The sequence below is a fragment of the Ceratotherium simum genome, chromosome 15 (assembly GCF_057802395.1).
Source record: "Ceratotherium simum simum isolate JZ-2026a chromosome 15, ASM5780239v1, whole genome shotgun sequence".
Lineage (NCBI taxonomy): Eukaryota > Metazoa > Chordata > Mammalia > Perissodactyla > Rhinocerotidae > Ceratotherium > Ceratotherium simum.
In genome coordinates, this window is record NC_141914.1 from 33,319,311 (window position 1) to 33,463,489 (window position 144,179).

The window sequence follows — 144,179 nt, forward strand, 5'->3', positions numbered from 1 at the left end:
TGTGTATTTTGAAAGGAAAGAGTTTTGCTAGTGTTATATCTGTATATCTTGTATTTTGTTTTCTAATTCTAGTTTACCTAACCAAAATAGTTAAAGCAACTTTCCCGTATTATTGTAGACCAAATAGCTTCTGGTTTGTTTTGATTTACTGCATGAAATCTCCTTAGTTCTTCCAAACCAAATAAAAGTTCGCCCTCCAAAGCACTTTGCGGTATGCAGACAGAGGACGTTAGTTGCTTGTTTGTTACTGACTGTGATGCCACGGAGTGTCCAGACATTTGGTCAAACGTTATTCTGGGTTTGTGTGTCTGTGAGGATGTTTCTGGATGAAATTAACATTTGTAATCCAAAGACTGAGTAAAGCCGATTGCCTTCCCTAATGAGGATGGGCCTCATCCAATCAACTGAAGACCTGAATAGAATAAAAATGTTGAGTGAGAGGGAATTACTCTACTTGACTGCTCCAGCTGGAACATCAGTTCTTTGGTTCTTTTCTTGCCTTCAGATATGAAACGACACATCAACTCTTTCTGGTCTCGAGCCTGCCAGCTTTAGGACTGGAAATGCATTATCAGCTCTCCTGGGTCTCCAGCTTGCCAACTGCAGATCTCAGACCTCGTCAGCCTCCATAATCATGTGAGTCAGTTCCTTACAGTGTGTATGTGTGTGTGTGTGTGTATGTGTGTTCTGTGTGTGAAACAGAACCTTACTGGCTCCATTTCCCTGGAGAACCTTGACTAATGCACTGACTAAATTACAAATAGTGCAAAATAGCCATCCCGTGTCTCCATAATTTGGTGAAAATACGCTGACCCTTGAATATTAGGTGAAGTAAGGCAATGGGTTATAAAAGAAAGAATGAACAGGCAGAAATCAGGAGACCTGAGTTCTAGGTCAATCCCTGCCAGGACCTCTCTGAGATACTGTCAATCACTTCATTTATCTAAAACTCAGTTTCCAATATCTGTAAAATTAAGGATTTGAGTAGATGAGCTCTAAGATCTTTTCCTGCTTTACAATTCCATGACTTCTAACAATTACTTCATCCATTGTTTTTATTAGATTTGTTATCAAAGTGCTAGAATAGAATCATTTATTCATTTATCCATCACAATTTGTGTCATCCACTTCTCTATTTTTTACCTGTTGAAGCTCTTCAAATTCTAACTCACTGCCCTTCTTTAAAGCTTTCTCCTCTAAGCAGAGTTAGCCTTAGCTTATTTTGGCTTTCCGCTGCATACTTTTCCCTCGTATTATTTTTGTTTAAGTACACAGTATAGTGTATTATAGATTATCTATTTATACATCTCTTTCACTAACAGGCTAGGAATTCTTAGATGATAAAGACTACGTACTTATACTCTTTCACACCAATTTTGAAGCAAGCACCCAAGACATAGTGGACACAGGATTGCCGTTGAATGAAAATTCAGTCTAATGAAAGTTGACTTACCATGTAGCAGGAGCAACACTACATACTATATGGAATCCAAGTCGAGTAAGATCCAGTCCATGATACTTATATTGTCAGTGAAAGTAGAGAAGACTAAAAATGAAATTAATATACCACAAACTAAAACAGAGTTTTTCATTCTCAACCTCAGCACTGTTGACATTTTGGGCCAAATAATTCACTGTTGTGGGGGACTGCCCTGTGTAGGATGTTTAGCGTCGTTTCTGACCTCTACCCTCCTAAAGACCCCTCGCCCAATTGTGACAACCAAAAATGTCTCCAGACTTTGCCACATGTCCCCTAGTGGGCAAAATAGCCCTTAGTTGAGAACCACTGAGTAAAAGTAAGATAGGTGGCATAAAGTAATATCAACAAAGTGCTTTGAGGATTCAAAATAGGAAGGGACATACCTAGTTGCGAAAATCAGGAAAGTTTTCATGGAAAAGTCACTTAAGATAAGCCATTATTAGCACTATGTTCAAGGTATGTTTGAAATTGTGGCTAAAATATTTATCCCTTGAGCTCTGAACAAGTTTCATTTGCTGGTTTTGAGCATGAGTATTAGCAAAGGGCATTTATAAAGCTAGAGGAAAATTATGCTGTGGATATTTGCTAATACAAAAATGTCAAAGAGAAAATACTATTTTTAGCTGATTCTTTGTATATTTTCCAAGTGTCTCTAGATTTGCAAATTTTTGCTTTTATCTTAAAAATGCAATTTAATAGTGTTGTCTACTTTCTTGATTAAATATTCTTGTTTTCATCATATAATGACCCTCTTAATTCATAATAATAATTTTTGGCCTTAATGTCTATTTTGCCTGCTATTAATATAGATAAGCTAAGCTTTCCTTTGTTTAGATACCGTTGGGTATCTTTTCCCATTCTTATACTTCTATTATAAATTATTTTATTATTTATTATGTCAGGCTCTTCTCATAAATAGAATATTTTGTTGTTGTTCTTTTAATCCATTCTGAGACTCTTTTAATAGACAATTTTATACCACTTACATTTAACTGATAAGTTTAGATTTTCACTGCCTAATTTTACTATATGTACTCAATCACTTTATTTATATATAGAATTCTATGCTTTCCATATCACACTTCTTTGCTCTTTCTCTCTTTTCTATTCTTCAGTTGGATTAATCTTAGTGGTAATATAATTTATTTCCTTTTTTGCCACTACTAGTTTTGAGATTTTATATTTTCATTTGTATGTTTTTTGTGGTTACTTTTAACTTCTAGATTTCACTTAAAGTTTAATCAATAGCTTTACCTTCCACATGAACAACAAAAGATTATACGAATACTTTAATGTTTATATTTATTCACATATTTTCCAATATTTTGCTCTCTATTGCTTCTTGTATTCCACTTCTTCCAGGATTTAAACATCCCTTTTCTTGAAGGAGGAGCCTGTCAGGGGCAAACTCTCTCAATCTATGTTTATCTGAGATTTTCTTCATACGACTCTCATTCTTGATAGATTAGCTGGGAAGAGAATTATAGGTTGACACTGTCTTTCCACTCTGTGAAGATATTATTCCATAATCTTGATTTCTGTTGTTTTTGTTGAGCTATGTACAGTCAGTCCAATTACAGTTCTTTTGTATGTAGACTGTCTTTTCTATTTAGTTGTATTTTCATATTCTCTTTGATTTGCTATTCTGAAATTTCACTGAAAAGAGTCTAAGTGTGGAATTATTTATTCTTTCTAGAACTCATGTTTCTTAAAAATGAAGAATTTTAATTCTGAAAATTATCAACCATGTTGTCTTCAAGTATAGACTCCCTTATTTTCTGTATTATCTTCTTCTGGAACTCCTATCAAACATATGTTGGCCATTCTTATTCTATTCTCCCTGTCTCTGACCCTACCTTCCATGTTTTTATGGCTTTTTATCTGGGCTGCATTACAGATGATTTTCATCAATTTACCTTTCAATTTTTCTAATTCACTCTTCAATTCTTGCTAACCTCCTGAAAACTTTTTATTGTGATATCATTTTTACAAGTCTTCTCCTATGATATTTTCTTGTGACCTGGATTGTGGAATGTCTCTTCAGAGTGGTTTTATCTTTGCCTTTGTAGGCACACACTGGTTTGGGACTGATATTTATCTTAATTATTGAGATGGAAGTTTCTACATCTTATAGTCATTGATAATTTAGACTCAATATTAAAAGACTTGAGTCCAGGTTTACAAGTTTTCCCTTTTTTTTTTTTCTTTTCATCTAGAATCTAGGCAGAGAGAAGCTTCATTGCTGTCTATCTGTTTCCTATGTCAATATATAGATTTTATTCTAGTTTACCCTTTCACTGAGGTTTCAGTTCTCTTAGAGCCCTAGCTATATGCATCAAACTCCTTTCCAACTTCTTACTAAAGTGAGGTTATTAAAATCCAAGTGCTAGCCATACTGAGTTTGATACTCAATACTTCTATACACTGTGCCTTATGATTTCCAGAGATTCAGCCTATGAACTTACTATTTTTCATTTTGCCACCTGGAAATTCCTTCAATCTTGCTAGTTTAGCTACATATTTTATGTACTGCATTAAATCTAGCATCTCTTGTTGTTCATAGTGGGAGGAATTTTATATTATTTTAGTCCACCATTTTACCAGAATCAGATGAGCTAGCACTATCAAGATCAATACTTAATATATTGAAATCTCACCATGCACAAGACATTGTAGGATAATAAGATAATATTTTTCAAAGACCTTTTAATTAAAACTTCTGTTATGGTAATGACAACAGGATTTCTTCATTTACAAGTGGTAGAAAACCAGAGGGTTACTTGGTTTATCAAAAACTATTCAGCAAAACTTAGAACAGACACCCAGAAAATTCTTCTGGCTTCATTTCTAGGATCTTCCTATATACCACACACTTTCAAAGAGTAGAAATGAATATCCAGGTCATAATAATACAGCAAATCATGCATTGCGGTTCCAGAGATGTTACTAATAAAAGAATTATGAGTAAAAAATAAAGATGGAGGAATATATTAACGTGAGAATTATGGACAAGTTCTTTGAAAATCTGAGATAAAAAAGAAAATAAATTATTCACAGCATTGAAATTCAGAGGTTTTCAACAATCATTTTTGGTATTTATCGTGCTGCATTCATATATGCCACCCAAATGTGAAATTTCAAATACAGTATGCATGAATTAGCTGATAAAATACCTTAAAGCAGAATATATTTCAGTATTCTTTGCTAAATGGTTTTGCCAAGGAAATTGACTTGATAATACTTCATGAAAAGTGCCAGCTATTATCATGTAATTTCAAAATCCAGTCTAGAACTGTATTAATATTTCAAAAATGGGATTAAAAAATACAACTTTTATATTTTTAAAAGTCATTTACTTCCTTTCTATCCTTTCCTTCCCAGGATTAAGTGAAACTTAAGGCTTGAAATTCCAAATGGTTTATTTTTGTCATAGCTTTTTATGTATATGCCAGTTATAAGTCATATCTGGATACAAATTCTTATGAACAAATGGGTATGTTGTGAGGAGACAGAAATAAAAGTAACTGCATGAAAGACTAAATATAATTGAAAAATTACTCCTCGTTCATTTACTGAAGAGTAAAAAGCTTATTAAAATAAAAAATTATACTCACAGTGGGTTAAGTCTTTAAATCCATAAATTTCAGAGGTATTTTATTGCATAGCTATTCTTCTAGGTGATGAGGACCATAAAGAGCTTTCAGACAGCCTCTCTTACTGTGGGCTCATCATATACTTAATTGCTTTTTCTAAAAAACGAAACTGATCTATAAGTTAGCAAGCAGATAGGATAATTTCTAATTTAGATCCCTAATTCCAAGCCCGCCTGAAAACTATGCAAAGAAAAATACGCTTAGAGGACATGATGGATCAGCAGATGATGATTGTTTCAGCCTCAACTAACGGGGGTGGGGACAATGTAGATTAAGTCACAGATAAAGTCCAACCTCTGCACGCTTCTTAGATTTCTCTTTTACTTTGGCAAAATGAATGCATTAATGCTAAAAAGCTTCTTAATAACCAAACATAGTAAGCAAAATTATCTAGTAAGATAGCTGCGTTAGGATTCTGAATATAATAACCCCTTATTTTCTGTATAAATATGGAGTTTTTAAAGAATTTCTACAAAGAGGTCTGGTAATATATTTCTTTTTTGTGTGTGTGTGAGGAAGATCAGCCCTGTGCCAACATCTGCCAATCCTCCTCTTTTTTTGCTGAGGAAGACTGACCCTGGGCTCACATCCGTGCCCATCTTCCTCCACTTTATATGGGACGCTGCCACAGCATGGCTGGCCAAGCGGTGTGTTGGTGCGCACCTGGGATCCGAACTGGTGACCCCCGGGCTGCTGCAGGGGAGCACACCCACTTAACCACTTGCGCCACCGGGCCGGCCCCTAGTAATATATTTCTGAGTAAATGATGCTCGGGGAAGCAAAATGACTTTCCTAAGCTCAAAAAACTAATTAATTTCAAATAGAAATAAAACTCAGACTTTCTTTCCTCCAAAGCATGAGTCTCATACACTGGAGATGTAGGATAAATAATTAAATAATTGAATACCGCTTCTTTTATCACAACCCTTTTTCCTTCCCTATAATCTAAAGTATAATTCTCTCTGGAATATATGACAAAAAAATGGAATAGAACACTTTGCAAAGAAAGTAGAGTGAGTTTCAGTGCTGTTATGGTTATGGGAGCCCCCAATAGCCCAACCCTCCTGCTGGTAACAACTATAAATTCTAGGCAAAATACAAAAAAGACAGCTACCTTTTGTTTACTAGAAAGAGTAAGCAAAAGTAGACTATGGAGAGGAGTCAAAGTAGGGAGAAGGCAAGAGCATGGGGGTGATTTTTCAGGGTTTTTATCCTTTGATAGTATTTGAAGGTGAACCACAGGGGCAAAGTGACACACTGTGAGCAGCTAAAGTTCCAACAACTCAACCATTTTCTGGCTACAGGAAACAAGGAAAGGAACATAGGTGGGTAGATGGAAGAGAGCTAGGAAAAGAACTCTTAATTCTGAGAATGAATTCATGCAAGTGTCAGCCTAAATGCACGTACTGACTCAATGGAGTGACATTTCAAGAAACTGAACTGAGAATTGAGTCACTATCCTCAAAAGGTGAGATAGAACTTATAATCTAAATAGAATTGGATTAATTGACTACTAAAAGAAAAATAAGAATGTTTTCCAGAGAATTACAGCAAAAGCCACAGTATAAACGATAAAACATTCACAATTTCCCTGACATGCTCCAAAATGAACTGACATACAAAGAATTAGGAAAGCTGAACCATTCTAAGAGAAAAAACAATCAACAGATGCCAACCCAAAATGATGTAGATATTGAAATGATCAGCTAGCACTTTAAAGCAACTATTATACTACGCTCTATGGGGTGGAAGAAAATATATTAAAAAAGATAGGAAATCTCAGCAAAGAAATAGAAAACAACAAAGGAATTTTAGAATTAAAAAATACAATATCTGAAATTAAAATATGCAATGATGAACTCAGTAGACGAATGGAGATGATGGGGGAAAATGTCAGTGAACTTGGACATAGATCAATAGAAATTATCAATTTGAAGAACAGAGCAAAAATAAGACTGAAAAAAATGAATAGAGCCTCAGAGACCTTTGGGACAATATAAAAAGGCTTACCATACGTGTAATTGGTGTCCCAGAAGGAAAAGAAAGAGGTAGAAACAGAAAAAAAGATTAAAGAAATAATGACCAAAAAACCTTAAAAATTTAGATAAAGATGTACATTTACGGATTCAAGAAGGTAAGTGACTCCCAAGCAGGATAAATCCAAAGAAACTCATGTCTATACAAATCGTAATCAAACCACTAAAAATCAAAGATAAAGAGACTATCTTGGAAACAGAAAAAAATGACAGTACATACAAGAGAACAATTTAAATGTCTGCAGATTTCTTGGCATCATATACACAAATTAACTCAAAATGGATCAAAGACCCAAATGTAAGACCTAAAACTATAAAACTCTTAGAAAAAAATATAGGTGTAAATATGCATATGTTTGGATTACACAGCAGTTTTTTAGGGATAACAACTAAAATACAAACAACCAAAGGAAAAAAAAAATAAATTGGACTTCATCAAAATTAAAAATTTTGTGCTTTAAGGGACACTGTCAAGAAAGTGAAAGCGCAGCTATCACAATGGAGAAATATACTAGCAAATCCAATATCTCATGGGGGACTAGTATATAACTCAACAGTAACCAAATTTTAAAAATAGGCAAAGGATTTGAGTAGACATTTCTCCAAAGAAACTATGCAAATGGCCAATAAGCACAAGAAAAGATGCTAAAAGTTATTAGTCATTAGGAATATGCTAATCACAAACATAATTCAATACCACTTCACATTCACAGGTGGTACAAGTGAGCCCTCATAGACAGCACAGAGATTTTTATATGCATTCTAATAAATCTTTGTCTACCTCAATTTCCAAAAAACATGTTCCTATCTTTTATTCTAGAAGTTTTACACTTTTAGTTTTTTTATTTAGGTTCATGATTCACTTTGAATAATTTCTGTGTGTAAGGTGAGGTAAGGATTGATGTTTATTTTTTTTTTTACCTAAAGATATTTGATTTTTCAGCACTAATTTTTTGAAAAAATTTCCCTTTCCCCATTCAGTTGTGTTGGTACTTTAATATTAAATTTCCTAAAAGCTTTTTCTGCATCTATTTTTTGAAAATATGCATAATATGTTTAGTCCTTTAGGAGAATTTAAGTTAAAAGCACTATGATATGTCACTACATACCCGTTAGAGCAGTTGAAATTAAAATGACTATACCAAATGTTGACAAATGATCGTGTGGTTTCTCTCCTATATATTGTTTATATAGTGAATTTTTTGTTTTTTTAAACCACTTTATTACAGTATGATTGACACATAAAAAGCTGTACATATTTAACAGATGCAACTCAATAAGTTTGAGGATAAGTAGACACCCATGAAGCCATCACCACCATCAAAGCCATAGATGTATCCATCACCTCCCTAAGTTTCCCTCCAAGCACTTCTTATTGCTATTATTATTATTATTATTTCTGTGTGGTAAGAACATTTAACATAAGATCTACCCTCTTAGCAAATTTTACGTATAAGATATGGTATTGTTAGCTATAGGCATTATGTTGTATAGTAGATCTCCCAAGATTTATCTATCTTGCATAACATGAAGTATAAAATAAAAAATATATATACATTGAACTTTATCAAAATAAAAATTTTGCTCATGAGAAAATAAATATGCAAGTGACTGATTGAGAGAAAATATTTGTAACACATATATCAGGCAAAGGACTTGTATCTAGAATATATTAAAACCTCTTACAACTCGATCACAAGACAAACAACTCAATTAAAAACATTGGTGGTATTTGAACATATTTCCTAAAAGATATACCAATGGTCAATAACGTATGAAAATATGCTTAACATCTTTAGTCATCAGAGGAATTCAAATAAAAAACACCATGATATATCACTGCATACCCTTTAGAGAAGTTGAAATTAAAACGACTATACTAAATATTGACAAAAAAATATGGAGCAACTGTAACTATTATACACTACTGGTGGGAACGTAAAATGTTACCACTGCATTGAAAAAAGTGTGAAATTCTCCTAAATAGTTAAACACACCTCCCAGGTCACCCAGCCTTTCCATTCCTAGGCATTTACCCAAGAAAAATGAAAACGTGTGTCACCACAAAAACTTGTACATGAATATTCATGGAAGCTTTATTTGTAATTGATGAAACCTGCAGACAATGAAATGTCCATCAATAAGGTAATCAATAAATAAATTGTGGCTAATGGAATATTATTCAGCAATATAAAGAAATGAACTATTAGAACATTTGACAAACAGATGAATTTGAATGAAAGAAGCCAGACATAAAAAAGCTCGTACTGTATGATTCCATTTATATAAAATTCTAAAGACTGCTTGTAATCTATAATATCAGAAATCAGACAGTGATTGCTTGGGGACTGGTTGGAGGAAGGGATGGATTGCAAAGAAGCTTGAGGAAAATCTGAGGTTGGTAGAATTGTTCAGCATCTTGATTATGGTAATAGGTTCACGGATGTATATATACGTCAAATTCATTGAACTATAGATTTTAGATAATTTGTAGTTTACTTCACATTTATTACACTACAATAAATTTGTAAAATAAAACAAAACATAGGAGTGAAATGAAGTAAATTGCTCATTAAAGAACAAGTTCTTTTCAATATCTCATTTAATTTTTCAGACAACTTTTTATAACTGTTAGATCTGGCGATAACTGTAGTCAGTGAATTTGACACATTTCTCATAATCTTTTAATAGGATAGGAAAATGTGAGCCATATAGTTAGATAGATTCATTCGGTAGTTAGAGGGTAGATAATATGTCACTTGCCAAATTTTATAAGAAAATGATGGATTGGAAAATGAAACAAACAGTTAACAGGAGGAAAAGCTCACTCCTTCCATCTAGCAGATACTTTCACCCTTTACCCTTACCCCTACCCCAGGCAAGACAGAAATCTATTCAAATTTAGTCAGATTCAAGGCAGTACTGGTCCATATGGAAAGGAGATCACTGTACAGGTTAAGAGTAAGAAGAGCCATTTACCTCTGTCTCTATAATTTCTTCTAAGTATTTAGATAGGTGAGTTGTCTCAGGCTGCCACTTCCATATAGACCCACTGTATTGAGCTCTCTCTTCTATCTTCTATTTTGAGGTAGCTCAGAAAGTAACTTCACTTGGTTATCTTCCTAACTTTCCTCTCTCCCCTCCTTTTCCTCCTCCTCCTTTCTCCTTTTCTCTTTCCCTCACTCCATCTTCCTCTCTTTCTAATACATTCTCTCCTCAACCACATTGAAGAAGAATTAAATTGATCCATTAGGATGTTGAAATACTTCATCTCCCTCCTCCTACTTCTCTCCTTTTTTGTACTAAATTAGGGCACTTGAACTTTATCCTGAAAGCTGTTAGAAGCCAATGAATGTTTTTTAAGAATCACTTGATCAATTTTACAGCTTTGAAAGATCAGTCTACCTGGGAGGTTATAGTGGGAGAGGATAACAGAGATAAGAGGGAGATAAAAGGAGTAAAATCAAAATAATACAAGAAAATATACTACAGAGATCTAGTCCTGAACCAGTGCAAACAGAAAGGGATGATTTTGAGAGGCATTAAGGAGAGAGAATTTGCAATCATTAGTGATTAATTACTTTGTGTGTGAGGGGAGTGGGGGTAGGATGGGTGAGCAGGGAATAAGAATAATGATATCAAAGGACATCTTTGTTTCTGCCTTCAGTGATGTGGTGAATGGAGAAATAGCATGCAGAGAATACAGAATAAATGATAGCTAGATATAAAATGGTATATTGTGGGTACGTGAGCTGTGGGTATGTTTAGCTGGAAGTATAGATGGAAATTCCAAGTAGAGATATCTATGGGGCCTTTGAATATATAGGTCTGCAGTTCAAAGAGTTTTCAACTAGAGCTGGAAACATATAGCATGTGGATGATAGTTGAAGCCAAGGGACAGGATGAGATCATCTAGGATCCCTTTAGTGAACAAGGTAAAGAGCTAAGGATGGGCTACTGGGAATACTGATACTGAAGGGTTAGTATAAGAAATAGAATCCAAAGAAAATGAAGGAGAATCTGAGAGGCAGAAAGAAAGCCATAGGAGAGGGATGTTACAGAAGCTCAGAGAGGAAAAATATTGAGAAGACGCAGTGGCCAACATTTTCAAATGCCAATTTGGAATTACCACATTTCAAGTGAAGCAACTAAAGTGTGTAATCCAGAGATGGCAAAACCACAAGATAAGAGCAGAAGTAAATGCAGAGCTGGTATTCTAATATCTAGAGACAAATTGTGTATAAATGAGTAGATTGTTTTTTTGTGGCTTCAAAAGCCAGAACTAGAACCAATGTGTAGAAGGTCCAGAAAGAAGGATTTAAGCTCAACTTAAGGAAGAAAAATTCTGCATTTTGTCAGAATTATTCAAAGATGAAATGGGCTGCCCAGTGGAAGTTGTTAGACTAGACTGATGGGTCACATGTCAGAGGATCAGGGGTCCGTGTATAGAGATACCAAATATCTATTACCTTCAGCTAGAGGTACTTAATAAATAGTGGGTGGAGTAATAGGTAACTGGCAATATTTAGTCATTTTTAATCAATAAAAAATGACAATTTTGTATGGTTCAATCTAATATTTACTGAATAAAAAAATGAATGAATAAATAAGGAATGAATGAATACTGGGCTAGGAAATCCTTTTGATTTTCAATGAATAAAAATATAGTTGTTTTTTAAAAATTAGTTCTAAAAGCACTAAGGAAAATAACAACACAAATCGTTTCCTTCTACCTTCAAGCAGAAATTTTTGAAGGGGTCCAAAAGCAATATCTCAGTTATTATGTATATATTTATTTACTTCAGTAAATTAACTCAGAGATATTGCATTGAAAATCCATTGTAAGTTTTATAAACTGAAAAGCAAAGTTATTATTTTATTATTATTATTATTACTATTACTGGTAATACCAAAAAAGGAAAAAACGTCACTTAATAAATATAGCTTTGAGTCAGGAAATACAATAGCAGAATACCATTTTTGTAATTTAAAAGGAAAAGATCTTATTTACCAATTCTGCTTATATGATTCAATCTGTATTGGCTTTCATCATCCATTTATAAGGATCTTAAGCCACTCAGAAGGAAAGAAATTGCTAATTGTTGATTTTTTAAAGTGTTCCAAGTTACTATGAGTATAATTTCCTCATGTTGTTGCCTGGGAGTCATAAAAGTCACCACAAGTGCAATTTTTTGTTCTTATTTTGATTTCTATTGACTAAGACTTTCCCTTTTCAGCCACTTAGCGTCACCCTATCACAACCCAAATTATAGTCTAAATTATAAAGACAAAGTGCTTCTTTCCTCAGTCACAGTAGAACGCAAGCTCCATGGAGCATAAATTGTTCCCTAGGGCATGCAGTAGTCAATCTTTCTTTTCTTCCATATTCCTCATTCAAGAGAATTTCTGGCAAAATTATGTGATAGGAAAATGAATATTTTGCTTCTTTGACATTTTGCTACATATATAGTCTAAATTATTTTCATCATTCTGTTAGGAATCTGATTAGTTATTAGCATATCTAACATCTGAATAGAAACTAAGTAAAGACAGGATTAATTATTAATAATATGCTGAAGTACACACAGCCATTTTCTGGATCCAGATGTTATTAACTGCAAACACTTCACTTGACGTTTGCTCCAGCCAGAGTCATCTCTAGATGAGATGTTAATCATGGTGTCATCTTGCTTAAAAATCTTCTAAGCAGTTTTATTTCCTCAAGAGAAAGAATTGTCCAGTCTCTTTATTCTGATATTTAAGGCTTCCATGATCTGGCTCTACATCCCTGGTTCTAGCCACATTGGAGTCACTCATTGCCATTCTCCAACTGGATCTTACACAATATTGACTCTATACCTTTGCTCACTCTGTTATTTCCACCTGAGATATCCTTGCACTTCAATTTACCTTTATGCATCCTTCACATTGCATCTTGGATCCACCTCCAATATCATCTCCTCCATGAAACCTGCTATGAAGAAGATATAACATTTTAAACACAAAACATTGAAAGTCAGAAAGATGTTACCATTCTCTGGTTAATATCTCATAAGTGTGGAGAAATGTTTCCTATAATCCATGTCCCCCACAGTGTATTTTCTCTCATGTTTCGTTGTTTATAACTGGGTCACAAAGCATCCGTAAACTATTAACAAGATGAATGAATGGACACCACAAATGGTGGAGCCATTCATGGGAATGAGAGAAGAATAAATATTGCAATATAACCAGTGTTATAAGAAGGGAGGAGTAGATTTTGGGTAGACAGTCATCATTGTTTTCAGCTCTTTCCAATGCAAAATTAATTTCAATCTCTGTAAATTCCAATTGCATTTTCTTTATACAGTTATCAGAGAAAACCTAGTCCAGTCAGCCTGTGTTAGAGATGAGGAACAGAGTTGAGATTTCATCTCTTTACCCCAATATCTGGCATACATTGGGTACTAACAAAGGTCTGAGGAAGCAAATCTTATTTGAGTAACCATTACTTGTATTCTTCAATAAAAGAATGATGACTCTGTACCCTGCATCAAGAAGGCAATACGTGGAAATTAAAGAGAGAAGAAGAGCATTTGGTGTATGCATACTGCTGGAGGTCACAGTCATCTGTTTCTAATTCTACCTCTGTTACTTCCTAGCTGTGTGAACCTTGGCAAGTTATATAAGTTCCATAGCTTTACAATTTCCACCTGTAAAGTGGAATGACTTTATGTGAAAATATAGTAAGGCTTAAGTGAATCAATGTTTGTAAATTACTTCAATGACAGAGACTTAGTAATTAGTAGCTACAGTCAGTATAATCTCCTTGGATCGGAAAGTCATGGCTATTTTGGTCAGTGCAGGGTATGGAAATAAAATAAGCTTCTTGGAGCATGTGTTCTTTCTACAAACCAAATTGAATCCATTTGCACATGGATAGATGGGACTAGCAAGACACATTTGTCTTTTAATAACTTTCATAACAACAAAGCTAGCAAAATTGATAAATTCTGAATTCTCCCATTATCTCTTCTGGATTTAAAACAATGAACCATTCAAAAGGATTTTTTGATTATTCTTTTTAAAGAAACACTGACTCTAATCTTTATGAGAAAAGGGAGAAAACCAGGCACCCCAAAATGAGGTAGGGAGGGAAGTAATGTGAGATATGAAAGGAAAACTAAGAATAGTTATGTCTTATGTATTCACAATGGTTTGAGTAATGCTTTGTAAAATCAAATTTGGAAGTGAGACTTCCAAACTTTCTAAACTTTTAATATTTGACAAGGAAAAAAATTACACTGAAATTTGTGAAAGGAACTAAGAAGTAGAATTTAATGTCTGTCACGTTACATTTAACAGAGCAGTAAACTCAGCTATTTAGCAACTGCATGTTTATCCAATGGTTTTTAAAACCAGAATTTGTAATTTTCAGGAATTCAATAATGTTGCCAGTTAACAAAACAACTCTTACTGTTATTCACATCTAACCTAATCATGGTTTGTAAATTATTACCTTAAACAGTGGCACTTAAAGCAAATGTTTAACTCCAAGTTATGTCAAAGCACTTTTCAGAGTGGTATAATTTGTGTTAAACCTGCAAAGGACTACATTTAATGGTCCATTTCAGACATGGCCTCTTAGTTGCTGGTACAATCTAGTAATGAATGTAGAACAAACCAATGTCAAGTTTTTCCATTCAAAAAGCTGTAGGGACACTATCTTTCCAAGCTGATCTTAGATTCATCCAACTACTGTGCCTTTCTAGCAATCCTGATTCCCTTCTTCCCTCTGAATTATTTTCCTGGTTGACCTCTTCTTATATTCGTGTGACACTAGCTTGGTTCATAAAATTCCAGCAAAAGTAGCCTAAAATTTGTGCTTGTTTTTTCCTCTTCTCATACAATCTGGAAGATGCCTTCACATTCCAGAAGAATGTCTGGTCTCCTGCTTGCACAAGCCTGGTCCCCTACTCCCACAAGCAGCTTGTTCTCTAGTCAACCAGCTGTTTGTAATATTCTTTAACCAGTCTCTAAGCCATCTAATTCACTCATTAATCAGTCATTTAGTTTATCTCTTCAACAAATATTTATTGAGCACTTAGTATGTGAAAGGCACTGTTGTACCTCCAGGAACTACCCAGTGAACAAAATAGGTAAAACTTTCTTTCCTCATGACCTTTTCATTCCAGAAGAGGGAGAAAAACAATAAATAAATGTCGTAAATGTAGTATGACAAATAGGCATTTCCCAAAATTCTTTGGAAAACACCAATAAAGAGGGTAGAGTGTTGGCCGGGGAGGAGGTTGTTGTAAAATCAGGTAGAGTGAACAAGAAAAGCCTCACTGAGAACGTGGCATTTGAGCAGAGCTTGGAGGAGGTGAGGGAGTAAGCCCTGTGGATAAATGAGGGAGGTGCCTTGCAGCCTGAGGGAAGAGCAATTGCCAAGGCCCTGAGGCAGGAGAATACCTGGGAAGTTCGAGAAAAAGCAAGGGGTCCCTGTGCTGGGAACAGTGAGTCAAGAGGAGACCAGTAGAATATGAGGCCAGAAAGGGAAGAGAGAACAAACTTTGTTAGGCTTCGTAAGCCATTACAAAGACGTCTTTTTTTCACTTTGAGGGAAATCAAAGCCACTTGAGAGTTTTGTGCAGAGGAGTGACAGGATCTAACTTACAGTTAAGAGCATCGCTGTGGTTGCTATATTGAGAGTCGATTGTGAGCAGGCAAGTGTAAAAACAGAAGGACCTGCCAGGAAGCTATTGAAATAATTCAGGTGACAGATGATGGTGATTGGTGAGTAATTCAGGTGAAAAGTTGTGGTGGAAGTAATGAAAAGGGGGATGGGGTGATCTGTATATATCTTGAAAGTAGAGACTATAGGATTTGCTGATTGATTGGAGATAGTATATTAAAGAGAGAACCCAAAAATGTTTATAAGTCTTTTCAAGCCTGAACAACCAAAAGGAAAGAGTTGTAATCTACTGGTATAGGGAAGGTTTGTGGGAATAAAAGGGTAGAGGGGAGATGAGGAAAATCAGAAGCTAAATTTGGGGCAAGTTTATTTATAGAAGCCTAGTAGACATCCAAATGGTGATATGGAGTTGGCAGTTGGTTATACAATTTCAGGGAAGTGATCTGGATCAGAGATATGAATTGTGGACTTGTCAGTTTATAGATGATAATCTATGAGACTAAATGAGATTCCTGAAAGAGTGAATGTATATAGAAAAGAAAGAAATTTGAGGCAGCCTTAGGACACCTTTAACATATCAAGTTTGAGGAGGTAAGGGAAAATCAGCAAAGGAGATTGAGAGCATCAGTCAATAAAGTGGGAGACAAATCAGGAAATGTATTGTTCTGGAAGCCAGGTGAAGAAAGTGTTTAAAGGAAGAAGAACTGATTACCTATGTCAAATGCTGCCAATTAGGTCAAGTAAGATGAAGACTGAAAATTGACCATTGGTTTAGCAATGTGATCAATAGTTCTTCTCATTGGGGAGAAGAAGCAAATGATAAAACTGGACAACTAGACACTCTGCCTCATTTAAAATCCTCCTTACATAACCCTGGCTCCCAGTTTCCAGGAATTGAACTGATGTTGGAATTCTTTATTTTGTTTTATTATACGCCAGTAATCAATTCCTTATATCTGTGCCTTGTCTGATATCATGATGGTATTTTCAAGTCGATCTTTTAAAAAAATTGTGTGAGGAGATAAGTCAATATTATTATCATTGTTTCATAAGAAATACAGTTTCTAGAGAATATAAATGTTTCATTGTCACACTTCTGGTTAGTGACAAAGTGGTGACTTCAGCTCAGGCCTATTGACACCTAGAACCTTACCCTCCTCCTTTAATTTCTACAAAAAGAGTGCCTGAAAAATCTTGTTTATTGGATCTTCCTTTATGCATTGCCCATTTTTATTTGTACCTTCTATTTATTCTTTCTTAATCCCTTGATTTTTGGTCCTTAGACTTTTTTGAACAGCTGTATGCCATGACCTTTAAGGACAAATATCAATATGACTTTAGAGCTTCAGGGAATTTGGACTTCTGCCAGGCTCTGAATCCAGAGAAAAGTTTCATATCCCCTCATGTGCATCCTTTCCTGCAGGATTTACTTCCTGCTAGCACAGAAGAAAGAGTGGGTAAATGACCAGCACTGTACCATTGAACATATATCTGCCCATTCTCTTGTTACAAAGATGAATATTATAGGGTCAAATATCCAAGGTACTCAGTAAGTCTTGTTAGTGTAATCTTATATATCATCGCAGTACACATCCTCTTTCTTCTTCCTCCTGATTCTTTCCAAGAGTCTTGCTTCCTTCCACCCTTATATTCAAACATAAGAAGTTCATAGAATCTTAGCAACATAAGAGATCATATTGTTATGAACAGCAGTCATCCATCTTCAGCTTGACTTCCCAGGGATGGTAACTCACTACCATAAATTCATGCGCATAAGCATGCAGTTGGACAAAGATATTGGATTAATCACGAATGATAAAGCATAAATTACAAAAATCACGGAGGTGGTTGATTGTATCAGTGTCAATTTCCTGGTTGTGATATTGTACATGAGTTAGGCAAGATGTTACCACTGGGGAAAACTGGGTAAAGAGTATATGAGACCTCTGTTTTACTTCTTAAAACTGCATGTGAATCTACAATTATCTCAAAATAAAAAGCTTAAAAAGTTATACAGATAAAAGGACATTCATGGGCAGACTTCTTTTTCCAAGACCACCAAACCATCACGATGCTGGAAGGGAATGCATTAGGGAAACCATTGTCTCAGGCAGAATCTACCATGCTGGCCTTGGAAGTGGTATGAGAAAGTCACAGAAGTAAACAGATAAATAGCAATCTGGGAAGAGAAAGGCAGTGATGAATATGAATTTTTATTTTAGCACCAACTGTAATACTGCGTTTGCAGTATTATTGTGACTATAAACTCCACCTCCCCTCAGCTACCATACTCCGAGTCAGCCATCTGCTACAGGATCATGCATTTTTTCCAGAACAATTGTTTAATCTATGTATCTGGTTGGTCATAGTTTCAGTTTTCAAAGCTAAACCAAACATCCTGCCCTTGTTTTCATTTCATCCCTTTTCTAGTCATCTGGCCTTCCCGTCCCTTCCCAGGAATTCTTAAGATCCTTGACTTCACTGACGGAAGTCAGGCTTCTGACCGCCTAATAAATAAGTTCACCAGTGCAAAGCCTATTTTTCATTCTGTTTAATTACAGGCTTCAGAGACACTCAAAATGGAGGGTGTCTTAGGGACAAATAATACCGTAGGCTTGGTTCACTTATCTCCTATTGGCCTTGGCACCAAGCCCTTCCTCTGCTTTGAAATTCACGGCTGTGTGTCTGTGGCTGCATACTAAACAGACCGAGGCCACCACACAGACTGCTTCGCTCGTCCAGATGCAGCTCAACTAATCCATACACCTTAATGGCCAATTCACAACAGTAGTTTAGATAATTAACACGGCTGGTTTGTTTCTAATGCAATCTATGTATGTGATCATAAATGAATTCATGTATTATCATTTGAATTGGATTTGGTGAACTATACTGGGGCTTGAACTACAACATGCTTGTTCTGAATTCTAGATGATTGGCTTCGAAACTGGCCTTTAGAAATGTATGTATAGGGCCGGCCCTGTGGCTTAGCGGTTAACTGCGCGCGTTCCGCTACTGACAGCCCAAGTTCAGATCCCGGGCGCGCCCCGAAGCACCGCTTCTCCGGCTGTGCTGAGGCCGCTTCCCACACACAGCAACTAGAAGAATGTGCAACTATGACGTGCAACTATCTACTGGGGCTTTGGGGGAAAAAAAAAGGAGGAGGATTGGCAATAGATGTTAGCTCAGAGCTGGTCTTCCTCAGCAAAAAGAAGAGGATTAGCATGGATGTTAGCTCAGGGATGATCTTCCTCACAAAAAAAAAAAAAAAAAAGAAACGTATATATAAAATGATTAGATGACATATAGAGAATTTTTTAAAAATCAAAAATACAAGAAACTAACAGTAAAAAGTAAATTTCCCTCCTACTCTTGTTTCCTCAAACTCTCATTTCCCTTTTATAGAGACAATTACTGCCAATAGTTAATAGTTAACAGAAAGAAGGGACATTCTATGCATATATGAGTGTATATGTGTAGGGTTTATAGAGAGAGAAACATTATAGCTATATTTTCCTATTTATTGCATAAAAGGTAGCATGATGGACACAGTGTTCCACAATTTGTTCATTTTACTTAATGATCACTCTTAGAGGCCTTTCCGTACCAGCATCTGTGATCTGCCTCCACTTTTTAAAAAGCTGCCTAGTATTCTGTTGAGTGGATATAATCATTTTGTATTTAACCAGTCACATTTTGATGGATATTTGCTGTTTCCAATATTTTGTTATTACCAACAATGCATCGGTGAACATCATTGCATGTAATTATTTGTGCCATGTGTCATAGTATCTGTAGGATACATTCCTAGAAAAAGAATTCTTGGCCAAAGGGTATACTCAGTTTTCAGGTTGATGCATTTTGTGTAATTGTCTTCCAAAGAGGCTGTCGTTTTCCCAACCGTATATGTGAGGATTTGTCTCCCCATATCTGTCTCTCCTTACTATACTATTGATTTTTTTAACTTACCAATCTGATTATAATTGTAAGTTATATTTATCTAATTATGAATGTGGTTAAGCACCTTAAAAATCATTTGTTACATTCTTTCCACCTAACCACTCAGTTTTTCATCATTCTCTGAATAATATCTATTCCCCATTGGTTTAAAATGGCAGCTAAAATAAATCTCTATGTTTATTTTAATCTATTTCTGAACTTTCTATTCTGTTACATTTATCTTATTGTTTATGTGCATCAGTACCAATTTTTGTAAATTTTTATACTTTTATAATAAGTCTAAATATATAGTAGTTTGCTGCTTTTTTATTGTACTTTTTCAGAATTTCAGTAGATAATTTTACAAACTTATTTGTTGGCAGCTGTGTTGGAGTTATTTCATTAAAATAAACATTGAAATATACCCTGTTTAAAAATAGGGTGCAATCCCTATGAGACAGGGAAAGCTTTATGCCCAAGGTTGGGTTAGACCTGGGACTGAAAATGATGTGCAGGAAAAGAGCAAAGACGACCAACAAAGGAAAGAAAACTAAATAAAGGTTCCAAATATGAGATTCTATAAAAAACCCAGAAATACCCTGGAATAAAACATGCACTTGAATGTCATTAAGTTATTAAGCAGCCAGCTAGTTTTGCAGGTCAGCCTGTATAACACTTGCTTTCAAGGGCTTGACAAACAGTACCAAGGTTGTGACCTTAAACTGAAATTCCTTGGACTCTCAGTACCTGTGAGTCTGTACCCAACATTCCTACCCCTAGCTGCACTCTACCAGTCACCAGGAGCCAGCATTAATGAGTGCTCTGGTAGGAAGCACAATTTATAGAGAAGCTAACAGATTCTGAGAAAGAGCGAGGTAAACACAGACGGCAAACCACTCTCCTCGAGCAGCTTGTTTTTTAAATATGTCGAGACATTTTAGTTTCACTTCAGTGATCTCAAAAACAGGAACCTTGTGTTTGCCCCTATTCCAGGTAAGCATCTCTCTTTCTGGAAAATGATTTTCATAGGTACTCTAAGACCTGATTTGTTATAGATTTATTCTTTGGGTAACTTAATTACTCCTAGATTTAAAAAATTTCCTTTAAGAAAGTGTTACTAGCATCTTATGAGTTATATTTATTGGTTAAAGATACAGAAAAAAATGGTCCATAACATTAGTCTTATTTCTTCTTTATTTAGTTCTACTGCTATTGAAGTAATGCATGCAATTTAATCTTTGCTTAACTTGGCTATGCTGTCAAGTTTTTTTTGAATCAAAAATGCCATTGACATAGCAAAATGGTATGGCAGGATTAATTTAAGACATGTTTAGTGTTGTCTGCGAACATACTTGAGGCTTGATGGTTTTTCAATGCTGAACAATGTAGAAAGCACCATCTTAGAATTCATTTTGGTTCCTCTGTTCTAGCATCTCATTCTGACTAATACTTGCATCTCTGTATCTGTGTCACTCGAATGCAATGTATCTGAAAGATTTAGGTCTGAAATATATTAAGACGTCGCTCTCCATTTCATGATAACCCTGCAATCTGACAACTAACGCATTGACAGTGAGGTGGCAATAATGTAGTACTGTGTACTCCTCACTAGGATACAACGCAGGAGAAAACTAGGAAGTGACTTGAAGGTGAAATGACGGCTTTATTTGTTTACCTGTTAGGCTGGACCCCAAATGATTTCGTCTACTCATAAATAAACTTGTTTATGGACAAAATTTGAATGTTCATTTTTCTCTCAGTTAGTATGCAAATCCATTTGCAGCATTCTAGCAAAAGAGAGTGCAACTCATTTTCTGTGCTTATAAATTGTTCATTACCACACTCGCTGATGGCCAATTCATGACTCCATCTGCAACGCCACAAATCTCTTTGCCCAGATAAACTTGGTGGAGTAAATATAAGGTGCTGAAGAAGATGAGTTTGGGATTAAGGAAAAAAAGACGTATCTCACACAAAATTTACAAGTCTATCGTTTTAAATTTTGTGATTTCTTACTTGTGTTCAGATTTGTATGTCATGGTCCAGGAAAATAAATACTTCACTGACCTCATCAACCCAATTTTTAGGGCTACATGTAAACCACATTTAACGATTTTCTCATTGTACATGGAAGGAGTCTCAGTTCAAGGAAAAAACAAACATACAAACAAACAAATCAACTAGATAAGAGTATTTTCTTTTCTCCATGATATGAGTTATTGTAACCTATAAGGTTCAACACAGCGAACTAAGATAATTGTGTTAGAATGCTTATAGTTTCAGTCTTTCAAAACAAAGCAATCAAGGTTATTACTTTTTCTCTCTTTCTTGATAAAGAGAGAAATGTAAATCTCAACAGGGATGTCATGTGATCTTAAATCAACCTTAGCCTTAGAGCTGGTTAAAGTCACTCCTTCATGCATATATTTAACATCCATTAATGCTAATAGAATGGACTTCTGTTTTCATGTCAGGAACTTGATTCCTTTGCGTGAAAATAATACAAATAGTGAACGGTCTTCCTCTAGCTAAAATGTGAAAACAAAGAAAAAAGGCAAGGTGCGCAAAAGCTCTTTAGAGCAAGCAAAATCTGCCTATAGAAAAAACAAAAAGCGTTTCATATCCATCTATGGTGGTGTGTAGGATAGGAATCTGGCTCATAACATATATCTCCTCTAATTACTGAGATGCAGAATCTACCCAGAGATTTTTATTCAATTAAAATTCTGTGAACCAACAATAGACTCTGCTATGGAGCTTTTAATTAAAAAAACAAACGAAATGATATAAACCCACATTGTCTCTAGGCACTGTTTGTATTAAAGGATTAGACGGATGAGACGTTTGGATTTTATTGTTCTTAACATGTGTTTCAGTTGGTGCTCTCGGACATTCCATGTGAAGAAAATGAAATGTAAGTAAATTGCAAGAGGCTCCAAGTTTTTATTTAGCATTTTCAAAATTCAAAGGATAAAAAAGGCTCAAGTCATTTGAGAGGTCCCAAATGAGTTTCAAATGATCATTATAATCATGCAAGAAAAACAAAAGTAAATTGTTTTTAAATACAAATGGCTGAATTTTTCTAAAAGCAGAAAAGATGCACTTTCATTATGATCAGCTTTGTTAAATAAATAAGGGGCCTAGTTGATTTCTAGGTATTTTTGCTCACTGCATTCTTTTAGTGCATGAAAGAATCGTGATGTCATCTATGCTCGCATCCACACCCATGAGTCACAGTGATGATGGGAAGCAGTTTTCTGGATAATTCAGTTTCAAATATCAGCAAACTAACAAAAATTTTGACCTGTTTATGTGTATATTTCAGAGTGATTTTGATATAAATTAGGTGAATAATTGACTCAATTTTTTCACTTTTTGTGCTGTAGACTTAATGGTTCCCAGATTTCTACTGGGGAGATGGGGAGAAGGTGCCATTAATAAGGCTGCTGATGATTAATGATAATTGTAATGCAGTGTGACTTAATGCAAGTGTCAGAAAAACACTTCTGCCAAGCACTGTCTTCTCCTGGGTGCAGCCCTCACTGCCAGCTAGCTGTTTTTAATTATCATTGCCTATTACCTTCAAGGCCAGGGTCTCTGGGCACTGCCTTCAGATTAAGAGGCCATGCTAGGTGGCATGCTTTTCTTGGCCCTGGAATCATTCACCTGTTTCTGGTGGATCATCTCATTATTGATAATCTGCTTATTAACTCTGTGCTACTCTTTCAGCTTTGCAATGGCCCTCCATTGCTGTTCCTTTGAATTAATTTTGGACTTGTTTTTTTCTCTGTCTTCTGGTGTTTGTGACATAATGAAGTTTTTGATTATTGGTGGGCTTACCTAACTTTGGATCTGATGGCTCCCTCATCTTGCCCCTTCATCTTCTACCATTGACCCAGAATAATAGAATAAAGAGATTCATAATTGGGAAGGATCACAAAGGTTGAGTCTAACTCTCCAATCAACATGACAGAAAAATATGGTATTGAGGAACTTTATAAGCTGGCTTTAGAGTCACTGAGGCAACTGGTCTCCTTTTCAAGTGAAGCAATTGAGACTCAAAGAGAGATAGTAACAAATTAATTACAGGACTTCAACCAGTATTTAAGTAAGAATTTTTGTGGCTACATCATTTTGCATGTAAGTATCTGTTATGTTTATCTTTATTTAATACCATTGTTTTTGAATGAAAACAAGAAACTACCTCAAATAAAGTACAAATTAGCAGAAAATAAAGATAGAGAAGGGAAGAAAGTGGCTGATTTTGTAGGGAGGTGGTGTGAGGTAAGTAAATGTATTGGAGAGAGACACAATATCTCGTCTTCTGCCACCACAGCAAGGTGTTTGTGGGATCTATTATTAGTTCTATTTAAATTTGTTTTCAAATGCCAGACTATTTTTTTCTGATCTAACCTACTCAATTTATTTTGATAACAGCATTTTTAGTATGAACAATTCATTGCTATGCTGTCTTTGTATAAAATTTAAATACTATAAGTAATTTAGTATATGAAATAAAACATGACAGAGCCTCCTCATAATTACATCTTGAATCCTTTCTCTCTCCAGAAATAATCAAGTACACTGACATGCATGTATGTACATAAATAGGGTAATTTATAAAACATAAATATGATCATACATATATAGGATTTTGTAAATTAATCACATTAATATATTTCTAATGATATGATGTCATCTTACCGGGTTTGGGGAAGTTAAGTGTTTTGCTCAAGAGTAAGCAAGTAAAAGGCAGAGCTTGGATTTGGACCTAAGACTGACTCCTGAGCTCAGAATTTTAACTACAAAGCCATATTGTATATCCAATGTTTAAGTGAAATCACGTGGTGAAATACCTGATGGCTATATAGTCCATCCATTCTTCCAGGTATTATACAATTTACTCCAGAGTAATTACATCAGGCCACCAGTCTCTGGGTGATATGATTTGGGCCCATCTCTCCCTCAAATTATTGTAGCTGAATTGCACTTTGGCCTGTTAAGGAATGATAAAAAAAAGAAAAAGATCCATGAAATTTGTTACGGCCTTTATTCTTAGACTACAATGAAAAAAAGTTCCCATTGCTGACAGTGTCCTCTTTATAAAGCCCCACAGTTTGAATTTTTTCTGGTTTCTATACCAGGAGTAGTTGTGCAACTGGTGAGTGAGTAACACTGCGTATTTTTGTTAATTTTAGAGAACACTATACAACCAACTCTCTCTCTCATCCTACTGACTGCTAGAGAGCTTAAGCCAGATCTGGAATTCAGTTCCAATTTTATGTATGGGATTTACTACATTCAGTTTACAAACTGATCTCACTCTTGGCTTATTCTCTGTCTGATACTCTCCATGCTCTCATTTCTAAATTTTTTTTTTGTATTTTTAATAGTTCCTTAAAGCATTTTGGAACACAGGATATTGAATGCATTCAGGCAGTACTCCACACAGCAAACGGGGCTGGAGCTGGCCTCTACTATTCCCAGTTGCAGTGTTGCTTGGTGGTAAGAGCCACGGCCTCCACAGCCAGACCATTTGAGTTTAAAGCCTGCCCCTGCCACTTCCAGCTACGTTATCTTGGGCAAGTTACTTAACCTCTTTATGCCTGAATTTTCTCAGTTGAAAATGAGTATTATAATAGTGACCCTACCTTATAGCATTATAAGTGTGAAAGTGAGTTAATTCACGTGAAGTTATACAATTGGTTTAGAAGAATGCCTGGCACAGGAAATTTTGACTGATTCTAGAAGAGGAGCCAATGGAGCAACTCTGCAATTTTCTTCTTCTTCTTTTTTTTTTCCCTCAAAGCCCCAGTAGATAGTTGTATGTCATAGTTGCACATCCTTCTAGTTGCTGCATGTGGGACGAGGCCTCAGCATGGCCGGAGAAGCGGTGCGTCAGTGCACGCCCGGGATCCAAACCCGGGCCGCCAGTAGCGGAGCGCCCACACTTAACTGCTAAGCCACGAGGCCGGCCCTGCAATTTTCTTCTTGAATTTATCAAATTAATGAATTTGCAGTAAATCTTACGTCCACAGATTCTCAGCCCTGAGAAGAATAAAGATCAGCTAATCTAACCATCCCTGTAGAGCAGATCTCATCTCACATCCAAGTAAAGTAGGGCAATAGTTGTTCTGGTAGGTACAGAAATGATCTCCTTCAACCACAGCTTCTAGAGAACTCTGATTATTGGAAATGTTTTCCTTAGACATCATAGTTCTCACTTTTCCCTGATGTTTTTTCATTTCAGCATCATCATCCTAATTCGACCAACTATATATATCCATATCTCTGAGTAATAACTTGATTTTCAAAAATATAACTTTTCCTATGCTGAAGAGCTTGCATCTAAAATTTGAATAACTACAATATTGCTATAGTTCAGATACTGTTTTTTAAAGAATTAAAAAATTTCTGTTTCAAAATGGAACTTGAGAAAGACATAGAAATAATGGTAGAGGGAGGAAGAACATGGAGTCAGAAGGCCTGTGTTCTAGTTTAATTTCTTCAGCCAGCTAGTGACCTCCCCACTTCCCTTCTCACTCTGGGTCTCAGTTGTACAGTGTCTAAAATCCTAAGGATGAGGTAAATGATCCCAAAGTTGCCTGCAATTCTGAATTTGCAAGATCACTTTGCCTTTCTCCAGCTAACTGCTTGCTGGCCATTTTATTGTGTAGCAGAACCTCCACCAGTGGGTGCACAGTGTCAAAAAGAAAAAGCGAAATAAGTCAGTATGGATAATTGTTACAACTGCAAAAAATATTGAGGGGCTCAAAAAATAGCATTTAGAATTGACATTATAATAAGTATAAGTCTATTTTTAAATGTAAAGAATAGAAGCAGAGATTTATACATGGAGGGAGATGAAACACTCCTGGTCATGAGCTTAGATTTCAAGATTCAAAAACAGGAACCTTCTGCTCTTTCTCTGGACCAGGACACTTAGAGAATTTCCCTGCACCCATCTCTAAAGTGGGATGCTACATTTTTAAGATTTTTATATTTTCATATAATATTTAAAATTTTTAGGACTACAAAAGTGGTGTGTACATTATAAAAATTAAAACAATATAGAAATATTAAAAAGATAACGTTCCTCATACTGTCTTCAAGAGAAGTAAGCATTGTTAGTAGTTTGGTATATATGTATATATAACTATATAATGGCTATTTTGGTGAAATCATTGTATTTGTGTAAAAGAAAATACACAAGTAGAACTGAGCCTTCTATATCTTTTTACTTAATAAGTTTTTAATTATAAATAGACATCTACATCCTTTTTGATGACTGGATAATATTCCTTTGTAAGGAAGTACCATTAATTTTTTAAAAAATTATTTTATTGAGGTCATATTGGCTTATAAAATTGTGTAAATTTTAAGTGTACATTATTATATATCATTTTCAGTATAGATTACATCATGTTCACCACCAATAATCTAGTTTTTATCCGTCAACATACATATGTGCCACTTCATCCCTTTCACCCTCCCCCAACCCACTTCCCCTCTGGTAACCACTAATTTGTTCTCCTTACCTGTGTGTTTGTTTGTCTTCCACATATGAGTGAAATCATACAGTGTTTGTCTTTCTCTGTCTGGCTTATGTCACTTAGCATAATACCCTCAAAGTAGTTTTAAAATCCTTTATTGATGATCATTTGTCTTAGGATGCCTTTTTTTTTTTTGGCTTGAGGAAGATTAGCCCTGTGCTAACATCTATGCCAATCTTCCTCTATTTTGTATGTGGGTTGCTGCCATAGCGTGGTTGACAAGTACTATAGGTAAGTGCCCGGGATCCAAACCTGAGAACCCTGGCCACTGAAGTGGAGCACACAGAACTTGAACCACTAGGCCCCAGGCCTGGCCTCAGGGTGCTTTTTATTTTTTCATTTTATTTTATTTATTTATTTATTTATTTATTTATTTAGTGAGGAGATTAGCCCTGTGCTAACATCTGCCAATCTTCCTCTTTTTTTGCTGAGGAAGACTGGCCCTGGGCTAACACCCATGCCCATCTTCCTCCACTCTATATGGGACGCCGCCACAGCACGGCCTGACAAGCGGTGCGTTGGTGCGCGCCTGGGATCTGAACTAGCGAACCTCAGGCAGCTGCAGCGGAGCACGCGCACTTAACCACTTGCACCACCGGGCCAGCCCCTCAGGGTGCTTTTTAAAATCCTACTTCAACTGCCAGTTTTTCTTTTTTTTTTTTTTTTTTTTTGGTGAGGAAGATTGACCCTGGACTAACATCTGTCCCCATCTTCCTCTCCTTTATGTGGGACACCGCCACAGCGTGGCTTGATCAGCTGTGCATAGGTCTGTGCCTGAGATCCAAACCCGCAAACCCCAGGCCACTGAAGCAGAGAGTGCGAACTTAACCATGCCACCGGGACAGCCCCCAGCTGCCATTTTTTCCTAGCCACTTATACCTCTATACTTTGCTAAACCCTCTACATGCACCAAAAAAAAAAAAAAAGAAACACACACACACAAAAAAACCCCCAAAACTAGTTGTCTCAGTGATTGATTTTTGTCTTAAATTTTGGGGGTAAAATTTTAAAGTTGACACTTACATATGTTAAAAAGTCATTTCTGACTAGTACAATGATAAACATGACACACTGCCTCCTTAGAGATGCTGGGAGCAATAAATTAGCTGACATTTATGAATGCTTTCAAGCTGAAAAGTATTGAGTGTTATTTTAGCAACGGCTGAAGAAGACATGATTAAATATAGCTCCATCTCAGAAGCTTATCGGGCTGTGATGAACAGCTTTCCACTCTTTAATCCCAGAATACTTTAAAAGTGGCCCATATACCGAGGTCTAGAAAAAGTTCCTCAGCAAACATACATTCAGTGCACCATGTCTGGCATAATGAAGGACTCTGGAATGAATAGCACATAAGTGTCTACATCTGGGGAGCTAAACGTCCTGAAAATCACACTGTGAACTCTGTTTTTGTGTGATCTCTTAAAACTTATCTCACGAATGACTGAGTTGTGCCTGGACACACAAATGGTTTGACCATTCTGACTGAAGAGATCAACTTGTAACTCCTTGGCAAATGGTAGGTGTGGCCACACCCATTCATTTTCCTTTTATCCTACCTTCTTTGTCTAACCAGGGTGGCAAGCCTGCTATTCCCTACCAAGATATTAAACGTTAATAGAGATTATAAACCTTCCCTGGAGAATTTACATTTTAAAGAATTCAAGACCTCTGAATAAAGAGAAGGGGGGAATGGTTCTCTGCCTTGTACCTAATACCTATGAGACGTTAGCCCCGAAAAGTTCATCACTACTTTCTCAATGTACACCAGTATTTGTAACTCTAGAACTAAATCTATTACGGTGCAATTATCTGTTTATGTATCTGACAGTTTCACGTTTACCTATATTCTCAGTGCCTTGAATGAAGTGGACATACGGTGAATATTTGCTTTATTGTGTTGGGGGGGAGCAGTGCGCAGGTGAGTGTTGGGGAAACAGGTGTGGTCAGAACAAATATTATCATCCAAAAGAATGGGCTTTGGCCATCTAGGGGTCTAGCACTAACAAGTCTTCCTTTATCACCAGGTATGTAAACTATCAAGATCAATACCCAAATGGCTGGTATATCTGGTAAGGACATCCTCAATTTGTTTCAAAAAATATTTTGTGGTATGTACACACTCCTTTTCCTAAATAAATGGGAGCACATGAAATCATATAGCTTAAAAACATTTTAGGAGTAATGTGAATCAATATATGTAGAAACATCACTTTCAGGTTGTTGGCCAGTGTTTACTTAAACACTTCCTATTACAAGGAACTTACTATTTATAAGAATAATAGTTTATTCCCGAGTTGGAGATCTTTAAAGGTAAAATAATTGTGCTTTCTCTTGAAATCGCCTGAAATGACTCCTCTGCTGATTTTAGTTCTGGCCTTAAAGCCATTCAAATTACGACTGCTACCTCTTTTATGAGCTAGTCCTTCAGAATTTTAACAGACTTGTTATAACCTCCTAAATCCTAACTTCTGTGTTTTCCAAAGTAACATTTTCCAAACACTACCATTTTTTTCAGTTAGATGATTAGCTTCTCAAAGATACAGACCACATCTTGTCAACCTTTGAACGACTAACCGCAACATCTCAAATCTGTGTAGTTGCTTAAATACTAGTTGAATGAATGGATGGATGGCTGAACGAAGGGAATAATGGCTGAAGAATTAAGGAACAATGACTGCTTTTTAAATCAACTTTCCACTTTCCAAAGAGAAACGATTATGATCACCTGGCAAAATCGATGCACTCTGAGCTCAGTGAACATTCTAGGTTCAGTGAAAATGTACGAGTGGTGGTGGAGAGATGGCTTAAGGAACTCAGCCTCCCAGATTGCTTGCATCCCATCCCTCTGAGTTCTTGCCCCTCCTCCAGGAAGCAAGAGAAGCTCTTAACTTCCCTGCATGCTCCACCTCACCGTTCCTCTGCTTCTTCTGAAATCAGGCTCTCGCTGCTGATTTTCCTGGTGGCTCTTCTCTGTGGAGCAGTGTTTTTCTGCCTCCAGTGCTGGCTGAGGAGACCCCAGATGGGTTCCCCAAGACGCACCATGACTGTTTTTGCTGTTGGAGACTTGGACCCTGTCTATGGTAAGCTATCTGCACACTTTTGGACTTCCTCTTTGAAACCTCATGGTTTTGCGGTGAACTGAACAGCTAACCTCTGAAAAGCAGATCTGTGAACATACAACAAGACATGGTTTATTGGAGACTCAAAGGCATTCATTGGGGAGAGAATCTAAGCGAGAAATCTTCAGAAGAAGGAGACCTCGAAAGAAAAAAATGTGTCTGAGGGAAATGACTCATAGTTGAATATGGGAACAGAGCCTAAACATGTTGCTCAGTCAACAAGTAGAAGGGAAGAGACTTACAGGGCTGGTCACTCCAAGTGAGTGGTAGGGTTTAAGGTACAGAAGAGCATCTCTGTGTTTTTGATATCAGTCTATCCTACCCTGTATTCACAGTCTCATTTACTAAGCTCTCTGTGCCTCACTTGTCTGCAGTAACGTTGAACCACACTTTCCAGGTTGTTTGATGCCAATGCAGGGCCTGAAATACTTGGAATTGGGCAGGCAAGTGTCAACACTCAAGTCCCTTCTTCTCAGACACACTGGCAGCATCCTGATCCTTCCTGCTCCCAACTTCCACCCCCAAAACCATACTCTTCCTATTATTTTCCAGTCTACGTTACCAGGTAAGAAACGGAGGAAATAGAGGTCTTAGAGATACTTGTAATTGCCAGCCTTAGCTGTGAGCAGAAAAATGACCACTTACTGATTTCTGGGAGGTGACAATTGATAGTTTATTTCCTCATTGTTAAGCGTTGTCTGTTATGAGACTTTCCCCCTAAGGTACTGCATTGCACACCACAGTTGCCTCAAGAGTGCTTGGCAGAGATGAAGAGCTGCCCTGCAGAAACTTGGGCCGCCATAAGATTTTTGATAGATGGAGCAGGGCATGTCCTAGAAAAACTAACAGCTAAGTAAAAAGTGAGGTAAAAATAAACTAAAATCTTTTATTATCAAAACTCAGTACTCTAAGGTTCAGTGATTATATTCACTATTGGCTTTTTTTAAAGTCATTATTTAACAAGGAAAACGCATTGTCAGTTTGAGAAATGGTTATTTGGGCAAGGACAGTTAAAGCCTCCAATGAAAGCAGTACTTTCTCCTAAAATCAAAAACACTTTCCACTGAGTATGGACCTTATAACAAAGTATATTAGTCAAAGAGGTCAACATGGTCACATGTGTCTATTTTTCTTTCTTTAACTAGAAGTATTTAATAAATAAATGCAATTATGTTTCTTCCAACTTGACTTGAGTTTCTAAAGAGGAGGATCCACACTGATCTTCTTAGTCTTTCTCTCACTCTGAGGAAATCTCTTTTACCAGTCTACCTTGAATTTTAAAGATGTTCTGTTTTTAAGTAGGTAAGCTACCCAGTTATACTGTTATAATTTTTAAGGCAGTTTATGTGCCATGGTTATATTCCCATTTATCTGATATTTTTATATTTCCTGGATGGTGGTTTACAAACATGCTTTTGAATTTGCCTGAGCTTGCCTGAACAGGTATGTGTGAGAGAAGAGGTCAAGGCTGATACAGTACTTCAATAATCTGCATGTAATAGCACTGAGAGCAGGGCATTAGAATCACATTCTCTGTATTACCTTGTAGTTGTTATGGACAGGAAAAGACAATACTTGGGAAGAAATTGTTTTTCAAAAAAATAATATAGTCACAATTTATTTCACATCCACCAAGTTCTAGGCACTAGGTCAGGGGCTTCTCGAATATTGTCTCTAATTCCTAAATACCAACTCAGAAAAGGAGCTATTACTTCTCTTAGAGGATGTAATCTACATTCTCACTTTACTGGATAAATATATCACAGAGGTCTTTGTTGCAGGTCAGCTAATAGACTTCAAATTGTCCAGAATTGAGGATAGGGAGCCAATGAAAATTTGAACAGGACACCATAGCTCAGCCACCTTATCTCTGGACACTAAGCACAGTTTTATATCCCGAATCTCCAGATATTTCCATTGGGTGATTCCTCAATGGTAGGAATTTCTCTCCAAATCCTCATTCCCTTCCTCGTTCTATCCTTTCCTCTCTTATCCCATTGGTATTGCTCTGGATCTTATTTTGCTCAAGAAACATTCAAACTCTCCTCCAGCTATAAGTTGTATTATGAAGTTCACTTTGATTTGCATCTTAGAGGGCACAGCCTCAGTTACCCCTTCCCTTTTATATTTTCCCTTGTCTACACTGGTTAGGTATTAGATTATCCCATCCATCACCCATCTCCCATGCTGTCCCAGGCATGCTCAGGGTGGCTGGACAGGCAGTGAACAGGCATTCCCAAAGTCTTTGATGTGGATGTGGGCCCGAGCTGTGCTTCTTGACATTCCTCTTTCTCCTTTCTAAAACAAAATACAAAAGATTAATTTAGGAACTAGCAATTTTTGAAAGTAAATTCCAGGAGTCAATATTTTAAGGCAGTCAGAAACCCAGACCCACACTGGGTTTCCTTTCCCCACTGGATCCTCATTACACTTTCACTTCTCCAGACGCGTGATTCTTCCTACCTAAAATTTCCTTAAAAGGAGCTGCTCTCCCAAAGAGAAGTGAGGGAAACACTACAGGATAGGATGTTTTTATGGCTGTAGAGGGAGATATTGGCCCAAACCACAGCTCCTACCTCCACAGCCCCCACAAAGTTTGTACTTACAGCTTGGAGTTGAGTCCAGATACTGCCAGATTCATTTGCCCACACTGCAGATTATCAGGTTGCACTTCTGAGTCTTCCTCACATCCGCTGTTCAGAAAGGCAAGAGGAAAATGAGAGCTCACTTGAAAGACACCAGTGACATATTAGAATATGAAATAGAATTTCTGGACTCCCTACCACCCTTTGAGCACAAAGGGGAAGATAGGACTTTGCTTCCTGAATACAGAATGTAGGAAACGGTTCATTTAAAATATTTTAATGGAGACACTAGATTTGATATATTAACCTTGGGTTCCTCCTAGACCTTCATTTTATTTATTCAGAACTTATTTCACGTTATTACCACTATTTGTTGAATATATTAGTTGAAATAGCTCTGCTCTTCTGACCTATGGGTCAAAGATTTGACTCTCAGGATCTCCTGGAAGCTGCCCTCAACTGAGAAGAGCTGAGAGGAGAGTTTTGACTGATTATCGGAGCTAGAGTGACCTGAACTTTACTGATGTTAAAATATATAAAATAGGAAATTTCTCTCACTAGCAATTCCTAACAATGTTACATGGCTCAGGTTGCCAGTTATCTTGACTAGAAATATTAAAGAGAGAAAGAAAAATACCTGGCTTAGGATCCTTATAAAAGATATTTAAGGAAGGCCTTGCCAGCCCAGCCCATCCCCATGTGTGATGAGACTTCGGTCTAGGAAAGTTCCTTGGGCATCTCAGCCACACACCCAGGCCCCAAGAGCATCTCCTGGGCCAATAACCATGCCTTTTCACAGTTATCTGCTGATACGGCACTCAGATTTCTCAGTTTTCATTCCCTTTACATAGCATCTGCATTTCCAGATCTATAACATGTTATGATGAAGCTCTTTATGCACCAAAAAGGGAGAATTAATCCCCTTGATACCCCTGTGGAGGGTAAGGAAGAAGGGGAGATATTGTTACAGAATGAGGAAGAGGAGGAAGACCAGAAGAAAATCAGGAAGGTGGAGGAGAAGGGGAAGGATGAAGAGCGAGAGGAGAAGGAACTCACTATTTGAAGTTGGAGATAATTCAAGGACTGAAATTAAAATGTATTTATTTTATACAAGTCTTAAAATCATGTTATTTTGTTTTGCTTCAGACGCACCTCCTCTTCCTGTATCCAGCCCCAGGGTCTCCTAGATAGTCCCTTCTTCCATTATTATTCTGCCCCCATCCCCAACTCGTTTTCTGGACTCAGATTTCTTTACCATCCCTGCTATAACAGAAAGGACCCCGTTCAAAGCCCATGCGTCTTCTTGAATGAGATCATGCACAAAACAGTCTCTCAGACCTTCTCACTTTCTTCTTTCAACCATCAGAGCCTAACAATTCTAGCCTAATTCGGGTGGGTTTTTTTCAGCACCTGTGTTAGGGGTAAAAATGATTTCTTGTTTCAATGTTTTCTTATCTCACTATCTTATCTCTTTTAGTGATGCTTTTGGAAACCCTGCTATCTGATAATTCAATGGAAAACACTGGAGATTTGCAACCAGTATTTTCCCCTTAAATGTGTAAATAGAGAGTGAGAACACACACTGGGCCACAGAAAGTGATTTTTTTTTTTTAAAGGAATGTATGCAATTTTTTAGTAAAAGTGGGGAAAGATGAAGAGAAAATCATTAAAATTCTTTGTAATCATCTGTATCCCAAATCGGAATCAGTGCTCTCACTTTATAAGACCAAGAACTATAAGACAGCACGAATAGGTAGAAAATACAAGTGATTTAAAAAGGAGGAAAAAGATGCACAGCAGTTCAGTGCACGCGCTCCGCTTAGGCAGCCCGGCGTTCGCCGGTTCGGATCCAGGGCGAGCAACGACGCACCACTTGTCAAGCCGTGCTGTGGCAGCGTTGCATATAAAGTAGAGGAAGATGGGCACGATGTTAGCCCAGGACCAATCCTCTTCAGCAAAAAAGAGGAGGATTGGCATTGGATGTTATCTCAGGGCTGGTCTTCCTCACAAAATAAAAAAAAAAAAAGAAGATGAAAAAGAAAAAGTTTTGAGTTTCTTAGGTTACTTGTTTTGTTTAGTTTTTAAATTTGTATTTGAAAAGATACGTAATGACAAAGGAGTTTTAAAATTTATTTTAAATAAAAGTTTTTTTAATTCACTGAAAATAAGTTTTCATTGAAAATAAGGTTGTGAAGCTGAGTAAAAGCCCTTGTTGATGAGGAAGTAAGACATTTAAAGATAAAAAAGAGAAAGACGTTGGGGGTCTGGGAGGTGAGACGAGGACAAAGGACTTGAGGCTGAAAAACAATCTAGTGTTCATTAGGAAAGAGAGAATTTGAAAGGATAAGAAGGGGATCCCCACCATTGTCTGTCCATATTTTTTAACAAAAAATAATAAATTTCATAAAATCTACATCTAATCCTTTCCTATCTCATGTGGATCTGAGCTGGGCCCCGTCAGCCCTGACCAGACAGCAAGAAGGTCCTTTCCCTTTCCTGAGGAGACAGCGAGGTAAGAGCCCGTGGAGACACCCCTCCTGGGGACACTCATCTTGTCTTAGCTTCTCCTCGGGCCAATCTTCCCGATAATGCTGCCTTTCAACTATCCAATCTTCCTAACCCCATTTCGTCTGCAGTTTCAGAGATAATCTTCCCTTTTGCTTATTTCAGGGCAAATAGAAATACTGGTCTTCTAGCAATGATTAAATGTGAGGGCTCTGAGTTGGGGAGGGAAGGAGGACTGCAGAGAGACAGACAAGAAGAAGGCCCTTACATTCTCTGCTCTTTTCTCCCTTCATGTCTCCCAGGATCCGATCTTATTTCAGGATGTTTTTTGAAGTGTCGTTTCCCTATACTTTATGTTCTACATGTAAATATTCTGTGACTCATTTTAGGTAAGGAAAGAGAGAGTATTCCATTCACACACTTTCCTGGAAGGGCATGATAATAGTAACGGCTCACGTGTATTGAGCATTTACCATGTGCCACGCTCTGTGCTAACGCTTAACATATCATATCTCATTGATTCTTCCCTACAACTCTACGTGGGGTTCACTGTCCTTTTGAACACTCTAAAGATGAGGGGAGACAGGCACTTAGAGATTAAGCAACACAGTAGATGGTAGAAGTGTGACTCAAATTCAGGCATTCTCAGCCACTCCCATATAAGAGAAAGGGATGAGATAGAGAAGGGAAACGAGCAGAGAGAGGTAGAAAGGGCGTGTTAAACTAAGCCAAGTCCATTGGAGTGATTCTTAATGATGTGGGAAATCTGAACTCTGGCCATAAAAACTCAGCAGTTGATTTTATCGGTTTTACAAAATGAAACAACAAACTCTAATACCGTCACCAACGGTTCTGTCAAAACCATTGGATTTTTGCAGACATTTTTAACTGAGGTCTCTCAGGTTCTTAATTTGTTAAAAAGTAAAAATAATGCTTGCTTCCCTCCCAATCACACGATATTGTGGGTAAACAGGCTTTGAAAAAAATTGAAAACTGATATATGTTTGATTTTACAAAAGCTCTCGAGCACATGGGCTTAGTTAGGTTTGTCAAATGAATTACTTGTGGTTTTCAGAACAAATTTAAGAGCAAAGGCCAAGTTTGTAGTCAGAAAATAACAATAAAACTTTCTTACCACAGACAACAATTGTCAACATTCTGTTGCCTGAAGCACAGTATTGATAATGGCAGTGGTGAAAATATATTTGAGCTAATAATTGTGTGGAGTCAGTCTGGTTGACCACTCCAGGCAGAACGATAGCTAAGTTACCATTGACTTTGTATTGAATACACTAGAGGCAGTTCACCTGGGAAATGGACTCTCAGCTCAAGTATCCACAATGAAGGGATGTACTGGGGCAAGTACACTTTACCAATGTTAAGTCTGTTTTATCAAGTCCCTCAGACTTAGCTTTTGTCATCCTAAACTTCCTAACTGCAAAAGACTCTAACTCCATGAAATTTTTCATTTAATAATTTCTGTTACAACATTAAAAGTGATAATGACTAAATCATCATTTAACCATTAAAATAGGATGGATTGGGAAATAATAATATCACAAATAAAAGAAAAGACATGCATATTTCTAGTATAATACAGTTCTAGATACATAGTAATAATACTGACACTAATGATAATTAAACTGTAATGGATAATTACTGTGTGCCACGCTTTGTTTTAAGCACTTGACATTCATTTAGCCTTATTTTTATAGATGTAGATGGTATCATTATCTTTTTACTGCATAAGAGAAAACTGAGGTGCAGAAATATTACATAATAGCCTAGGAATAGATTATTCAATTAAATAAATAACTTCTTAAGAAAAGTGCTGAACCGGGAGATGAGACACGTATTCTAAATATAGCTCTACCCTTCACATATTATATTAATATTTGAGTTATTATACTTTGCTCTGCAAATCAATGAGAAACAAAATAAGACAGATATATGAAAATGCATGATTCTAAATAAACAGTACCCACTCCAAAGTAATGATTTTGAGTAACCTACATATGGATTCTAGTGATGCAGCTATGACCTAATATGTAACTACTCTTTGAATTGTTTTGATAACTGTGGCATGTTCTTTGGAAGCTCCTTGATGGTATCAAATCTTAATCCTTTAGGGAAGCGGTCAGCAAACTTTTTCTATTAAGGGCCAGATAGCAAATATGTTTGGCTTTGCAGGCCATATGGTCTTTGTGGGGACTATTCACCTCTGCCGTGGTGGTACCAAAAGCAGCCAGAGACAACATGTAAATGAGTGGTTACAATTAAATTTAATATACAAAACAGTCCAAGTGCCAGATTTAGCGTGAGTTTCTTCTAGTTTCCTCTTTACAGGAGAATTTATGTTGTTACTATTTTTTGGAAAGAAGCAATCAAATCATTCCCAGACAGCTAAAGACCCAGGTGAAAAAAAGGAAAAAATACAAAGAGAGAAACTGTTATAAAATATTACTATTGATTTCCTGTGTGACTGAACAGTCTTTCAAGGAAATACGATAGAAGATTTCCAAAAGAGATATTGGAATAAGTGCATAGTCTCTCAACATGACCAATTTGAAGAAGAAAATGCTTATTTTTAATATTTAATGGCTTGTACCGTGCATAATCTAAAAGTCAAGAACTTTGATTTCAGAATTTAAAATTTGAGATGCCTTTTCTTTATTGTGTGTGTATACTTTAATTGCAAACTTTTCACAGCTTAACATTTTTACTATTCATCATAGAGAAATGTTTAAAGTACTTAATTGCATTAGTTGCAATTTGCAGAGCATAAATATAAAATAATGAAGTTCAGAAGCGATATTTTAATGTTTCTAGTGAGACTTGCATTTCCCATGATGGGAGAATTAGCTAAAATGCCATTAGTGTTTATGGGAATCTTGTCTTCTGATCTACCAAAAAGGGTATTCCTTCTAGTTTCAGCTGCTAAATTGTAAATACTTCATGATGGGTTAGTCAATGATGATATAATCAGTTCATGAGAGCAAATTTTCTTGCTATGGAGACTACCATCACTGCGGAGAGCAAAATGGTTGTAAATTTTTTCTCAAGGGTATAAATAGTTTTCTGTTGCTCCAGTGATCCAAGAAATGCTCGATTTTATTAGATAGTTCACATACTTCTGTTTTATCCTGACTAGAAAGATTACAGCCAGTCCTGGTGGTCTGGTGGTTAAGATTCAGCGCTCTCACCACCATGGCCCAGGGTTCTTTTCCTGGGCAGGGAACACCACCACCCATCTGTTGGTTGTCACACTGTGGTGGCTGCATGTTGCTATGATGCTGAAAGCTATGTTACTGGTATTTCAAATACCAGCAGGGTCACCTGTCCATCACCTGAAAACCCTATGAATAGCAACTGAGCATTGTCCAATATAGTGCCAGAAGATGAGAGGATGGTGCAAAAAGTCCAGGCAGGATTCTGCTCTGCTGTACACAGGGTCGCTAGGAGTCAGAATCCACTCAAGGGCACTAACAAACAATGAAAGATTACAAGTCCCCATCTTTCTCTTTCCAGGGACAGAAGCAGCTGTGAATCCACCTATTGGAATTCACCTTCAAACTCAGAACCCTGAACTGTATCCTGTTTCATGTTTTGGCACTTTAGGCCCCCCACCTCCATATGAAGAAATTCTGAAATCAAGCCGATTTTAGATCTGGATCATCAATTGAAAATGAAACAGCACATAAAACATTGACCAGCTTAAATTAGTTTTGCTTCTTGAAAACAGGTTATTTTAATCAAACTTTGCTCAAGGACAGAGATAGCACTGTGCATGTGCCAGGTGGGAACCCATAGCCCCTGGATGACCCTGGAACCAAGAACCTTCAGAAATATTACCACTGGAGTCCTTTACAAAGTGAGAAGTCCTTCACTAAGGAAAATCCGGCTTCAAGCAGCCCAAGTAGCTTGATTACCAGCCAATCAGCTTGCATGGGCCCAGCTTCAGTTTAGTATCTCCTAACTCCTTAAATTTCACCCCAACCTTGGATCAGGGAGACAGATTTGAGAGCCTTGCCTCCTGTCTCCTTGTCAGGTGACCTCGCAATAAAGCTCTTTCTTTTCTCAAAAGCCAGTGCCATAGTATCAGCTTTTATGTGCATCGGGTAGCAAGCCCTTGCTCAGTAACAAAAATATAAGAAATATTTTTAATTCCAAAACATCAAATTTAGGAACAATTGTTTCATTTAGTGGAATTCCCAGAGATCAATTAATATTGTCTGAAAAAGGACAAATAGATGAAAGAAGAAGGAACGTTAGGAAAGAATTTTGGTCAGGGAGATGTTTCAGTGGTAAGTTAGTCGACACTTAATGTATCACTGCTGTACAATTTGTGCTATGTAACCAAGTTAGTGTTCCTCCATAGTACTCAAAGAGGCAGCAGTTAGTGCCAGGAGTAGTCTCCATTAAGTTTAGGATTCTATTCCAGCACGCATCACAGCTTTCTCTGACTCAATATCTCCCTTTTAATCTGACTTCTCCCCTAGTATGGAGTCAACAAAAAATTATCATAATTTAACAGTGTCCCAAGCAGAGATTCAGACATGTCCAGACTCAGAGCTAGAAAGAGAATATTTGAGTTAGGGTGAGGGAAGAGAGTAGGAAGAAGCAACACTTGAAGGATGAGGGATGAATGAAGAGGAAGATTACAAATGTCAGTCCAAGGAGGTGTATATCTCAATCTGAGAAGGGCGAAAGTATAGATAAAAGATGAAGGAGACTGGGCCAGCCCAGTGGCTTAGCGGTTAAGTGCACGCGCTCTGCTACTGGCAGCCCGGGTTCAGATCCCGGGCGCGCACCGACACGCTGCTTCTCCGGCCATGCTGAGGCCACGTCCCACATACAGCAACTAGAAGGATGTGCAACTATGACGTACAACTCTCTACTGGGGGGCTTTGGGGAATAAAAGGAGAAGGATTGGCAATTGATGTTAGCTCAGAGCTGGTCTTCCTCAGCAAAAAAAAAGAGGAGGATTAGCACGGATGTTAGCTCAGGGCTGATCTCCCTCACAAAAAAAAAAAAGAAAGAAAAAGAAAAAGATGAAGGAAACTACTTAAGCAACAGAGCATGTGTAACATCACAAGAAAAGGAGAAGGCTTCCATTTTATGTGGGTGAATGCAGCCTCCAGAGCCCACAGCTTTTCTCTGATGCCTCAATACTTAGCATTTCTTGGAGAACCATGATAAGAACCCTTGGCACAGATATCAACTTCTCTTTGAGAACTCTGACTATAGAAGTAGCAGTGAGACACCATCTCAGCGGCCATGAGAAAGGGGGGCAGGAAAAGAAATCCATGGCAGATGCCATATAGTCTTCAGCTGACAAATTTGTTTAACAAAACAATTGACATCTCCACTTGTTTGTCTGATATACCTCTCAGATTTAACATGACCAAACTTATCTCCTAATCTTCTTTTCCCAAACTTGTTTATCCAAATCTTCCCCACCTCAATTGATGCCAACAGCAACCTTCTAGTTGCTCAGAAGGAAGAGTGTGGAGTCATCCTTGAGTCCTCCCTTTGTGTTACTTCTTACATCCATTTTGTCAGGAAGTGGCTTGCCTTTGCTCTACCTTCAAAATAGGTCTAGATTTTAAACAGTTCTTAGTACACCTCTGGTGTGAACCACTCATTGCCAGTTCTTGTCTGGATTACTGCAAGAACATCTAAACTGGTCCATTTGCTCCCAGCTTTGACCTCCTATATTCTATTTCCAACACAATAGGTAGAGTAATCTTCTTAAAACACAAGGAGAATCATATCCCTTAATGAAACTCCATCTCACTCAGAGAAAACACCCAAGTCCTTGACACACGGCCCTGTAGGATCAGTACCCTTCTCAGGTCTCCTTTCTTATGACTCTCACCCCTATTTATTTGCTTCAGGAACAGTGTCCTCAAAGTGACCAGGTGTTATCCTACCCCCATCTGCCCTTTTGGGCCTTAGCACTTGCTGTTCCTTTTACCTGCAACACTGATCCCCCAGATATCAACATTATTTCACCCCTCCACCTCTTTGAACTCTTTGTTCGGAAGTCACCTTCTCAATGAAGCCCACCCTGATTACCCTGCTTTAAATTGCAACCTCTCGGGGGCTGGCCCAGTGGCGTAACAGTTAAGTTCACATGCTCTGCTTCTGCGGCCTCGGGTTCACAGGTTCGGATCCTGGGCGCACGGGTGCACTGCTTGTCAAGCCATGCTGTGGCTGAGTCCCGTATAAAGTGGAGGAACATAGGCATGGATGTTAGCCCAGGGCCAGTCTTCCTCAGCAAAAAGAGGAGGACTGGCACCTGATATTAGCTCAGGGCTGATCTTCCTCACACACACACAAAAAAAACATTGCAACCTCTCCTAACCCTGGCACTTCCCCCTCCTTGTCTCAGATACGCTTTTCCTTTTTCCATAGCGCTTACCACCTTCTACTATACTACATAGCTGAATTCTATTTATAATCTAATACTTGTCTTCCCTTGTTAGAATGTAAATCCATGAGGGGAGGGATCTTTGTGTTATCCACTGATTTATATCCTGAACATCTAAAGCAGTCTGGTACTTAGCATGTATTCAAACAAATTTTGTAAATAATGTTCCTAGTTCTGGAAAGTCCCAAAAATAACTAGATGGGAATTTGATGGGGTGAGGCCTTATGAATGTGAGTGTGTGTAGGAGCCAGGGACAGCTGAGTTAGTACTGTTAAAATAATCTCGGGGCTGGGGGCGGCCTGGTGGCGAAAGTGGTTAAGTGCGCGCGCTCCACTGCAGCCACCCAGGGTTCACAGGTTTGGTTCCCCGGGCGCGCACCGACACACTGCTTGTCAAGCCATGTTGTAGCGGCGTCCCATATCAAGTCGAGGAAGATGGACACAGACGTTAGCCCAGGGCCAATCTTCCTTGGCAAAAAGAGGAAGATTGGCATCGGATGTTAGCTCAGGGCTGATCTTCCTCAAAAAAAAAAAAAAAAAACTCATTAGTATCCACTGATAAAAGAGGTCTGAAGAAGCTTGTGTTAATGTACTCAAATAATCCCTGATATATGTTTGTGGGGAGCTTTAGGGTGTACAAACTGCTTCCAGATTTTATTCTCATGAGAATTTGGTAAACTGGTTATTCCTAACTTCAAGTTCTATGTGGTAGCCTGAACATCTCCACTCCCTTCTGAAATCTGCTAAGATTACAATAAATGAGTAAAAGTGTTTTTAATTCACAAGCGCAAAGAGAGTAGCAAGAAGATGACAAAGAAAATTAGCAACAAGATATTTATCCATCTCGTACATGGAAAGATGTACGAGATGGATAAATCATAATTAACCAGGGTTTCAGGTTTCTCCACTTTGCTAAGTGTCTTCAGGGAAGAAATTGAGAATAATCAAGCAAATTCACGCTGTAGCAATGCAGAAATGCCCAAGAATTAGAGGCAGCGGAGGTGAAGAGCATTCTGGAAATGATGATGAACTTGACCTACAGAAAGGTAGCATTGGAGCAACCCAGAGCAGAGCCAGTTCCAATCAGAACAAATAGCTGTAGGAGGGTAAAAGGGATGATTAAGGAAAAATACGTAATGAACATGTGGTGATAGATTAATGACTGGTAAATGAAAAATGAAGAAACTGAAAAAACAAGGCAATTATAAATCTATGAAACACAAAAGTTGATTTAACCCCCCCAAAATAGTTAAGCTATGAATAATGTAAATAACGGATATTGAATTTTAAAGTGGGAGTTTTTGATATGGACAAGTTAGGCAGAGGGGGACAGGGGTCTGAGGGAAGGTGGCAGGTTATAATAGGAAAGCTCAATCTTAGTCTCAGATTGTGGGAATTCAGTGAACAATATCTAAAATTAAAAGAAAAATGAAGAAGTAATGGTAAAGTACATTATTTGAAAATTAGGTCATAAATATCTGAGGCAAAACGCTAGAGGAGTTGAAAATTTTTGCCTCAAGAAATAGGACTTGGAGATAATGCTATGTAGGATTAGGTAGAGCAGAGAAGTGCTGGCTTTTATCATGAACCTATAGTACTATTTGACTTTTAAAACTAAATGCCTGTGTTACTTTAATAAAAAGAAATATAAAGTTAACAGAATAAATGTTTGCCAAAGTTAGAGCTTGCAATTGCAAGAAACAAAGGAAATCATACTACTATAAGGAAAAATAAAATGTTAAACATAAATGTCTTTAGGTGATAGGACTACAGGTAATTTTATTTTTTATTCATGTTTCTGGATTTTCTAATTGTACAATAATCTGCATGCCTTACTTTTATAATTGAAAATCTCGACAAACTTCTGTTTAAAAGAATAAACACAAAAGAAAAAATATATATACACATATCACTGCCTTCATTTAACAGATGAGAAAATGTGGGGTTTCTGGAAGGGTAATTGACTCACCCAAGATGCATAGCTAATTAGTCTGAGAGACAAAACTAGAGACTAGACATTTTGACCTTTCAATTCTTATTCTAGGTATTTTTCCACTATGATATCCTATCTTCAAAAGAGGCTCTAAAAATAAACATCAGATAATGTGGATATAATTATGTTTATCTCAAATAAGTAACTCTAAGGAAAAAGTTTTTGTTCACATCCTGAGCTATGTATGTTAAAATCCATTCCAATTACTAAACAAGCACTGGTTATAATTAACACCTAGAAAAGTATAAACGCATCTGGAAATGAGGCTAATGATTCAGCAGCTGGAGTTTGCTGAAGACATCAGCAAAAGTCGGGATAGAAGCTATCGGAATTTATTTTTGAGTGACTTGCGTTTGTGTGTCAGTGCAAGTCTAACCAAACCACATGCTTAGCGTGTGGTTGGTTGGTTTATTTTGGGGGTTGAGGGAGGAAGTGTGGGGATAGGGTATAGGCAGGTGGGTAGGGCTGGTAGAAAGTTTGTTTTCATAGAAACTTTTCTCAAATATCACAGATTACGTTTTCATCTTATGTCTAGGAAATACTTAACTGAATGACTATTATATGTCAGTTATTGTACAAAGTTCTGGACATATTTCTTCAACAAACGTAGTAGTATTTTAATGATACTAGAGTTTCCACCGCTTTGCCCTGACCTCTAGAGACTTAGAAGTTCTTTAGTAAGTGCTCTTTACGGTCCGCTGAAAACTACTGCAAATAATAAAATAATAAAACTCATTTGGATGATATGATTATCGTGATATTTAAAAAAGAAATTTCAAAAGATAGACCTGTGTTCCTTTTCTGTCGTCTCATCTCTGAAAATCTCTGCCTGCATCTTAGTTCATCAATAAATCATTAAAATTCTATTTAACCTGGCATCTCAGATTTTAATTCTGATAGGACTAGATTTTTTTTCTTCCCATGTTAAGGAACATTCGTTTTTTAAATGTGGTTTTTCTTACTGCTCAAGGGTGTAGCTTTTTCTTTGAACATCCAGCAGAGGGCGTTAAAGCCTATCTATGATTTTAATCCATTAGCTAGGTTTGATTTAATGGCTAAATGAAACCGTAAAGCTGGGTTACTATTGATAATAGATTTTTGACAGACCCTAGCAGAATGGAATGATGATGAGGTTCAAATATGCAAAGAGGAATCTAGAACTTTAGCTCATATTGCTCCCAATGAAGCTGAGCATCGGGTGAGATAGAGAGTCTAGAAAATTTGAAATACATTTCTACATCCAAGGATGAGACCTGTCAGTATGAGTTGCCTGCAAAGGCGGATAATTTGTGTATACAATGCTCACGTGGTATGTAACGTCTACAGCACTGACCCTATAGGTCTAGCCGATTTCTTTTTTCCTGGTCACAAATTCCCCTTTAATTTTCAGTTTTGTTGTTCCAGATTTGTTTCATTTGTTTTAGGAGCACAATTTTTATAAAAGACAACTTTAAAATTCAGTATTTTTCACGGAAATGAAATAGAGCTAGGTTAGGACTGAATAGCATTCATGTGGACAATGAAATGAAACTCAACCAGAATATTATATTTAAGGCAAAATGTCAAATACTTCAGGATTGTATAAGAGAAAATGAGACAATGAAAATGTGTTGGCTATGAGACCCCACTTTCAAGAGAGAATGATTTTTTTAAATCAGAACAAAGAAAGGAAATAGAATATACACTCCAAAGGAATCTTTTACTTTTAAATTCATTTTGCTTTGTGGTTTTGTACAAAATATAAACTTTATACGGACTTGTTTTTCCTACTTAATACTAGATCTTGGAAAATAGTATAACGTTTGTTCTTTTCCTAAATGTAGTTCTGGGAAAATTAGCTAATAGTAATATCACTTTACAAAATGGAATAGATTTGGTGATAAACAAAATGTAACTTATGCATATTTGGAAAATAGTTATTATTTCCTTCTAAAATTATGCCAGTTTACTCCTACTATCTGACTCATGAAGCAAATGGTATATATCAACCAAGTTGTCAGATTTTTATATTAATGATGAAAAATGGTATTGCTCAGAAGCACCGAAATTATCAGTGAATGCAGGTTTCTTAGTGTTATTATCATGTTTATTGGAGGAGGATTTCCTCTTTGGAAAATCTGTTTATGGGATGCAATAAGCAAAACTAAGAGAATTTCCCTTGCTCTGGTAATTAATATAATTATATATTTCTATATATTTAATAAATAGTCATTTTTTATTTTTTATATCAGATGTGAAAACTGAAGTCATGTATCAATTCAGACTATTCTCTCTTCTATGTGTCTAAATCTGGGTAAATTTTTAGAGAGTCTTGGGTATCACTGACTAATTTCTTTCTAGATTTAGAAGAACTGGAGCTATTATTCTTTTCTTGAAGAATATTGAGAGACACAAAGTAGGAAAGCCTAAAGATTTATTTTAAATAATCAGTGGATGATCGCATGCATTCTTGATATCATGTGGAATGCTTGTCACCTGTGACATGGCCAACAAAATAGATCAATGCTGTATGAGGAGAGTTGGATGGGATGGGGTCCAACTTGGAAGGATGGGATCCAGTTGGAAGGGATGGGATGCCAAAACATTACTGGGGTGCTAAGGAGATGTCAGAAATTTTTTAAAGGAGAATATGCAGTTGAAAGAAATGCTTTGATAAGCTGCTAACTTTAAGGGGCAGTCACCCAAGGGACACACTCAAGTAACAGTAGATGGTCACTAAAAACAGCGAGTGTGTGTAACTGCAGGTTTTGGTTTTTATTTGGGGTATACATATTTGGGACCAGAACTAAACTGCGTAAGGCTTTAGAAAAGTGTTGGTTTACTTTATAAATATATTTTTTAACTAAAATTTTATTAGTATAAGGAGAGGATTCCATTGAGAAGGCAACAAGAATTGACATATGCTCAGAACAGGCATTACTGGAACATTAACTCCGTGAGATTAAGCCTCCACTGTGTTTTTAGTTCCCCAAGTTTTATTTTCCAATAATGCATTTTTTCCTTAATTTCTCTCTTCTTTATTTTCTCTGTTTTTGACAAGGTTTACTAACTGCTTCATTTTCTACTGTATTAACCAAATTAGGTTATTTTGTTTTTATTTACTAAACTTAAAGCTTTTCTCTTCTTCAATAAAATAGAATCCTCCTCTGATTTCCTCCTCTGATCAATACTTTCCAATTCAATAGCTTTAGAAAACAAAGGCATTGTATAAAGTTTGCTTTAATTTAGTAAAAAGAAACTACAATTTGCAACTAGATCATCTCTCTACTGCTTCCTCCAATTCTCTGGGCTACATAGGCTTAGCGTTGCAAAATTAGCTTTAATACAAAAACTTAATTTAGAAAATAACAGAAAAGTTTGATAATTCCTCTCCAGTTTTCTACTTGTATCCAACCCAGCAAACTTGGGAAGACAGTTAAAGGCCTAAGTCTGTTTCATCTCCTTTTATCTGTTGGAAGGCAGTATCACAAAAGCATTCCCTTTCCTTCTTTTAAACTACCATTTTCCTTTTCAACTCCAGTTTTTCTTTTTTCCCCCCTAAATATTATCAACAAACATCTAACCTGTCAGTTTTGTGGAAGCAGTTGAGTTTTTGCAAAGGAAACCTTACAGTACTTTGCATTTTTCAAAAGTCTCCTCAACTCTGATTCAAATAGAGATTATAGAAATTTAAATTACAGTATTTTACTTAAGAGTCATATCAACTGCAAAGTGTGTACAACTTTGAATCTTAAATTTTGGATCTAATTGAAAATGATGTCTTTCAGAAAAGTGAAACAAAATAGACACTGTTAAAATCGGTATTAAGAAATTGTTAATTATTAATGTTGTTGACTGTGATAATGGTATTGTGGTTATATTGTTAAAAAGTCCTTATCTGTTAGACACATATAATGAAGTATTTATGAGTGAAATGATACTATTTTTGAGATCTGTTTTAAATAAGCAAATAAATAAATAAATATTCTTATTTTTTGCCTCTGGAGAAAGCCTATATGTTGAATTTGAGTGTGTGTCCCTTGTTTGCCTACTGACTCTAATCCTAGCTTGTGGCTCTACTTTGCATGAGCAATGAAATTTAATAAACTATTATACCTTTTGCTTAGAGTGCATTTTATTTTAAGAATACCACATTGATTAATGCATTGTATACCAAAATTCAGTCAATCAAATACAGACTTTCTCATTTTTTATATACCTGAAAAACATTTTTATTTATTTTTATTTAATATATTTTTAAATCAACTCAGTTTCAAACTCCAATGTATGTTAAATTGAAACTTTAAAGTATCATTAAGGGGAAAACTGGTGCTTTCTCAAATCCACGTGAAAATAAATAGATGGCTATAAAATAAAAATTCAATGTACTACTAAATATATTTCAAATACTATTGGTAGCAGGTATAACACACTTTGAGAAGCTCATTAATATATGTTTTGAAGTTGGTGCTACACCATAGCATGGGACTAAAAGCAGAAAACAATTTCCATCTGCAGAAATAAATATTAAAACAATTAGTGATTATAAAAAAAGTTGATCAACTGTTGATCAGCTATGTCTAATGAATAATACTATGTCTAGTGGTGTGTGACATCAATTATTTTTTTTAAATCCTCTATACTGTTCCTATCATGTTATTATCAGAATGATTTGAAACAGTAAGCGCATTTGTAGAATGAAGAACTTAAACGAGATTACCTCAAAAATTCATTCTAGGCCTAAATCATTATTACTCTATGCTTCTAAATCATTATTGTAGTGATTCCTTTCTAACTTTAAAATTTTTCTTTTAGGTTTTAAAAAAATTGGAAGAATATATTACTGATTACCACTTTGTGTGTGTGTGTTTTGTGTGTGTGTGTATTTCTAGTTCTTTTTCTATGGAAAGAATCAGTTAAGATACTCTGTGGTGTATTTAGACTCCCATTTCTATGATTACTTCTCTCTAAAGTAAGGGCTAAATAAAGGTAAGATGATGTGAATAATTAAACCAATAAATGTCACTGTGGAAGGCTAATTAGTAAATAGAGTAATAATCTAGATATTTTCTTTCTATAGATTTTTTTTACAATATTTTGCATTATTAAAGAATTCTCTAGAATACTCTCACCCTCTTCATTTCTTTCTATATTTTATATGTTTACATATTTTCTAATTTTTTTATGAAGAGAAACTGAAAAGAAGTCAATTATTTTAAAATTTACTGGTTTGAGTATTTGTCAAATTAAAAATAAATCTTACAACTACTTTTTCAGGACCTCACTTCAGTTTTCTGGGGACAAATGCTAATCAAAGTATCACTATTTTTACAAGAAATTTGTTAAAGCTAATTGAACTACTCACGGGGATTTGTATAACATGTTTTTCCATGACCATTTAATCTGCAAATAAAATGCTGTTTATGGAAATTATTCGTCTTGTTTTTTAAAATAAATTTATTCAAAAGCCTGTGAATTCATATTTAAATTGAGCAGCAAACTTGATTCCCAAAGTGAGAAAGTGATAGAGTACCTACTGTACTTAAAAAGGAATAGTTGTCAATGCTTTCAAACAAAATGAAAAATTAAGTCTTGCTGACATCCCAAGCACCCATGAAGTAAAATCTATGTTCAGAGGAGTTAAACTCTGGCGACCAAAGAAATACTCTTCAACATTATACTCTAATTGCCCCAACTGATTTTAATCCCAATAAGTATCATAGATACGTGTGTGTGTATGTGTAGTCAACCAATTGCTTTTAATAATACATTTGTTTATGAACTATAAATTAGTCATTAATACCAGTATATCTGAAAACTTTAAAGTTTACAATATGTAAATAAGAAAATTATGGTGAAGGGCGTAATTGCAAAGCTGTACAATTGTACTCTCCAGTCCCCTTGTATGAAAATCATCCTGACCCTGGTATTTTTCTAAAACTTATTTTTAAACTTGGGTCAGTTAAGTGGGGCTGTGAAAGCTGAGAGGAATCATCTAGGAAGTGTGTTAAAAATAACTCTGGAGTTCTGATAGAGTACTGTTTTTTGATCTGGATGCTCATTACATAGTGCATTCAGTTTGTAAAAAATTATCACATTATACATTTATGATTTGTACAGTTTTCTGTATGTAAGTTATACTTAAAGTTTGCACAAAAGAAAATACAAGGGATCATTAATTTAGAAGAAAAAGGAGAATATCATCATGATTTGGGGTAGACAAAAATTTCTTAATCAAAACACAAACAATGATAACCATAGAGGAAAAAAAGAGACAAACTGGACTACATTAAAAATAACTTCTCTTCATCAGAAAATATCATTTTATATATATCAGAAAATAGCATTAATAGAAAATGCAACCCACAAGCTAAGAGAGATATTTTTAATATATATATGTGACAAAGGAATCATATCAAGAATATATAAAGAATGCCTACAAATCAATAAGAAAAAGACAGATAACACAATAGAAACATTGGCAAAGAAACTGAACATGAAGTTCACTAAATGGAATCTCCAAATGGCTTATAAAAATGTGCTTGACTTCATAAGTTATTAGGAAGGTGAAATTTAAAACTATAGATTTTTGGTTTTTGATACCACTACACATCTACCAGAATGGCTAAAACAAAAAAGATTGACAATACTAGGTGTTGACAAGGATGTGGAGCATCATTTACAGCTGTGGGAGTGCAAATTGGTGCAAGCACTTTGGAAAACTGTTTGACAATATCCCCTATATCTGAATACATGCACACCTGTGATGGAGCAGTTCCATGCCTAGGTATTAGACAAAGGAGTGCATGTGTCTTCCCAAATCACGTACAAGCATGTTCATAGCAGCACTATTTATAATAGCTAAAAATTAGAAACAAACCAAATATCCATCACCGGTAAAATGTATTAAACATTTGTGGTATATTTATATGTAATAGAATACTGTACAGCAGTGAAAATAAACACACTAAACCACATGCAATGATATAGATGAATCTTGACTCTCACAACATAATGTTGAGTCAAAGAAGGTAGGCACAAAGAATCAGATATACAGTAGTTCAAAACAAACAAAACTAATCCACAGTTTTGGAAATCAGGATAGTAGTTACCCACAGGATGGTGAGGATAATGACTAGAAGACAGGGTGGGAAGAGCTTCTAGGAAAGGATAATCTATTTTTTAACATGGATACTGATTATACAGATATATTCACTTTGTGAAAATTCATCTAGCCATAAACTTGTGCTTTTCTGTATTACTTCAACGTGAAGATTACTGAAAAAAACAATTTTGAAGGACTGTGCCAGGAAAATACAAGAGCCGGCTTAAAGAAGAACAGTATAAGTATCAAAATCATAATAATTACAGTGGATTAAAACTCATTGAATCGATGAAAATCTACAAGTCCAAGTTTCATTTTTCAAAAATGAAAGACTGAAAAATCATACATGTCACTCTTTGAGCTAAAAGATTGACAATATCCCCCTTGCTTTCCCAGGAAAATCCTGACAATTATTAATGGCACCCACTTTTACTCTCAAATTGTCCCTGTTTGGATACTAAATTATACATTATCCCACTAATTAACCAGCTCCTTATTTTGTGTTAGTGAATTGGTAAATACAGGGAAAGAATTGAGCCTTTATTCTACCTTTTCGGGGTAACTAAACAGACTCAGATGGAGAGACTTAGAGGCTTATTTCACCGAAGAATTTCTACTACAGAAATAGATGAAATAGAATTAGAAAATCATCTTTCTACAAACCCTAACTAATGCATTGACTCAGATAAGGACTATCAATTGTTACAAGTATTATTTTAAAGCTGTTATAGTTGTTGATGGGAAATGGGATATTCCTATAGTTCCAAAATAAAACCACAATAATCACTTGTTTTTGTTACTAAAGGAAAAATACATATATAGATAGATGAAGAATGGAGGGATCAGATTGTCATCACCTTAATCTAGTGAACAATTTTAGCATAATTAAGGCTAAATCAACCAGATATTACATCTCTGGATATGCTGTTACATCACCTATGGTGTATTCTAGAAACTATTTAACTTGATTCCACCAAACCTTTAAATTTAAATTCCAATTTACTAGAAATACAAGGCATTAAGAAACAAGCTACAGACAAATCCAGAAGGTGGAACAAACTTTAGGAAAAGTGGTTCTGTTTTTTTTAACAAGTCAGGGTCAGTGAAAACAAATGTAGCATGATTAAAAGAGACTTAAAGTACATAACAACCAGGGGATTGCAGATCCTGGTCTGGACAAATCAGGTGTATAGTGCATTTTGAGAAACTTGGGGAAATTTAAATATGGATTGGGTATTAGATAAGATGAAAATTTATTGCTATGAAAAGGCAGAGATAGTTAACGGGAAAAAAAGTAGGTTACAAAGCAGCATGTACGGAACGATCTCTTAAAAAAGAAATAAATATGTGTGTACTTTACTTCGGGGTAAATGAGAATATCTGGAAGGATGTACAGATGTTCAATAAGGTTTAGGAGTAGTGATGGTCTAGATGGTGAGAAAATGGTGCCCTGGTATTTAAATAAGATACATTTTTAGTTTTTTTGTGTTTTCCAACTTTCTGCAATGCACATATACAACTTTTGTAGTAACAAAAGGCCAATTTTGATTATAACATGATATTAAAAAGTAAACAGTTAACAAAAAGATAGGTAAATAAAATTATCTAATTTTATAAATTTTATTTTTTCTTATTGCAATTAACAGGACATGACTAAATTATAGTACCCACAATTTAGTGGACTATTTTAATATTTCAACATAATAATCTTATATGTGTATGCTTTGAGTTTATATTACTTTTTCTTTCTTGGCATGTTGAGCCACCACCATGTCAATTACTTTTTCACAATTTAATATTTGTATGGTTATTCACTAGTTAGTATACAAAATATATACTTTGTTATGCTTTATTTTGTGATGCTTCATTAAATTATATTGGAATAGGAATAAACATTCTCAAGGAAATTAAAAGAAACAAATACTAATATTCCTTCCAGGATATACAAAACATTTTTATTAAGAAAAAATTCAAGACAGTCATAGATGTCAAATATTGCCATAATCCTCTGAAATATTTCCTCACACAAATAGAATCTTTAAGGAGGGAAAAATTTGTATCTCTAGAAGTTAATAAACTATTTAATTAATTTTTACCCTGCCTTTACCCAGAAGGATTTCAAGAGACTTATTAGGATATATAAAACATGACAGATATATCATAAAATAAAAGTGGAAATAAAAATTTTATAAACCAAGGTTGAGAAAAAAGTACAACACAAAATAAGTTTTAAAATGCAGAGAATAATACCCATATAACTAGTAAACATGATCTAGAAATAATTTTTTAAATTTCAATTACACAATTAATATCTAAGAATTAAAAATGAATCAATTGCTCTTAATTCTAAGATTAGATTGGAATTTCTCCTGAGAATATTGGTAAAGAGATAACTGGGTGAAGTCATGAACATCATTGTCAACAACATTAATATATGTACTAGGCTTTCATCATCTCATTTTCACATTATTTTTAGCCTTTTAAATTTGGAACACTTTTGGGGTCCTCAGAAATTCACAATTCAATTTCCATTTTTCCAAAGAAATCATTTCTAGTTCAATTGATAGTCTGTTACAGTCCTGCAAGGGTATTAATGCTATTCATGTGAATTACAAGGAATCAGAAGACCTGAGATGAAATGTTATAACCTTTTTAAAAACTCTACCATTTAAAAAGTTCAAGGTGATTACATTATGAATATGAATAAAATCTCATCAGCAATCATTCACTGATTTAAGTATATATATAATTCTATTTTTTCAAAAAAACACATATTTTATGAGGAAAATTGGTTTTTTCAGTAGAGAGTTGTGAAATTTTATTTCTTTCAATCAACAAATGTATGTTAAATTTTATCATGTCAGATATTTTGCTGGGTTCTGAGGATCCGGTACTGAGCAGACGCCTGAATCTGTAAATTCTAATATGGTACCTTCATGAAACATATTTGGATGCCCAATCAATAAATCAATGAAATCCCTGGCTTAGCTATTACTGCTGTAGTCTAATAATTGGCAATGTATCGGCAAACTTGGAATAGTGATAAAAGAGTACACAGATCTCTTACGTTGTTAATGAGGAAGAAAGTTACCATTGACTCTGGTATTAATTTAACACTTTTTGTTTTTGACATTTAGAGTGTGGAGGGGAAACTTATCTTTAACTCCCACCAGTGAGTTATGGTACATGAAGCCATTATTTTCTTTTTCTACTTAGAATCAGAGCAACGGTAGGCTTTGATATACTAGTTTGAATTTGGAAGAATCATCTTCTTCAAAGTTACCAAATAACTCTCTCAGTTGAGAATACAAAAAGTGAACCCAAAGCCAAGCGAAGAGCTAAGAGCTTGTCAATCTCTTCAAAGATTAGAATCTCTCGCTTCTTCTGAAGGTTGCTTTCTATTCTTAAGGTGTCATTTTATTTTAATATCACCATGTCACAATCTCTAATAGCAATATAGAAATCACAAACAAACATAGCAATCTTATCTTAAAATATAAGTGTGTATGTGCGTGTGTGTGTATGCGCGAGAGAGAGAGGAGTATAGAAAGAATGAGGAGGAATAGGAGAATAATAGAAAAGGAGAGAGGTTAGGAGAAGCAAACTTTTTGATTAAGCTGAGCAGTTAATTTAGTTGAACATGAAGTCTAAGTAACTGTTCCTGAACTGACCTGCTATTTTATTAACCTGAGCATATGGATTGATTAGTTAAATAACACAAACACACAGACAGACATGTGGCACGTTACACCCTTGTGTCTATAGCATACATTTTGGCAGTCTCTGTCCGAGGGGCCACGTATGACTTGGCCATTGAAACAGCTGCAGTTGAATAGGCCTTCCTCATGGAATAAGGATAGTCCCTCTCGGGTCCAACATCTGTTTGAAAGAGATAAATGTAGAGATACAAAAATAACTATGGTTCAGTAAACTTCGGAAAATAAAAAATAAATGTCATTTTATATATTCTTCCTCAAAAGAGACAAGAATATAAATATTCTAAGAAGGAATCATCTAAGAAGAACTTTGGAAGAGAACCCAAGACTTTCATCTTGAAAGTTAATTTTAAATTTAAAGTTCAGCCAAGCAATTTCCTTTTTTTTTCTAATGAAGAAAGGAATTCCCTTTGTTTTTTAAGTAATCTTTTTAGAAACCCAATAGTAACAAGTTACATTCTTTAACAAAAAATTTTTGTTTTGACTCTCAATCTTCTCCTCTGTTTACGTAGAAATTCCATAGATTGAGTGAAGTAAGATATATAACATTATGATGCATCAAAATAATCATTCTAGGGCCGGCCCCGTGGCTTAGTGTTTAAGTGCGCGCGATCCGCTGCTGGCGGCCCGGGTTCAGATCATGGGCGCGCACCGACGCACCGCTTCTCTGGCCATGCTGAGGCCACGTCCCACATGCAGCAACTAGAAGGATGTGCAGCTGTGACATACAACTATCTACTGGGGTTTTGGGGGAAAAAATAAATAAATAAAAATTAAAAAAAAATCATTCTATATTTGGATATCTCACACAGTTGTAGCTATGGGGTTTTTGTTTTCAACAAATATACCACTAACTTGGTAATAAGGTTTGAGTATTGCAAATCAGTTGTCCTTGAACAACTGAAAGTTTTAATGGTAGTAGGTAGGGATCAAGTAAGCAACATTATTTTGGGCTGGTGAAATGTGTTTCCATTGGGTTGGGAAGAATGATACTGGAGGAAAGAAGTGTGGTATTTTATTTTGTTCTTACCTCTGAAGAGGTGTAAGCAGCATGTGAGGACAGCACCAGCCAAAAAACAACCCAGAGACCCAGCCATTCCAAGCCAACAGGACCAACCAAATTTATATTGAATGCCAAGAAATATATTGTGGAAAACCAGAGAAGAGCGTTCCACGTAAACATCAACAGCATACCACACAGAACCAATGATTCCAGGGACACCTGAAAGAAAGGAAAGATGCCAAAAATAATGCAGGCCTTTTTCAAATTTAAATCCAAGGATATCTGTCCTTTACCCAAAATGGATGGCGTCATTTAGAGGGATAATAATGATACTATCGATTCACGGACAACTCGAATTTTGGTCACCTCTCCTGTGTCTTTCTTTGGCCTTCTATCTTGTATTTCTTCCAAATTATATCTCAGTTTATACATAAAGAGAAGTACAAAAATTAAATAGTGCATTGCTCATCTGTTTGTGCACACCGAAAATAGTCACCAAGGTTTTCTTTAATTTTCCTATCTTTTCAATGCTATTTTAGAGTTGTATAAAGGAAAATATTAAAAACAAAAGAAAAAAGATAGAAAAAACACAAAATTGAAGCTAAATAATACAGAGCAGGGCCGGCCCCGTGGCTTAGCGGTTAAGTACATGTGCTCTGCTACTGGCAGCCCGGGGTTCGATCCTGGGCATGCACCGATGCACCGCTTTTCCAGCCATGCTGAGGCCGCGTCCCACATGCAGCAACTATAAGGATGTGCAACTATGACACAACTATCTACTGGGGCTTTGGGGAAAAAAAAAAAGGAGGAGGACTAGCTTGGATGTTAGCTCAGGGCTGCTCTTCCTCAGAAAAAAAAAATAATAATACAGAGCATATGTTCATTCTATACTGATTTCTTTTAATTGAAAGAATATTTCTTTAACAGTATTCTATTGCTTGCCTGCCCCAAGCACCCAGACTCACCATTGCAGTTATGTCAGCTACATAATCAACACCCATATAGAAACTACGTTTTTTAAGTCATTCATTTTAGTGTGTGCGAGTAAAAACAAATACCGTAAAAATTGTCTTTATTTTAAAATAAATCCTATCTTACACCCCCACACCATATAAGAATGGACTAAGAAATTTTACTCTTTTTAAATAAAATTCAATCCCCACAGATTAGTGTAACTGACAACTGATTGGCTTGAAATGATGCCACTAGGGTCCTCTTGGTTTAACAGTATAAATTGTATGTCAGGGACTAGATACAATAAAAAAAGCTAGGAAGTTGTGGGACGAAAGCTTACGTAAAAATGGTGTTTCTGAAATTTGTAGCCTCCAAAAAACTTTCACATTTCTTTTCTAGGGATTCTGTGGTATCTACTTAAGTCACTGTTTCATTGCATTCTTCTCCCAATTGTTTGATGCAAGACGTTTAAGAAGGGCCAGATCATGAACGTATAATCTCCTTTTGATAACAGGGTATAAATTACCACGCCTTTTCTATAATACTGTAACCTACAGGTTTAGGATAGAAAGTCCTTTTTTGAAACTTAGAAATAGATTATGAAATATATATATATGTGTATATATATATATATCACACTAATTTGAAATGATGGTTCCAAGGTTTTGGCCATCTCGGGCAATTTAATTTTGTCATTTTGTCCGTCATTCCTGCAGGGATTTTCTTCATCGACTTGATTTTCTTTAAATTTAGTTTGTTTTGTTGTTTTATAAAAAATGGAGTATCCAGAGATATCTCAAAAAATATTCTGGAACAAAATTGGATAGCATTAAATGATGTTTAAATTTGTTGAATAAAACAGATTGTTACATACAAAGCTTTATGTTATCACTAGGGTCCATATGGGAAAGAATGTCTTAAAAAGAAAAAATTACTAAATTCTTGTGACTTTTTAATACATTTTAAGAATCATCAGGGCCTGGACTCAATATTCATGGGTAAAAAACTCAGGGAGGCCCCAGTTTTGACTGAGTGGTGGGTTAGGCTCTCTGCTGTGGGCTTACTCTGTCCACACTGGATCTTCACAACAGGAATTCAGAGTAGATATTATTGCTGGGGCTTCACCCTATTTTGCAGATCAGGAAAAGTTGATAGGTTAAGTAACTGCCCTAAAAAGTCACACATCACACATATATTTCTCCAAGTATTTTTAGTTCCCAAATCCCTGTCCATTCACCCTACACTGCCTGGTCAGGTTCCCACTTACATTTGCTTTGCTAACTTTTTGCTGCTACCATAAAAGAACAAGGTTTTCTCTCTGGAAGCTGTGCCCGTTGGTTTTCAATCTTCCTCCATGTTACTGTCTTCAACAGTGTACTTCCTCCCAACTTGCAGTAAGATCCATAGAAGACATCATGTTGTGAATGAGGAAGACTAAATTTTGAATTTGGTGACAGATGTGAGTGAAATATCAATTTCGCTGTTTCACTAATAAACACCATGTAAAGTGATTCTTGACTTATTGTTCATTAGTCTTGCTTGATCTATCAGTCTTCAGAACTCCATTTATTCCTCTGCTTTTTTAGTGCAGACAATAATATGATCTGTTTATTGTTGCATTTATCATCAAATGGGTTGGCATATGAGAAAAGTCTAACATAGGACTTGGCACAATTTAGTTCATTGCTCAAAAGAATTGGTGGGGGTGGGTGCAAGTAGGTAAGGACCAAGTGACTTGGGGCTCACCCTAGGATTTAACTTTAGGAATAACCACAAAAGAAATTATTTCTAAAATTTAAAGCATTATATAACTTTTTAACGGTTAAAAAAATAATGTGAGGACTTTGATAAACCGTGATCTGAGATATTAATGAAAGATTAATTATCTGACTCCAAAGCTAAGGAAAGTAGGGCTGCTGGATGTGCTCTTTATTCCTTCAACCTAGAAAAGAAAATCACATGTGATCCTAAAATGAACTGCTTCAGAACAGCACACTTCTTCATCTCAAGACCTTAGATGAGTATGTCTACCCCCATCACTAGTTCAGACCAGTACCTGCTATTAGTAATATGGTTCCAGCAACAAAGCAGATGCGGACTTTGATATATGACTCCTCAGGGAGGAATTTCACACAGTCAAGACCAAGGAGCAGGATGATAAATCCAAATCCAGCTAGAATATCTGCAATAATCATCAGCGCCCGAGTTGCCACCAGCTTCACTGGAAGATCAGGGCATGTGGTTACAGCATAGTCAGAGGAAGGAAACATGTTAATGCACAGAGGTACACCAAAAAACAGACAACCACATACATTAACACATGCCCACTGAAAGAATCAGACTTTAAATTCACATGAACTTGGAAATGAATACTCTTTATTTTTTCATGAAATACAAAAATATTATGAGATCATTGACATTATTATTTGTTTCAGCACTGATTATTACGTAGTCTTGTCGGCCTCGTAGCAAAATGCCTGGCACGTAGTGGGGGACTAAATAAATGTTTCCCTTTTTATCTCCTGTTCTGCAGTGAGTCTTGTTCACAAGAATTATAGCTGAACGCTGAATTGAAAGTAGTGTCAGTTCTGCAGAAGTTACTCAATACATATTCAACAAATAAGTGATTACTACATTTGAAGTTTTACTGAAAACAATTAAAAATAATTGGTCAAAATTTGGCGTAGGGAAGCAGGATAAAATACTGCAAGTCGTCTCTTGTCGATTCAGGCTGGTGGGAGCCATCAACAGATCTTTAGAAGGAGAAGGAGCTTCTGTTATTAAGTAGAAGTCTATTTCTGGAAGCTAGATTATATTCTCTTTCATCTTTTCATGTTGTGACCCTTCTTGGCCAATACTCCATATGAACCCTCAACCTGGCATTGTCAACAGAGCATATTTGAAAGCTGAAGCCAATGAGAATCTATGGTAGAAAGTCCAGGGAAGAGAAGATCAGGTAAATAGAAGTGGACTAGTACCAGTCGTCTTCTGCAATGGAAGCATCTTCAACTGTGAAAGCCTCCTGAACTGTGAGTCCCAGTTATGCTAAATCGAAAATAGGGAAATTTTGTCACAAATGGAAGGTTAATTACCTGAAGTCAGAACTATTACTATTTTAGCTGGCTAATGGAGTGGAGCATTAAAATCTATTCCTTTGATGGCACAGTAATTATGTTTTATTTTCATAGTGATTTGCGATTTCCGTGTATTTTAAAAGGGGAAAGACTTATGGGATCTGAAGAGAAACAAGAGTATTTCCTTGTATTTTAAATAATTTTTTCCCAGTGGTGAGATAACTTTAGGGCCTATTTAGTAGTAAGTTGTTTGTAAAAATGTGGCCAATTTTCCTTATTTAAAATAAAAAATATTTTTATGATCCATCTAAGAGAGGACATCAATGAATAAAATCAGCTTCTATCTTATTAATAGGTGAATATTTAAGATCTCAGAATGTGGTATTATTTCAAACGAGTTAGGCTCAAATTTCAAATTTAGGCCAAATCTAAGGCTCATTTTTCTCAAAATTTACTAAAGAGAAAAACATGTAACTCATTAGGTAATATTAGTTTTTATATTTCAACAGATCTTCTTGATCCTCAAATGGTGTATATAAGTGGGCCTCCTATTCAGCACTATAAGCCAAGTAGTCCCACACTTTGGAGCATCTCCTTTGAAATTTTCTAAGCCCACTTTTGGAACCTGGGACCAATGGGGCCAGGATTGCCATCTAGATGGGCTGCCTTGAAATCATTGTGGGCCCTGATCTTCCCCTTTCTGACCCTTGATCTCACACATGGCATGATTCAGACCCTCTGTGGAACTCCAGAACTCATGCCTATGATGTCATCCAGGGACCTCATGGCTAGCCCAATTCCAAGAAGGCAGCTTTGCAAGCAGGTTGCTAATGCTGGCCAGCCAGGAGTTTTTGGAGAAGGGGGTGATTATCTGAGATTTGGCTGCCAGAAAAATGTTAAATACTCTGCTTTGGTGGAGACTCAAATTAATTATCAACAGGAGCCCTGAAAAAAAATTTATCTGGGTCCTCATACACTAGTTATATAGGGCAATGAAAAAGGTTATCTAATTATGACTGCATAAAAGATATTAAAGACTAAAGATAAAATCCTACTCTGTTATAGGTAATATCCTAACTTAGAAGGTATAAACATATTATTTTCTTAGAATATAATTCATCTGTTCTCTTTCAGCATGTGATAGAATTTTTTAATGAAAAGTAATTGATATTTAGGATATTATTTAAAATTAAGGGGTAAGAATATATCCAAAGGAAAATATGAGATAGTACAGGCAAAGATAAAAAAGGAACATTAAAATATAAACAGTAGTTTTTTCTGTGCAGTGGGCTTATGAGTAATTTTATTTTCTCCTTGCATAAATGTACATAACAAAAGTTTGAAATATTTCATCTTTCTTTTTTCTACTCAGCTCTAACCATAGCACTGCATTTCTGGAAAAGTCTAGAGTCCACATGAACTTCCATTCCTATTGACAAATATCATGCTTCTTTGTAGATGGAACTAGGTTAGTGCAAGGAAGGGAAAAGAGAAAGAATTAAGAAGATTTTTTTAAGAATTAAATAAAGGCCTTATGAATTATGTTAAAAAATGTTCCAGGCACTCAAATCCTACATGGTGGAGGGAGATATTTTAGTGCACTGCTCTTTTTAAGTGCTTTTCCCTGGACTGAAATAGCTACCCAGGGGAAAAGTCACATTCCAAGGGTTTACTTTTCATTTATCTTGAGAAAAGAAGCTGCCATCTTATACCATCACCCATCACTTGCCTTGAAAGAGACTGAAAGCAATTTGCTTTAATAACAGCACCAGTATTTCTTGGCATGATTCAATGTTCTAAATAAATAAATAAATGGGATGGAGAAGAATTGAAAGCATCAACAATAAGATTTTTTAATCTATGAAATCTCTTTATTCATAGAAACATGGGCCTTGCTAACACCAATTATAACATAAAGCCAGAGGTAAGGACGTTGAAGTATCTGGCTTTACTATTTCTGCTAATAATGTCACATATATTTTTATTTTTCATTCCTGATCCCATAGTCTGTGTGTCTCTCTTTACCTATCTTTACCTACCTCCCTGTTTTTCTGTCTCTGTCTCTACCTTTCTATTTCCACCTTTCTCTCTTTCTTAGCAAATCTTCCACTGAAATACTATAGACTTTCTCTTTGAACTAAGACATGGCTAAAAGACATTTCTGAAATGCTTTTCATCCAACCTGTCAATTCCAATCATAAAATTACAGCACTCTGAAGAATTCATTTCAATTTAAAAAGTGTTTACTATAAGCATACTGTGTATAAGACACTATGCCAGGCCCCTTTGAGGGATAGTGGAGATGAATAAGATAATATTTTTACCCTAAAGGAATTTATAAATACATGGGAAAAGATAAAATATGCTAAAAATGTTTCAGTTCACATTTCAGAAATAAACTAAATGTCCAATCGAAACATTTAAGACTTGACAAAACCCTAATATAGTACTGTTGAAAACAATACACAATGGAAACCTGAGTTCAGTGTACTTTGGTATTCCCTCTCTGGCAATGGAGACATCCACCCAAGGGAGGGTGTCTAAGGCATACGTACAGGAGTGTTCGGCAAGTATGGAATCGTAGTCTTCGCAGGTGCGAATCCCATCAAAAGCATTTGTGACACACTCCCACCAGAGGCCTCGGCATTTTGTGCTCACCTAAGTGTTGGAGAAGACACTGTGTGAAACAACTCACGCAGACACTCTTCAGTTCCCCTTGATCAAGAAAGAACTTGGCTGTTGTGTGTTTGACAGCAAAGTACAGTGGTTACAAGTGTGATCCGAATTTCATTTACGACAAACTCAATGCATTTTAGAGAATTTTCCCTTAAGCACTAACAATTAAAGGCTTTCCTAACCAGGAAATAAATTCACTTCCTGATTTAGGAGTAGGAGGAGGGTGGATAAGTCATGCCTAAGATGGGTAAAATCAGAATTAAATATATGCAAATTCCTACGGCTGCTTCCATTGAGTCATAGTTTAACATAGAGACAATTCATTTCACTTTCCCGTGCTGACATTTACTCATCAAAAAAAAATTAAAAAATCAATATAACAATAGATGGTAATAGTGACATCTTGAGACTATTAGGAATATACATCAATCTGTCCTCATATTGAACACTGGGTTCCATGAAGCAAGGTGTTATTACATATGAGGTTAATAAATTTAAAATAATTGTCAAAGAAAGGTGTATATAAAGACATCAATAAATGAAATATAAAGACCCCACAACTTTTTCCTCTCTGCTCCATGGACAGACTACAAATACTTAAGTTATGACATGGATGTAAACAAACTGAGCATTAATTTCATACAATCTGACAGCTGTAAAACACTTTCCTTAGAAATGCTGTGCAGATGATTCTAAGGGTCCACTTAAAGCTAAAAGGTACCAGTGCCCTGAGCCTTACCGTACTTTATTTATTGCCTGTGAGCCACAATAGATTTCTTAGAATTGTAAACATGCCAAGAGAAAATAGTTTCAAATATTCTTGACAGACCTCATGCATATGGAACAGAGCTAATATGATTGTTTCTTCTGACTCAATTACAGACTCGCATTACCTTGGAAATCTGGGAATAGTTTAGTGAGATTTAACTGAGAATTATCTTGGAAAATGAAGACTTAAATTTTTCCTTAAAAAATGAATAAATAATAGAGCAGAGCAGGGAGAGAAATGCAAAGGCAGGGAACTTACAGTTGGCGTGGAAAAGAAAGGAAGGAACATAAAACAGCTTGATCCGTAAAAGAAAATCACATCAGGGAATATGTGCGCGATGAAACGCTCCACCCCATGTTCTGTTTTGAAGCTGTGTTGTGTGCCAAATAAAAGTCTACTGCTTGCTACTGTATCACAATTTTGAATGTGGTACTTCTATTATCACTTCATATGTAAAATATTTATAATTGGCAATAATTAATAATTCTATATTGAGTCTATACTATGAAGCAGTTACCGTTTAAGCATATTATTACCGCAGTTATTCCTTAAAGGACCCTCTGAGATATCATTATTATTGTCTATTTTACAAATAAGGAAAATGAGGCACAGGAAAGTTAAGTGACTAACTCCAGGAAAGCATCATTGATAAACGGAGGAGATGGATCTGAAGCTCAGCAATCTGTGCATATGCTAAGCTTTCCACTACACTCAACACCCATTTTCAAAAATTCCCAATCCGTGTCAGGCTAAGCACTCTAGAAATGGATATTGAAAGAAAGCTTTGGGTGTAGCTTTTTTGGGTGTAGTTAAATAAACCGTAACTTTTTTCTCATCCTATGGCCATTATTCTACAAAATCTCACTTTGGCTTTCTCTTCCTAAGGTTAAATCTGGAAGCGATGTTCTGAAATTTATGGAGTATTATCCAAGGAACCTGAGGAACACAGAGATCAAAAATTTAGTGAAGAAAATCCACCTTGTGAAATTTAACACATCAATTTCTAAAGAAGGATGTGAATGTATAAATTTCTATATGCATGAAATTTAAGCTATAGTTGAAAAAATATAGATTTTAAATGTAAATTGACACTCTTATTAGCTGTGTTGCATCCTTGGGCAAGATCTTACCTTTTATGAGCCTCATTTTCCTATCTGCATAAAGGAGATAATGCTAGGTCGTTATAAGAATTAAAAATTACAAACACACACACGATATAAATTATTTGCTCGATAAACAATAACATTAGTAAAGTACTAAAGCATCATAATAACCTGAGTAGTGACTGTGTTCAATTTTACTAACTAACCATAATGGAAGTGGAGAAAGGTAGATGTAATGGGCTGAACGATGGCACCCAAAAAGATATATCCATGTCCTAATCCCCAGAACCTGTGAATGTGACCTTACCGGAAAAAAAGGACTTTGCATATGTAATTAAGTTAAGGATCTTGAGATAAGGAGATCATCTCGGAATACCAGAGTCTGCCCTAAATCTAATGACAAAGTGTCCCTATAAGAAACACACAGAGAGAGACAGACAAAAGAAAAGGAGGCAATGTGACCAGGGAGGCAGAGATTGGAACGATGTGGACCCGAGTCAAGAAATGCCCACAGTCACCAGAAGCTGGAAGAGGTGAGGAATGGATTCTCCCCTAGAGCCTTCAGAGGCAGTGCAGCCCTAAAAACACCTTGATTTCGAACTGCTGGCCTCCAGATCTATGAGAGAATAAATTTCTCTTGTGTTAAGCCACCAAATTTGTGGTAATTTGTTATGGCTGTTCTAGAAAATGAATACAGTAGAGACGATTTGTAGTGAACTATTACACCATAACAGAACCATAACTATTTACCATAACAGAAAACAGGCCTTCTCATAGCCTGTTGCCCTTCGGTCTCTCAATTAACAGGAACGTACTGGCATCCAGTTTATTCCAACTTGAGCTAGGTTAGGTGGATTTGAAGTCACTGCTCTATAGTTAGACAGTGACTATCCACAATTTCCTGCTGTCTAACTCAGCCACTAAAACAAATGAACGAACCCACTCTGGTCCTTCTTGTTATACACCAGGTTACTTAGAAAGTGGCCTGAGATATATATGTGAGAATACTTATTTTACATTGAAAAGTATTTCTTTCCTGCCAAAATAATTCAGTAGTCTCATTTCATTTTCAAGGCTATTGATCATTTACCTGCAATGACTGCATTTAGAAAAGCAATGAACTCATTTGAGGAAACAAAGAATCCAATTTCATTAGGTATTAATGCTCAGGGGCAGACTATTAGATGGCTTGGTATTCACACTCAGTTAAGGTATGTGAGAATAGTGGCTGTAATTAACTAAACTTCTGTGTTAATATAGCACTTACTGGAGACACCCTTAAAGGTGCCTTTGTGCACAAAAGACAAGGTTAAAAGATTTTATGCTATTTGTCATATTTAGGAAAGCCTCCTTGTCTATAATATACGGTCTTCACTTACTTATCCCTCTGTTGTACAATGGCTTATTAAGAACTCTCTAAAAGGCAAGCAAATCTAAGTTCTTAAAAGTCTTAAGACGAGGTTCTTAAAAAGCAAACTGATGCTTAAAATATTATGGTTAACCTTTCTTAAAGGGCAAAAATGCAAAAGGTTAACTAATAATTTTTCTCTCACAGGATCATTCAAAATAGAGGACTCCCACTTTAAGCTGTCTCCTTTCAACGTGCAATTTCTATATTAGTAAATAATAAAGAAAATGATACTAGACCAATTTGTATATTATTTCAATGAATATTTGTTGATCCTGAAGTGAGGATGGGATGATCTCTTAAATGGGGAGAAGTCAGCTTATCCAAGGTGTGACAATAAAAGTACAAGTCACAAACATGAAGCCAGCATCTCTTAATATTAATTAGTTGCCAATAGTACAGAACAGTCCAGAGTTCTGGCTTCTCTTGGAAACTTGGTCAGTCTGACCACCTGGACTCTCTGTCCCACGTAGCAACAATTAGCATGAGCTGAGTGGCTGCTCCCATTTAGGTAGGGCTTGTGCTCATAGGTTCCTTACTGTTTCTACCCAGCCTGCCTCTCTCGTGGATGTCAGCTACCTGGTTCCTATAGGCATCTGAGATTCCCTCCCTTCCCCCGCCCCCGGCATATGATAATGAGAATAACTCCCCTTGCTCTCAATTTGTCAAATTTCTACCTATCATTCAAATCCCACTTCAAAGATATCCCTTCTTCCACAAGGTTCTCCCAGGCTCCTCCAGGTAGAGTTAATATCTTCCTAGATCCCACGGTAATTTGTCCATATTTTATACCATTTACAATATTGCATTATCTTTTTTTATGTGCATTTGTGTGTATCTGTCTCCCAAGTCTGTCTGTTTGTTACCTTTCAAACTATATTCATTGAATGTCTGTCATGTGTCAGTCAACAGGCTAACTAAATGCTCGGATACAGCAATGACCAAGACAAGCTTGGCATCTTGCTTCAAGGAGCCCATAGACTCTCCTTCTCTGCACACAACAATTCAATAGATGTTTATTGAGGAAAAATGTCTGTAAATTTTTCTAATCCATATACATTAACTCTCATGGAACTTTGATGTAGACACTGATTACTGAAACACTGTACACACAATTGATGCTGAGTATGTGCTTTTGCCTTCACTGAATATACTAGAACAGCTAAATCCAGGAATCAAAGAACTATTGTTTAGACTAGAGAGTTTATGCTGATTTGGGTCAGCCTGGACCTCTCAACTCAACTGGCTCTGGAAAGCGTTTCTCACAGTACTAAGGATGAGAAGGATACCATTCAGAAAAAGCTTTAGGAAACCATATTGATGATGACTCTTCCCAGTTGAGTTTATAGTGGCATACATTAATTCCTTAATCCTGGGATTTCTTATTCTGAAACCTTTAGCAGTTTCCCATTAAGGCTTCTCTATCCCAGTCTGTGCCAATTTCTCTTTTCTTATTACTCCGGAAATACTTACAAGCAACAACACACAACTTTGCCTGCCTTGTCTTGTTTACTGTAGTTTTGGGTGTGTCTGACTTGCCTCCACATATTTTATATATCTTTTTGAGAACTAGAGAAACTTAAAAATATTTTAATTAATTGGCATTTATTTCTTCTCCAGTTACAAAGGAGAAAAAAATTTATGTATGGTAATTATATGCAGTAGGCTTAGTAAATATTTATTGTTGGTTGACCACTATCAAACAAGATTTTTCTTTGTCAATACACGGTAGGTTATAAATACATATGCATTGGGATTTCTGTGTAAATTTAACATATATGGGAAAAATAATGCATAAACTAAACAAAAAATGAAATAAGTTGTGAAGATGTATTATTTTAAAAACCACCTTGTGATCACATATTATAGGAATTTATGGTTCACATCTCTTGACCATCCTTGTGCTGGTATACTTAAACACTGAAGATGCAACTTACCTGTTTCCAGTATTTACTTAAATATATTTATTAAGATACAAAAGTTTTAATAATATTATAGTAGATACTATGTTTTACCACTAAAATTTGAAACATTTTCAATTTTAACAGAAAATGCATTTAAAGTTTTTTGTACTAGGACTCTGAACTTTTTATCTTTATATTTTGTCTTATTTTTCTTTACTATCCCAGAGTCTAAAAGAACTTAAGACAGGCATTTATAAGGATGAGGAAACAAGATTGAAATAAACATAATAGGGGCCGGCCTGGCAGTGTAGTGATTAAGTTTAGCGTACTCCACTTCAGCAGCCTGAATTCGCAAGTTTGTGTCCTGGGCGCAAACCAACACCACTCATCAAGCCATGCTGTGGTGGCGACCCACATATAAAATAGAGGAAGATGGGCACAGATGTTAGCTCAGGGCCAATCTTCCTCAAGCAAAAAGAGGTAGATGGGCAACAGATGTTAGCTCAGAGCCAATCTGCCTCACCAAAAATAAACAAATAAATGAACATAATAGACTGCACACTGTGTTTATGTACTATGAGTTTATTTGCTAAAATATATTTGGTTTACCTCTGCCTGCTTATTTGTGGAGCACTGGCTAAAGGTATAAATGGCAAGAATGGGATAATACAAACTTAGTAGGTACAATATAATTTTTGTGGCCTTCATGGTTATATTACCTAATTTACATATCTGAACTATCTAAATATTTCAATTTTAACGTTTATTGTTTCAATTATTTGTCACACATTTATTCATTTTAGAATGTTTTCCTTATGAAAGTATGGTATCACAACGTTGCAATGGTTACTGCCCAGTGACAGAGATCACAATATATGTTGAGGGAATGATTCTAAAATATTAATTTCCTTTTTTCTCTCTCCTTTTCTTCATTTCTTTTTCTCTTTGAAGCACCAAGCAGAATAGCTGTATTGTCTAGACCAGAATATACTCTTCACCAACTTTATCATACATCTGAGGGATTGGATATTTATCCCTGTCTTATTAAAGAGAGGACCAAATCTATATCTTGAAAAAATTTAAATTGTGGCAAGATAAAAGATCTTGCCTAAAAAAGTCGTGGTCTCTCTAAGAGATATTTCTCATTTAGAGTTTGATGTGAGATTTCTAAGGATCACCTCACATTATATTTCATTCATTTATTTGTTCTTTTAATAAATATGCCAAGTATCTTAATAGATGCCTGATCAATTCATGTTAACAAATGGATTATGAGTTTCCATTATGTGGAAGTCAGTACTAGGTGCTGTAGGAGACCATGAGATGAATGAGAGAATATTTGTAGCTTCTAACATCTGCTGACGGAGTTTGAAATCAGTTGGAAAGTAAAACTAGTATATAGATAATTAGAGTACATGCTAAATGTAATAATTTTAATATTTGCTTTATATTTGAAAGAATTGTAGCATCATTAATGCAAATAGAAATCCCAGGGGAGAACCTGGTTATAGGGATAAAAGAAAAATTCAAAAGTGGGAACCTTTCATTAGAGGTAATAAAATTTTGATCATAACAGTACTTCGTGTATGGCAGGTTCTCAGTAAATAATTAACAGAAGATTCACTGAAAATGGGATAATCTTGTAAAAACATCTTTTCCTTCTGACAATTGAGAGACCAGTAACTTTGTGAAGAAACTACTTTCCCATTTCAGTGTGGATAATTAAGAATGGCTTATCTTATGATATAATTAACATATTAATAATGTTATTAATTCATAACTTATTTTCTTTAAAAAATATAATTAATAGATAACTTATGCTATTTTGCCTCTATTGTCTGTCTCATTCCCCTGGTTAGACAAAAAAGAAACAGTCATAAGTATAAAAATGAGTGAGCCACAGCTCAGAGAAATAAACAAAATTCCTCTAAGAGAATCAATAGCAAAAATACGAATAGAACTTAAATCTCACATCTCTCCCTTCAGTGAATATTATATAAAATGTCATCTTCTCCTCTAGAACAAAAACAAAGCAATAAACTGCAAATAGACAATAATACATCTAACTTTTATTGACTGATTTGTATTTTCCTGGTACTGTGGTAAATGCACTAGATACACAGCTCGTTTAATCCTCACAAGACACTTATGATGTGCATATTATTATTCTCCCTTTACAGAAGAGGAAATGTGGTTTACAGCAATTTAAATGTCTGTCTGAATTCACACAGCCACTGCCTGGCAGGGTGGGATTTAATCTCAGGGTCCTCTAACATCAAATCCAACCTGTGAACTTCTCCACTATAAAGCGTTGTGTTCTTGACTCCCCAAGGTGCCGTGTAATAATCTAAGAGAGAAAAAAATAGTGGGGTGGTCCGGGGACATTACTGCTTGATGGCTTCTTTTTTTTATTTTTGTGAAGAAGATTAGCCCTTAGCTAACATCCGTTGCCAATCCTCCTCTTTTTGCTGAGGAAGATTGGCCCTGGGCTAACATCTGTGCCCAGCTTCCTCTACTTCATATGGCATGCCACCACAGCATGGCTTGATGAGCAGTGGGTCCGTCCACGCCGGGATCTGAACCTGTGAACCCAGGGCTACAGAAGCAGAATGCGCGAACTTAACCACTACGCCACCAGGCCGGCCCCTGATGACTTCTGTATAGAAACTAATTTTCTTCCATTTAAGCTCTAGGCGAGTGACTCCACCATTTCTCCAGTTGCCCAAGAACAGTAAAGTGGATTTCAACCTTGACTTCTCCCTCCTCCTCAGCCTTCTTTCCCCACATGCAATCAATTATCAATCCTATCAGTTCGTGTTCTTTAGAGTTTCCCATAGCTTCACATGTCTCTTCACGCTTGCTGCCACACTAGTTCAGACCATCATTGTTTTCCTTCTGTTCTATGTTCTCCTAACTTGTCTCCCTATACTTCATTTTACCCTTTCTAACCACTCCCCACAAGTAGCCAGAATGATTGATCTTTCTGTGTTTGTTTACAGTGAAGCACCCTTGTCTATGGCATAAGATCTATATTTTATATAAAGACAAAGCCATTGATGACCCAGCCCCTATATTCTCTTCCCTGCATTGGAAACTCGTCTCATGCTGAAACACGTCCAAATTCACTAACACACAGTGCTCTCATTCCCGGATCTCTGTCCATTCTATATCCTGTGCTTGGAATACTCTACTTCTCCTGCCTCACTCACCTGTCCTTCAAGTCTTAGTTTAGATATTTCTTCTTCTGAGTAGCCTTCACTGATTACCCAAGACTGGGTGATCTGGCCACTTGGAGTTATTTGTTATCATGGCACTTGTCACATCATACTGTAACAATCAGTTCACCTGTCTGTCTCCCCCAATACACTGGGAGCAAGCTAAGGAAGATCCAGGTCTCATCCTCCTTTATAACCCTGTACCCACCACAGTTCCAGGTAGACAGCAGGTGTCAAAGAGAATTTGTGGAATGAAGGAAGATAGAAAGAAAAGAAAAAAGAGAGAGACAAAGGGAGGGATAAAGAGATGAAGGAAAAATGGGGGAAAGAAAAAGAAGGAAGGAGAAGAATAAAAAAAGAAAGAGGATGGAGGGAGAGAAAGAGGAAGAAAAAAGTAAGGCGAGAAGGAGGATGGGAGAGAGGAAGAAAGAGCAGATGAAGTTACAGAAAAATGGAGAATCTTCGCACTAGATTCCTAGTGGAAATTTCTGGGGATGCTCTGGACACCATCGGTCCTTCAGAGACTGGCCGTCTCCCTGGGATTGCAGACATAGTCAAAGTCAAGGAGTCCTGGTGTTAAAGAATGTAAAGACTGAAAAGGACCTTAAAACAACTGAGTTCAACTTCATCTTATCATTGAGGAAACTGAGCTGAAGACACGAGCTCTGACTTGCTCGACAGAAGACAGTTAAGATGCGAACACAGGCTGGAATAATCTCAAAACCCAAGGTCTCACCACATCAGTCTTCCCAGAGACACAAGTGAATCAATAATGACAGGAGCAGGACGGTGGCAGGTCCCTGATTTGGGGCTGTGCACACTGCAATTCTGGGGGCTATTTCTTTTTTCCTAACGTTTTTACTTAACACAAAGAACTTCCCCCTTCAGAGCAGGTATAAGTAAGGCAAAATAATATCTTGTAGTATTTTGAATATTCTGTGTAAGACAAAAGAATATTTGAGCTCTTTCTGTCTCATGTTGCCTGTTACTTACCTTAATCCTCTAAAATCCTGAGCTTTTCCTCATTCTGCTCTGCTGCATGTCCCTTCGTCTGGAAGCTTGCTGCTGCCATTTCCACTTTCTGAAATCCTTTGCATGTTTTCCTGGTTTTGCTCAAACACCTTTTCCTCCCTGAGGCCTGCTTCAATGGCCCTGATGGGAAATAATCGTTCTATCTTCTTCGTTTCTTTCTCGAATATGAATTGGCCTCTGCCTTTCATTACAGCTTCACGTGTATCTTTTTTCCTCACTAAATGCACACTCCTGGAAGGCAGGACCCACTCTAGCTTTATCTTTGCCTCCTCTAGCAGGATTAGCACGATACCTTTTATATGACATACATTTCATGTTTGTTGTGTCAAATTGAACTACAGAATCCATTTTCCAACTCTGATGCCTATATCACCTTAAAAGATTAACAAAGCTAAAAATTCGTAATACTCCTTTTTAAAAATTTTCCATGAGTATGCTTTTTTTAAAAGCACCTTTGTTGTGTCAATTTTTGTCCCATAATTGCTTAAAGTGTGCTGTTAATATGGACCAAAGATGATATACACATGAGGAAGGAAGCAAGGAGGGAGAGCAGTATAATTGAGCCAGTGAACATCAGAACCTTGAAATTTATGGATAATAGTATGACTTTGTATGCTGGCCAATTGAAGGTGCGATTATTATTAGCGGTCCCTGTACCTTTAAAAATATTGACACGTAAAGAGATTGTTGGAGAGGAGGGGGCCTCATTTGTTACAGGATTCTTCTCTTAATGTGGAGGCTTCTTGGGGAATATTTATAGCAATACGTCTCAAGTATGGGAAATAAGCAAGTACTAACTCTTGTCCAAGGTTAGCAAGGATTTATTCGAGGTGAATAACCTGGACTGCTCATTCCATTCATTTTAACTAGAAGCGTTCTTGCACAGAGCAGATGGCAATTTGGTTGGATGTACGGAAATGAAAGCAATTTAAATGCCAGGACTCCCAATCTCTCTCAGCAAGGTTTGACCCTTTCTAAACCTCCCTTTCTCGTCAAGCGAAGTTAGCAATTCCAATAGCTTAAGCAGAAAGACTTTCAAATTGTTTTAGAAAATATTTTGACAATGCTTTTAGATGAGATTTTGCATGTTTTTAAAAACATAATTTTAAGTGTGACCAAGTCCAACATATTTTTGTGTTAATCACCTGCTACTGGCAGTTCAAATTCCAGCAAATTAATGGCAGCAGACATTTTTATCTGCACTTTTCTCTGAGCCCTGTTCAAAGACCATTTTTTTTTTTTCATTCACCGCTTATATGCATGGCCAGATAAAACACATGACCGGACTCAGGTACAGCAGACAGTATTTCAATTCTATCACAATTTTCAGAAATATAATTTTCTAGCACTAAAGAAGTATTTATAACTCCGTTGGTTTTGAACTGCCATGTAGAAGTGAGAGGAAAATTAAAAGCAAGAAAAAATAAACGGCAAAAACAATACACAGCAAAATAGAAAGATTATTACTCTCCATTTCTAACTCAAACTTGAGAGTCTACTAAATAAAATTAGGACAAAAAATATATAAACTCGCTCTCGGATACATTTCCTAAACTTTATAGAGGTGAAGTTATAGCATTTGTTAGAGCAAATTGTTCCCTTCAGGATATACATAAGAGAGCATATTGGGTTGCTATATACTCTTCATTTGAGTTCCTGATATATTGTTTTTTTTTTTACCTACACTTTCCAAAACCTTTCTAATGAATAGTAGTTGATTTCAAAGATTTGATTTTTACTCAGTTATACCTCTCTCAGATTCTTATAGCCACAGGAAATGCTTTTAAACTTCAAAATTACTTCTTTCCGAGCTTCTCTAGTGAGAAAAATAAAATCCTCAAATGTAAACCACTCAGTCTTCTCTTGCATAACAGTTGGTTCCCAAGAGCAACTCATTTCTGAGAGAGGGTTTCTTAAATCCATATTTTCCCCCTGTACTTTGGGACACACTGGAATGATTTATTTTCCCTTGGAATGTTTTCTCCTACTTAGGAACTCCTTAAAATAACATTTTTCTATTGCGTACTAATTGAGTAGGTTTTACATGCCTTGAGTTTGATTACTCAATTTCTTAGATTAATATTATTCCTTAAGAAACACTATCACATTACTCTTAATGCTGTCATCAAGATTAGCAAATTTATATTTGATGTGTATAAAGATGTTACTGGAACTTTATTCAGTTTGGTCTGTAGCAGTGGAAGAGGTCTGGAAGGCTCAGGGGCAGAGATTGCATAATTACCCTTGTGTGAATTTACCCTTCTGAAAAAAGAGGGATTATGCAGTTACCTCATCTGTAAAATGGGATAACAACAATACCTACCTCATAGACTAGCTGTGAGGATTAAATGAGCTAATAATGTAAAGATTCAGTAAGTAGTAAGTAAGGAGCAAATCTGTCCAGGTTGGCTATCACTTCCATCATTCGTCCTAGTAAACGTACTGAGGCAATGGGGCTGACTTCTTACCTCCAGGGAGTCGTCAGCATTCACCATCCAACAGTCTGTCCAGGTGGCCACAACCAAGAACCCAGTAGAGAAAAAGGCAAAGAAGCAGGCGACGTACTGAAGAAGATCCCTAATTTTAGCTAGCATCCTGTCTGGCAGGGACCCCTGGGAGCTGCCAGCCCTTGGCCCACTGTCCGTCTTCTGAGCTTCTGGTACCTGGGGATGTGAAAATCTTGGTCTTTTCCTTTTCCTCACAGCTCACTGCAGGCGTCTTAAGTTGTGGTAAAAGTATACCAACAAGCTGTAACCCACAGAGGGGTCCTGGAGGTCATTATTCGAAGCAACCAGCTTCCAATCAGAAGCCAGGTCAGTGAAACGACTGAGCATGTTTTGGGTGGGGGAGAAAAGGGGCCCTGTTAGCATTTTCTGCCCAAACTGTGGGCTAATGTGAGATGATGGTCATCAGAGGCACGTGTTATTGCCAAGACCGAGAGAAGGAAGAAGGGTCACACCCCATGCTGACGCCTGTAAGCTGATCTTTCTCAGGCCCTCCAGGGAAAGTGAGCCATTCGCCTCCCCCTCAGTAAGGAGGCTGCATGGTTGAGTGCTATTTTATGATTAGGACTATTTTAATATTTGCTGACTACCTTAGACAGACAGGCCACTGTTGAAACCATGCTAAACAAGTGCTTGCTCAAGGGAGGCTGCATTCCAAAGGGTTGGGCAGAACAGCCCCATGAAGGGTTTCCAGCACCTGGGCCCCAGGGAGAGCCACGGCTCTTAACCTTTCAGCTTCATAGAGCGGGAAAGAGCGGGCATTTTAATCCAGACAACTCTGGGTGTAAATCCTTGCCCTGAAGCTTATGGGCTGAGGGCACCTCGGCTGCAGTTTCTGTAAAGTGGGGGTATTGATACCTTCTTCATAGGATGTTTGTGAGAATTAAACGATATTGTGTGTGTAAGTCACTTAGAATAGTGGCTGACAAAAATAGCCAGATGGTAAATATTAACATGACCGAGAATTCCCTATATGATTAATTTTCCCCCATGGACCAATATTTGAAAATATGCCTGGGAAAAAAAAAAGCTGCTTATGTTAGGAAAAATTATGTTTTTTAAAAAAGTTTTTGATATAGCAGAGGCAACTGGAATTTTAGCTATCCTTCAATGGGTAGCCTTATTGGGTATAAATATTCCGTAACTAGTAGTATTTAAAAAATACTTAGAGCATACATACCTCTGTTTTATCATCATCAGATAAACTTCTCTATACTAAAATATAAATTTTAAGTGGTAATAATAAAAAATATTTTACGTGGTGCTTAATGTGAGAGAGAAAAATGAGAAAGGCAGATAGAGAGAGAGAAAGGAGCAGGGAAAATGATTAGAAATAGGTCATCACTCTGGGAAGATTCAGCTACTAAAATAGTTATTTTAGTAACAGCTCACTAAGGGATTACTTTTTTCCATTTGATAATGATTTTGACATAGTATTTAGGGTAAAAGGCTAAAATCAGTATCGATACAACATTCTTCAAGCATATATTAAAATAACCTTTTTGACTAAAATTTGTTGTTTTCTAATTTTAATGCATTTTTATTCGAATACATAAAATGCAAATTTAAATGTAAAAGCTGGATGTAAAACCGTTTGAGGAATATAAGCCCAATTATTGCCGTAAACAGGATATATGTATGTTGACAGTGGTTATCATTAGTGTGTGAGGTGCATTACAGATGCATTTAATTTAACTTATTTTATTTGACTTATTTTAGTTAACAACTGGGAAAATAATCCTTATTTTTTAAAGAGCTCATTCAAAGAATGGAATTACTCATGGTGTAAGGCAATTACAATGCATGCAATGCATGCTGCCTTGGTGAGTCACAATGACTCCTTCCCTGTGCCCTAAAATCTAAAATCCTCATGCTCTGTTGATCGGGGAGAGGAAACCAATTCTGAAAGCACATGCCCATTACAGGAAAAGTCCTGGACTTAGCTGCTGGCTTTCCACCCAGGGACCTTTCACAACGTACTTTTCCTGCTAACAGCGCACCCGAGGGCAATGATTCTTAAGCTTGAATGCACACTGGAATCTCCAAAGCCACTTGTTATAAATGCAGACCCGGGAGCTCTATCCTCAGAGATTTGTATTCAAGAAATTGGGAGTGGAGGCCAGGAGCTCACATTTTATAAATGTCTTGTGTAAAATTCTGATTCTGAGACAGATGACCATGCTTTGAGAGACTAAGAAGAGAAGAAAAATCAGCATTAAAACCCGCATACTACTTTTCAGAGTTATATACTATAGATCACAGACAAAGCTGTGGGATGGGGATACCAAAATTACATCTTTGGTACCAAGTCTTCCCTAACTAGTACCAACAGCAGTTACTAATCCTAATATCAGAACTTAATGGAGATATACACCATGATCAAGTGGGATTTATTCCAGGTATGCAGGGATGGTTTAACATTCGCAAATCAATCAACGTAATACACCACATTAATAAAATGAAGAATAAAAATCACATGATCATCTCAATAGATGCAGAGAAAGCATTTGACAAGATACAGGATCCATTTATGATAAAAACTCTGAATAAAATGGGTATAGAAGGAAAGTACCTCAACATAATAAAGACCATATATGAGAAACCCACAGCTAATATCATCCTCAATGGTGAAAAACTGAAAGCCATCCCTCTAAGAACAGGAACCAGACAAGGATGCCCACTGTCACCACTCCTATTTAACATAGTATTGGAAGTCCTAGCCAGAGCAATCAGGCAAGAGAAAGAAATAAAAGGGATCCAAATTGGAAAGGAAGAAGTGAAACTGTCACTATTTGCAGATGACATGATTTTATATATAGAAAACCCTAAAGAATCCACCAGAAAACTTTTAGAAGTAATAAACGACTATGGTAAAGTTGCAGGATACAAAATCAACATACACAAATCAGTTGCATTTCTGTACACTAACAACGAAGTAGCAGAAAGAGAAATTAAGAATACCATCCCATTTACAATTGCAACAAAAAGAATAAAATACCTAGGAATAAACTTAACCAAAGAGGTGAAAGATCTGTACACGAAAACTATAAAACATTGCTGAAAGAAATTGAAGAGGACACAAAGAAATGGAAAGATATTCCGTGCTCTTGGATTGGAAGAATTAACATAGTTAAGATGTCCATACTTCCTAAAGCCATCTATAGATTCAATGCAATCCCTATCAAAGTTCCAACAACATTTTTCACAGAAATAGAACAAAGAATCCTAAAATTTATATGGAACAACAAAAGACCCCGAATAGCTAAAGGAATCCTGAGAAAAAAGAACAAAGCTGGAGGTATCACACTCCCTGATTTCAAAATATACTACAAAGCTATAGTAACCAAAACAGCATGGTACTGGCACAAAAACAGACACACGGATCAATGGAATAGAATCGAAAGCCCAGAAATAAACCCACACATCTATGGACAGCTAATCTTCGACAAAGGAGCCAAGAACATACAATGGGGAAAAGAAAGTCTCTTCAACAAATGGTGTTGGGAAAACTGGATAGCCACATGCAAAAATGAAAGTAGACCCTTACCTTACACCATACACAAAAATTAACTCCAAATGGATTAAAGACTTGAATGTAAGACCTGAAACTGTGAAACTTCTAGAAGAAAACATAGGCAGTACGCTCTTCCACATCAGTCTTAGCAACATCTTTTCAAACACCACATCTGACCAGGCAAGAGAGACAATAGAAAAAATAAACAAATGGGACTACATCAAACTAAAAAGCTTCTGCACAGCAAAGGAAACCATCAACAAAACGAAAAGACAACCTAACAATTGGGAGAAGATATTTGCAAACCATACATCTGATAAGGGCTTAATCTCCAAAATATATAAAGAACTCATGCATCTCAACAACAAAAAAACTACCAACCCAATTCAAAAATGGGCAAAAGACCTGAACAGACACTTCTCCAAAGAAGATATACAGATGGCCAACAGACACATGAAAAGATGTTCAAAATCACTAACTATCAGGGAAATGCAAATCAAAACTACAATGAGATATCACCTCACGCCCGTCAGAATGGCTATAATTAACAAGACAGGAAACAACATGTGTTGGAGAGGTTGTGGAGAGAAGGGAACTCTCATACACTGCTGGTGGGAGTGCAAACTGGTGCGGCCACTATGGAAAACAGTATGGAGATTCCTCAAAAATCAACGATAGAACTACCATATGATCCAGCTATTCCACTGTTGGGTATTTATCCAAAGAACTTGAAAACACCAATTTGCAAAGGTACATGCACCCCTGTGTTCATTGCAGCCTTATTCACGATAGCCAAGACTTGGAAGCAACCTAAGTGCCCATCAAGGGACGAATGGATAAAGAAGCTGTGGTATATATACACAATGGAATACTACTCAGCCATAAGAAACGACGAAATCCAGGCATTTGTGACAACATGGATGGACATTGAGGGTATAATGCAAAGTGAAATAAGTCAGAGGGAGAAGGTCAAATACCGTATGATTTCCTTCATTAAGTAGTAGATAATAACAACAATAAACAAACACATAGGGACAGAGATTGGATTGGTGGTTACCAGAGGGGAAGGGGGGAGGGAGGAGGGTGAAAGGGATAATTCGGTACATGTGTGTGGTGATGGGTTGTAATTAGTATTTTGGTGGTGAACATGATGTAGTCCATGCAGAAATAGAAGTACAATGATGTACACCTGAAATTTTTACAATGTTATAAACCAATGTTACTGCAATAAACAAAAAATTAAAAAAAAAAAAAAAGAACTTAATGGAGAGAATTAAGGAAGGGGAAAAACATTAAGCATATACATGCATTCCACATGCAAACCCACACACATACACATATATCTCTGGAAATCAGAGATTCTTCGACAGGAAAGATATAGACTGTAACTTAATTTATTTCATTCCTCAAATTGTACTGGACATTGTATATGGTTGAGGGTGAGGGTACTCTTCATGCTACTATAGAACTGTTCCTAAATCAAAGTTTACTACTTTTGGGGAATAACATTAGACAATCTTGCTTAAATGTTTATTTCTGTGCGTGAGGCCATCATATGATAGGAGCTCCAAGAAAGGAGAACCATGCAGACCTACAGAGTAGGAAGGACTTCAGGGGTGAAGGACTTCATGGGTGGGACATGAGTGTACTTCTAAGGAAGAGATAAATGTGCAGGGAGCTGTGAGGATGGAGGGTGCAGATGCAGAATAAATTGTTCAGAAGTCGACAAATCACTTTCACTTTGTGTCCATGCTCCAGACTCCAATATTTAGCTTTATCAATTCAATCGTGGATTAGTTCCATTCCATTCAGCACATATTTATGAAAGCCTATTCTGACTCCAGTACTATGCTAGGTCCTGGGGACATAGAGAAAACAGAAGATGCAAGATCTGGTCTCTGTCCTTGAGAAGCTGAAGTGAGTGGACCAGAGCCAGGCTCATGATGTGAAGTGAAGAGCTCCATTCAGGTAACTCTGAATACAGCCTTAAGTTATAGCACCACTCCCAATATTAGTACACAGGCACATTAGTTATAAATATGCAGGGTTTCCCAATGTAGTATAAACACAAAGGACAGTTATGACTATGCATGCAGCTTAGTAGTGTCTACAAAATATTTTCAAATGCATTATCTCATCTAAGCTCCATGAAGACAGATTTGTTTTGTTCACCAATGCATCTCGAGTGCCTAAAATTCTGCCTAGCATATAGTATGTTGAATTTAATTTAATCCTCACATCCCTCACATTTTACAGAAGAGGAGATAATGTTGGACTCGCTCTTTCTGAACCATTCAGGGTCCCGCAAGATAAATATTAGGCTGGCAGAAGTGGCTCGATCATCTTTCCAGCTCCAGAGCTCTTTGTTCTGCAGGATCCCTGAGACATTTTGGTCCCTCCATATGTACTGTGTTCCCACTCGCCAGGTGTTTGCACTACTCCTGGTTGAAGCTTTAGAGCCACCTGGTGATGAGGTGAGTTGCGCCTTCAGCCCAGCAACTTGGCTGTTGGTCTATGAAAGGAGGTAATTGGACAACTGGAAATACTGCAATTTCCCCTTTGGCCTGCAGGTGGAAGCCACTCTGCATTTTCAGTTGAGAAAAACAGCAAGTTGTTTTTGTGTTAACTTTGCCGTTTCTGCTGGTATCACAAACTCTTCCTTCTATATTCATTATAATAATACGAGTCCTTAGAAGGAATAAGCTGATATATACCACATCTTATGAATAATCTTCTCACTTCTTTTTAATTGCCCAGTGCTCACTGGAAAAACCTACACAATAAAATCAGTTGCTGTTGTCAAAAGCCACGCTGGCTATGACGAACGGCAAAATGAATAGGTGGTTAAGAACTTGGACCTCAGAGTCAGGCAGACCCAAGTTCAGGCTAAGCCGTTTAACATATGTGAGACCTTGGGCAAGCTACTTAACAATTCGCTCAATAAAATGAGAGTTATGAATTCTATCTAAGACGGTTGTGAAAAATTAATAGCATTTGTAAAGGTCTTAATACGGTACCTGAAAAATAATAAACAATCAATAAATTATAGCTATTATGATTTTTATGTTGCAACCTTGCTCTTCTACATATGTGCCATATGTATGTATATGTTTTTGTGTATGCATATATACACATATACACAGACATATATATGTGTGTGTGAGTGTATATATATATATATATATATGTAAAACAACTTAGTAAATTGAACACAGAGGAAACAAAAGGTGTAATCATGAAGCAATTTTATTTTTGTCACCTATGGTCCTTTCAAATCCATTCGGTTTGGGCCAATTCTTCCCTTGCCTCTTGGATAAAGTCTAAGGTAAGTCTCATGACAGTTCTGTCATTCTTAGGTAATAAAAATTCTTCTGGTCATTCCAAGGCGCAAAGAAACAGCCTCATTCCAGGGATGTAACTATCTGTACTCCTGTATATAGGCCAAGCCCATTGCAGCCAATCCTCCATCATGCAAACCTCAGAGCAATGTACCTGCCACCATCTCTGCCCTTTGAATTTCTTAGGCTTGAGACATACAGCAGTCCGTTATGTCACTCCAGATCCAGGGAACAAATACCAGGCTTTAGGAGTAGAAGAGTCAAAACTCCTTTCATTAGGCTTAAAGTGAGGTATAAGAACTCTCACCCTCCTCCATGGTGACAGGGACGTGGGACTCAATATATACCAACAGCTCTCTCCAAAAATATCTCCTAATATTTATTTCCTTTTTGGAGTTAACTTTGGGGTTTTTTGCAGGGGGAGGGCAGGGCAGAGATAGCTGGTCCAGTAAGAGTTACAAAACTGGTTCTAAGATATCTCTTTTGCAACTCCTGCCTGGGGTCGCTCATCTCGTTTTGGAATGTGGTGTTTATTTTCTGGTGACATCAGTTGAAACTGAGACTAAAATGGTTCTAATCAAACAACCTATTACGTAGGCTTATGTGTTAGCCTGGGACTCGAGCGTTCATCCTGGCCAGATCACTCCTGGATTTGTTGTGTTTACTCCTGAGTACCACCATTTAAGATAAACTGCAGCCCATCTAGAGGAGAAGGTTCCAGTTAGTGAAGTTAGTGAGGAGATTGGCAACCATCTCATATTAGGTATGACTGAAGAAAGTCAGGATGAAGAGGGTATTTTAAGTCTAAGTAAAGGGGACAGTAAACACGACCGTGGGTTTTAAATAATAGGAGGATTGCCATATGGGAAAAGAATGATGATCTTTCTAGGAGGCTTCAGAGAACATAGCTAGAAAATATTGTAAAAGCACAGAAAGGCAGAATTGTGCTCAATTAAGGAAGAGCTTTCTAACAATTAGAACTGACTGAAAGGAAGATAGGCTGGTCTGGTGGGTTTCTTGACGTTGGAGAAGTTCAAATAGAGGAATAATTACCAATAACGGAGCGTTCATGAATCAGTTCATGAAGGGATAAATGAATTCTCTGATTCAGAGAATGTTTGGGAGAGCGTGGGGCCCTGGAAAATTTATGCTCTTAAATTGTCTCTTACATAGAATTTGAGTCTTACTTAAGCCAAACCTCAGAGGTGACTCAGTGAATCATTCATCAAAAATCACACCTCAAATTGAGCAGCAATGCATTTATCATTACTCATTCTATAACTTATTTCACCTGGAAAGACAAGACTTTCATCATGGTACAGTACAGTTAAGCCATCAAGGGTGCTTTGGGTGAATCACAATGGAACAAACTTGGTGTCAAAGGTTACTCTCTTTGAGTTAACAGATAACTTATGAAGCCACCCTAACAAGAATTTTTCTCTTGAATGGCCTGTGCCCTTTCACATATATCCTTATGTTCATTATTAAATTGATATTAAATGAATCCATCAGAATTAGACTTTATCTCACAAGTTGAACTTTTATCAATTGACTCAAGCACATTCACTTGACCATTATTAATTTTTTTCTCACCATTTTGTCTTTCATTCTCATTTTCTCTCTACATATTTAAGCATTCACTTAGGGAGTCAGTTTCAGCTCCTCTTTTTAAATCACGAAGGCTATGTGAATGGTGAATGTTCAGTTTATACTTAATCCGTGTTGGGCTAAGAAACACGGAAATTGTCAGGAAATTGTAGGAGATGTTCTTATAAACTGTCAGATTGTGTCCTTATCACTGCCCCCACCTTTATAATCCACTTGGCTTAATTGATGTATTCATAACTCAGCTCATCTGGAATGACAAGTGCACAAATTCCCTATCTAAGACAGTAGATGACTAACTTTTCAGTTTCATTCAATACACTGGTGCTAAATGACATCAGTGATAAAATAATATCATCAAGGGCCTAGGGGCAGGAACACAAAGTATAAGATGAAGAAGCAGTGAGTGTGCTGCTATATCCATAGCTTAGTGTGTATTTAGGACAGTACAGAAAAATGAAGCTGGAGTGGCAGGTTACAGCCGTATTGTGGAAGGTCTTCAATTCCAGATTGAGGAGCATGGATTAACTTGCTATTCGTTGAGAGCCACTGAAGGTTTTAGACAAGAGAGCAAGAGTGATCAAGTAGCAGACAGACCAGGTATCATCCTTTTTTACTACTATCTATAAACTTAATTCCTAGCAGCCCTAATCCTTAGCCTTTAAATGAGAGTGGTCTCACAACCAGGTTGGGGAAACAAGTATAAACAACTCCTAGTCAATTAATTATATGTTAGAACATTACTTCAAATCCTCTCCCTTCATTCTTTCCCTTGCTATTTGCCCCACATCAGCCTGTACCACTGCCTTGTCTTCCAATGGCTTCCTGGATTTGGAGGCTTTGGAGTCTATCTGTCATTTAAATCGTGGTACTGACCTCTTGGATTTGAAAATTGACCGATCCGCTAGCATTTACTTGGTGCTCCCTAGGGCACAGCTTGTGCTTACCTTCCTGGCCAGTCTGAATAACTTCCATCCCATTCTACTCAGCTCTAGTTCCTGGGACTCTATCTTGTATCAGTTAGTGTTTAAGACATTTTTTTCTTCTGCCCATCAAGGAGAAACAATTCCAGCCTTGATTATCTCTCTGATTCTTTGGCATGTGATCTAAAATTCCACTAATTTAGAAACAAATCCATCAGCCTAATTGTTTTAAATTGTCATAATTTATTCACCTTATACATCCAGCAGTATTTTCATGGACAGCCTTGAGTTGGAAAAGCAGGAGGGAGTGAGAGGAGACCAGAAACACAAAGGACTTGATAATTGTGGGCAGAGGAGGTATGGTGGGGCATTTTGCCACTCCCTCTCTGTATCCTATGCTGTTCTCCAAGTAGATGACCATTCCTGGAACCATAAATACTCCCTGTCCTTTCCTGACCTGACCTTTGCTCACGCTGCTTTGTCATCAGGAATGATCCCTACTAAAACCCCAAATCCACTTATCTCAAACCTATGTATCCTTCAGGAATTCTTTTTCAGAAAGTCTCTTATTAATAATGCTGGACAACACTTATCTTTCCTAATATTTTCTCTATATATCTTGAGATGGTTAACTTTAAGTATCAACTCGAGTGGGCCACAGGGTGCCCAAATATTTGGTCAAACATTACTCTGGGTGTTACTGTAAGAGTGTTTTTGGGTGACTTTAACATTTAAATCAGTATACTAAGTAAAGCAGACTGCCCTCTCTAATGTAGGTGGGTCTTGCCCCATCCATTGAAGGCTTGCATAGAACAAAAAGGCTTACGGCCCCCCGAGGAATGAAAGAATTCTTCCCACCAGACTGCCTTCGAACTGGGACGTTAGCTTTTTTCCTCCCTTCAAACTTGAACTGAAACATTTGCCTTCAGATAGAAACTCTGCTATTGGCTCTGCTGGTTCTCAGACCTTTCAACTTTGGACTCAATTCTCCTGGGTCTCCAGATTGCCCACTCACCTGGCAGATCTTGGAACTTGACTTGCCCACCACCATAATTGAGTGAGCCAATTCCTTACAATAAATATATATATATGTATATATATATAGTCTCCCACATCCTATTAGTTCTGTTTCTCTGTAGAACACTGACTTATACACATCTCATAAGACAATTATATATCACCCTCTCTTTGCTCCCTCGGTCCTTCTCATTGCAATTCCCATTCTAGTCATTAGGCAATTTCTTTCTTAACCTCTGGTTATTTCTGTCTCTGAACATATGTTTATACTGTTTCTTCTGGCTGTAATGCTTTTTATTTTTCTTTCCATTTATTATAATCCTCATCATCAACAAGGGATGAATATGAACTTCATGAAGCCTGATTTGGTATCTTTAGCTCACTCTCCTCTGTCTATTGGACTTGTAATCAATAACCACATAGTTAGCATGCCATCATTTCATGTTTTCTATATGTTAATTTGATGTCTCCAGATGATGTTTAATAAAATGTTTAACAAAACAAAAAAGAACTCATCAAGTAGAATGAATGTGTCGGGCACAGAGTTAGGAACTCAATATTCAAATATCACTAAAACACTGTTCAAGAAAGTTGCAGTCAAACGAGAGAATAGATAGAGAGCTCGATCAGTCAATTGATTGATCTTGTGTTGAAATATGTTTCTGAAAAATGTTTTAGGACCATAAATGATAGAGTGATTAATAGCTCTAGGTAATCATTACAGAAGGATTCATGGAAGAGATGATGGTTGATTTGGTTCTTAAATGGTAAGAATTCACTAAACACAAAAGAAGAGAACAGAGTATTCCTGACAAGAGAAATATCTTGAGCAAAGTCAAAGGGATGTGAATGTGCACCACATTATTGAGGAATGAGCTTGTGATGAGCATCCTATAAGCAAGTTGGGAACAGGGATCCTTTTTTTTTTTTTTTTTTTTGCCTGTGCTTTAAATGCTCAACAATACTAAGTACAGTGATTGCATCATTACAGAAACTTACATGATGGATGTGTTTGTTTGCGTAAGAATTTAAGCCCCATGAAAATAGGGACTATATGATTAGCTTTATTGAACTCTGGGTTTCAATAAATCTATGTTGAGTGAATGAATAAATAAATGAATGAGTTCCATGGGCTAGTCATCATGCTAGGCCTAGAAACTCATCAAAGAACAAAATATTCTAGTGGGGGAATGATATTCAATAATATTTAGGTTCTTAATAGATATTTGCTATCTCTTTGTGAGATTATAAAGATATAAGTCTGCTATAAGCATTTTAAAGAGGTCCTTCTAAGGTAGACCAGGAATAGTATAGTTTATCCGGAATATATTTTCAAAAGGCAGGGCATTTTGATAGAAAATACTGGCCTGAATTCTATATACATGGTTTCAGTCTAAGGTACAATTCAGATTTTCTTAGCTTGTATTATATGATAATAAAGGAGCTTTAACAATCTATATAACAAAGGCTCAAAACAAAACATTCAAGTAAATTTATTTACCTTTTCTCAAATGAATAAAAGTTCTATATATACCAGTTTTTAAATAATTAATGGAAAGAACTCTTTATCAACATTCCTCATTTTAGTTATATTTGGTTGGACTTTATAGACATTTTCATTTATATTATTTCATTTTGTATTAAAGTCATAACTGGAAAGGTATCATATCACCATTTTACAGGTGAGGACCATTTGGAGAGTGACTAATCCAACCTGACAGAGCTAGAAAGTGCCAAAATCAGCGCCGGAACCCACAACAATCAAAGTGGAACTCAGGCAAGCATCCAATGGAAACTACGAGAGCCGATGTAGATGAGTCAGGTAAATAGAAGTCCTCCCGAGGAGAGCAGAGCCTACTCACACCTGGCAAATGTCCAAGGACAGGCTTCCTCTCCACCTGTTACCTGTCCAAAATCCTGACTCCTTAAGATCCTAAAGCAGGATTCAGATGTAAGATCCTCTCCACCATTGAATAGGATGGAATCAGGGCCTGATGTTCATGATATTTGGATTATCATCTTGGTACTATGAAAGCTCTCTGCTGAAACTAGGAAGCAAGTCGCGTTACTTGTTTGAATTTATCGGTGAAATATTTTCAACTAATCTGCCCTCAGGGAGGCAGTGAAATTGAGTGACATCACTCATGAAAGGTAGAAGGCTCTATTGTACTTTATATACTGTGTTATCACGTGTAGAAACATTGTGAAGTTCTACCCTCTTTTAGAAAGAGCTTCTCCTCCCACTCTTGTCTCTTCTCTCTTGTCTTTCAAACCTACTTGCTGAGATCCTCTTCCATCTTCGAGGATCTTCTCAAATGTTATCTTCTTATGAGTGCAACGTGGGGCTCCCATTTGTAAGTAATCTCTCCTTTGAATTAATATTAACTCTTTCCTTGTTATAATAATAACTATTATTATTATACTATTATTATTGTTATAAATGTTTATTGAGGGCTTATTATATGCCATGGACTGAGCTAATTGCTCTTTGAGTATTGTCTCTTTTCATTCTTCCAACATAATCATAAGAGGTAGTTACTATTATAAACACACATTTTATGGATGAAGAAACAGATGATTAGGGTGATATCTTAACTTATCCAAGTTTTCAAAACTAGTAAATAATAGAGACAGGATCCAAACCCAGGTCTGACTGACTCCAGAGAATGTGGTCCTTACACTACTATGCAAGATAGATGTCTGCCTTGCATTATCACCTTACTTTTTCCTACTAGATCACAGGAAACCCATGGTTAAAACTGGAAGGCTACCTTGGAGATAATCTTGTTCAGCCCTCTCATTTTACAGCAGAAGAAACTGAAGCTCTGGGAAAGTATCTTACTGTTAAAAAATAAATAACAGGCTCAAAATGGAGTCATCGGCCCCCATGACAGCAAACCAAGATTTAATTGCATTTTCAACCTTCCCCAGGAATGTGGTCTTTAAACAGTCAATCTAAAATTTCTTGATTAGGGTCATCTACATGATAAGACCCCTGCCATTCCCTTCCCCCACAAGAAGGTAACTTTGCCTGAAACAATCCTTTCTTTTCTTTTGCTGATAACTTCCTTGCCCTACCCTTCTGTCTATAAAACCTTCCATTTCGCATAACTCCTTGGAGTATCTCTCTACTAGCTAAATGGGATGCTGCACAATTCATGAATCATTGAATAAAGCCAATTAGATCTTCAAATTTACTTGGTTGAATTTTTGTTTATTAACATTACCCAAGATGACATAACTGTTAATGAGACAGATAAGACTTTACACTTTCCACACTGTCTGTAAGATTCATAAGGGCATGGAGAGCACCTCCTCATCCTCTTATCACTCACAGCATTACACACACATCTTGCTTATAATAAGTGCTTAAGAATTAAATTTCATGAGTATTTTTTTGTGATCAGAGAACACTAATTAGAACACACACAGAGATACCAAAGCATATCATAGTTGTTAATGACACACATAGAATTCAAACTTGTGACTGTAATTAATTTGCATATCTAAGGAGACTGTAAACAGAGGATCAAAACATTGTTTTGTTTTGTTTTTACCAGAGATCAAGTTTTGCTAAGCTAAACTGATTTACAAAGATAGAGCCTGAGTGAAAACTCTAATGATAGAATGAGGCTAATCATGTGTCCCCATCCATTTTGGTGAAATGTTACAACCACAAAATTCAAACATCAGTTGAAAAAAATTTCTTTGGGGACCAAATCCATTACCAGCAATTCCTTGGTGCCTCCTTTACCACATTGCTCTCCACTACCCTTTTAAAGATTCCCATCATTATCAGGATAAAATATAAAGTATTTAGTATGGCATGTAAGATCGTTCCTTATCTGACCCTTCTCTAGATTCACCTCTTATGACTCCTAACATGCATGCATGTTCCTTTGAACCCATAACACTCTCTCCAGCATCTGGAAAAAGCTCCTCCCTCTGCCTGGAAAATCCCTGCCCTTCCCCTCTCCTCATCGCTTAACTAATTCCTCTGCTTCCTTCTAGACTCAGGTCTCACTACCTCCTAGCTGATTGACTCTAAAACCTGTTTGGTCATCAGAATCACCTGGGAAGTTGTTATCCAAAAGAAGATACCCACAGAGATTGTAGTTTCCAGGTATCATAATTTCTTAAAAGATCTGTGGGCTCTTTCAATAAATAAATCTGTAATTGATGGTTTCAGCAAAACTTATTCTGAAGGCAGTGATTAGTTTGCAAATTGTGCCTCAACCATCCAACTCTAACGTTCCTTCAGGTCCAAGGTATCCCCAGTAGGAGCTATCAGCAAAAGCAGTACATGAGAATGGTTATGATGCTTGGCAAAATGCAGGAGATAGTTGCTGGAATCATTGTTCCAGATGTGAAGATCGGAAATCAAGATACTGGAAAAACGGAGATATAAATTTGGAGCTAGGTAACTAATCAGGGATTAAAAAAGAATGGAAGAGCTAAGCCAAGACAAGGGTGAAGAAATGGACAAGGATTAGAGAAGGAAGGTAACAATTGAGTTGGAGAAGCTGAATCTTCTAAAAATGGATAATCCATGAGGCACTTATTTGGATTAACCCACAAATACCTTGTTGGGTAGAGAGAAGGCTCTTAAAGGGAATAAACTGGAATCAACTTTAAATGCTGAATAAATAGATAAATGATGAATGAATAAATGCATGAAGGAATATCTGCTTCAATTTATGTCCATAAGTTCAAGTAGTACCATCACACTCTGTTCTTTAAACCCTCTGAAATCCTCTTTGGGCAGAAATGTCTATATCTCTCAACTATAACTGGGCTCCAGCACAAAACAAACTGGTTTCCTCCTTCATGAGCCATGTTCATGCCTGAAACATTTCCTCTTACCCCTATCATATGGGTTTCCTTTCAGCCTAGTTCCTGCAATGGCCAATGGCTTTTGTCTGACCCAAGTCAGATCTATAATGAGGCTGCACTCTGACAGTCCAAAGAGCCTAGGGGTTGAAACAAAATTAAATGCCAAGTCTGAAAAAACAAATGGAACAGCCTAAATCCCCTTGGTCAGTTAATATTTGCAAAAATGCCGTCAGTGAGTATTAAGCAAACACTATCTGACCTTCAGGAATTATATGTGAAAGGAAAAGGTAGCACTGCGTATCATTTATCTTAAAGTGTATCTCACCAAAGGAGTTTGAGCATCTCTTCTGAATATACAAAAATGACAGGGGTTAGGTGTAGGAAGGAGAGAAACAGAAATATAGTGCTTCACAATAACATACAAAGTATCTTTGCAAGTTTTGTACACATATGTCCCTTTTTATAAAGAAATAGAGTATAGATACAAATCCAAAGATCTATGAATCTAATACTATTTAAACTTTTTTAACTGTTCCTTACTCTGTTACCTTTAATTTGAAGATGTCAAATACAATGGTAGACCCAATTACTCTTTCCTTATATTCTTATTATTGATGCTTAAAATTAGAGCAAATATAGTATTAAAACTTGGCATACAGTATGTATAAAATTTTTAAAGTCTTCTTTTAGGTATTGTAGCCTTCAGCTTCTTTTTTCTTTATTTTAACAATGGGTATTGTCCTTTTTTAAAAAAAAACTGAAAAATTAAGTCTAATAAATGATGTCTTGATCTAGCTGGATAAGCTGGTGTCTGGATGTGGGAGAGAACACATGAAGCTTACATGCTGAACTCCGTGTGCTGCATGTGTTAGGTTCAACCACAAGAGGATTGTTTTTCAAACAGATGGCCCAAAGGGAGTCTAGTCCTGCAGAGTGATAAAGGAAGGAGTGTTTCAGGGTGTTAGAAAGGGCAGGAGGAGAGGGAAGTAAACAGTCAGCTTGCCACTCCTTTAGATGGCATCCTTCATAAACTGTGAACTTTTTTTTCACTAAAGCAGCTCATGGAACTTGTTGATAATGTACACCTTTGGCCCTGTACACATTTAGGACCTCAGACTCTGCCTCCAGGGAAACCAGCAAAAAAACCCCAAAACTGTTTTCAGTGTCGGAGGGAAATAGGGAAACCCCTATTGTTGCCTTTAGTGATTAACGGCCTCACTTCTCTTATGGTTGACCCGTCTGGATTCCTGGTATCTGGAGTTCTTTACCTGCCTTTTGAGCTCTCTAGAACCTTTCTATGTCTGGGCTGTATGATTATATGAGATAGAACCTAACTAGCTCAAACTCTGCTCCCTAAAATCTCCACTCTTACTTTCATCACCCATAAGGGAAGATAAGCATCTGACACAGCTCCTGAGAAGTTTCTCCTTATAAAAAAGAAAAGAAAAGGGGGAGTCAGGAGTTTCCTAACAAGTAAGATACATTTTTTAATTGCAGGGGAAATGTACAGGTCAGATCTCTTACCAGACTATCAAAGCAATACTATGCCTGTCTTACATTTTTAAAAGTATGGATGCATTCTGGACTGTGATATATTTTCTATGTCATTGGTTGGTTCTGAAGAATAAATCGTGTATTTTCTAGTCATTGATGGGTTCTGAAGAATTTATTCACAAACAAAAAATGTTGCCTGAGCACTGTACTAGATATTTGATAATCAAAGATGACTAAAATGTTCTAAGATGTTCTCTAGGAGCTCACAACCTACCTTGAGCACGATAGCATTATTTAGGGCAATGTAAACTACTTAAACACCACGTATTACCACTATATTTGAGGCATATTCACTCTCACACTGAAGAAGTTCAGAAAAGGAGAGTCTCTCTTAGAACTTTTATGTTAAAAAACAGAGTTAAAAATTCCTCTGTTTAAGCTTGTCAAGCAGATTAGGAATCACGGAACATATTTCTTTTCCATAAATGAATCACTCCTAAAAATACAATGTGTTCTTAGCCAGTATGCTTTATGGAATCATTCATAAAATGCTTCCATTGTCATAGATGTGAAGTAGGAATTTGCTAGCTAATTGTCTCAGTGACACCCTGGAGATGGAGGCAGGTTACGGATGAGGAACAGGGAGCAGAGTGAATGAATCAATGGACTAAGGCTTTGAAAGACTCGGACATATATTCATTATTTTAGGAAAAATACTTCATTGCTTTCAGCCTAATTTTCAAAGCATGGGAAGGAAAGGAAGGGTTCTCAGCTCCTTAAAAGTCTTATTCTAAATTGGATTTCCTAAACCCTACATATGACAAACAAAGGACACTGAGAGACAGCAAGAATCAGGCTGGTTATGTCAGGGATTGGGAGGCAGAACAAACAAAGGGGCTGTATCTTGAGATTCAGGCAGATATCAGTATGTTCAGGATTGAGACACAGGCGGAAAATACCAGACGTGCGTGGTCAAAGGCTAATGCCAACAGTCAGGGAATAGGAGCTGGTAGGATGGAGCTGAAGAGGCAGGCCCTGACACGCAGATCAGATGCAAGCAACCCACATTAGGAAGACCTTGAGACCTAAGGCAGGCCTTTGCTAAATCCCAGCCTTTATATTTCCCTTTAAGAAAAAGAATGGAGGGAAACTAATTTGCATATAATTACTAGCTGCCAAGCGCCATTTTGTGCACTTCCACAAATGCTAGCTCTTTAATTCCACTTGCTTTTGAGGTAACTGAGGTCCAGAGAATCTTAGTAACTTGCCCAAGGTTCAAGGGACATGAAGGAGCTGGGTGTCCATGCTGTAAGTGTCTGGTGATAAGCTCCCTGGCTGACAGCAAGCCCTGACTCTTTTGCAAAGCTTTTCCAAATTCTTTGGGTTAAAAAAAAATCTCTGAATATTGTTCAAAGGAAAGATATATCATTAACTAGGCTTCAACTACAATAAGTCCTGGGAAGATGTGAGCTAAATGGGAATTGAGAAAAGCTGAGAGGTAGGGCCTGGAACCTAGAGATGAGATGCATTTCACACTGGAGCAGGTGTTCAGACCAAGACTAAAAACTTGGAGATATGAGAGCAAACATCTCAGAGGTAGAACACAGCAACAAAAGATTATGGTGGCCACGGACAGGCAGCAGCCCAGCCAGGCAGATGTTCAACCACTAGGGCAGCAGGCACGTGGGCTTCAGTGTCAGAGTCTAGGGGCTGGCAACACACAAAAGCAAGAATGGCAGAAGGTTTAAGGGTAGATGTCTGGATACCTGGATACTTGGAACTAGGATTCAAAAGTGGGCAGAATACCAGCTTCTAGCTGAATTGGACAGAATAGCACAGTGCCCTATCCACTAATTAACAAATCAGCGGTCATTTATTTTGTACCTACTGAATTCAAGACTTTGTTCTAGCCTGGGATTACATCAGTGAATAAAGCAGATAAAAATGCCTACCTTCATAGACCTTACTTTCTATTGGAAGAAGGAAACCAGCAAATAACTCAGTTACCAAGCAACAAGGTAAGTACGTGATTTCAAGAGCAGATATTAGTGGGCAAATTGAGAACGTCAGAGAGTCTGACTCAGTTCTCTCTGCCTGAACTATTAGCCTATTACTTATAAAGTTCCTTCTTATTAGAGACACTCTTGATCTCAAAGCCTGGAGTGGCGTTGAACCTGCAAAGTGTAGAGTTTGGAGAGAAGACAGCAGGAGAGTCACTACTGGTGTCAGACGATATATTAAATTATCATGAATAAATGTAACCCTCACATATGTATGACTTATTCATATCTACTTGACTGCCCAAATGAGAAGTTTAGCAATCATGAGAACACTCATGGTCACAACAGAAATGTGTACAGGTTGCACATTACACGAGTCTGGTTCATCGTTCATATCATAGTCTATGTGAATTACATCCCTGCAGATACGCAGTGCACAACTTGAATAGCCGTATGTAGCAGCCCTAAGCTTTTAGCAAGAGCTGCAATGACTGATATCAACTTGGTAGTGATGTTTCCCAAATTTATGACACTAAAATCATTCACTAAAATTAGTTTGCAAAATACTAAGTTAAATGAACCCATTTAAATTAACTAGTAGGTTCAAAAGTAAATAGTTAAAGATACAGCATAAATTGAGGAAATTTCATATTTCTCCTTTCTTCTAGCAAAAGGAGGAACTTTCAAATTAAATAAAAATAGCTAAAGAAGCAAGACCTACATATGACTGACTCTCCGTGTGTTTTTTAAAGAAAAAACACATCTGTCAATCTAATCCAAAGACCTGTAAAATAGTAGAGCTAGAATACCTCTAACAGATTTATAAAAGAGAAAGAAACCCTCCCAAATTTATATAGGCACGATTGACAGTCCTAGTTTAGGAATTCAGGTTTCCTGAGGCTCTGTTTAGTGCTCTGTCCACTTCTACCACACTGTCATGCCCTTTATATAGAAGAATGTCAGCTGTTTAGGGTAAAAAGAAATGTTCTCTATATGCCTCAGGTTTTCTCAGAACATAAAATTTGTCTTGAAACTTTGTGTTAATTCTGACTCAGTTCACAGAACCTCCACAGGTTTCATCTACACACACCTATTTTACTTGAGCAAGAGAAAATAATATTTAGTTCTTCCCTCTAACCAACAAGTCTCAACAAAGCCAAAGATGGTTTAGTCATTTTTCCAGCCATTCCTTTGTACAATCTTGTTTATCATAATGAGCCTGAGTCACTATTTTCCCCAAAATAATAGAATGATTATTATGACAGAGAATAAACAAATTAACATATTTATATTTGTCAACATGGAAAGATGTTCATGGTAAATTTTTAAATGATAAAAAGCTAATTAATAAATAATAAGAGCTCATTTTTGTAAAGTACATATACAATTTTTATTAGAAAAAGGCTAGGATAATTTACATCAAAATTTAAACAGTCGAGTTCCGTCTGATGGATATATTTTAGATTATTTTAATTGAGAAAGGGGTTTACTTATCTAGATTTTCTAATTTTTCTATAATGAACACTCATTGTACAATAAAAATGATATAATAACTAAATTATACTAATTTTTTTACTTCATGTTCCTTTATGAACATTTAGATCTCAAGTTAAAGGGAACTTTTATGCACCCAACATATATTTACTGAGCAATTACTACAAAACAGACTTATACACAATTTCATTTGAAGCTTATAGTAGCTTTGTGAGTGAGTCAGTTGAAAGATGCTGGAAGTGAGATGCTAGTAGTAATCACTAGAGAGAAAAGAGAAAGTATGGTCAGGTAGACTGAGCCAGTGGAATTGACCTGACATTAGGACTGGCCCCTCAAAGGCAGTTGCTACTTGGGGATGGGGTCTAAATTAGAAAGTGGCATATCCTGGGTAGCAAGATTTGCTGCTCAGTAGAGACAACCTAAATGAGGTGAACAACAGTGTCACATTGAAGGGAATACATCCGTCGAGAAGCAAGACTCAAGACAGTATGATCCAAAGAAATGGAAGGAGAGCTAATCAGGTTGCCAAGATCTATGATCAGGTTTTTGAGATCCAGAGAATCAGGAAATCAGGGATGTTTGACAAGATGGCTCTTTGTGCTCTAACAAAACAATATAAGCTAAGATGCTTGTTAATCTTTAAAGGCATGGTTTCTGCCTGTGTGTACACACAGGGATGTTTTTTGGTAGCAAGTGACAGAAAACCCAAGTCAAACTAGTTTAAACAACAAAAGGTTTAGTTGGCTTATGTAAGTGAAAAGATATAGAGGAAAGATGGAATTTCAAGCTTTTTAAGATTTTTTTATCAGGGTTCTGGCTCTGTCTCCACAATTCCTTATTCTCTACCCTCTTCAGAATGACAGCTTTGTCCTCCAGTTGGATTTCCTCATCCTGAAAGAATGACTCCAACATTCACACACATACAGTTCATCATTTAGGAGATAGGAGACTGTCTGTGTACTAGAATCCCCACTAAAAGTCCTGGAAGTCATTCTGAATGGGCCACGTAGACCAAATGTTCACCTTTATTTCTATCACTGTGGCAAGAGGAATGAAATGCGCTGATTGGCTTCGTTAAAATTATTGCATTAAGTATCTACTTCTGTATAACAAATTATCCTCAAAGTTAGCATCTTAAAACAACCAACATTTGTTTCCACGGGTCAGGAACTGAGGGACAGCTCAGTTGGTAGGTTCTGATTCAAGATCTCTCCGTGAGGTCCCACTGCTGGCTGGGCTACAGTCTCATGTGAAGGCATAGCTTGAGAGGATGTCCTTCCACTCCATTGCTGTTGGCAGGCCCCAGTTCCTCACTGGTTATTGGCTGATCACTTCAGGTCTTCATTATATAGGCCTATCCATAGGTGGCCTGAGTGTCCTCATGACATGGCAGCTGGCTTCCCACAGAGTGAGCATTCAGGGAGAGATAGAGAGTGTGCTCTCAAGAAGGAAGCTGCAATATTTTTATCACCTAATCTTAGAAGTAACATATCATCAATTCTGCCAAATTCTATCAGTCACACAGACCAATGCCAGTAAAATGTGGGAAGGGACTACTCACAGTGTGGCTACCAGCAGGAGAGAGTTCTTGGAGGGCTATTTTGGAGGCTTGCTACCACAGCCATGTACACCACACTACAGCCAGGAGTGGTATCAGCTTCCCTAACACCACATGGGAAGTCAACATAAATTAGACCCCATTGTGTTCCCATGGACACTAATTCTGATGGATTATAAGGAATTTTACAATAAAGTGGGCTTTGTGGCCAAAAAAGTTCAGACAAAAAAACAAAACTAACAGGTTTCTTTTGGGATAATAAAACCCTTTCAAAGCAAAGCATTTTGTAGGTCCTGTTTTCTGTGGAATACTCTTTAGCAAAAATTAGACATTTGGAGAAAATTTTCACCTTGATCCTCCTCTAATCCTGATGTATTAAATACTCCTTGTTTAGTCAACAAGCATGTATTGAATGTCCCCACTGGAGAAATTTACACCGGAGTGGTCGTTTTGAGTCTCTAGTTCACAGGCTAAATTTCGCTATTCAATAGGTTTCATCTGGTGTGTGAGTAAATTCCTGAAGAAAGATAATTTATGCCTATAATTTCAAATCTTAAGCATCAATTTTCCAAAAGGTCACAGGATAGAAAGATTGTTTCATGAGAGTACTAATGATATATATATTATCTTGCTTTCTATCACCCTCTATAGTTTCGCTGTGCGATTTTATATCCATCATCAGATACAAACCTTTGCAGCTGTCAGGACAGAAAGTATTATCCTATAGCAAAATAAAGAATAAAAAAACTTTTCTTTCAGAATGACAAATGAATCTCCCTATTTAAAAGGAAGCAAGATATGAAAGACAGTCTTCACTGAGGAGAAGAAGGATTTTAAAATAACCCAAGGTTTTCAATATTGTGTTAAAATGAAAATTTTGAATGTTTGCATTTATCTTGTGACTTACTCCCACATGCTGCCCTGGAGCAATTGTAAGGCCTTTACAATCCTCTGCCATTCTTTTTTTTTTTTTTTTTATAATTTTTATTTATTTATTTTTCCCCCAAAGCCCCAGAAGATAGTTGTATGTCATAGTTGCACATTCTTCTAGTTGCTGTATGTGGGACGCGGCCTCAGCATGGCCGGAGAAGCAGTGCATCGGTGCGCGCCCGGGATCTGAACCCAGGCTGCCAGCATCGGAGCACACGCACTTAACCGCTAAGCCAGGGGGCCGGCCCTCAGCCATTCTTAATTTACGAGGCCCCAGCTCACATCATATCAAGTATAGTGGAAGCTGTGGTGTGTTGTCCAAATCCCTCTAAAGAATAAGGCACTCACTCCCCCAAGCTTCTCAGAGTGTTGGATGCTGCTGGGTCACAGCTGAGACCCTCTTCCAGGCATTGCTCTCAGTGACAGAGAGCTTCTTACCCAAGCATACACTCCCTCCTGGGAAGCAGCTCACATCTCAGGATATAGGGAAACAAACTCACGGCTCCCTTCCCCAATTTGGCAGCTGCATCACAGTTCAACTTCTCCCTTTGTCCAATCTTGTCCCCTCGCTGTCTTATAGGTGGAACAAAGGAATAAAAAACAGAATGGGAAAAATAGAAAACAAATAACAACATGGTAGGCTTAAGTCCAACCAAATCAATAATTACATTAAATGTAAATGGCCTGAAAGCTCTAACTACATGTTGTTCTTACCTCACCCACCCTCTCCATTTCCACTCTCTCATTATACCAGTTCAATTTCTTATCATCTCTATTTTAATGATAGAGAGGCTTCCTAAAATGGCCTTCCTGCCTCAACTTCCTCACATGCCACACCAGCACAAGATAAATCTTTCTAAAACCCAAACCTTGTCACAGACTCTGCTCATACAATCTTCCTTATCCCTTTCCCACCTAGATGTGAGGTTACAGATCTTTTATCTATAATAGAGGGTCTGGAGTTGAATATTGGAACCTGAGGAAATGTCCCTACTGTCCTCCCTGGAAACAGCTTACACCATTTTAGAGAAATTTTGCAGACCATTTTCCTTGGACTAGATTTCTGAGTCTCTAGTATAGTTCTTTGGGCATCTATATTTGGTTTGTGAGGTTTCTTTGGTTCTTATCTGCTTTGCCCTAAATACTGTAGTCAGTTTCTTCTTTGCTCCACAGTTTAGAGGCCAAGGGCCAGCCAAGCATTAATCCCAGCTCAGCCCAACCCAACACAGGCCAGCCCAGCCCAGTTAAGAATCCCATCCTTCCTTCACATCAAGTCCCATAGCTCCTTCTTCAGCCATAGGTTAGAGCTGCACTAAAACTTCAGAAATACCCTGGACATGTCTTTCTCTGTCATTTGTTTGCATTGTTATGCTCCATCTCCCTTCTTTCTGAAATACCCTAACCATTTCTCTGCTTTAGGAACTCTTTCTCATTCACTAAGACTTGGCCCAAATATCACACGTACTGTTTTCCAAGCGGACTTAGCCTGCCTCCTCTTCCTCAGTGTCCCATGCTGCTTTGAACGAGCACAGATCACATTAAATTGTAAGTATTGTCTGCCTGCTCCAACCGTCAAACTGTGACACACAAGATTTTGTTTATCATTGTATCCTCTCTACACTTAGAACTAATGCTGATATTTAAAAGATTTTCACTAAGTGAAACTTGACTAAATATACAGTTTGTTTGTTACAACCTAGAACAAGAAACTCATCAAAAAAAGCATGGAGAGTTATATCCATTAACTGGTTAGAAACAACTGTAGGATTGCAATAAAGTTGCACTGGATTCACTCATTTAATTCAGCTAGAGTTTACTAATAACTTATATGGAGTTAGAGCTCAAGAGTATGTGGATTGAACTTATGGTTAATAATACTAAATAGGTAGAGAGAGAGTCATGTTTAGAAGTCCTGCACGCAAGGTGTGTGAAGTCTGAACTTAATTTAACTGTTAGGCTTGTTTGTTCAGGAGCAAAACTGATAATAATCTTTATTCACCAGAAGTTTTGCAGAGCTAAGGCAAATTATAGCACAAACAAGATTGTGGGAAGTGCTTAAAACACTTCAATGACCAAATTCGAGCACTTTATAAGTACCCAATTATACACAGAAAGTTGATACCCTGATTACAAATCATACTTACTGTGCTATAAAAAAAGTTCCCAAAGGCTTCTATTCAACAATAGTTTATTAATTAATTCAAGTGAACATATGCATCAAAACAACAGAATATTAGAAAGTTAGGCCAGTGTGAGACCATCTGCAATTTGTAGAATGGTATTCTTTAAAAATAATAATAATAAATTAGGTTTTGATAATGTCCTGGATCATGAATATATTCCAAATGAATGGCCATAATGTCTCTTATTTAGGTAAATTTACCTACTAAATTGAACTATACATTTCAATAACTACTGAAGTCTTTTCAAGAATGATAACTGGAAGAAAAAATCATAATCTACAGCAGAACTGGATTTAATTAAAAGACTATGCTCGTTACATTTCAATTTAGGCAGGCCAATACATTGGGTCAGACCATCATCTGTTTTCTAATACAATCTTGGCTTGTTGAAGTCTTGTTTGAATTTTCTGGGAAAAATTCACTGTGGAAACTAATTATGACATCCTGGGAATAAGCAGCCGGCTCTCATCTCAAAACCTCACACACAATTTGCAATCATCTTCCAAGTGCTGCTGTCCCTGGAGATGCTCTTACTTTCCGGTCCACTTTTTGTGTGTGGTAGAGAATTTATAGAGTGACTTTCTCTATCAGACTGATCCCTTTGTTTGTATTCAGGAGGGATTCACCAGATTTTTATTCTACTCTACACACTCAATCCTATGTGGCATTTTTCTACTTTGAAAGTTGCTGAATTGGGGAAATGAGTGCATTAATGGTTAGATATTCTTCTTACATTGTGAGAGAAAACATGCTTTATAAATCACGCTTTACTTCTGATTTATCTTTATAGCATCGCTCAGTGGCCCTTATCATGAAATAAAATTCACAGAGCCACGTGCTGGGCTTACAAAACAGGAATTCAAGGGCAGAAGAAAGTAATTTTCCCCATTTCATGAAGAAATTTATATTCAACCCAAGGAAAGAACCCAAGAAACAGAGTTCAAAATCTCAGATTCCTACTATTTTATAATACTTCTTATTCCTCAATATGTATAAGTCTCATATTTAGAATCCCAATCTACAACTATGCATCGAAGATTGACTACTTACAGGTTTTTGTGCTACTCCCTATGACCTGGAGAAGACGCAAATGCAAAATAAACAATCCCTCCCCTCAAAAATTTTAAAAATTGTAGTAGAGAGATAAACTAATGCTAATATAAATTAAAGCATAATAAGGGCATGAGACTAGCTTAAAGTGCTGTGAGATCAAGAAGAAGGAAATGTAAGTGACAGAGAGAGTCAAAGACGGCTTTAGACAGGTTGAGACACTTGAACTGGATTTTAAGGGAAAGGAAGAATTTACAAATTCACAAAAGAGGCAGACCGTCAATTCAGGCTGCCAGAAAACTGTGAGTAAAGCACCAAAGTGGGAAATGAAAAATGTAGTCATATACGGAGGGTGCAGAGTGTGATGTAGGAGTCAGAGAGGTAACTTCAGATCATGTTTGTGAAGGACTTTAAGTGTCATTCTAAGAAATTGGACTTTAGTCTTTGGGAAATCAGAGCCCCTTAAAGATCATGTTGAGGGTTTAGAAAGATCCCTCTAGAACAGAGTAACGTGTAGAAGAATAACAGGAAAGAGGAAAGGAGAAAAAAATGAAGGCAAGGAAAACAGTTAAGTGCTTTTCGTTTTAGTCCAGGCAAAGATAAAGGGCACTTGCATAGTACTGGAAGTTCTAGCCAGAGAAATTAGGCAAGAAAAAGAAATAAAAGGCAACCAAATAGGAAAAGAAAAAATCATCTCTGTTTGCAGATTATGTGATCTTACATGTAGAAAACCCTAAAGATTCCACACAAAAAAATTGTTTGTACTAATAAACTATTTCAGCAAAGTGGCAGGACACAAAAATCAGTTGCATTCCTGTACAACAACAATGAACAATCTGAAAATTGTTCATTTCCTGAAAAAGGAAATTATAAAAAAATTCCATTTACAATTCCATCTAAAATAATAAAATACTTAGGAATAAAATTAACCAAGGAGGCAAAAGATGCATACAATGAAAACTACAAAACATTGCTAAAAGAAATTAAAGAAATTGCAAATAAATGGAAACATATCCCATGTTCATGGGTTGGAAGACTTAATATTGTTAAAATGTCAATACTACCCAAAGCAATCTACAGATGCAATGCAATCCCTATCAAAATCCCAATGACGTTTTTTGCAGAAATAGAAAAACCCATCCTAAAGTTCATATGGAATCTCAAGTGACCCTGCATAGCCAAAACAATCTTGAAAAAGAAGAATAAAACTGGAGGACTCACATTTCTGATTTCAAAACTTACTAAAAAGATGCAGTATTCAAAACAGTGTGGTATTGGCATAAAGACAGACATATGGACCAATGCAATAGAATAGAGAGCCCAGAAATAAACCCTTGTGTATAGTCATATGACTTTTGACAAGGTTGTCAAGAGCATTCAGTGGGAAAGGCCAGTCTTTTCAACAAATGGTGCTGGGAAAACTGAACATCCATATGCAAAAGAATGAAGTTGGACCCTTACCAAACATCATATACAAAAATTAACTCAAAATGTATCAAATTCCTAAACGTAAGACCTAAAACAATAAAACTCTTAGAAGAAAATATAGGACAAAATCTTCACAATATTAGATTTGGCAATGATTCCTTGGATATGACATCAAAGGCATAAGCAACAAAAGAAAAAATAGACAAATTGGGCCTCATGAATATTTAAAAACCTGTGCATCAAAAGACACTATCAACAAAGTAAAAAGGCAACCCACAGAATGAGACAAAATATGTGCAATCATATATATGATAAAGGATTAACATCCCGAGTATATAGATAAATTCTAAAATAAAAAATAAAACTCCTAAAAAAGAAAACAAACCACCCAATTCAAAAATAAACGAAGGACTTGAGTAAGCATTTCTCCAAAAAAGATATACAAATGGCCATAAGAACATGAAAAGATGATCAACGTCACTAATCATTAGGGAAATGCAAATCAAAACTATAATGTGGTACTACCTCACACCCGTCAGGATGATTACTATTGAAAAAACAGAAAAGGTGTTTTGGCAAGGATGTAGAGAAATTGGGACCCCTAGTGCACTATTGATGGAATGTAAAATGATAACAGCTGCTATGGAAAACAGTATTGCGATTCCTCAAAAATTAAAAATAGAATTACTATATGATCCAGCAATTCCACTTTGGGAATATACCGAAAAGAATTGAAAGCAAGGTCTCAAAGAATATTTGTACACCCATGTTCATAGCAGGATTATTCACAATAGCTAAAACATGGAAGCAATCCAAGTGCCCATTGAAGGATGAATAGATAAGCAAAATGTAGTGTATACATACAATGGAATATTATTCAGCCTTAGAAAAGAAGGAAATTCCATATGCTACAAAGTGGATGGACCTTGAGGATATTATGCTCAGTGAAATAAGTCAGTCACAAAAAGACAAATATTGTATGATTCCACTTATATAAGGTTCATAGGGTAGTAAATATCATAGAAACAGAAAGCAGAATGGTGGTTGCCAGGAGTTGCGGGGGAGGGAGAAATGGAGAGTTATTGTTTAACGGGTATAGAGTCTCAGTTTTACAAGATGAAAAGTGTTATGGAGATGGATAGTGGTGATGGTTGCACAACATTATGAATATATTTAATACCACAGCACTGTACACTTAAAAATGGTTAAGATGACAAATTTAATGTTATGTGTATTTTTCCACAATAAAAAATTTTTTTAAGAAAAGATAAAGAGCGCTTCAACCAACGTATTGGCTGTAAGGATAAAGAAGAAGTAATTAATGTGAGAAATTTTTCAATGACAAAATTCAAAGTTCTCAGTTAGGGGAAAGTATGGCTTAATGATTAGGCAGTCAAGCCATACTCTTCACCAGCTGAGACCTTTGGAATCTTGGTTCTAATCCCAGCTCTGCTATTCACTAGCTGCATAGTCTTAGAAAAGTTTCTTGTCTTAGAAGTGCATCTCCAGAATTCTGCTAAAATTTGGTATTAGGACGTACTCCATGGGAGGATATTCACTCCTTATGAACATCCTTTGTAAAAATGGAGGCAACTTCTTTTTGAGGTAAAAAAAAAGAAAAAATGAGGATTATGATCAAGTAAAATCCCTCTAAAGTGGGTATATTGAAAAGGACTTTGCATATATTGGATAATAATCAGTGGGGTGTTTTCATAATATGAAGCATTAATTTTTATCTTTTGAGAATATAAAATGCAAGACTGTGTATAATCTAGCATAGAAAAACATATACTGACTATACTGATATCCTTGTGTATTAGTTCACACAGGATAATATCTCAATTTGAATGCAATGTTGTATAACATGCTTAATAATTAAATGATAAAATATCTCAGGTATTTTCAACCCAAATATCGACACGAGATATATCTACAATCATTAAAATTCCAAATTATATAAATGATTCATAGTTGTAATAATAATTCTTGCTTTCTTTTATAGCATTAAATATTTATTTTAGCAAGACTTTATGGTATAAGGGAAAGATATAACTTTATTTTCTTCAAAATACAGAGCTATCTCAATGTCACTTTGAGTATCATATCCCTACTGCTTTTAAATGCTAGCTTTATCACGAAGTAAATTATTTTATATGTTTGAATATGAATAACATTGGGTTTTAAATGAAACTGGGGAAAGGTTATTTAATCATTTTGGATAGACATTCCTTTGGTTGACCACAAATAGGTAATTTACTACAGTCTTATTTGCGCCTGGCAGTTCAAAAAATTTCCATCAACAGGCACATTGGTCTGAAAATCTACAGATTCACTCAGAGATGACGTATCTGTGCTCCATGTATACAAACATTTTGTTATAAACAAGAATCATCTAAATTTGAAAGTTATTATGGCTTTCAGAGCATATTATGCTAACTATAGCAATATTTTATCAGCAGTCAAAGCACAAGAATCTGAAAAAAAAGGAAGAGACATATTCAATCTTGTTGTTTCTTAATCTCATAAAATGCAGTTATAAAATGACCTAAAGATGTAATTATTAATAAATTGTTTACACTTGTTTGGTAAAAGAACTGGAAAAAAGAATTTCACATGCTCAGCTCACCAAGATGATTTTTACTGTTATCTGAAAAAATTGTATAGGTTTTCCTCTTGGCTTTTTTTAGGCTCAGTTCAATTTTTAATAACCCTAGAGATCTTCATGTGAAAGAGGCTAAAAGGTAAAAGGAGGACTTCAGATGTCCCTCAAATAGAAAAGTTAAAAAAAAAAAATCCATAAATTAGAAATCTAATATGCACCTGGATATTGCTCCACTTTTTTTTGTTGTTTTCATACCTAAGCTAGAGCAATAATTGGTTATATTGCAATTTTCCTTTTATATGGATGATCTCCTGGCATTAACTATGTAAATGCCACTGGATGTTAGTGAATGTGAACTCTCCATTAAAATGCCCGATATTGGTTCTCAAAGGATTGTGAGGAAAATTTTCTTCTAAAAAAATCATAGCAACGTATATGTTTATTATTAGAATTACTAGAGAATGATATGTTAAGCCCTTGAATTACACATTTTTCTAATAATCTGAAATCTGATGTTTTCTTTTAGATTTTTATTATTTTTAAATCATCCCAAAGAAAAGGTGGAGCTTTCTACAAAATTATTTCCCAAGCAGTTTTTATTAGAAAGTTTTCAAAAAACAATAAATAAATAGAAGCACATAGCACATTGCCCTTATATTCCCAAATCAAAAATTTAAAGAGAAGAGATTAGAAATCGGGGATTGTCAATGAGTCAGTAATTGTTTAAGTATTTGGCTAAAGTCGGGTAAAGAAAGACCACAGAAATCTATATGCTGGTGGAAATGAAAATATAAATACAACAAAGTGAAAAGTGTCCACAAGTCAAAAGCAAATGAGTCTAAGTCTAGCCATGGCAATCCTATTTATCACAGACATTTAATTATCTCTGATAGCGTATAATGATGGTGTTAGAAAGAGGCTAGATTACCATGAGGGTTTCTTCTGTGTAAGAGTAAGGCTAACACAAGGGAGTTCTAAAAATAACTCTGTAATGTTTTATATGTATTTGAGATTCTTTTAGTTTCTTTTCTTCAGGTAACGTAATAGTGCCCCCCTCTAAAATGAAAGACTTTTAGAATGATGTTTATTTATTGAACAGCTACTGTGAATACCTTCTGTGAGCCTGTCCAGTTGTTAGATACTCCACATGTGTTAAGAAGAACTCTGTAAAGTGTATAGAAATCCAATTACCCCAAGCGAAAGAGAAGACTTTATGAGCTGACAGGAAAAGATAAGGATATCAGAAGGGGCAGGGTTAGATCTAGATCTAGTCTCAGGGACAGCCAAATCCAGGGTATTGAACCCTTTAGGAATTCCCATCTCTTCTCTCTGCTTCTTCTATCCGTTGGCTTCATTCTTTTTTTTTTTTTTTTTTTTTTTTTTTTTTTTTAAAGATTTTATTTATTCAGTTTTTTCCCCCCAAAGCCCCAGTAGATAGTTGTACGTCATAGGTTCACATCCTTCTAGTTGCTGTATGTGGGACTCGGCCTCGCGTTGGACGGAGAAGTGGTGCCTCGGGGCGCTCCCGGGATCCGAACCCGGGCCGCCAGCATCAGAGCGCGCGCACTTAACCGCTAAGCCACGGGGCCGGCCCTGGCTTCATTCTTTAATAGCAGAAACTCCCCAGGTCCTAACCCATGATTTTAAGCAGTTCTAGGCTTACATTCTCCACAGTCTTATAACCAAGGAAGACAGAATTATTCCCTATCGGCATCATTTTAGGAAAGTAGAAAGGGCTCTTATTGGCCCAGTTTAGGTCACGTGCCATCCTAGACTGTGGCCCTGCCTTAGGGTACAATGACTAGTTCACCTGACTTGCCATCATGAACAACACAAAACACATGGAGAAAGAATAATTTCCCAAAGAAAAGGGTGTGTTATTATCAGAAGGGAAGATGTCCACCACAATAGGGGAACGAGACATCAATAAAATGCAGTTCTTGGTCTCAAGACATTCACAATTCAGCAATAAATGCAATAAAAACTAACTATAATACTGTGATATGAGTGCCACACCAAAGGTATGTACGAAGGCCTAATGGACAAAGGTATAACAAATTTTAGTTGTACCAAAAATGGTAGTTAGCTGAGAAGGATTCTCAAAGAGTCATATTTGAGCTGGATCTTGAATAGTGAAAGAGAGTTTAGCAAGTGAAGGGAACCAAGAGTGTTCTTAGTGAAGCTGTTGAAATAGAGTTTTAAAAAACGTAGGAAACAGAACTGTGCATTTGGAGATCAGTGAGGGTTCTAGCGTTGTTTCAACAAATGGGCCATGAGGATGGGAGGTGGATTGAGGGAGAGGGATCAAAAAATAGGTTGAAATCACATTGTAGAGGTCCTTAAATGTCATAGTAATGATTTCAGATTCTATTAGACCAGCTAGATATTCTAGCTTTGGGTCAACTAGTCATATGTCTAACATGTGTTAAGCAAAGTATCCTAAGGTGAATACATTGGAAGGCCCACAAGGCTGAGGGGTTGACAGTGGAACTTCCTCTCATTTATTCACATTCAGAGTACAGCCACATATTGCAGTTTACGTGTATCCATATCAGTAGACAACTTTGTCTAGGTTTAGCTATGCTAATTCTCACAAAAGTCTACGTGGCTTTGTATTGCTCTTCTATTACGATTTTCTGTTGCTGACTAACAACGCAGCACAGACTAAGTGGCTTAAAACAGCAGCCATTTATTATCTCACAGTTCTCTCGGGTCAGGAGTCCATGCATGGGTTACCAGGATCCTTTGTCAGGTCTCGCATGGCTGCAATCAAAGCGATGACGGGGGCTTCCATCCTGTGTGAGCCTTGCTGTGCTCTTCCAAACCCATCAGTTTGTTGGCAGAATTCAGTTCCTTTCAGCTGTAGAACTCATGGTGGCTTCCATCTTCTTCAAGACCAATAAGAGAAAAATCTCTCTCTCATGCTTCGAATCTCTTCCTTCTTAGGGGCTCCTGCCTGATTAAGTCAGGGTTATCAGATAGTCTTCCTTTTGAGTAACTCAAAATGAACTGATTTAGGACCTTAATTCCATCTTAAAAAATCCATTTTGCCACATGACATAATCACAGGAATGAAATCTGCCATATCACAATTCCACCCACACTCAAGGGGAAGGATTTATGAAAGGCGTGTACACCAGGGAGTGGGAATTTTGGGAGCCACTTCAGAATTCTGCCTACCCAGGCTTATTAAACATTCCTGCAAAAAAATTGGTAGGCTGAATAATCTCCCCAAAGATATCCACATCCTGATTCCTGAAATCTGTGAATGCTCTTATACAGAAAAAAGAACTTTGCAGCTGTGACTAAATTAAGGATCTTGAGATGGGTAGATTATTGTGGGTCCTAAATGAAATCACATATAAAAGGGAGGCAGAGGGGAATTTGATAGAGACAGAAGAGAAGGCAGAGTAATCATGAAGGCAGAGATTGGAGTGATGTGGTCACAAGCCAAGTAACGCGGGCAGCCAGCAGAAGCTAGAAGAGGCAAAGAAACGATTGTCCTCTAAAGCTGCTTCCAGAGGGAGTGCAGCCTGCCAACACCTTGATTTCAGCCCTGAGAAACTAATTTCAGACTTCTGGCCTCCAGATTTGTGAGAGAATAAATTTCTGTTCCTTTAAGCCACCAATTTTGTAGTAATTTGTTACAGCAGCCATAGAAAACTAACACAGAAACCATGAGTTGAAAAGACTAATAATGTTAGAAGAGGCAAAGTCCATGAAAACAGCAAGGCTGTCACTTTTACCACCAGAACTAGCTCTTTTTCCACAACTTTACGATTAAAAACAATGCTTACAAGTAGGTCTGGTAGAGTCAAACAAACAAAACTACTCGATACCTCAATTGTTAAAATGGACTTGATCTTAACTGCATATTGTGGCTTGAATATTAAAATAGAGCCACTCTGATTAGCAGAACTTTTTAAACTAGTGTTTATTTACTCTTGATCACTACTTTTATTAAGATTTATTTTTAGGTGTTTATAAAGTAAGCAGTATAACAACTTAGTGGTCCATGAATATAATAAATAACTAATTAAATATACATATTTCTGGGGTGTGTACTTTAGTTGTTTTTGTTTTTTACTGTTAGGAGTTTACTGCCCATAACCATAAAAAATGGGAAGCCGTTGGAGGCTCTGGGTCATGGGCTTGTCATGATAAAATTTATATTTTAGAAAAATAACTTTGCTAGTAGTGTGGAAAGTGGGGGTTAAAAAGAAGAGACAGAAAGAAGAGAGACCAGTTAAGAGGTTATTGGAGTAGATTATTGACACTTGGTCACTCAGACAGAATTGTGGATGAAGGTAGACAGTCCTATAGTTAATCTAGTTAATACTATAACAATAAGCAACATACAGAATCCCCAAGTGTGTGGCAGTCTCTGTGACTTTGTATTAATCCTCATAATAATTCTTTGTGGTCAATACAACGTTGATTCCATTTCACAAAATCATTTATTCAACAAATATTATTGAGCACTTAATATGGGCTTAGTAAAGATTGAGGAGGAAGTTAAGATTAACTTGGGGTCAAGGGCCTTTGTGACCAAGGGGTCACACGACTTCTACATACTGAGCTGGTACCACATTCAGGCCTGTCTGACACCTATTTCTAAAGGGCAGAACAAAGGGCAGAAGAAAGAGGAGAGCAAAACAGGAAATAACTTAGCACTATCCTAATTGCTTAAAACCAGTGATCTACCCATTGCCTGGAGGCAGTTGGTGTGAGAAAAGTGACAGAGCCCTGATAAACTGTAAGAGATGCTCACTGGGGGCCCCAAATGATTCTGAAAGCAACAGCAGCATTTCAAGATCCTTTTGATGCCCTGGAATTGTAGTCTTGGCTTATACTAAAGAGCCACTAAAAAAAGAAAGCCATCACATTCAAATACAGCAGTTTTCTGTGCAACATTTCTCAACCATATCTAATTTGATTTCTAATTATATGATTAGAAGTTAACCTGATTAGCTTTGTCCAGGATAAGTAATTCAAACAGCACTTTGCTACAGAAAGTAGAATTTACTGTTGGACTAAAGATTCCAAAATAGTGCATAAATATTCCTAAAGCTGGAAATGACCTTGAATGTTCATCTTGTTCATCCTTCTGCTGTCATCCTTCTGTAGATCTGTAGGGGAGATCTACAACCTGTATCCTACTTTGAATCCTGTATCCCATTTCTGAAATATTCCCGTATAACTAAATACAACATACTTATTGAGAATTTGTGTGCTAGGCACAATGTCTAGAAAAGAAAACTAAATTCCCTTGGTAATCCTTCCTTATTCTTTACAAATTTTTAATTATGTTTGACATTAGAAAGAAGTAATCCTGAACTCCCTTCTCTTTTATTAAGTTTTATTATTTTCCTTTTTTTTTAAAACAAACTTACTCCCTCAGGAGTTTCCCTCCAGTTTCAGTTTCAGACAAATAATGTTGAGTAAAGCATGATCCAAATTCTAATCACTATCAAATTAAGACCATTAATTACCTGTGTGCCCTCAACCTAAGCAAAATGTAGAATGTATGTAATTACTGGGATAATTCAAGCCAGGAAAAACATTTTGCTGCACTTGCTAGACCTCTCCCTGACATTCTGATTTATATCTGGGAGATGTTTAACCTGAGTGCTCTTGAACTTTTCCATAATCAAAAAAGACCTTAGTTCCCAATGTTTCTGTAACACCAAAGCCAGGTTACTTCACCCTGGGATCAGATATCACCTTTCACTTTAGATGGCTAAAAGGTAAAATAACCGTAGGTCTTTTGTGATTTTTTTTTTTGACTACTTATATATTTGCATCAGTTGTGTCTATAGTGTGCTTATTGATTTTTATTTCATTTCCATTTATTTTACACGTATTTCTCTCTAGCAACAGACAGTCTTTAGCACAGGATCTGCTGATGCATTGCATGTTTTTGACTTAAAAAACATAACTTAAGAGGTAATAATAACAACAACAATAATAAAAGAGTCCACTAATTAATTCAACCTTTATAAATGCCAGTCACTGTATAATTTTGTTTTAAATTCATTGGTTCATTTAAACCCTATTATAGTCCTATAGAATGAGTTCTATTTTGAACACGAGGAAATGGACTCAGAGAGGCTAGTGTGTTAGGCTGGGTCCTCAAGCAGCTGCTGCCAAAATGGGATTAAATGTGCAAACATTTTATTAGAGGCAACATTTGTGTGAAAGAAAATATGGAGGGAACTGGAGGAGGCGGGGAGAGAAACCAGAACACAATGCACATCTGACTGAGAACGAAGGAGGGAGGGAGAAGAGGTTGGGTGCAAGTCTCCTAGACTGCCTGCAGTCTAAGGAAGTTCTAGCAAAATTGTTGGGGGCCCTTGAGCCAAAGTCTTTGACGAAAGAGAATGGGTCAACCTAGTAGCTCTGCTGCTCTCATTCATTGGCCAGAGCAGCCCGTGGAAGGCGTGGCCTCAACCCAAATGCAATCAAGGATTTCAAAGCCAGCAGCCAGAGCCATCAGTCGGTTATGCTCCCAGTAGTTCTGGGAGGTGTGTTTTCGTGGCTGCCACATCTAGTTAAGTGGTGAAGCTGAAATTGAACCCTGTGTATCCCTGGGTCCAGGCGCCATTCCCTTTACCAGTGAGCTTATTATATTTTTCATGACCTTTGGATGTTCTCTCAGTTTTGATAATACTTTTCCCAACATTTTAAAATCAGAATTAGCAATTCTTATTTGCTTTTAAAAATATGCTTTGCCATTTTTCTAACACTGAGTAAATCATTTTCATTATCTTTAAGATGGTATAATCCATACATCTATAATATAGTTGATACGTCATCATAGATTATGGTTCTTAAACCCCAAGCACTGCTCTCATGTAGAAAAACTTTATTATTTTACCCCAGACTTTGGGTCAATTTAGTGGCTTATACAGGGAATATAATGAATCACGTCTGAAAAACATATTCTTTTCTAGACCAAATCTGCAGATACTTCTACTAGACTCTTAGAACTTTCACGAAATATTGGGATATTGTTAGACGTGAAAGCTGACTAATTGCTTTCTTTCATGCCCTGCCCTGATGAACATATCAATTCCACATTGTCCTACAGGTTGTTTAACTAGGTCACCCCCTTAAAAGACTGGTGAATTAGTTAGCTAACGCTATGTGCCAAACCACCTCAATACTCAGTTGCTTTAATGCCAAACCTTTTCTAACTTTTATTCTTGCGAGTTGACTGGGATGATCTAGGCGAATCTAGCCTGGACTTACCATCACGTGCCACATAAGGATGTTTCAGTCAACAATGGACCACATAGGTGGTCCCGTAAGATTAGAACCATATAGCCTAGGTGTGTAGTGGGCTATACCATCTAGGTTTGTGTAAGTACACTCTATGATGTTTGCACAAGGGTGAAATTGCCCAACAGTGCATTTCTCAGAACGTATCCCCATCGTTAAGTGGCGCATGACTGTATACACCTGCAGCTTAACCAGGGGCCTCTGCTCTAGGCTGGGCTTGAAAGGGCAGCATAGCTGGGGCAGCTGCATTCTATGCATCTTTTATCCTTCTTCTTCTTGGATCTAGCCCAGGCATCTCTTTCTCATGGTGATGGCAGAAATGCAAGAGTATAAGAGACATACAAGGCCCCCTGAGGTCTGCATTCAGAACTGGCACACTGTCACTTCTACCTCATGCCACTCGCCAAACCAAGTCACACAGTCAAACTCTATGCAAGTCAAGGGTTGGGAAACTATACTATATTCTTTTTGTGGGACAAAACAGTCAAGTCACATAGCCAAGCATGTGGGTTCAGGAAAAAATAAAGACTTGGTGCCATTGATAAAAAATACCACAAATGGGGGTCCTACCTTAATATTGCCTTTCATTTGTTTAAAATTAATTTGTCAAATATTCATTGACACAATTTTGTGCAAAACACTTTTTGTGGCAATGGGGGAACTTCTTTCAATTTAATGGGGGAAGCAGACATGAAGGCGTATTATTTCCTTCCTTCTGGTCTGACCACCTCTTCTCCATGAGACTTAAGTAACTGTCGGCCTTTCTTTATCCTCAATCTGCTTTCCCTCCCTGAGTGATATTTTCCATTCCCATGGCTTTAAATAAAAGAAAAATCAGACTATGTTACTTACAAAGATATACACACATACACATGCGCACACGCGCGCACACACACACACACACACTGACCTTGGTATCCTGGCCTCATCCCCCACTACCCTCCCAATCTGCCTAGGTTCCCTTTGCTCCAGCTACACTAGCCTTTTTTCTGTTCCTCACAAACTACAAGGACATTCCTGCCTCTGGGCCCTTGTGTCCTTAGCTCCAGGGAGTCAGCTCCTAGTATCATGCAGGTCTCAGTTCAAATGTCACCTCCTCAGAGAAATCTACTCATACCCCTCAAACTGAAGAAGGTAATCTCTACCCATCATTCATTTTCATATGACCCATTTTTATTGTCTACACAGCACTTTCTCCCATTTGAAATTGTCTTATTTATTTTTATTGTTTATCATCTGCCTTCCCCATTAAGAACGACATTTCTATGAGAGCAGGAACTTTGCCTATTTTGTTCACAGCTGTGTCCTTGGTGCCTATAACAGTGGCTGACACACGGTAGGCACTCATAAATACTTGGTGAATGATGAATGAATGACTCAGTTTTCTGATGGTCTAGCCCAATCCTTTCTCTTGGGTGCTAGACTATTATATTCATTTCTAATGAGATGTTCCATGGGTACCTCAAATTCAACATTGACAGCCCTGAATATATTCACATTCTCTCCAAAGCTATCCTTTGGCCACTGTTCTCTATTGCTGTAAATGGTAGAACCTCCACCCAGTTGCTCAGGTCAGAAATCTGCTAATTTTTCTTGACTTCTCTCTTTCGTGTACCCTCACATCAAAACTATTAACAATTGTTATCGATTCTACTTTAGAAATATTCATCAGAACCATCTACATTTTCCATCCCCACTGCTACCACCATCATCACCCTGCAATGGTTTCCTAACTGGTCTCCCTGCTAATCCACCTTGGCCACATATTAGCTTTGGGACCTGGGACATGTTTCTTACCGTCACAATGCCTCAGTTTCTTCATTTCTCAACTTGGGTTAAACTCTGAAGGTTATTGTGGTAGTTTAAATAGTGTTCCCCCCAAAAAATTCATGTCTATGCAGAACCTCAGAATGTGATCATTTAGAAATAGAGTCTTTGCAGATGTAATCAAGTTAAAATGAGGTCATACTGGATTTTAGGATGAGCCCTAATCCAGTGACGGGTGTCCTTATAAGAAGAGGGAAATTCAGACATAGAGACACAGAAATTAGTACGAAGCAAGGAAGTCTTCTCCTCTAGAGCCTTCATAGAAAGCATGACCTTGTGGACACCTTGATTGCAGACTACTAGCCCCCAGAACCGCGAAAGAATAAATTTCTGTTATCCTATGCCACTTAGTTTGTAGCAATTTGTTGCAGCAGCCCTAGGAGACTATTACAGTTGTTGTGAGGATTAAGTAGGACAATTTGTATAAAGAACTTAACAGCTGTGCCTATAGGAAGCATGCAATAAAAGTTAGTTATTATTTTATTTTCATTATCATTATGAATCCAGCTTGAAACTCTTAAAATGTAACTATGATCAGGACACATCCCTACTTAAAACTTTTCAAAGCTTTTTATTGTTCACATGATGGAGTCCAAAACCTTAAGATCGCTCAAAATGCCCTGGACAAAATCTGACCACACACTCACCTCTATGTATTTCTTTTTCCTTCACTCTGTCCTCTCCAGCTATACAGACCATCCTTCAAACCCTTGCGCTCACCCATCTCCAGGCATTCTAACATGCTATTCCCTGTGTCGGGAACATTCTTCCTCTTCCTTTCCCAGGATACTCTCACCCTTTAGGTTTCTGTGTAAAGTCCTTTAAGGAAGGCTTTTCTGATTAGGAGAGATCCCTCTGTCTTGCATCCCTTAGTACCTTCTGCTTCTGTCTTTTGCTGCTTTCATCACCCTCGTGAATGTTCATGTGTATTCCTAGTTACACTGTAAGCTCTAAAAGCACTGGCCACAATTGTCCTGTTCTTTGTGCTTAGCCAGTACCTGTCATATAGTTAGCATCAGCTCAATAAATACATAGTACATAAATAAATGGATAAGATTATTTAAATACAATGTCATAATACAATAAAAAATATACAATCATGACCCATAAAGGGAGAACATTTGGGTAGGCTCTCAGGTCACCGAAGACAAACTAAGAGTCATAGAATTTTATGGATAGGAAAGTTGCTAACATACTTTTATTTCAACCTCTTCCTGTATTTCATGAATGAGTAACCAGAAGCCCAGTGAGGTAAAGCATTTGCCCAAAGCTGAACAGCCGTCGATGGCAAAACTAGAACCAGAATTTCTTTTCCTCTCCAGAATTCTTCCATAGCATTATGCTGCTTACACTAAAGAGAGATGGAGCCAGGACCTTTAAAAAATAAATAACAGATAACACAGCCGAAGGAATGGACCCAGGAAAAACACTAGACTTGTTTACAGAAGACAGAAATAATAGCGATGAGATGAAAGTATGTTCAAATGATTCCAGGATTGCCAAATACAGTGATTAAAAAATGATAGGAAGTAACTCAAATTCCTTAAGTGCAGTGAGAGAATGTGTAACTAAGGGAGGAGAAATTAAATTCCTGAGGTGCAGCGAGTGTGTGATCTGGGGAGGAGGAGAGGAGAAATTCCCTAAATTGAGATATACCACAGAAGGAACAGAGAGTTTACGAAAGACCTCTTATCTAGTAGTGTATCCACCCAAGTCAAAATCCTGCCTGCCTACCTGCCCCAAAAGCTCTTGCCAGCCATCTTTCTTTTTTTTTTTTTATGTGAAGAGGACTAACCCTGAGCTAACATCTGATGCCAATCCTCCCCTTTTTTCTTGAGGAAGATGGGCCCTGAGCTAACAACCATGGCCATCTTCCTCTACCTTATATGGGACGCCACCACAGCATGGCTTAACAAGCCATGCGTCTGTGCGTGCAGGGGATCCAAACCTGCAAACCCCGGGCTGCCACAGCGCGCGCACTTAACAGCTTGCGCCACCAGGCCGGCCCTGCCAGCCATCTTTCTCCATGGCTGCCATCAGAGTTGGTAAGACAACAAGAACCAGCAACTAACAAAATGTAGTTTAACAGATAACATGGCAGCACTGTGTGTGTCAGAGTGGGGAGGGGTATCTTTAGCCCCATTCCTTTACCCCCCTAAATCCACACATTCCAGTGTCAACACTGGTGTTAGGTTAACTCTTCCTCTGGCCCAGAATTCTGCCTATTTTTTCTATACTCTTTTCTGAGTAAAAGCCCAGTCTTCCTGTTCCCTCCACTTACACTTCTGGATAAATAGAATTATATCCACTCAATCAATCAATCTGGAAAACTCACAGTTACCTGACCCTCTTCTGCCAATATCCAATCAGTCTCTAAATCCCAACCAAGTTCTTAGCACGGGCAAGAGGACCTTTCATAGCTTGGCCTCAGCTAACTTTTACAACCTGCTCTCCAGACCTTTATCCTCATATACCCTATACTTGAGCCACGCTGTTCTCTTTTTAAAAAAAATCTTTAGGTATTTTGTTTTACATTTTCATACTTTTTATTGTTATTCCTTTCTGGAGAAGCAAGGGATAACTAAGTCACTTAATTCTGAATGTTTTGTCAAATTAAAACTTGGGCTAAAATTATATATTCACATATAATTTTAATATATTATATAATTTTAATATATTTTCACATATATAGAATTACAGTATGTAATAAAGTGTGCAGCATGTATAATTATGAATTCTATACACATAACATATACATTATTCATTACTCTACTATACTTATATGAAAATTTAGAGTTAGCAATTTATATGCACATTAAACCCATCAAATGCTAATAACTGTTTAAATAATATTTAATAGTAATTTCTTTGTAATTCTTTTAATAACAGTAGTGAATATTATTAAGATAATTAAACATAGCCCCTGGTAGATGAATGCCTAAAAATCCACATATGGCTTTTTGGGGAATTTTAAGAAGTTACTCAGAGATGTTTGGCTAATGTGGTAATTTTTTTGAAGACAAGTATTCAGTTTTAGAAAATAGGCACTTGTGTACTTTATAACCTTAGCGTGATGGTTATTCTTTATTATGTGTTCTCACAGTCTTTTGCTTATAACTCTAGTAAAACATTTACTTTGTTTTGCCTTTTATAATAACTATCAAAATAGGCATGATTCTCCATTAAGACCACAAGCTCCTACAGGGTAAGAGCAAATTTATTTGATCTGTAGGAACTGTCAATCAGCAAAAACAGAAACCAGTTTAAGAGGCAAAGCATTTATTTGGGATTAAAGAATTGCAATTTCGGGAGCACAGATTCAGGTAGAAACCCAAATAGTTCTTGCTAGGGAGTAAAAGTCAGGGGCTTTTAAAGGCAAGGAAGGGAGGTGGTATTACAAAGAATTTTAATTGGAGTTGTAGGCAGAGAGCTAGTCTTTGCTAAACATTGATCGACTTTTGATTTTATCTTCAGAAAGTCCATGATGATCAGTCTTTGTGATCAGGACGTCCGTTCTCCTGCTGACTTCTCAAACAATTGCTTGTAAAACAGTTGCCATTTTGGCCTGGTCCAAAGGTTTGGTCCATTCCAAGGTTTAAGACAGCAAAGCAGTTTCTCTGGAAAGAGAGCTCCAACTCCATTTTCAAATGGCTTCGCTATAGTCAATTTTGACACTTCCCCCTTTTGATTGAGATCTTTCTTTGAAAGCATCACTGATCAACAATTTCAGAGCATTGCTGATGGACTGTTGGAAAGGATTGCTGATCAGCCCTCAAAGTATCATTGCCCCTCATTGCCAGGAAAGCTCATTCCTGGTTTGTCATGTCCCACATAGGAGGGAAAGTGGTTTCCTTAGGAAGCTTAGGCCACATTTGAGTAACAAGAGTGCCAGAGCAGAGAAAAGCATTACCATCAAGTTCTTTTTTTTTTTTAATAACTTTTTTTGTGTGTGTGAGGAAGATCAGCCCTGAGCTAACATCTGCCAATCCTCCTCTTTTTGCTGAAGAAGATTGGCCCTGGGCAAACATCCGTGCCCATCTTCCTCTACTTTATATGGGACGCCACCACAGCATGGCTTGACAAGCGGTGCGTTGGTGCGCGCCGGGGATCCGAACCCCGGGCCACCACAGCGCAGCATGTGCACTTAACTGATACGCCACCAGGCCAGTCCCCCATCAAGTTCTTTTAAGGGCAAACATTATCTGTAGTTCCTCGAAGTTTCTCAGGTGAGGGCTCATAAGCTTTAGCAATCATTTGAAAGTGCTGAGCGACTATTATTTGAGTGGTGTTTTTTAACTTCAAGCTATGCATAAGAGACAAAGTTTTACAACAGTGAGAATTCCTATAACAATAAACAAAATGCTAAGTCTGAATTGGAGAATAATCTGAATCAGGAAGCATTTCCTGAGGGCAGCCAGCTAAAGAGATCAAAGAACTCTGGGATATCAGTGGGCACTGGATTTAACCATTTGGCCTGTGCTCAAATTCTGTCTAGTTCAGTTTTTACTTCACCAGAGGTGTTTACCCAAGTACAACAAGAGGTGTTTATCATAGAACTCCATCTTGTTCAGCTAGGAGGTAATCAAGAGAAATTCTATTATCTAATACAACTCATGCAAAGGAATCCAAAAATTTTTCACAGGAATCTATTGCTTTAGCGACAGATTTAGCAATATCCCTCAGGGTTTTAGATAAATTTCTGATCATGATGAAATAGGTATAACCAATAATCCAACTGTATAATGACCTCTAATTTGATAGGGATTTAAACAGTGTGTTCCCCATAGGTCTTTCTGCCAAGTCCAAGTGAAAATATACCCTAAGGAAGCACAAATCGTGGAGTCATTATAATGAAATGAACAAAACCAAGGGGTTTATTGGTTAGGCAAGAAGTTCTAGACACTTAGCACAAGGAATTAGGGGAGGAGTGGCAGAGTGATTGGTAATTAAATGTACTAAAGGATCTCTAGATTCATGTACAGAATGAGGCTTCTGATGATAAACCCAACAGTCGGAAAGATTTCCCCCTTTCGTAATAGATTGGAAGATGTAGATAAGAGTATTGTCTTTCTAAGAAAGAGAGGCAGAAAATAAGGTAAGAAGCAACAGCAAGTAAAAGGTATAGAAGCCCTGTCTGGCCACCAGGAGAAAGCTGTCTGCCTCAGACGTCGGTTGCGTCTTTTCATAGTCAATTTGATTTGGAGGCCTCCAGCATTTGCACAGGATCGGATGTCGGGTAGAGACTTCTTAGCTGTGGGATGTATCTCCAAGGTTAAATGCCTTCTAGTTCTGCAGCAGTGTCAGTGGTCAGGAGCACTTGGTAAGGCTCTTTCCAACTGGGCTCAAGGGCTGTCTTCCTCTGATGACGCTTCCAGAATACCCAGTTACCGGGCCCTAGACTCTGATGAATAGGATCCTTTAAATTGAAACCCAGGAAAGCTTCTCTAACCTGTAAACGACAGACTTGAGTATAAGACATTAGAGATTTACAGTAGCTGGTCATACCAGCATAAGACAACAAGGAATCATCAGAAGGTTGTATATTAACAGACATTGATCTAATGGTGACTGTCTCATGTGGAGTGAGTTCATGTTTTTCAAAGAGGATACTGTGAACAACCAGCAAATACTTTAGGACAGGGGAGTCCAGTCTACAGGTATATAACAAAACTTCAAAGACAATTAACAGGACTAGAATCTAATATCTACAAAGGTGCAAACATAATTTTTCTCTTTACAATTGCATTCATTTTTTTACCAAAGATAATCAGAGTAAAACTAATTATATTAAAAACTTGCCCTGATTGTTTATAAAAGTGAAAATAAGAATACTCACTGAGAGTTTCTGAATTCTTGAGGGATCAGGTAGAAAGAAAAAGTAAATGTTTCATCTTTGTTCAGAACAGTGTATCTTACCAAATTGTTGATAGCTTAAGAGAAAAGATTTTTTTAAACCTGGAAAAATGAAACATTAGAGCATCCTCCTTGGTTCATGTAGTCCCATGTAATTAATATTTGTTCTTGATCATTTGTTAGCAGTTTTGTGAAGCCATCAGTTTCTCCATTAGAGTTCTGTAATTTCTTACTTAGTCTAGTTTTATGATCTGACAGGTTATCAGAAACCTGAATTCTAGAGTAAGTGTCAGGGTCTTTTTTGTGAACCTTTCTCAAGATGAAACATATCTGCAAAAGCATCAAAGTAAAACAATAACTGTCTGTAAATGACAAAAGACTTAAAATGGCATGGTTAAAGGTTTGAATACAATGCAATTGACAAGGAAATTGGATTATTTCTGTGACATATAATATTTTAAGACAATAACTAGAATTATGACTGATAACACTATACTAGGACATAGATTTTTAGGAATTTTATATATTTCTAGAATACATATTATTAACATTCACTCACACAATATAACCTAAGAAGGTTTATCATCATTTATTTGACAATGTTTTCCATGTGATTTAACATACCAAATAAGCCTAATTAGTTTAATATCTCCCTTTTTATAGGAAGAGAGAAGAAATTATTTGAGAAGTCTAAGGGGCCCCCTAGAAATTCTCAAAGTTACTTTCAGGTTAAAAAAAAAAGACTTTATTTAGGATTCGAATTTTGGGGAAGTTTGTCAAAAATATCAAAGGTTTTAAAACACTTGGTCTATAAACAGGATCACAGGTCACTGTGAAACAATGTTTAGTTATCCATTTAACTAAACAAAGTGACAACAAAAGATCTTAAAGGTAAACACAGAGTTAAATCATTTTTTAAAGTTTAGCTCTCTTAATAGCAAGGTCTCAACTTTTTAAACATAGAAAATTATTTTGACAAAACACAGAATTCCTGCCTTTTAGGTAGACTTGCTCAAATGTAAAGAAAACCTTTTCATAATCTCTTTATCAAGAGCAGATGAAAAGTCCAAGACAACTGTCTTTTTAATAGAGAGAAAATCAAATTCTAGTCATGCATCAGTTTGCCCCTGATATTAAAGTTCATTCACTCAATTAAGTTCATTTTAATCCCAGCCAGTCCTGGCATGCACAAAACCCCTCTCCAAACATTTCCCTTCACAAGCTTTCTACGAGTTCCTTTTTACATCAGAATTTTGTCCCATGCCTTCCCTCCTTCCCAGCTTCTCCTTAGGAGAAAAATTACGTTCCTTCTTCTTCACAAAGAGTGCATCTCCATTCCTCACACCTTCTCTTACCAAAAACACACATCTTACTTTCCTTGTATACAGAGATGTTTCCTTTCTTAATTTTAGTACCTTTAATCACATATATTAATTAGAATTCTTAACTCTTAATTTTTAGTGAAAACTAAAAAGTAAGCAAGGATGAACTGTCTTTTACATTAGTATTCTGTGGATTGGTAGACATAAAAATACTTTCTAGAAACGTGCTTTCTCATAGAAATTTCTCAGTGTGGCATAAAACATGTTCATTAATAAACCCAAATATTTTTAACTTTTTCTGTAATAAGAAGCCAAAAGTAGATAAATCTGTATTAAGTAATTAATGTCTAATATTTTATCTTATTTGGAAATTATCTAGATACTTAATAAATTTCTATCATTTAACCTAATTTAGTGAAACTCTAAGGTTTCAAGTTACCAAAAAGATTTTGGAAGATATTTTTAAGGACATATGAAATAACGTAAAAAATTCACCTAAAAACCTTTTATCTTACTTACATCTATTTAGTTCACTTGTTCCCAATAATATGTTTAGATTGCCTACAAAAACTTCATGAGTCATTAGACAAAATCAGCCATCAATTCTTTTTTTGTTGCCAAATTTTGCAACAGAGATAACAAGAAATTTTTTAGCTTTTGGCAAACCTAGGTAGAACAAAAGTTTTATATTTAATACTGATAACACTAAAGACATGCCTATTTTAATTAACCCAACAAATTTAAATTATCTAGTTTCCTAGATCATGTGATCCTGAAATTCATTTGGGTTAGTTTCTGGGTTTTTTTTCTTTCTTTTTTTGAGAGTATACTCAATTTACATAATGCTTGTTTTTAAGCCAATTAAATAGAGCTTTCTTATAAACTAGTCTTGATAATACCCTCCAGAGACAGAAAAATATCATGTGCTTATAACATACGTATATAGACACACATATAAACAGACAAATGCAAACAGAGATTTTATAGCCTCCATTCTAAATTTTTCCTTAAATTAGATTTTTGGGCAAGGATGCTTCCACAGCAGTCTACATCTCCAAAAGCTCTTCCCCTCCTCCCTTTTATTCCTTCAGTCTTAAATCTGGAATGATTTAGATAATGGTTCCAGGAAAGGTTAAAAGACTTTTTGAGATAAACAGGGGAGGTTAGTTGCTTATCAAGGACTGACATACTCATTCAATTACATTAGCCTTAATTTGTTTCTTTCCCTCTGAGTACATAGTTTCACTTTAGCTTGGGGAGGAAAGCCTAAAAAAAATTCCTACCAGGCTCTAATATCAGCTTCCAATTTGGCCAAATTTCTGATCATAAGTTACTAAATCCTTTCAAATATTTTGTCAGATTTCAGCTGGGACAAACAGTAAATATTTCTGGCATTATTAAACAACTCAATTAATTTTTAATTTTAGTTTCCCCTTGGCTGTTTAAAGAAATAACATAGCAGTTTAACAGAAAACCTCTCAGAGTCTCACTAATTCTGGGAGGGGCCATATGGGGGCCCTCCTTTGAAGGTAGTTATCGGGGTGTCTGTAAAGCCATTAAGTTAACAGACTTTTGTATAGTCTTTTGAGTATTTCTTATATCTTAATTTTTTATTAGCTTTCTCCAATGAAACTTTCAATAAGGCTATTTTAGAATTTTGAAGGCTTTGCTTTTAAGTTGCACTTATTAAATGATCTTACCTAATTGGAACATTCCTTCTAACGGTCAATGTAATTCCTGTAAGGCTGGCACCAGCTTTAGATTCCTTTCATTGTTTGGATGCCTCTAAAACCCAATTGAAAAAATACATTCCATTCTGCCAGCCTGATATTAAATTCACAGTTTTCAAGTTGGTTACGTAAAAAGACAAGTTTTGGAAGCTCAAAAGAGCACCAAAGTGGCCACTGTAATTTTAAGTCATCTTTAGTAATTTTGGTCCATTGAGTTAGAAATTTACAAGAAGAGGGACCGCAATTTTTAAGCATAAAATCAGCTGGAGTTCCTGGGGGAGTTACTTCTCAGGGATTTTCAGAAAGTGAAAGCCCCATGTTAAAGAAAAGTGTGCAACTTAGAATGACAATAGGATTTTTTTGTATGCACATTAACAGGGTTAGCTAAACCTTGGGTCTCTTGGAGCCAAATTAATACCTAAGAGGGATGTGCCATGGAGATGGGGATGATATATTTACCGTGTACCTCATTGTACTTCATCTTCCAAATTGGAAGTTTTTTGGAGGCTGGTGGGTAACCTAGTATTGATCTAACCTGATCCTTGACCAACTTTTCCTATTAGGAGAGCCTTCTTGAGGTGGCGAATGACCTAATGGCTCTTAAATGCTCGATCTGTGCCCATCAGTTTTGCAGTTTTGGCTTCCAAGATATCCCTTAGCAATAGCTTTTACCTCATGTGTGTATTATCCCACAGCAAAGTTTATCTAAGCATAAATTTCTACCAAGGTAATCCCCTCCAATTCTACTGAGGGAATCCCTTCCAAATTCAGAGCACTCATCTGAGGGAATCCCCTCCTGCAGCAAGAGCCATGTCAGCACCATAACCAAGGAATCCCCTGCCTGCTTGAAAGAAACCTCTTCTGCAAAGACAAAAGCCACTGCACTGAACCCAAAGAAAGGCACTGACCTCAACCAAAGGGAGGGATGTCTGAACCTAAGAGGACCCACAATCAGAGGAGTCCGCTGCCTGTGGAAGTGGCTGAGCACACAAGGGGGCTCATGTTAGTACCAAACATGTTTCCAGGGGATGCTGGTCTGCAAAGGTAAGATGGCTTCAGGTTCTCATATGTCAACCTGAGAAAACAGAAACCAGTTTAAGAGGCAAAGCATTTATATGGGATCAAAGAATCGCAATTCAGGGAACACAGAGTCAGGTAGAAACCCAAATAGTGTCCCGCTAGGGAGTAAAAGTCAGGGTTTTTTTTGTGTGTGTGTGAGGAAGATCCACCCTGAGCTAACATCTGCCAATCCTCCTCTTTTTGCTGAGGAAGACCGGCCATGGGCTAACATCCATACCCATCTTACTCCACTTTATATGGGATGCCGCCAAGGCACGGCTTGCCAAGCAGTGCATTGGTGCGTGTCTGGGATCCGAACCAGTGATCCCCAGGCTGCTGCACCAGAGCACGTGCACTTAACCGCTTGCGCCACCAGGCTGGCTGCCCCAGTCAGGGGCTTTTAAAGGTGAGGAAGGGAGGTTGTTATTACAAAGAATTTTAATTGGAGTTGGAGGCAGAGAGCTAGTCTTGGCTAAACATTGATTGACTATTGATTCCATCTTCAGAAAGGCCACAATCCTCAGTCTTTGTGATCAGGAGGTCTATTCTCCTGCTGACTTCTCAAACAAGTTCTTGTAAAACAATTACCATTTAGGTCCAGTCCAAAGGTTTGGCTCAGTCCAAGGTTCAAGACCGCAAGGCAGTTTCTTTGGGAAGACAGCTCTGACTCCATTTTATAATGGCTCCATTATAGTCAATTCTGACAGCACACAATCATTATTTAATGAAGTAATAAGATACCATATGTGGTTTTAGTTCACTTAGGAACTTACAACATTTTAATCCTTAAATTAATTTGACTGCCTACCTCTCAAATTTAGCACCAACGTGTTCTCTCCATAGTTATTGAACTTTAAGCTTTTTCAATTATTTTCTAGATTATTAAAATAACCTATTAAATGATCTCTTTGCAGATACACTTACCTATCTTACCATCTCTCCTCTACACTACTGCCAGATTGATCTTTCTAAATGTAAATCTGATCAGATTACTCCCTGCTTATCCCTACTTTATTAGTCAGGACTGTGACAAGAAATCATCGTCACCCAAAAATAGGGGAATTGAGAAGAGTTAAATGATGGGACTATTTTCAAAGATGTGAGCACGATTCAAGGAATGGTAAAAATCCCAGGAATCTCAACAGGAGAAAGCCACTACTACAAGGCTTCCTAAAAGGGAAAGAGGAGAAAGCCTTTACCAAAACCCAGCAAGAGAGCTGTGGATACAGTAAATGACCCCCAGATGAGGCTGTGGTCCTCAGTAGAGTAACACAGCCATTGCCACACTCAATTAATTATTCTCAGCTTCTTCAGAATTTGTATTGGTTTCAATTTCTGGGAAAACTTGAAAGAGGAGCATTAGCAGGATGAATTACAGCCTTCTTTGCTGCAATTGGTTTCAAGTTTGTAAGTGATATGCATCATCTCCTCTTACTCTTCTAAATTTCTCTTCTTCTCAGCTAGAACTTCAGATGGTCTACACTTTAAGATTTTATTTATTCAGTTTTTTCCCCCCAAAGCCCCAGTAGATAGTTGTATGTCATAGGTTCACATCCTTCTAGTTGCTGTACGTGGGACTCGGCCTCGCGTTGGACGGAGAAGTGGTGCCTCGGGGCGCTCCCGGGACCCGAACCCGGGCCGCCAGCATCAGAGCGCGCGCACTCAACCGCTAAGCCACGGAGCCGGCCCTGGTCTACACTTTAGATGCCTCAGAGTCTCATCCCTGAGAGGCTTGATACCCTGGTTACCATACCCTTACCAGGCAATGATAGCTATACTTGTTCATTTATAATTAAAGTTAGGCATGGAAGTACCAAGAGATAGTCTGTAGTTCACCTGAGTACCAAATATATTCCTCCATGCCCCTATTAAGCAACCCTACCACCTTAGGATAACTAGGTTAAAATACCCCAGTGTGTACAGTTGTGCCAGTATGGTAACTCCTTTCTTTGCTTGCTGAAGAACTCTAAGTGATCAGGTATCAGCCATGGTTCAAGTTTAGTGGGACTTTTCCTGTGTCTCCAAGTGGAAGCATCCCTCCCCTGGGAAATAGGACTTCTAAACACACAGGGTCTAAAGTTGAGGAGACAGGAGACACAAATTCTCCCAGTGAGGCCCTGGAGTGATGGTGAAGTAGGGGCACTACTTCCTCCTTCTCTTCCTTTCTGAACTCATTTCTTCTACCTATTTAGGACATAGCACCATATAATGGCCATTGATTTAGCATAAATGTACTGCTTTCTGAAGGATATCTCCATTACAGGGTATCTCCAAGCTGGTACTGCATCTGTGCCTTAAAATAGGCATTTCCATGGTCTATCAAGTCAACAGTTTCAAATGATTCAATATATGGTAGGACCAGAGGATTCTTTTGCTATATTCCCACCATCATGCCTCTTTCACCATAAAGAGATGGTCTGAGATGATATTATGTGGTATCCCATCCAATAGATCACTCAGTGAGCCCTTGCATGTGATGTTGACTAAAATACTGCTGGCAGGAAAGGTAAACACATCCTTGAAATATGTGTCACTACTGCTCAGGACAAACTGTTGCCCTTGTCAGGATGAGAGGGGTCCAGTGTTATCAACTTGCCTCCAAGTGTTTGGTTGGTTTCCTCAAAGGATTGTATCATATCAGGGGCTCAGCATTAAAATTTTCCCCTGGATATGTTCGACATTTAGCTGTGTCATTAGCTAGATCAGCTTCAGTGAGAGGGATCCCATGCTGCCTCCCAGATTTGGAAGTCTGGGATACTTGTTCATCCAGCTTACTTATGCCCTTTGGATCTGCTTAAGGCTGATCCAAGATGTAACCCTTCCATTTTATAAATAATGCTGCTGGGGCTGCTAAAGTTTGACTTGGTGGGTTTGACAGGCACCAGCTCAAAATAAGCAGTCCTGGTCTCCTGGTTGTTGGATGTCCCTTGGTCAGATGTTTACTTTCCCTGTGATCCCGACTACCAGGGGGAAATTGGACTACTACTCCACAAAGGAGGTAATGAAGAGTATGTCTGGAAATCAGGAGATCCTTTAAGGTATCTCTTAGTATTACCACACCCTAAATTAAGGTCAATGAAAAATTACAACAACCCACTACTAGGCAGGACTACTAACGGCCCAGACCCTTCAGGAATAAAGGTTGGGTCATCCTGCCAGGTAAAGAACCATGACCAGCTGAGGTGCTTGCTGAAGGCAAGGGAAATACAGAATGCGCAGTAGAAATTGGAACGTATAAATACCAGCTATTACTATGTAACCAAGTAGAGAAACAGGACTATAATTGTCATGAGTATTTCCTCCTAATTTTGTTATAAATACATTTCTGTGTATATATACATATATTAAGCAAATATCCTTGCTTTCTTTCCTCTCTTATTCTCTTATCATGTAACATAAAATGTATTGACTTTATATCAGTATTTAAGTATTGTTAATTTTACATCATAGAATTTAAGTTATAGGATATCAAAAGAAGAGTAAACATCACTCAAGGACTTTACCTCCTCTTCTGGAGAAGGGATTAGTGTATTTTCAGTTGTACACGGGATAGTTGTATCATGTAAGGTAGAATTATGACCTTGTTATTGTCTTTATTTGGAGAGTAAGTATGGTTTAAGAAGACTTTTATAGATTCCAAGTTGACAAGGGGTGGACTTGTGATGGTCAATTTTATGTATCAGTTTAACTGGGCATGACCAGAGAGCTGGTAAAACATTACTTATGGGTGTGTCTGTGAGGATGTGTCAGGAAGAAATTAGCATTTGAATCAGTATACGGAGTAAAGAAAAGATCCCTCACCAATACAGGTGGGCATCATCCAATACATCGAGAGCCTAAATAGAACAAAATAGAAGAGGAAGGGTGAATTTACTCTCTGCCTGAGCTGGGACATCCATCTTCTCTTGCCCTCGGACATTCGTGCTCCTGTTTCTCTGGTCATTGGACTTGGACTGAATTATACCACTGGCTTTCCTGGGTCTCCAGCTTGCAGATGGCAGATCATGGGACTTCTCAGCCTCCATAATTGTGTGAGCCAATTCCTATAATCTCCTCATATCTATATATTTTTATACATTTTATATATTATCTACAGTTTCATATTAATAATATATATAATTATTATATAGTAATATTATATTTTATATTATATTATTTATATATTATGTATAATATTACATATAATTTTTGCATAATATTATATATTTTATTATAGATTAAATTACATATAAATATATAGATATATATTTATATGTCATAAATATATGTATATATTATATTAACATAATTGTTATATAATAAATAATATATATTAATATAATATAATACATAACTAATATATTATAATATATATTTACATATAAATATGTTATATACTAAATTTATATATAATTTTATGTATAATATTTAATATAGTATAGTATATATATTATATGTGACATATAATAATATATATACTATTGGTTCTGTTTCTCTGGAGAACCCTGAGTAATAAACCATACCCAGTAGCATTCTAACAGCTGCATTTTGAATAGTGTTCTCTGCTGCAGATGGCACGGTCTTGCTCCAGAATCTCAGTTGTCTGCTTTCAAACTCTTCTGTTGAGGCTTATCAGAGACTCCACACACATCATATCTTCATCTCCTACAGATAACTCTTGCACTATTGTAGGATCTGCTGGGCCACATGACCCAAGTGGTAGGACTGCTGGTACTATAGCCTAGACATGCCTTTTCTTGCTCAAGGCACCCACTGAAAACTGGCAGCTTTCCACATCACTTGCTAAATCGTTCAGTGCAGTATTCCCAAGTGTGGTATTTGCTGCACTGTTTCTTTTTTAATGGTAGGATGCACATGATGCAGTACTTTCCCATTTACCTTGGAGGGGATGTCCCAGCATGCCCCAGACCACTGGATCCCTAAAAGTGTCACAGATGTGACAAGCCACTGAATCTTTATATGGCTTATCTCTTCTACTCTCTAAAGCACATGCGTCTTACCATGGCATCCAGAGTCTTCCCTAGGCTGTGAATTCAGCCTTCTCTGAAGTTCTGCAATTCTGACAATGAAGTCCTGTGTCAGTTCATTCAGTCAGTATGTCCTCCAGCTGCAGGTGACAAGGATCTTTTTAAAGACTGCCAAGGAGGGCCTCTGATTTTCACACTTAGCTTTAAATTGGCGATTAGTCGTTTTCTATCCTGAATACACCAGCAGGCACTCACCAATAGCCACCTGATTCCACATTCCTTAATTTTATTGTTTTCCCTGTATCTTTCAAACGCCAGAAACACTGTAAAAACTAATGCATCACCATCACTTTAGCAACTGTACTGTTACAACATCCAAGGAGCTATCAACACTCCACTTACTGCTAGGAATGAGGTCCTCATTGCCATCCAGCTGGTGTATGATCCAACTCCCGAATTAAATCTTTAGAGTTTGCTTTACAGGACTATTTCTGGTACGAACTATCTTAAATCAGGTTCCCCAGAAGCAGAGTCTGGGGCAGAGAATTCTATGCAAATGATTTATTCAGGGAATGCTATCAGCAGAAACCTTTAAAGGAGTGAGGGAGGCAGGACAGGGCAGAGGAATAAGCTAGACAAAGATGTGGTTTCAGAAGAAGTTCATCCTCAGCCTAAACCCACAAGGAGCTCTGGAGTCTCAATTGTTTACAGGGGTCATACTGTCTAGATTCAAGGGGGCTAGGCTATTACACCCTTGCATTGGTCAACCACTGGTTACTGGCCACTGATAAAGTGGAGGGTTGCACAACTTCTTAAGCACCTCCTGGTAAGATGCTCTCTTCATCTCTCCAAGGGCTCTCCTCATTGCTGCTAAAAGATAAGTTGTTAGCAGCCAATATCTGCAGCACCTGGGGGATGAGTGTACCATCTTGACAAAGAAGATAGGGTGGGGCACCGATAGCATCTGCCACAGCAGCCCCACTCTCCTCTAGCCCTCTGATTTCTTAAAGCTGCTTCTCTTTGGTCAAACTCAGAGGGCAAGAGAGTCCACAAATGCAACTATAAGGATTCACCTCCTGGGACACAGAGCAGGGTGGAGATGATTGCAGAATGGATGTGGAGGAGCACACAGAAAATGTCCAGTGCTTCTACATAGAACCATTCAGGGCTTCCACATAACCTGAAAGATAAAGCCCAAAGTCTTCAGCATGGCAGTCTCTTCATAGACTCTCTTCCTTGCCTGTCTTGAGGCTTCATATTTCATGGCTCCCTACCTAAGATAGCATATACTCTGGCCAAAATTTCTTAGACTTCCATTTTTGAAGTACTTTTCTTCTTCCCTGGTGTTTCCCTCCCCAGTCTCAGTACCTCCTCCTGCCACCCTACCACAGCTTCCCCCTGTTGTGCCAAACACACACATAGTTTTATCTAAACACTCATCACTCTTTATGTCTATTTTTCAAATAGATTTTGAATTACTTGAAAAGAGGCATGGCTTGGTTTTTGCATTTCTTTGGCATAGAGTAGCAATGAGTGAATGAATGGAAGAAATAATGAATGATCCATTCATATCCTTCAAGATTCAGTTTTAAGTAAGATCTTTTTTAACGTCAACTCTGGCCTTCCCTTCCTGTGTCAAATTTGAGATGCTCCTCCACTCTGTTTCCACAACTCTCTACCTCCACCTTTCATAGAACTTACCATGCGGCATTATAATAGGTTAGCCGGGTGCTCGTCACCACCACTGGAATATGAGCGTTTCGTCATTGTATTTCCAGTGCCTGGCAAATAATAGGTACTCGAAGAATATGAAAGATGAATAAATGATTGAATGAGTGAATTAGTGTAATAGACAGTAAGAAATATATAATCTCCAGGAAAGGGAGCATATTTTTCTTCTTCAGAATCAGAGGAAGAATTCCAGATTATAATGGGATTTTAATAAGTTTGATATGTTCAATGGGCTGCACAATAGTTGACAGAATATCACAGATAGAAAGATGATATATAGGTAGATAGAATATTTAGATAGAGATAGAAATACAGTAGGTTTATCTAATTAGATTTTAATTCCTACATAGGAAAATTTCCAGTTAACATTGTATTAGTTTTTGTGTGTGTGTGTGTGTGGAAGATTAACCCTGAACTAACGTCTGTTGCCAATCCTCCTCTTTTTGCTGAGGAAGATTGGCTCTGAGCTAACATCTGTGCCCATCTTCCTCTACTTTATTTGGGATGCCGCCACAGCATGGCTTGACAAGCAGTGTGTCGGTCCGTGCCTGGGATCCAGACCTGTGAGCCCTGGGCCGCCGAAGCGGAGTGCCCGAATCTAACTGCTACACCACTAGGCTGGCCCCAACAGTACATTAATTTTATCTATAGTTGTTGCATCAGAATACATTTAAGTTAGAGTATTTTAAGGTACTCAACACTGCTAATTTGTTAATATATTTAGAGTATCATTGGCCCAAAGATTTCTAAGACTCTGATTGATTTCTAGAATAAGACTCTTTAAACAAAACAGTTTTAAAACACTTTGATCTGAAAGTTGTGGTTCTTCAGAGTTCTCAAACCTAAGGTTTATTTCATTCAAAAAGCTTCTCCTTGCATAATTTTATGGATAAAAAACCTTTATGTCATCATTTGGGATGATCTTTCATGAGCTGCTGCATGACACACGTCAAGGTGCACAGCACAGATAGTCTTGGTTGCATATGAACTTTGTTGAGTGCAAAGGTTTATTTGCGTAAAGTCGGATGGCTTTCGACAAAACTGTAGCCCTTCTACTGGCAATAATATTCATCTGTTTTTCTAAGCCCCTCATTAAATAAGGCAGGGAGATGAAAAGTTGTTTAAACACATTTTGGACTAATAATTAATGTCAGTCTAACCCAACTGGAAATACATTCTCTTGGTATTCTTTCTCTTAATCTTGATCCTTGATAAAGAAAAGTGTATGCAATCACAGTCCCCAGGCACAATGTGACTATTTTTACCCAATTCTTTACCTCTTCAGCCATAGTATATCTTATCTTGCAGCAAGAATGCAAACATGCTCTGCTATCTCTGATTAAATCACCTCCCTTTAGTCTTTCAGTACCTGCTGTTTTGTTTTATTTTGAAGTAATATGGAGTAATTCTGTATTGCTCAATATTGTGCTTTTTTACAAACTTATCTTTTCTTCTACATTAATTCATAAAGGAAAACTTTAAGAGTTGGAAAGGACATTAGAGAAAATTTTATCTGCTCTCCTATTATCCACATGAAAAACTTAAATTCAAAGAAATTGTACAGGTGAGTAGGTGGCTATGCTAGGAAGAGTACCCTGTTTTCCTGATTAATATTCTCTGCATGTTCTTCGTTTACCCCACACTACTACTTAAGGTGCCATTAATTTCTCCATTCACTCATCCATTCATGAGTTTATACACGTAGGCTCTTAAAATCTTAGACCTCAGTGTCTGGTGTATATTAAGTATAAGCTATTAATATCTTATTTTTCTTGTCATTAATTTAAATTATTTCATTACATGTAATCAGAATTTTTGTTAAATCAGAAACATATGAGTAATTATTTGTAATATATTTACATAGCATCTCTCTTCAAGGAAAAATCACTGTCCTTTATAAAACATTTACTCATCAAGGTAGGTAGAATAATCACCCCACCCAAAGATGTCTGCGTCGTAATTTCCCAAGCCTGGGAATATGTTATATGACATGGCAAAGGGCGAATTAAGGTTGCAGATAGAATGAAGGTTGCTAATCAACCGACCTTGAGGTGTGGAGATTATTTTGGATTATCCTGGTGGCCCTAATGTTATCACAAGGGTCATCATGGGCGGAAGAGGGAGGCAAAAGAGAGAGAACTAAAGAGATGGCAAGGAGAAAAGGACTTAGCCCTAAGTTGCTGACTTTGAAGATGGAGGAAGACAGCCAAGATCCCAGGAAGCAGGTGACCTCTAGAATCTGCAAAGACAAGAAGCCTCCAGAAACGTACAGAGCCCCGCTGACAACCTAATATTAGTTCAGGGAGACCCGTTTCAGTTTTCTGAACTAGAGAACTGTAAGATAATAAATGTGTTGTTTTAAGTCACTAAATTCATGGTAATTTGTTACAGTATCCATAGAAAAGTAATATACCCATTTTTAGAGGGATATAAAAAGCAAATGTCAAAAGACGTAGACCCTGTGTATGTGGTCAAATCAATTGTAGAACTGGGACCATAACACTCCAGCACAGTGCCGAATGACAGAAGAATCTGAGAGGATGGAGTGATCTACATCTGCATGGTCCAGTGTGCAGCCACTCACTATACTGAGGCTTTGAAATGCGGCAAGTACAACAGAGGAATTGAATTTCTAATTTGAATTAATGAAAATTTAAATAATTACATGTGACTAGCAGCTACCAAATTGGACAGCACAGTTGGTATCTGGATTATAATTAAATGCTCTCCCCCATATCCTGCCAAGCGATTGAAAGATAATTCTCATGAAACAATAATGTACCAAATCAGAAACAAGCCTCTGCCTGTTCTAAGTACTGAAGCTGTGTTTAGTAAACTATGTAGTCAGTAAATATTTCATGCAGTTTGTGGGAATGTGGTGGCAGCCACCGTGAAAATCAAGGATGTAGAGGAAGACAGGTACTGGGGGAAAGATAGCAACGTTTTGCAGCCAAATTCCAGCCCGCGTGGCCTCTGCAGCAGTAAGGCCAGGGGTCTCCACCCAGCAAACCGCTCACATCTAGTGGCCCTGACCCCACATGCGTGCAGTATCACAGGTCAGAGTAACAGAAAATCAGTTTCAAGTTCACTCCTAACTGTGGGACTTTTGCAATATCACCTTCTTTGCCCTCCTCCTATTTCTCATGTTTACTCATTGATTCTGGTTGCACCTGGTTTAACCTCTATCATGTGTAACTTTAATAGAATAATTAGTCTTTTCTAAGGTTTTCTCAGGTGGGAGAAAAAATGGGATGGGGGAGAGGACCAAAACAGGGCAGATTCTGAGAGTTTAGTTTTTAATTTGAAGGTAAAAGGTACATACACACACTCATACCTTTGGAAAATTAATTTCAATTGGTTTTGATTATTTTTCTGTGGGCTATGGGATTTTAATTATTTACTTACACTTCATCTTATGGCACAATAAAGCAGCTTCTCCCATTGCGAAATCTCTCACCTCTCCCTCATTCTCCATCCCCACTATTACATGCTAGTTCACACCCTCACTGTCTTCCTCTTATACCAATTATTATGAGATAAGACTTACTGAGCACTTAACATGTGTCTGGCCCTTTTCTAAATGTGTTTTATGTAATAACCCTCTCCTTCCCACCACCCAATGATGGTAGTAATACTAGTATCCTTATTTTGCAGAGGAAGAAATGAAACATCCAAAAGATGATGGGTAACTTTCCTGATGTTACACAGCTAGCAACCAGCAAAGCTAGGATAGGAATGTAAGAAAACTGAAGCTCTGACCCCTGCTCTTAGCCATTTTTGCCACATTGACTTCAACAACTTCATTCTGACACACACCCAGTGAGCATCAGTTTGGAGATGAATCATAATTAACTTGTTAGTACTATGAAACAGTGTAGTTAATAGGGTAATTTAATAGCTAGTCAGTTTATTCCTTAGAGCCAACATTTGGCAATGAGGTAGTACTTTTTCAGTAAAATAGAGGGAATTCAAGTCTATGCTTCCAAAAGTCTTTGGCAGAGGATCTAGAATAGTGACCATACAGTTAGGACTCACTAAATATTAAGGATTATATTCTTGAATTGGGAAATATTTATAGCTAGTCACCTGGAATTACACATAATCTTGCTTTGTGCCATGTATATGAGTAAGTGAAAGGGAAAAGGTTGAGACCTCTGTCCCACAATATTTCAATAACCCCTTAGTTAGGCAACTGGTCTCCAGCATACCAATGATCTGATCTCATTATACTTTTACAACAGGTTATTCCCATTTTTCTCTCAATTTGGACCCTCCAGTGCTGGCATCCACCAGAATATAGTCACATTCTTCTAACTGTAACGCACTGTTGTACCCCTCTACAATCCATTCTTCACTCTTCAGAGTCATGTTGATAAAAACATTATCAAGAGCCAGCCCTGACGGCTTAGCTGTTAAAGTTCGGCATGCTCTGCTTCAGCAGCCAGGGTTTGGTTCCCGGGCGCGGAACCACACCACCTGCGTGTCAGTAGCCAAGCTGCGGCAGTGCTCATATAGAAGACCTAGAAGGACGTACAACTACAATATACAAGTATGTACTGGGGCTTTGGGGAGGGAAAAAAAAAAGAGGAAGATTGGCAACGGATGTTAGCTCAGGGTGAATCTTTCCCTGCAAAAAAACAAAACAAAACAAAAAACATTATCAAATAAACCTGATTAGGTCTCACCCCTACCTAAAACCTTTTCATATCTTCCTATTGCCCTCAAGAAAAAAATCCAAATAACACCAAGTAGAGCTAACCATTCACATCTATGTATTAATTGGAAATAATCTCTAATACCCATTCTTCCTCACCAGTCATCCCTATCCCAAGTCTTACTATGCCTCCATACAATGTAGCAGAGTTGCATTGTACAGACTAAAATCCCACATAATGTAATTGTCCTTGAAAATCTCTTAGGAAGGAGCCATATTAAAAACTGACATACTGTGTAAATTCAAAAGGTCCAGCCTCTCCTCCATCTCTGAAATGGTTGAAACTGAGAGAGGGAATCAGAGTCCTGTTTCCCATCCAATGTGCCTCTTCAGGGACACACATAATGTCTCTGTCCTCTTTGGTGGACAAAACCACCCAGCATTTTCAAAAATTGTTATCACTCTTGGCTCAGTATAAATATTTAAAATCACATAAAGGCATACAAGATTCATCTCCACCCATCTCTGGCAGGTACACCCTTCTCTCTGTCTCTAATGCTGTTGCCTTTGACATTGTTCAAACAGTCTCATCAACTCATTCCTACACTATTTCCACAGCCTTTTGGTTAACTTACTTCTATTTCTGCCTCCTGCAGCCCAGAAGAATTTTTCTAAAGCACAAATCTGCTCAAGTCTCTGCTTAAAACTCTGTGATCAGTCCATAGTGCCTAGTACATGATAAAGGCCATACTCTTTAGCATGGCATGCGAGTCTCGTCAACTCAGCTACTTACTACATGTACTTCCTGTGCATACGTTGGCACCAAAAACCTACAGGATCCATAGAAGTAACATAAACAAATGAAGCAGGAATAGAACACACTGCAGAGAAATGAGAAACCAGAAAGCCCATTTAGAGCTGCACAGTATTGCCATCTCTTTTTAATCAGAATCTAGAGATTTTTAGGAGAGATCTTCCAAATTTTTGAAGTTAAAGCTAGTTTAGCGTTTGCCAAATTGCTGGGCAGTTCAAACAAAATGTACATTCAGGTCAAATCTGAGATGCAGCTCACCAGCTTGTAACTCTGCTCTATATTTTGGTATAAATTCTTTCCTTTGCCTAAAATGTCCTTTCCCTTATGCCGCTGGGAGTTTAGTTTAAATATTTAAGTTCAACATGATGAAATCACAGCCTGCCTATCACCTGCTACTCAATGGCAATGGGACACTCACCCAGGTTCTTACATACGGCTATCATTTATCAACCACTTTCCATGTTCCAGGTGGAGGACTCAGCATTTTATAAGCATTACTTCAACCAATTTTGTTTACTTCTCACAGCACTGATTGATAGATAGATAGATAGATAAATGATAGATTTTATTTTACAGATGAGGAAAAATAGGCACAGAGAGATGAATTAACTTGTCTAGCATAACGTCTCATGCAGGCTCACGAAAAGAAGAAGCAGTATTATATCCTAGATTCTGTCTAATTCCAAAGACCGAGGTATTAAAAATTATGATTTCTATCACATTGTCACTTCTTTTGGTTTTAATCTCCCCCCACACACAAAGCTAGGATCTCCTTGAGGATCAAAACTATTTTTACTCACCGTTGTGCTTCAGTGCCTCAGATTCCTCATTGTAAAGATTGGCGAGTCCTCCTCCATCAGTCCATCCCTCTGTTCATTCACTCACCTAGTTACCCAGTACTTACTCAGCCTACTGCTCATCTGATCTGACTCTGATTTGGGGACTTACTGAGGGCTCAGCATGTGGATATCACTGTCCTGCGTGGTTTGGAGAGTCACAAAGGAGGTGCAAGATAAGCACGTGCATCAGGTTAGCACACTGCATAAACTCTCTGCCTCGGGAGCCAGATCTACTGAGTTTGGATGCCAACTCTGCCCTTTAACTTGGGGGAACTACTTTGCTTATCTGGGACTCATGTTCCTCATCTATAGGGATAGTTATTTAACTCACAGGCTTTTTTGCACACTAAGTGAGTTCATACAAACAAAGCCCTTAAAATCTAAATGATCAGTAAGCATTGGTTAGTATAATGATTAATTTTTATGTCTCCACATGGCTAGGCTATAGTGGTCAGTTGTTTGATCAAACACCAGTCTAGATGTTGCTGGAAAGGTATTTTTTTTTTTTTTGGTGTTATTAACATTTAAATAAGTAGATTTTGAGTAAAGCAAATTGCCCTCCATAATGTGGGTGGGCCTCATCTAATCAGCTGAAGGCCTCAAGAACAAAGACTAAGGTTTCCTGAAAAAGAAGTAATTCTCCTCAAGACTTGCAAGATTTTGGATTCAAGAATGCAACGTTAACTCTCAACTGAGTCTTCAGCATGCTGGCCTGCTCTAGAAATTTCTGACTTGGCAGCCCCACCAATTGCATAACCAATTCCATAAAATCTCTCTCTCTCTATCTATCTATCAAACTTGTCTAACATCATGTCTAATGTAGGGATATATATATATCTTCTATTGGTTCTGTTTCTCTGGAGAACCTTGACTAATATAGTTAGTGTTACATTAAGGAAATTAAATGTAAAATATCATTAGTAATTTGACCTTGACTCTTGATGATCAAATTAGTGGAGTGTTTCTAGCATATCTAATGAGTAAAGGGAAACTTTTCGCCCAACAGAACATAAGCAAAAGGATAAAGTAAGGGAATAGTCCTTCTCCAACTTGCTTGAAAGTAGATTTTTACGATTCAAAGAGCAGATTTAATGCTGAAATTCCACTTTCTCTCCCTTCTTTTCTGAAGAGATAGATCTGCCAGCCTAGGAGTTGAGGGAGGGCCTAGGGGGAGTTTAATGTTCACATGATAACAAGGCAGAGACTTGATAACAAAAACCTTAAACCGAGGATTTTTCCCCCTGCCCCTCAGAAGAGCCTCACTGATCTGCAGAGAGTCATTCGGCACCACATCTCCATCCTCCTTCTGTTTGGGGTCCACCCCTTCTCAGAAAGAGCCCTTTGGCCTCTAGTCCTAGTCATGGAAACTACACAAGACTCAGAGGGGAAACCTGTCCAGGGCCAGGGGAGGGGGCCTAGAAATCTCATCTAGTGCTTCCACCCTCTCATTGCTGCCTTTAGATTTCCAGGCACAAAATTGCATCTGCCCACTAGAGGCACTGCAGACCTTGTCACCATGATTTAATTGTGGCATCAAGTGGGATTCTAGCAGAATCAAGGCAAGAAAAAGTCTTTCTGAACAAATGCGAAGATCATTTGTAAATGGTAGAGTTAGCAAACAAATGTACCTGTTCTGCTTGAAATAACAACGACCATCTCATGAGCTTGCTACGTGCCAACCACTGTTCTAAGTAACGTACGTGTATTAACTTGACCAACGATCATAACAAGATGAAGTAGAGTTTTACTCATTTGAAAGAGGAAAAATTGAAGGCACAAGTATGTTGTACAAATTTTCCAGGGTTACTCTACTAATAAGTGATGGAACTAGGGTTCAGAGAGTTTGTGCTTTTAACTGCTTACATCTCGCTACCTCTCAAAAACTCCAAGGAGTTTCAAAGGACTGTTTTGAGTAGTTATGATGGGCAGGCACCAATGGTTTTTAGTATTAGTAATCTGCATGTTCTAATACTAAAATTCACGTTAAATTTTCACATCTTGTACTCTGATCCCTCTCTCAAGCCCTAAATAATTATACAATGGATTGTTTACTTAGTCACCATCCATTCATTATGTTTTTACCACCTGAGAAGCTGTGAAAAGTCAACGTTAACATGCATTGTCAAGAAGTGAACAATTTACATCTCAGCTTGACATCTTGCTCTCATCATTAGAGAATCTGTCATGCTGCCTCTTGGGAACATGTTTCTTTGTCTACACTCTCTGCTACCACCCTTAGTCCCACCCTTACTTTCATCCTCTGTCTATCTCTTCTGCTTATTCCTGGTTCTCAGGATCGTGGCTGAGCCCAAACATCAGTCACATACGGAACGGAGTAAACCAGCGGGCTCTCTGCTGTTTTTACCCATACTTCCCTCCTCAGCAGCAGCATCTCCCCATGATTCTGGATCCCAGGGGTGTAGAAGCTCAGTGGGCAGCAGCAGAGATTGAGAAGGGACAGGAAGGAGCAGAAGGGCAGTCAGAGAGTGGGACAACTCCCCACCACCTGGAGGTGGGAACACGTGGTAAGGATGTCTAAGCCATCTAAAAAGCTAGTTGTCCTCCGCTGATCTGGTTCACACACAGGAACTACTGCAGGATAATGCTTCAACTCATGCACTCCAGGGTCAAAGTGTGTCATTTGGAATCTCAGCACTGCTATTTACCAAATATGACCCTGGGTAAGTGATCTGACCTCTCTGTGCCTCTGTCACCTTCACACAGGAGACAGTACATAAAAAACTCTGAGCTCAACAGTTGGTGACGATGGTTGTTACCCGCAAGAGTCAGCTATTATTACTTGAAGTCATAAGCTTTAGACTTGACCTTTTAGAAGTCAATTCCTAACTTTTATGGATAGGGAAACTGAGACTGAGAAAGGAAATAATTTGTCTGAGAGTACATAGCAGATTTTCCTACTCAACAGGCCAGGACTTTTGCCATACCATTACTGGCCTTTCTAGAAACTTCTCTGTCACAGTGCTGCCTCTATTGTTTATGCCTTATATATGAAAGGCCAATGTTTGTAAGTTGTTTTTCCTCCTGAGTTGAGGGATTTATGCCTAGCCATTATCTCACCTATCTGCTCTGAGGGAAGGACAGAAAACCAGACAGGGTTAGGGATGCCAGAGATGGGCATGGGTCACAGCGGAGTAAATAGCATTCACCGCAACCACACAAACACGGCTGTGGGCAATGAGGTAATCAGCCTCACACAGACCTGGAATAAAAAACAAAAACACGGGGCCCTATTTACCACAGAATTCATCTCTCCAATTCATTGCCAAGTGTCAGTTGATAGAAACGGGTCTTAACGCAGATTAAGAGGGTCTATGCACAAGTATATGCACTGAACTCAAATCTTGTCTTCATTAATCCAATCTGAACAACAAACAAAGAAAAATTTAAAAAACAGTTTTAATTCTGAATTGACTGGAATGACAAAAAAATAAAGTTATATGTTTCACATGGTAGTGGTCTAGACCAGCAAATTCTGAGAACTTCATCTGACTTAAGTAATCCAGCGGGATAAATAAATCAAATGGGATTGATACCTCTTCATCCACGCCCGCAGAACATCCATCTGGACCCAGAAAGACTTGCTGACTGTGGGCCCAGACCCTGGGAACTCAGCCTGGATGCAGTCCTGCCCCACAGAGCTGCCTCAGAGCCTCCCTGGGGTCTGCAGAGACTGGCAGAAAAAGGATAGCACTCACAGTTGGAATCGCGCTTACTCTTGACTAAATCTCCTCATCCAGCTCAGGTGTTATGCTCTTCATTGCTAGTCCTCAAATCTCTGTGCAGACTTGTCCTTTGGACTTAAACCTTCAAAAGTATCTGGAGATAGCCAGGTAGAAGAAGTAAGGGTGGTGAGATTTTTGCTTTTTTGTTTTTTTATAGACTTTTTTAGGGCACTTTGGGGTTCACAGCAAAATTGAGCAGAATTCCCTTCTCCCCGCACAGGCATAGCCTCCCCCATTATCAACATCCCCTAAGGGGGAGAGCTTTTCTCATTCCTGTCATTCACACTCTGAACTTTTTAAATATTCCCTCTTTGTCAAAAACTGGCAGAAACTGTCACATACTTTACTATGGCATTTACTCCCATAGTAAATATGGGGGCATATCTTGTTTTCTCCTTAACGTGTTTATTTCTACCTCCAAGGTGCTTCTGTTTTTGCTAAAACCATAGAAGCTTCTCCTCCCACGACACTCCCACCACACAGAAAAACCAGCAGGGAAAGCATTTTAATTATTCCACACCACAACACCACTTCTGAGTAACTACAGAGAAGGAAACTTTAGATACCCATAGAGGGAAACTAAAGGCTCAACTAGACCAAAATCTAGGGGGGTGGCCATAGCCAGTCACTGCAAAAGCAAGCCAGAACCCAGACCTCTTAAATCCCAACCCACTCCTCTTTCTACTGGAGGAAGACAGTGTAGATGCTCTTACCTTTGATGAATAGCATCTGATAATTCATTAATGAAACACCCTCTGGGGAGGTGGGAGTCTACTGGCCAGATCCCTCCAAGAATGAGTCATTGCTCTAAGACAAATGGCTGTGGGCAAGAGGCTGGTGTGTGTGTGTGAGTGGAGGAGGGTAGGTTGTATTTTCATGAGGATGATAACAGATTACACGACATAGATTTTGGTCAAGTTGAGATGCAGTGGAAAGTAGTGTGGGCTGAGAACCCAGCACTGGATATGCTACTAACTTGCTGTGTGATATTACGGAAATCGTGTTCCCTCTCTGGGTCTCAGTTTCCTAACCTATAAAGTAAAAAGATTTCTTACAACCCTTGCAGAAATATATGATTCTAGGAGAGACTATGAAGGGAGGAAGGGGCAGAAGGAGGGAAGCGGAAGAGGAGGAAGCAGAGCAAAAGGGAGAGAAGTGTGTGTGAGGGAGGGGAGGTGGAATGGGGATACACAGGAGATGCCTTTTAATGAGAGAGTGAAAAAAGTCGAAAATGAAACTGTAGGTCTCCTGAGAGCTCTATTTTTCATCTTTATCATTTAAAAATGTGTTTACACCTACACAGTAATTTTTGGATAAATGTAGATTGAATGGAAAGCCTGAGAGGGCTCACAAGAGGAGAAGTACCGAGGGGAGAAACGAGACGGAGCGCGCACGGGCGCACACCGCGTTCCTGATCCTTCTCAGGTTGTCCCCGCATCGCGGGCGGGACCTTCCCGCCGACGGCGCGGCGGCGGACGCAGGCTCCCTCTCGCTTTCCCAGCGAGCCGCCCTGAAACCGCCAGGGGGCGCTGCACGGCGGCCGGGCCGGGCCCGGGGCGGAGCTGCTTTAAATTGCGGCGCCCAGCGGGTCCGCGTCTCAGTCCCGGAACCTGGACGCAGCCGCGGCTTCTCGCATCCAGACTCCAGTTCCGACCCAGACCCGGATCCGGACCCAGAGCTTCTGCAGTAGCGGCGCAGGGAACAGGGTTCCTTGCAATAACTGCCTCCGCGCGGCTCCGCCACCCCCGGGAGCCCCGGCTGCGCACCTGCCAACTGCGCCACTCCGCCTGCTGCACCTGCCACCCCTGAGCGGCGCGGGCGCCCGAGCGAGCCATGGCCAACGCGGGGCTGCAGCTGTTGGGCTTCATCCTGGCCTTCCTGGGCTGGATCGGCACCATCGTCAGCACGGCGCTGCCCCAGTGGAAGATTTACTCCTATGCCGGCGACAACATCGTGACGGCCCAGGCCATCTACGAGGGGCTCTGGATGTCCTGCGTGTCGCAGAGCACCGGACAGATCCAGTGCAAAGTCTTCGACTCCCTGCTGAATCTGAACAGTGAGTCCATTCCCCATCCCCACAGCTGTGACCAGACACCCCGAGCCCCAGTGGCTCCGTTTTGGAATAGGGGCTTCCAAATGATTCTCATGTGTGATTTACGTAGCTGTCAGTCTTGGGTTGATCGAATCTTCTGATCATGTGCTCTGTCGGGCGGAATAGGCGACAACCGTGGTTGGGAAAGGGGAGGCCCGGGCCTAAGCGCTAGTTTTTCCTCTAACTCCCTGGGTGGCACTTTCTACTCCTCTAGGTGTGGTTTGATTCGGATGAGATTGAGGTAAAGATTGAGAGGTGATGACCCAACTCAAACTTGAGCTCCTAGGCCTCTCCTGGACATCCTAAGATTCTGTGTAAATTGAGGAATGGTAGGGTTTGGACAAGAGAATGGTATGCCTTGAAAAATTTGGAGCCTGGTATCTTCTCAAGTTTGTAAAATTAGATAATCCTAGAGTATTAGATAAGTTTTTAAAATCTATCTTTACTATGAGTTTTCATGGTGAAAGTCACATTGCTACATGGAACGTCCCAGCTCAGGGCCTTCTACTCACACTTGAGTTTGAATCTTTTGATTCTTTTGATTTTTAAGATCCAGTAAGTGTGGGGAGGCCCCTTTGCATCCCCTTCTGCACTTCCTTGAAGAAGCCTCTTGAGAGTGCCCTGAAGAGTTTAGCTTTCAAGCCAGGGGTCTTCAGAGGAGGCAGATTGTGTTGTGTTATTTTGGAAAGCAAAGATTGGTGGCAGGTGGAAAAAGGACAACAAGAAAGAAAAGTCCTAAATGACCTCCCATCATAATATGAGGGACGAGTGAAGGCACTGAAGAAAAATGCGGCAGAGGAGACACAGCTCATGAAAGCAGAGGTCATCCGGGGGAGGAAGGTAATGAGAGAAGGGTGGGTCTTCTGCAAGTTTCTATCTTCCACAAAGGAATTTCTATGTAACAGATGTTCCCTTCTTAGAGAAATGTTCCTAAGGACGGTGAGGAGAAGGATGACAGGATGGCCTTTTCCTTTTATTATTTTTTTAAATAAAAGCTTTCCAGTGCCTTGTCAGATACTCATTAAATTCCCGCTCACTTAGGTAATAACAATTCATGGCTATAGTATCTTCCTTGAGATGTTACATTAGTTGTCCAGCAGTACGTCTCTGTTATGCTTGAACTAACTTGAAGAAAAGCTTCCTTCGTCTTTGCCTAGATAGACAAGGCTGCCCACCAGCCCCCTCTGTGTGCTGAGGGTGAGCAACGTTGTCTTTGCTCAAGTTTACTTCACTTGTTTCGTCTGCCTCCTGCATGTGGTTTTGTCAAAAGCCATATAGTTGAGTTATTAAATCTGTCTGAATCTGCATAAACACCTTGAACACCTGTGGAATTTGGTTAGTCCGTGTGCATGGTGGTTTTGAGGGTTGTCGTTTCAGTTTTTCAGAGTTCCCAGATTAGGATTCCTTTATACCAAATATAAGGCGTGTATTAGGTACACTCCTTTATATAACCATTGAATCTCCCTGTGGAAAGATAAATACATGTAAGGAAATGGTGTCAGGCATTTTGGGTGTCACGTGGAGGAATTGGCAGATGGAGAAGTTTCTACAGGCAATTGCGGAGACGTCTCTGATTCTTCTGATCAAAATAGTTCATTTACAACATGTTTAAATAGGTTTCCTTTTAACTTCCTTAAATGACCAAATGGAATCAGATTGACCCATGTTGTAAATACTCAAATCATTGCTACACATGATAATGTGTTAAAATCTTTTATTTTTATTTATTCCTAGTGAATATAACTATTACAATTTTTGAAGCTATGGGGGAAGAACCAAACAATACCTCCCCCTTCCCTTCATGCATGTTTTGGAGATTTCTTCCTGATGAATTATTTTTTTCTTTAATTCCAGATCAGATTCCTCTTTTTGTTTTAGTTTAAA

At 37.5% G+C, this 144,179-nt stretch overlaps 3 protein-coding genes across 16 annotated transcripts in view; 2 read left to right on the top strand and 1 right to left on the bottom strand.

Annotated features, from left to right (window-relative positions):
• Positions 1-200: 200 nt before the first annotated feature.
• On the top strand, positions 201-44,414 carry TMEM207 (transmembrane protein 207). 14 transcript variants are annotated; one of them, XM_087439848.1, is made up of 8 exons: positions 201-636; positions 22,659-22,696; positions 23,600-23,922; positions 29,191-29,256; positions 29,363-29,407; positions 29,854-30,418; positions 30,855-31,022; positions 39,076-44,414. In XM_087439848.1, exons 6-8 carry the CDS (start codon positions 30,076-30,078, stop codon positions 39,210-39,212), a joined length of 648 nt encoding a protein of 215 aa, XP_087295974.1. In that variant the 5' UTR covers positions 201-636; positions 22,659-22,696; positions 23,600-23,922; positions 29,191-29,256; positions 29,363-29,407; positions 29,854-30,075; the 3' UTR covers positions 39,213-44,414. The 14 variants fall into 14 exon arrangements, 13 of the variants coding, with proteins under 13 accessions (XP_087295974.1, XP_087295985.1, XP_087295973.1 ...); XM_087439859.1 differs by having other exon boundaries at positions 29,191-29,407; positions 30,276-30,418; XM_087439847.1 differs by lacking the exon at positions 29,191-29,256.
• Positions 44,415-54,801: 10,387 nt separating this feature from the next.
• Positions 54,802-74,689, bottom strand: CLDN16 (claudin 16). Its single transcript, XM_004424575.3, has 5 exons — positions 74,379-74,689; positions 62,359-62,461; positions 58,786-58,950; positions 55,803-55,994; positions 54,802-54,935 (listed from the first exon to the last, which is right to left on the bottom strand). The coding sequence occupies exons 1-5, from the start codon at positions 74,502-74,504 to the stop codon at positions 54,802-54,804; spliced, it is 720 nt and encodes a 239-aa protein (XP_004424632.2). The 5' UTR covers positions 74,505-74,689.
• A 67,136-nt stretch (positions 74,690-141,825) lies between these two features.
• The window catches only part of CLDN1 (claudin 1), a 16,223-nt gene continuing 13,869 nt past the window's right edge, over positions 141,826-144,179 (top strand). The window contains exon 1 of the mRNA XM_004424576.3: positions 141,826-142,259. Coding sequence (XP_004424633.1) covers positions 142,037-142,259 — 223 coding nt within the window. The 5' untranslated portion in view covers positions 141,826-142,036. The remainder of the gene's footprint in view (positions 142,260-144,179) is intronic.

Bases quoted from the DNA above. Each gene is read 5' to 3' on its own strand.
- TMEM207 (XM_087439848.1), top strand. From the start codon at position 30,076: ATGCACTCTGAGCTCAGTGAACATTCTAGGTTCAGTGAAAATGTACGA. The intron at 30,419-30,854 runs GTAAGCTATCTG...CACACTTTCCAG, and splicing joins AGACTTGGACCCTGTCTATG to GTTGTTTGATGCCAATGCAG. The intron at 31,023-39,075 runs GTAAGAAACGGA...TTCTCTTTCCAG, and splicing joins TTTCCAGTCTACGTTACCAG to GGACAGAAGCAGCTGTGAAT.
- CLDN16 (XM_004424575.3), bottom strand. From the start codon at position 74,504: ATGCTAGCTAAAATTAGGGATCTTCTTCAGTACGTCGCCTGCTTCTTT. The intron at 55,995-58,785 runs GTACTGGTCTGA...CCTTTCTTTCAG, and splicing joins AACCATATTACTAATAGCAG to GTGTCCCTGGAATCATTGGT. The intron at 54,936-55,802 runs GTAAGAACAAAA...TCTTTCAAACAG, and splicing joins CTGCTTACACCTCTTCAGAG to ATGTTGGACCCGAGAGGGAC.